Genomic DNA, 144,179 nt, shown 5'->3' on the forward strand with positions numbered 1-144,179 from the left:
GGATTCATGGTAACAACATGTGTTATTAGATATGATAATTTTTACCAAAATAATGAACAAACCAGGAACAAAAGGCACCCAAATTGGGATATGGATTTTCAAGCTGTTCTGGGACATTTTGCAGCACTGCAATTAAAATAGATTACATTCGGAGGTGGCTTTAAGAAAGTGGTAAGACTGTTTTCTTAACAGCCATCTGGTATGTCCTTATGTCCCTGCGTGGTGCATGTTTACTCAGTCACTCAAAATTATTCCCTCATATGAAACCATAAGGAGTATCACAAATCTATGTACAAGTCTGTTCAATAACCAATATTGGGGGACTAAATCCTGCTTAGGGCCCCCAAAAGTGTCCCCCATGGCAGCCATGGTTGTGTTACTGTAGTTTATATACAGAAAAATGTCGAACACACTTCAATCATTGCTAATATACGATGATGTGCTCATCTGTGTTTCTAAGTGCATACACTATTGCTGATGACTTGACAAAAAACAAATCATTTTTAGGCAGCAATTTGATCATGTGATGTTGAAAATATCTTGTATATATTTCCTTCACTCATAACTTATGAAAACAGCCCAGTCAGCAGGCATCAGCAGCACGTGACTTGCTCCTGACACTGACACAGCATAGGCGTGATTCTTGGCGTGCGTGTCCTCTCAAACTGTAGCAGCAGCACCCCCTTATCCTCCCCTCCACATCAGAACAATTAGTGGCCCCTTTGGCCCCCTTGCTTTACACAAATGAGGGGGGAAACGCAGTAACGCACAGAGGCGGTAGTTGCTGAAGGCCCTCTCTGGCTCCTCCATATAGCAGAAAGCACTAGGTAATGACTCCTGCCTGCCTGCCATGGTGGACCCTTAATTTGTTATTGTAGCAGAGCAGCTGTGCGGCATGCTGCAGAGAGCAGGTGGCAGCCTGGCAGGAGTGGAGGATGGTGGGCTGTGGGGGGAGGGGGAGGACAGGAGCGTGTGGCATATGTGGGTGGCTGGGGGGGATGATGGTGGATGTAGATAGTGTGTGTGTGCGTGTGCGTGTGTGTGTGTGTGTGTGTGTGTGTGTGTGTGTGTGTGTGTGTTGGGGGAGGTTTAGCTCGCAGCAGCATCCAAATATTATGCTTGTAAAGAAGAATAACACGTGAGACTCTGGATGGAGTCCAGATCCTTTTCTTATGTATAGGCTTTTGTGTGTTTGGTTGCTATGAACGCGCAACAGATGACACACTGAAAAATCAACTTACCATTTGTATGCATGGTAACATTTTTTTTTTAACCATGGACATTACAGCACCATAGGGCCCTATATTATCAAGTGCAATACATTTTTGAAAAAAAATAAAAAACAGATTAGCTCTCTGCACTTGCTTAGCCTATTCAATGACAATTTGTGGAGGCATCCCAGACAATGGATTCGGGCTGTGAAAATCAAAATCAATACACCAGCAGCAAGTGGAGGTCATACACGACTCTGCTTAAGGCAGCGGAAGTGTGTGTGTGTGTGTGTGTGTGTGTGTGTGTGTGTGTGTGTGTGTGTGTGTGTGTGTGTGTGTGTGTGTGTGTGTGTGTGTGTGTGTGTGTGTGTGTGTGTGTGTGTGCTGTGGGGATTATGTGAGTCCTGTCTGTCCTCACGCTGCAGCTTGGAGTTAATCATTGCCGATAGTCTGCTGTAACCGCGTATTTGGTTTTATGACAGTTAGCCCCGCCCACCACCAATATTCTCTGATGCGATAGAGACGAAGATACTACCTGGAGCCTGCACTGGCGATGAACAAGACAGATCGACTCCTCTAGATTCGAATGATTTAAAGGCAGAAGTGTTTTTTAAACTCGTTACAGCACGTCGGAGAGAAAGTGTCGGACTTCAAAAGACTGATAGCAGCCATCATTCTGTCAAGAGCAAGACAACTCAAGAATACGAGGAGAAGCATGGTCGGAATGCCGAGTGCTTTAAATTGTAAGTAGACCATAAATTATGCCTAACAACCTCGAGTAAAATGTAATGTTTGGAAGTGACTTTTAGGCTACTATGACATTATCCTGCGCACTCTACTATTTACCATGATATTGACAGGTGTTGAAAGCATGTATGCTAATACACTTTAAAATAATGCATCAGGTTCGTCCAATGAAATGTCCTCCATGTCAAATCAAATCTACAATACAATATTGGCTAGTCATAACAGATGTTATAACGATATCGGTGGTGTCAATATTGTGTTTTGCATAATGAAGGACCAAGGCAATCTGAGCTAAATGGGTTGCCCTGTTACTCCCATGAAAATATAGCAAATACAGACTTTTATTTAGGCTGCATAATGTGAATAGGAAAGAAAAAAAACACTATTATAAACAGATTCCTCCCCTCCAGTCTAAAGTCTTCACAGAGGACCCCTTTTCAATGTGTTACTTCAGATCCTATCAAATCATTATAATGACCAAACAAAAACTCTGTCATCCCTTTGTCCTCCGAGATCTTACGCTCATTAGGATCCATTAAAAGAGTGAGAATAAACTATGCATATAACACACATGCTATTGGATGCATTATTATCCCTTATATAGCGCCCCACACAAGACAGCCATTATGCTCCCATTTGATTGAATAGCAGCTTTTTCGGGGCTATATGTGTCTTTTCAGTGGAGGATTTGGAGCCCTTAATCCAGGCAAAGTTTTTCTCTCTCGCTCTCTCTCTCTCTCTCTTTCTCTCTCTCTCCCTTTCTTTCCACCATCTGGAGTTTACAGCATTATTATAAGACAAAAACACCATGCAGGCTGTGTGAAACCAGGCTGGAGCTGCCTGATGCTTGATGCCAGTAGGCGTGTTTTTTTTTCCACCCTTTTTCTTGCCTGCTTTAGATCAGGGTTCAATAGTACAGTCCTGCAGTCGAGCAAGTGGGGTCAAAAGGGCCCGAGGGCATGACTGCGGGGCCCCCATGTGTCACTGCCACCACAACTCCCCAGAGGACTCCACTCCAAGTGCAGTAGTCAACCCCCCCCCCCCCTATCCTTTTTTCAACGCGGGGACCCAAATAAATCTCCTGACAAAGACACTACTGTAAAGCTGATGGTGATGTTGAGATGATGATAATGATAATGTTGTTGATGAGGGCGCTACAACGGCCACCAGGGAGCAGCAGTGTGCATACTGTAATATAGAACTGTAAACATAACATGATGGATTCTGGCTTTGAAAGCACTTCATGTTTTATAAAAAATAAAAATAAATCCCCCTGCCAAAAGATAAAAACATACATATTTTTTCTTTTTAACTGTAATTAGTTGTTTAGCTATGAGTAGTTTGGTTTGGTGTTACGCAGAGAGCTAAACAGTCCTCTGGGAAGCACGGATGCTGTGTGTACGCGATTGTGAGAAAATTTGTTTTAAAGAGCACATGGGCTAAACATCGCTCACACACACTAGTCAATCATTTCCATTCTTCTCCCCTTGATTCAATTAGCTCTACTCGAAAACATGTGGATCATTTGGAAGCCCCGATAATTTTCCCTTTTGCCTTTTTTTTCCATCTCTCTTTTCTCTTTGGGGTGGGTTACAGAGTTGGATTCCAATCCTCTGACATTAAAAGGGGGAAATAAACGACAAAGGGGCCCTGCAGGTTTGCATTAGAGACCTAATTGCTTTTGGCTTGAGTGGGCTGTTACCGTTGCCAGAAGTGGGCCCTTTTGTGTTTTGCCATGTGGGAGAATTTGCCTGCGCTGGAGGTAGAGACTAGAGGTGCCTGCAGATTCTCCCTGACTCACCCCTGCACTTTTTCTTGCCTTTGTGGTCTGTTTGTATGCATGTGTGTGTGTTTTCTGTTTGTGTGTCTGCCAATGTGTATGGATGCATGAGGATCAAATTAGTTTTATTTATATAGCCCAATATCACAAATAGCCGTTTGCCTCAGTGGGCTTCTGCCTTTAGACCCTAAGCTCAACTGAGTAAAAACTATCAGAAAAAAACTTCAACGTGGACATTCAACGTGTCATTTACAGTATTTACATGTAAATTGAGGGCCAATGTTCTCATTGGGAATCTTTGTCAGATTTTGTGTGTGAAGATAAAGCTTGTTTTTGTGTGTTGCTAATGTGTCATATATGCAGTTGGCTGTATTTTTGTAATATGCGTGTGCTTCGGTGTGTTTGTGTGTGTGTGTGTGTCAGGCTGTGCGCCCAGTATCCTTCTCATTCCCTCTGGTCTCTGCGTGGGTCTTTTCCACAAGCGCTGCCACCTGTTAGTGTTTTACTGGGCGCCCCTGGGCTACAATGACTGCGGAACCTTCCAGATTTGCTCATCAAGCCCATCAGATCGGCTCCCATTGCCTCAAAATCTGGCCCCCATTTCCTATCGCAGGACCAATCTGTATGCTGCGATTCCCTGGTGCAAGTTTAGCTGAGTCAAGATGTTGTGCAGTGGAGCTGAGCCTCGGTCCTGATTAATGAGTCATGAGCGACAACATTTTCTACAGTGTGCTGCGCTGCTGGATCACACTTAAGTGTTTGTTAAGTGTGGTTTCGGTGGGAAAAAGAGATGTTTAGAGACCAAATTTATGGGGTCACTTTGTTGCCCGAGCGCTCCACATGTGAGAACCACAACAAAGAATTTGGCATCGTCCTTTAAGAGTAATAATACGTGACCAAAATGACAATTTAAACTGACTTTAATTGCATTGTGTCACATATCTATTGTCTGGGATCACATGCACGCTGGGAAACATTGGAGTCCAAGATTGTAAACAAACCTTAATTGTGAAAGCGTTGACTAGCGAACGACAGGAAAGTCCCAATAAATCATCTCTGAGTTTTTATTAATAAGTTCCCTCGTGTTAAAGCCTTTGCAAAACAGCATCATCAGTCTTTTCACACAGATAGGATTTGTCATGTTGTGTGTTTCGTGAGACCTCTGTGCTCTCCGTCCCGCTGTCTGTTTCCAATTCAGCACACTGCGTCCCCCCCCCCTCTCCCTGTCTATTACTGCAGACAGTGTGGCAACCTGAAGCAAATTTTATTTTCATTCTTTTTCTTTTTTTAAAGGGAGAAAGAGAGGAGTGACCAAACAGTTAAAGGAACGAGGGAAGGAGAGTAGAAAGGGATTAACTGTCAGGGAGAATGTGAGGCTAATTGAAGCCAGTTTTGCACAGCTGTTTCTTGTTGCCGCGCGGCACTGCACGGAGTGACTGCGAGGATAGGATCCAGATGTGATCTTGCGCCGAGGATCGCCCGCCAATAAAAATCCTCAAAAAAACACCAGCCGTACAGGAGACGAGGGCTATTAGAGTGTCCATGCTCCCCTCCCCCCCAACAAAACATCACTGAACCCAGCTTTTTTTTAAAACTCTTGATTGCAGCCCTCAGCTCGGCTCCTGAGCGTCGTTAACACTGTCATTCTGTTACACAGCCAGCCACCGCCCTGACCCCTTGTATTCAGGTGTCACTAGGTAGCGTAAACATTGCTTTGACACATTTGATCGTTCCAAAAAAAAAAAAAGGGAGACTCGCAGTGTCGGGGAGAGGGCCTTTGCATATTTGTCAGATGGCTTTTTGAAACATCCAGCCAAAAGGGATTAAAGTTCTCTTTTGTGCGTTCTTCTGTGTTTCATTTAAAATCGTCATGGAATTTTTTTTTTGTGTGTGTGTATCCTTTATCAGGGCGGGCGGCATGCTTGCAGGTCCTGCTGGGATTGTGTGCAGGCATTTATCCTGTCTTCTACTTTTTAAAGTAGAGGGACCATTGGCGGGAAACAAAAGGCCCAGTCACTTGAGAGTGAATCGAAATGTGGCAAAGCAACAAAAAGAAAAAGAAAAAAGATAATTAAAGTGAAAGGAACTTAGCACCACATTATGCTTTTTTAAATGCCACTGTCTCTCTGTCCCCCCCCCCCCCCCCCCCCCTTCAATCATTTCCCCCATTTGGCTCAGACAAAAAGCAGTTCACATTGGTTCCCCCTTTTCTCCACGCCCATGGTTAGGCTATATACTCCAACGCTTCTTTCTCACCTCCTGTTTATGTCCGACGTCGGCCACCCTCCATCCATCCCTCACCCATTGTTCCCCGTTGTTCATTCTCTTCATTCCCACTTTGTCTTTCTGTCCCCATTTTACATCTCCATTTATCTGTCCTTATACCTCTATACATCCCCAATCAATCTTACTTGTTGCCACCATTCAGGGAGTTCAACTGCAGCTGGCCTGTTATCACTGACATCCAACTACATATAACCTAATGTCGATGTGAGAATGTTTTATGGGTTGACAAGAAATTGGCAACATAACACTGTTTTCCCCCCTCTCTCCATTTGTCGAAAAAGCTATAGTGCGTAACTTTTTCATTTAAATGAATGTTGGTTAAATTCAAGCCATTGCCAAACGAGTTGACAAAAAGTTGATTAAGCCTTATCAGCTCCACAAAACTCTCTCTGTAGTTCTCAGTATGGCAGTGTTTACAAACTGGTGTTGTTACGACTCAGGAGCTCAGAAAAAAATCCAAAGAAGCGTCCAAGAATTGTTTCAGTTTCAGAACAAAATACCTGGACGTACTGTACAGCAGAAGGAAAACAATCCATGTGCGATGTAGATACGCATTATAGCTTTAAGTTAAAGTATTATTATATGTATTAAAGGAAAAGAGGTTTTATCTGTTTAAATGATCGTAAATCACCATCTGAAACACACAATGCTCATGTTAAGCATATGCAACAAGCCTATCCAGTATGCCCCAAATAACGGCTGCTCCACATCCTGACAGATATCATGGCGCTGATTTGCGGCCTTGGCCTATAGTCTCACTTCTATCACACACACACACGCACACGCACACGCACACACACACACACACACACACACACACACACACACACACATGCACACACAGTGATTTGTGACAGAGGATCTTAGCCTATAAGCCGGTAACACTCCGGAGCTCTTCTCAGTGTGTCACTTGTGTGTTTTATTACTTTTGTCAAGTTCACCTCATCCGTCCCTTCTCTGATTTCACTCCTGCTGGGCCTCGTGCTGTCAAGAGAACAGGACCTGCTCTCTCTTACCACACATGTACACGGGCTGTGTGCACTCTATCTGCTCTTGCTCCCAGGGTGGAATGTGTTCTGGGGTGGTGCTATGCTGTTGTTTATCTGTCCTGTCCTCAGCTGGTGGGTCTGCTTGTTGTCTTTGCCTGTTCGTCCCGGCGGAGCACTGTAGCGAGATGCCGTACCCCTCGGTGGCTCTGCAAAGCAACAATGGAGCAGGTGCTGCCAAAGTCCCCCCTTTTTTGTTGTTTCCCTCACTGGAGATATTTTGTACAATTCTTTCAGCAAAACTATAGCATGAATGACTGGGAAGGCATGAGGAGGTTAAGTTAGGTTTGTTATGACTTGAAATGAAGAAAAAAAAAGACCCAGGACAACTGTAAACACTCCGACTCTCCATTACACACACCAACACGCACGCGTGCGCACACACACACACACACACTCACACAAATTGAGGATTGTATTGCAACACTGACAAGCCCAAACATCCCTGAGGCTTTAACTTAGGTTAGGAAATGCCAACACATGCCTCTGACTGTGTGTGTGTGTGTGTGTGTGTGTGTGTGTGTGTGTGTGTGTGTGTGTGTGTGTGTGTGTGTGTGTGTGTGTGTGTGAGTGCAAAGCCAGCCGTTATCTTCCCTCAACTTTAATTGAGCCCCTCAGAAATCCCCCAAAACTATTGCACACACACACACACACACACACACACACACACACACACACACACACACACACACACACACACACACCGAGAGCAAAGCCTGCAGGCTCTATCTCTTGCCTGGCCAGGTGTTCCCGGCTCCGCTGCCAGATGAACCACCTGCAGATCACAGGTGTGTCCATTGCCGGGGAAGAGCACAACACAGCTGCTCTATACTGCCTCAGGAAGAGGGAGGAAAAGGGACATGGCAGGTTTATATCAAATCAACTGCTGGAGGCTTCACATGCACACACCAGGCAAGAAAATAAACAGCACAAAGTCACATTATATCGTAGGTGTTGTTGTCAAGGGCTGCCTTTAAGTCTAGACAACTTTCCCTTTTCTTAGCTGGTATTTGAAACAACTCAGTAAGAATCTTTGTTTATGAGCCTTGACAGAGCATGAACGTCCTTTTATTGTAATAACATTGGAAATACAAAAGTGATATCTGTGCTTTGCGTTTAATTGTTTGTTTGGTAGGTCCTCTCTTCCAAGGATTTATTCATTGCTCCCATTAATGAAAGTTAGTGGAGAACCAGAGTCCCGAAAACACTGGGGCAGAATGGGTTTTTGTATATATTGAGGAACATTATTATTTTCCTTACACTCAAAATCCTCATCTACGATGCTTAATAGCGCAATATATGAGATACAGTATATACCATATTTTGACCCATGAATATAAAGCCTATACACACTGCATGTACTGTATATAAATGGGCAAATGTAATAACCTGTTCCCGGCCAGATGTGAACAATATACAGTACTGCCACTAAGCCTGTTAGTACTGAGAGGAATGTCCAGTGTGTAGTTAGTTACTGTATTTGTTACGTCTGTGTGTGTGTGTGGGCTCCAAGCACGCGCTCCTCTTAACACACAACTTCTCCCAAACATGGAGTCGTTTATGAGAAACCAATCATGTTTATGTGCCGACAATTGGGGTGAGGCTGGCATCGCGGGGCCACGGTCTGATCCTTGCTATCATTTTCTAATTAGCCAAATTGCCGCATTTAGGGATTTAACCGTGAGTGAGTGCCATAGATGGATATCCCTGACGGCGTGTATCTGGTACATTAGTTAAACAAGAGAGCGGCTGGAGAGACGTCGGAGAGTGTGCGGTTGTTGAATATCGTTTAAGGCGAGTTATTGGTGAGAGGGGTTTGGCGTCTGGCTGTGCACTTGGCCTCCCTCTGTGGAAACTTTGGGAAGATGCAGCCAAGTGAGCGTGAGACCCACCGCTCATAAATTTTAAGCACACATGAGGCCACTCTCTCATTCTGCCTCCCCTTAATACCAACGCACCAACACTCTTTCGCTCACTTTCCCTCTCACTTGTAAACAAACTCTCATGCATGCATTTTCTCTCTCTCTCTCTTTCTCTCTCTCTCGCTCTCTTTTCCCCATACCCGCACTCCTCATATTTACTCATCCCTATTTGTCTCTGTCTTGTCTTTTTGCGATCACGCACACTCACACACTCAAACACACACACATGGACACACCGCCACTGCACCCGAAGAAGTGCAGCCGTGTGTCTCCCCTCTGTGTGTGGAGTGTAATAGGAGATCTAAAGGGTTTACCGTGGGTGAGTAGGCGGGTCAGACCTTACTTAAACTAATGGCTCCCAGCAGTGTTGAATAGCCAGACACACTGGAGCCGAGGCCTGAGGTTTTGGAATGCCACTGCCGGCTCAATGCCTGCCTTTCATCGGAACCGAGTGAAAGAGAGAGAGAGAGAGGGAGAGGGAAAATAAGAGAAAGGAGGGGGAGAGAGAGAGAGAGTGGGGAAAATACGGGTCCCATTTGTTGTGATATGAAGATGCCTGAAAAGGAGGGCACAATAGTGGTGGAGTGGGCGCCGGGGGTGTGAGGGGGAGCAAGGGCGGGTCAGTGGACTGTGTGTGTGTGTGTGGGGGGGGGGGGGGGGGGGGGAGAGGGGAGGACATGCTTGGACTAGTGGGACTCTTAGGAGGGGGTAAAGTACTAGTCAGCGGTTGTTTTGTGTCAGAGCACCATAGGGAACACCCCCCCCCCCTCTCTCCCTCCCATTTGTTTTGAATATCTTTGGGACGAGTCGTGAATGAGCCTTGAGGGAATCGGTGTAGTTTGGAACTGAGGACATGTCAAAACTAATTCCAATCACCCTTTCACACATGTTTTTTTTTATATGTTTTTTTTTCTAATTTACGGCTTTTCATCCAAACTATGTAAGCACAGTTGACCAATACACATTTTCAACTTAACCCTAAGAAAGAGAATTGCTTGAAAAAACCTTGCATAGAATCGGCGGCTTTCAATTCACAAACCGACTCCAAACTCACTGTCCTTTCGCAACCAGCTGTCGTCTAAATAACTGGCAAAAATTAGAAATTCTAATCACTGAAAAGAGTTTTCTAAAAAAAATCCCCATGAGAATTGTGTGTTGCTTGCTGCATTGATTTGCAACATCTGACTAATCATTGTTACTTCATATTTAATCTAATAAGGTTCAGGCTTAGGAAATAAATAAATAATACTTTTTTGTTTTGCAGCTGTTATATATATATGTGTGGAATGACATGCATGCTCTACATGTTAGTTTGACCTTAAGGACTCACAAAAGGCATTTTGTTGAAACAGGACTTTTTTGTCTCCACGGGGGGCCCTTGAACTAAACGTAGTGGAAGAAAAATCCTTGTTTCGTACTTGAGAACATTGAAGTTCAAGCAAAAGTGTGAGTGGGTGGGATGGAGGGAGAGAGGGAGGGAGGGAGGCCCGGTTGATGTTCTGGGAATCTCATCCTTTCCCACGCCATCTTCCGATAGCACTCTTTAGATTTCACTGTCCAGAACCGACGCATACGGTAAAAATCAGTTATTTTGTTTATATATATATATATATATATATATATATGACCCCTGCAATTTATCAGACCCTTCGGACAGCCGAGAAGCATCATACTCGATCTCTATAATTATTATAATTTAGTTATATCTTTATTTTTTTTATGGTAAATGGTCCTCCAGACACAGACATGGACGTGGAAAATGACATGTTCCTTTAGAGAGATTATCCTCCCATTAGATAGAACACGCTCCAGAAGATGTCATGGAAAATGTGGGAAATCTATGGCTGCATCAGATTAGGGGAACATCGGGAGTCCGAACAGTGATCAGAATGGAGAGAGATGGGAAGAGGGGGGTGGGGGGGATTTGCTGGTAAAATGGTTGGGAGAGGGGGGGGGGGGGGTGATAGTGGGGGAAAATAGCATTAAACCAAAAAGATGTGAATAGTTTCCCCAAAATAGACATGTTTATCTGATAGCCAGTAAGGGAGAGAGGGGGGGGGGGAGATAATTTAATAAGGGGGCCGGCCCGACATGCGAAAAAACACAATGGTCTTTGGTCATCGTTGAGCATTTGCAGGTGTCCAAAACATATTTTCTTGCTGTGGGTCCCGTACTGTTGACTCTACTCGTACTGGCAGCCATTCAGCCTATTCTGTAACCGGATTGATTGTTCAGCCCAGCAAAGCAGTGATTTACCCCTTTTGGTTTGTTTTCTCATTTATTTTCCACTCGATTGAGGGCTAGTTAGTATTTGTACATGTAAGGTGTCCTTGAGGATCCTGAAAGGGTCCCATACATAAAATGCATTATTAGTCGCAACTCGTAACCATATCGATTGACAGAGATGTCGAAACCATAACTGGTTTGTTTCATGTGTGTTATTGAATGGCTAGTTTTGTGGATGCAAGTCATATTTGTGTAGATAGATGGCAATTCCTTATGAAGCGATACAAACCAAGCCTGCCTTCATATGCTCCAATTCTCTTGAGTTTTGTGTGTTCCCATAGCATTATCCCGGACATTGAAGTGTAGGTTGGTGGGAATCAGGCCAGAATGAGGTTCTGGTTCATTTTTCCACACTGTATGACGCTAGAAACATTCACATGGCACATGAACCTCACAAAGGCTGACTTAACTCAGTGTTCGGTGGGAACGCTTGTGACTATTGGATGCTGTTGCAAGGGGAAAAGTATACAAATCCTTGTCATAGTTTATTTTTTTAATTTTATTTCTGTCATCATTTCACGCTAATTTGGCACCGACCCTCCTGGTGAAATTCCATCCCCGCAGATAACCCTCTCAAACCCCTCGCTGAGTGCTGAGAACTAAATGCTCCCACCATATGTGAGTTGTATTTCCTTGTGAAAAATGATTCTAGTTGCACAGTGTGTTAAAGACAGCGTATCTGTTTTCTTCACACCTTGCTGCCATGTTGCCCAATAGACCGTTTCGTCAGAGTACATCTCACATTTCCCAATTGACCCTCTTGACGTGACGTATACACTGGAAGCCAGCTAATGAAAAAATCATAAGGATGTATTTCAATGGTCAATGATGGCAAAGGGGCAGATTGTCCTGTTGTCAGGCAAATTGTGGACATCAGTTTATGTTATATCAAATATTTGCCTTTTAACAAATCTAATGCTTGGACCATGTACTTTCTATCATTGTGATAAAATTATGATATTTTTGTCTGTTGTGTTTAACAGTCACAGTTGTACAATCCTGCCTTAAAGGAATACAACCCACCTGTCTAGACTATATGCATTTGCTAAGACTCTTAACGTTGGTACTTTTTCTATTTGATCTGTTGCAACATGCCCATCTCAGTAAAACCTCTAGCTGTTGTGTTGCCGTCTTGCAATTTTCAGTGTGAAAGCCCCTCTATCTACAGTGAATTAGCCTTTTAGTTAACATAAGTCCCCCTTTACAAATGCAGCCTCTCTTTCCGCAACACATGCAGCATTTCTTTATGCCATTCACACAGTCATTCTCAGACTTGCATTTGGCATCAATTGTCATGATAATGTTCCTTGAAAATCACTGTTTTCACTAGAGGCACATGTGCATCTATTTATTCAGGAGTGTAAAGACTTTGCTAAAGGTGAAGGCCACTGTACTTTTTTATTTCAATAACACTGAGCAATATTTTGAAAACGTCTTTAAGATAGAGCTTAGGCATCATTAGAATAAGCAATGCAAATGTATTTATATGGAGGCACAGTAAGTTGAACTTGTGTTTAAACTGTGTCTCTCTGCTTTTAAATGCATAGCCGCACATTGAGAGAACACTGGTGTTCTTCTGGCTTCAGCGATTCCTATCTCCTTCCCTCAATCACCAAGTCTTAACATCCCTTATTCCCTCTTTTCCTCCTTCGCCTCCTCTCTCATTTTCTTTTTCGGTCTAAAAAATGCTGTTTACTTTTTCTAAAAGTGGAAGTTTGGCGAGGGAGCGTGTGAACAGAAACAGATGCTGCATACTCTCTTGCTCCGTCGCTCCCTCTCTCCCTCTTTATCTCACACACACACACACACACACACACACACACACACACACACACACACACACACACACACACACACACACACACACAATGACAAACAGCTGCATGGGGCTTGGGATCAGCTACAGTAAAAGGAAGCCGTACAGTATGCATACATAGAGCACTGAGCTGACTTTCGATTGCAAAGATAATAGCTCTTCTAGCACAGTTTATTTATTTCTCTCTCCTTGTTTTGGACTCTCAAGCAGTGCTCAGAATTCAGACCAAATGTTGAAGGCTAAGCAGATTTTAAGACCTGAATACAGACCTGCATTAGCCCTGCATTATTTTAGCCCTGCATTATTTTATCACATGTGTGGGTTAAGAGTAAAAAATGTGGCTTTCGCGTAACAGTAATCCAACATGAATGTACTTGCGTGCCTTGCTCATGGTGGATTACATCGCTTTGTGCCTGGTATAAGTAGCCGCTCTAAAAAGCTTGTCAGATGACACAATTGACAGTTTGTGTGTAAATCCACTTTAGGGTGCATTGTGGCGGCGAATAATCATGGGAATTAATATTTATTAACAGAGAGTTTTTCTCTTAGTTATTTCTTAAGCGGTTGTGGTTAGCTGTGTCATTCAGTGCTTAAACAATTAGCCAATATTAGTCTTTCGACAGAATTTTGTTATTTTGCTATTTATGTATCTTGAAGCGGTCATATCTTCACAGTAGGATATACTGTATCAAACTGAAAAAAAGAAATGGATGAATTTGATTTAATAATAATGAAAATAGTTGAAGCCTTGTTGTTGTTGTTGTTGTTGTTGATAATATGGCTGATCATTTAGTTTTGTTTAAGAAGATGCTTTAAAACTAATAATACGTGTGACAGCTGGCGTCAACAAACTTCCAGATTGAGATGCTTAATGAAAAGGACTGTTGGTGAACTAATGTGGTGCTCTATCAAAACTATATTGCATATCTTATTGAGAGATGTTTTATTATTATTTTTTTTTTTTAATATGTCAAATTGTTGTGCAGAAATCTTGTACTTCCTGTGTTCTGATGTAGTGTGTCTGTGTGTGTGTGTGTGTGTGTGTGTGTGTGTGTGTGTGTGTGTGTGTGTGTGTGTGTGTGTGTAGATCGTCAAAGCTTAGCTTAGCTTAGCTCAGAGTACACGCTGTCACCTGCCACCTGCGTCATTACACCTGGGTTTTAATCTCAATCTGTTTGTATAGCCTTTGTACATCTGCGGTGTCGGTTGCAGCTCACCCATATGTGCTACAATAGCATGTGTGCTACAGTATATAGCTTCAGATGCAAGGCCTTCCTCACCCCCCCCCCCCCCCCCCCCCACCCCACACACACACACACACACACACACACAGCCACCTGGCCCTTCCTCTGAGCCTGCTGGCTGACCAGATGCACTCTGACTATATGCGGCCTACAAGGAGAGGGGAGGGGAAATAGAGGTTATCATGTGTTATTATTGTCAACTATAGAAATATAAGCCACAACAAGCCTTCTTCGTGACTGCATAGAAACTGTTGGATTTTGTGCAGAATTTTTTGTTGTCGATAGGATTCCACTTTATATTATTCAGTGCTGTTCAGAAGTGTGCACTCCATGGCCAAGAGAAGGGGCAGCAGCTCCTCTTAATGAACTGTTTGTGTTTATCCGACAGCACTCACTTGTTTGTTTAGACGGCCAAGTGCTTGTGGGTTCTTCTCACACGTTGATCTCATTCTCCCAGTTGTCAGTTGTCTAATTAAAAATAAATCAACATCTTATTTGCCCCGGGCTTAGAACAACAATGTATAGCGCCAAATCCATCTCCACAGCCTAGAAGTAAACTGCTGAGGGAATGATATAGGCTAGGAGTGAATGAAGCAAAGCAAGCTGCCCGATGATCTCAGCCAGGCCTCTATTATCTTAACCTGGCATTGTCTCTGGCGGCAGCAGCACTTGTGCGCAAGGCATAAATCAGACGGTGATTTAAGTTTAACTCAGTGAAGTAAGGAGGAGCACGGAGCACAAGAGAGCAGAAGAGGTGATGAAGAATAACTCATTCATGCTCCTCAAGTGTCCCCCCCAACGGGTTGGTTGGCAAGGCAAGGGCCGCATTAAGGAGCTGAGACAAAAGAGTGCATCAATGAAAGGGCCTGTGTGTGTGTGTGTGTGTGTGTGTGTGTGTGTGTGTGTGTGTGTGTGTGTGTGTGTGTGTGTGTGTGTGTGTGTGTGAGTGTGTGTGTGTGTGTGTGTGTGTGTGTGTGTGTGTTGAGGGGGGGTAGTTAGTATAAAAACATTTAAAAGGGAGATCCCCACTTCTCTTGGAGGGGTGGGTGCTAAGGCGTAGGGTTGGATTGGACCCCCACACACACACACACACACACACACACACACACACACACACACACACACACACACACACACACACACACAAATGCACACACACACACACACACACACACATAAAGAAGCACACGCACACACGCACAGAAGTGTGCACGCACCCTTGGCACGTTCTCTTGTTTAGCCTTTAGGTGCCAAAGCAATTAGTTATGTTAATTGCAGGGGCCATTGCCGGTGAATGCAGGTTGAATAGAGCCAGTCAGCAGCAGGATGATTGGCCAGGATCCATGGGGGGAAAGGGTGTGTGGGGATGGGGGGGGGGGGGAGGACTGCAGTGTGGGGGGTTGTGACGTCGGCAGCAGCACCCGGCCCCCATGCAAACAGAAGAGAGACAGTGTGTGGGAAAACAGGGGAGGAGCTTGAGCCGAAAACAGAGAGAGAGAGAGAGAGAGAGAGAGAGAGAGAGAGAGAGAGAGGAGGAGAGTGAGAGAGGGTGGGAGGCTCAGTCAGAGCTTGAGAAGGCGAGCGCGAGGGAGGACGCGAATCCAACAAGAGATAAAAAAGAGATCTATAGAAAAATAAGCACGACTTCTTTAGCAGATTGAGCAGAAGGAGATAGTATTTCTGTATTTCTTCCAACGGGAGAAAGAGGAAGAGAAGGAAGGGAGAGAGAGAGAGAGAGAGAGAGAGAGGGAGCTAGTGTGCGTGTAGTGCAGCGCTGCGCTGTTCTGCTCGGTGATCTGTCTCCATCTGGGTGCCATCTGTGTCTCTGGCTCTGGCCTTTTCCCCACACCGGAGCTCACATATGTGGGAATGCAAACACATGCCTGACATATGAAGGTGTGGAGTCACCCAAAGAGACAAAACGGAGAGGATAAGAGAGCAAGAAACCCCCCTACCCCAGCTGACTTTCTCAAAAGGACTGAAGAGTGGACTCTACTAGAGTGGAGGTAGGAGACATGAGTGGGGATTTCAACATGGAATTTGTGTCTGTTTCTCCCTGGGTGTATTTTATTTGTATTCGTTAGGAAATAGTGTTCCTTTATTTCAGTTTGTGAGTGAGTGAATGAATGAGCGTGTCTTATTTTTGCAGAACAGCCTGTTTCAGTGTGTGTGTGTGTGTGTGCGTGCGTGTGTGTGTGTGTGCGTGTGTGTGTGTGTGTGTGTTTGTGTGTGTGTGTGTGTGCGTGTGTGTGTGTGTTCCATCCTAATTCCCAGAGCGGCTGTGTCTGCACTGTACAGATGGTGCCTTATCCTCTTCTCTTTATCTCTTCATCTCTTCATCCTTGTCCTCTGAGGTAGGGAGAAAAAGGAGGGATGAATTTGTCTGCCTGCTTCCTTTACCAGTGCACGAAAAAACTTCAGGTAACCATATGGACGAAATGGTGACGATGATAGGGATTTCTCAGGAGACTCTTGTTGTCAGAGATTGGAAGATAATGGTCCATTTATCGTGTCCTAGATTCAGATATTGTCGGTTTTTTGAGGAAATCATTTTCTGCAAAGAGGGAGTCAAGATATGGCAACTTTTAGTGGATGGATTTTATGTGGTAATATCAGTAGCAGACTGATTTTTTTTTATTATTTCTGGATGCTGTGACAATCAGACATCTGATGTGTTCGTATTTTTTCCAGGAAAATGTCCTTACATCTTTAGTGCGCTCTGAGCTAGCTACATTCCCAGCTCTGGCAGTCGAAACATGCGACCTTCTGTTGCTTTATTTTTGAACTCGCTCCTGATCCCTTCCATCTGCTATAAGAAAAGGCCAACTTTACCTGGAAGACACTATATTATTATGTGTAACCATCACAAACTGCTACCCCTCAATCCTGCAATGTGATTGGCTCTGCGTATTAAGGGGTCACATCTCTTCCTCAGCTGTCATTCACTCTGACAGTAATCCTCTTTGTATTCACAGGGCAAAGCACTACTGCTTCCGAATATAGGTATAGAAGACATGTGCATGCTGTTGTAAGGTTTCCCAGAACATATGGGAAGAGAAAATAGAACTGCTGTGTCTGGCTTCCATGCTGTGCAATACATAGTGTGTTACAAAGTGTTATTCAAAACTGACTGATCAGTTTGAATGTGCATCCAAAGAGATATTGTTTATAAGTGACTCCAGTTATACAATGTAGGAACACCCTTTTTTTTCCCGATGTGGGTTCCTTACTTACTTACTTCCTTACCGTCTATGGTGCCTTGCAGGAGAACATTTCTCCCATGTTATTGTGCCTGGAGGGAGGAGGTGTGTTGGGTAAGGGGGGGATTGGACAGACAGAGAAAAGGCAGAGAGACCTGGCTAGTGTCAAGCCAGGCCAGTCCAGTCCATCAGGGAGATAGGAGCGACTAACTGTCTGCTGCCACAGACCCCTGTCTGCTCGGCTGCACACTGTCACTCTCCTGACAGCAGGCACTGTTCTGTTTGTGTGTATGTGTGTGTGTGTGTGTGTGTGTGTGTGTGTGTGTGTGTGTGTGTGTGTGTGTGTGTGTGTGTGTGTGTGTGTGTGTGCGTGTGTGCGTGCGTGTGTTTGAGCTAAGATTGAGGAGATGTGACATTTCAGTTGCTTGTATTCAGAAAAATTACGTATTTTCCCCTCCATTCAACCCTGACTCTTTCTGTCATGCATTTATCTGACTACTTTAGTTTCTGATCCTTTGCTAGATGAGTGTATGGTTGAGTATTGGACCTGTGTCTGTGTGTTTGAGTATTGGACCCGTGTGTGTGTGTGTGTGTGTATTTGTGCATGTGCGTACCAGGTGTCCCGCAGACACTGTGTCTGGTGCAGTACAAGGTTGCTTGTCGTACAGCTTTCTGTCTATATATTTTTTTTTTCATTTTTTGTCCCTCTGACTTTCCCCAGCTGCGACTTTCTCTACTGAAAGTGTCGTGATACATTGAGTAACAGACCACCATGACCCTTGCTCGCCATGCTATTATCTGAAGAATTCATCCACAGAATGCCCCCCCCCGCCCCTTACCCTCTTTTTTTCAACACACACACACACACTTACACACACTCACACATACACAGAATAGAGCAGCTGCTTCAAGAGTTTGATGCAGGAAGTGCTCTATTAGTTCCAGTGGTGAGGACTGTGATATCTGGCCCCAGGGGTTCAATGAAAGGTTGTGTGTTTGAATGTGTGTGTGTGCTTCTGTGTGTGTGTTTGGACATGAAAGAGTTAGGGTCACTTACTCAACAGAAACCCAGTGCTCGGTCACTACAAGTAGCGCTGTGAGAGATTGTTTCATCACGGGGAGTGTTTCCTGACTGGGTAAATGACTGTGTGTTAATGTGTGTGTGTGTGTGTGTGTGTGTGTGTGTGTGTGTGTGTGTGTGTGTGTGTGTGTGTGTGTGTGTGTGTGGGCAGACACAGATTTGTGTCAATGAGCATCCAACCACCTGCGCTCCCCCATCTCCCATCCCCATTGCTACAACCTCACTGACATTGTACGGGAGCCCCCTCTCCTTGTTTTTCTAAGTGCATGAGTCAGATGCCTCTTGCCGGGGTCTAGTGACCCTATTGAGGGCCCTATATAAGAGACTCGCTCAGTGACCCATAGACAAGACCCTTTCATTCACCAGACCGGTGTGGTCTGAGAGGGAAGAGTATTAGCACATGCTTAAAAGGCTGTAAAATGACCTCAATTGAATACCTCGACCGAATCACTTCAAGTTCTGAAATGAGACGTGTTGTAAAGGAATAACAAGAGAGATAATGATCATATTAATAATAATGAGACTTGTCAATCAAAACAATCAGCTAAGAGGCTATTACTATTACTGTTAGTAGAGGAATAGTGTGTTGTTTCACAGTGTATTATATTCTTTGACATTATGCAGTTACTTGAATGTTGACATCGCAGACATTATTCCTTTTTAAGCTGGAACATTGGAATCTTGTAAAAAAAGGATGCAGTTAAAATGGTGTAACCTTCTTGGAAAAGGCAGTGTACATTTTCCAACGCAAAACCCCCAAAGAACGAGAGTCGATACTCAAGATGACTTGAAAGATGCTGATTTTTTTTTTTTGCTTGTATTGTGGGGTTTGTGGGTGGACAAGAAAGCGGTGGTGCGGAGGCCTGTCTCCATAAGTCGTCTGTCCTAGTCATTATTTTTCTCCATTTCTCTGTCTTCCCTTTCAACCTTCTGAGAAAGTGTGGACAAGAAATGGGTGTATTTCCACTGACAAAAGACATATTGTTTTTTTATTATCAAGCAGAGACACACACACCCACTCTTGGTATACTAGGAGGACAAACTTTTTATGTTGCAACAACAGCGTGATCTTGCCTTCGAGAACAGATGTTGTTGCATGTTGTCAAGGCATATACCTATAAAAATTAAAAATTAAAATTACACCAAGTTCTTAAACATATGTGCGCTGGAACCCCATACAACCATACACAATGATAAGACTCAATCCAAAGCCCACACACTCATCCTCCACAGCTATCTCTGTCTTATTCTCTTCATTGTTTTGTTTTTGTCCCGAGCACAGCTGGCCTCTTTGTTTTACTTATCTGTGTGTCTCAGCGGCTGTTGAGCCCTTGTCTTTTATGCAGCTGGGCTTAGCTTGATCATAGCTCTTTTCTATGGACTCTATGGACTATATACTTACTGCTCAGCTTTGACTTAATGCATCCCAAGAATGGCTAAAGATTGATGGCTAAAGATTAGTCATTTGAGATATCCTTTTTTTAATTTTCTTTTTAAATTGATGATGTCTTTGTTGCGATAGAATACAGTAACTTGTTATTAGATTTTCATGAGCTATTTTTATGTGCTGGGTGATGTGACTCACTTTCAGGGGTCCTTGCGACATATTTTAACTGACAATATGATTTTCAGAGAAAAAAAAGCATTGGCAATATTAAATAGTGTACGGCTAAGAATCAAACAATCAAAAATGTATTTATTTTTCTTCAGTTTTTTAAGAGAGATTCAAAACTGAAAAGGGAAGATCTCCAAAACAGCTTGTGTAACATGTTATGTCTATCAATCCATCTGGCATGTTTGCTGTCAGGAGACTCTGACCTTCTACCTGCCTCTTCATTGTAAATCACTGGGGGATAAATGTTGGTGAAATGCCTAAACATTTAAGGTCTTTATGTGAAATTCAAAGGCAACATTTACTTAGAAAGTCCGTGTGAATAATATCTTCTGCATGGCCTGAGTTGATAGCAACATCTGGTTGGAGCGGAGCCCGGGCCATTTGGCTGTGAAGGCCTGCAGACACCTGGTCTGAAACGGGCTGGTCTTAATGTTTGCTTTGTTTTTCTCATGCTTCGAGATCGTGTTTTTGTTTTATGGACTACCGTAACTTACGTGTTCGGAGATTGTGTCTGCGTATGCGTGTGTGTATCGTTGTGTGTGTGTGTGTGTGTGTGAGTGTGTGAGGAAAAACAGTACTTTGCTAAGTCGATTGTCTGGGTTTGTGTAATGTATAGGAGCCACCCGGTCTTAATCCTCCAGACACACATGATGATATATGTCTTGGCTGTGCTGTCAGGGGAGCCATATAAGTCTGTTCTGACACGGTGTACATTTTTTTTCCCACCCCGAGAATAAATGTGCAAGCGGAGGGTGAGAGAAAAAAAAAAAGGACGACACAACTTCATTTTAATGCTGCCATAGGTCCATAAACGCTGTATTGTTTTTCACTTTGCAGTCTTGGGTTTAAAGAAGCGTCAAGCTCATGGTGATTGATGGGAAGGCTAACCAATTAGTTATGGAGAGGTGAGAAGGGTTGTAACCAGATAGGCAGATAATCTACTGGCCTCGGAGAAGGGGAGCCCGTTTGAGTGAGTAGTAGCCCTGTGTGTGTGTGTGTGTGTGTGTGTGTGTGTATGTGTGTGTGTGTGTGTGTGTGTTTGTGTGTGTGTGTGCCACAGCTTTCAGTGCTTTGAGGACATGATTGACAGATCTGAAATGCCCTTGTTATGTCACGGTTGTTAAGTGTGTGGGTGTGTGTACGTTTGCCTCAGGCAGGCCATTTCACAGGTGTGTGTGTGTGTGTGTGTGTGTGTGTGTGTGTGTGTTACTTCAGGGATAACTGTCCTCCCTCCAGTCAGCCGATGACAAACCCAACACCTGGTAAATAGGGACAACACACACACACACATACACAAACACAAACACACACACTCAATGACACACATCCACTTCCAGCTCTAATCCTCGTGGCCCAGCTGTTTGTGACACAGGCGTGTGTGTGTGTGTGTGTGTGTGTGTGTCTGTGTTTAAAGTTTGTGCCACTCTGAATCACACGCATTCATTTGACCTAGTGACAACAATGGGGTCGCTTCTTTTGTGCGTAATAATATGCTTTTAACAGTAATCGAGTTGTGAACCGCGAGGAACTTTAAAATAGGTACTGGTGTCAAAAGCTCTTCAACCTTCGCTGACACACAGTGATGGGGTTTAAAGCAGATTTGAAACATGCTCAGAGGAATTATCTGTACTGACTGTAGCGTTTTGGAGCGTTCTTTTTTTCTAAGTCCCTAACTGCAAATCCCCTTGGTCTGACCTCATGTACACGTGGACACAGTCCGTTTTTTTTTTAATGCCCAAAACTCTTGCCAAACCTCCACTCCCTCCTCTGCTCCCAGCGTCACATCAATGTGCCTATTTTACTGCTCATTCTTAGTTTTTTATGGAGGACGTCTGTCTGCCTTTGCCGTCCCCTCTTTCCCTCTGCCACTAAGTACATTTCCATCCACGGTCCTTCTATTTTTTTTTTCACTAGCATGTGGCATTCTGGATTACAGCGGTGTTATTCTAATCATCCCACCGAGTGACGGGGTTATGCAAGGGCTTCTCTCACGAGGTCACCTCAGGAATACAGACCCTGATTCTTTTCAGGTGTCCCCCCCCCACCATCCCCATGAGGGTCACATACATGTTCTCTTGTCTTTTTGTCCTTCAGCCACATTTCAAATGTTTTTTTTTACGAGGCCTCCCGATCCTTTCAATCCCCGTCTATGTATAGGCTACATCTTTGTCTCGCTTTCGTCCTTACTTTCAACCTTGCTACCACTACCTCCCAATCTCACCCCCCTCCCTAGCAGAGCGAGGAGGAGCAGAATGTTGACATTGGATTTTGTCCAAATATGTAGTCTACTCTACGGGGCTGGAAGGTGGTAATGAGAGCCAAGAAAAACAGCCTGGCTCCACGTCTGACAACTAGACTCGTCTTTCAGATGCAACCAAATGAAAACAGTATATTCTATCCTTGTTATTCCCTCCCTCCCTCCCTTCCTCCATCTTTACCTCCCTGCCTGCATCCCTCCTTGTCCCCCCCTCCCCTCTGGCACCTCTAATTTGCCAAATAATTTATTATTCCCGTCCCTGCTTGTTTAACTCTCATGCACTGTTGGTTTAAGGTGTTAGAAAAGTTAAAGACATAAAAAAATACCCTTTTTGGTCAAATGGAAAATTTCATTTGGAAACAATGCAAGCATGGATGTATTTTTAAAATACACCTTAAAATAGACCTGTGACATGCTGCCTGGCGTTATGTTACAATCCAGTAGGTTGAAACTGCAACAGTGTCTGGGGACTGCTTATGGTGGAAGAGAGGCAACAGTATCGTGGCAACAGTTGAAGAGGTTTCAGTCCCAAGAGGGCAATAATATAAATGAAGTTGATTGAAATAAGCAAAGGGGGGGCGGGGGGGGGGGGGGGGTGGTGTCTCCTGATTTTGGGACATTTGACACCACACACACACACACACACACTTCAGTCCTTGAACCTGTTGTTTAGCGACGAGGTTATACCAACAACCTGACACTGAGAGAGACCATGCAATGTCAAATTATCTACTTTATAAGTGGATGTGGTTGTGTGTGAGTGTTGGCGCACGCAACCCTTGTCTTTTGCATTGCGTGTGTGTCTGTGTGTGTGTGTGTGTGTGTCTGTGTGTGTGTGTGTGTGTGTGTGGGTGGAGGTCAGGAGGGAGAGCGCAGGATAGAGGAACAGATGTGTGCTGTATTGTGGTGGTGTGCGTGGACGGACGGGGACCAGGTGCAGCCTTTGTCTCCCCGGCATTTAAGTCCACTCGCTTGCATTCAGCCGCCTCGTGCCTCCCCCTTCCCTCCCCCCTCCCTCCTTCCTCTTCTTCTTGGAGTGAAGGGCAGAAATGTGTGTGTGTGTGTGTGTGTGTGTGTGCAGCCTTGGCTCAGTTAGAAGAGGCTCCAGCAGTCTCCTCTCTCCTCCCCCCTCACAGGTGACTGTTGGCGGTCCCAGCTGGCCAGCTCTTGGCCGATTAGATCCATATGGTACAGGAGGAGGAGGAGAGAGAGAGAGAGAGAGAGAGAGAGAGAGCAGTGCCCATCAGTTGCATGGGTGACTGTTGTTAGCTCTTCTGTTTTTTGCCCCCGAGCTTCAACACATCTCTTCAATTTTCTGGTCCTTTTCACTTCCCTTTATCCCCCCCTCTTCCACTCCCTGTTTGTCTGACCATCTTTTCTGTTTACTCTTCTTTTAATATTATTCAGTCCCGATAAGTGGTCGGCCCTGTTTTTGGTTGAGGTTTTAGTCCACTGTTAGTCGTTTCAAAATGAGGGATGTTTATGTGACATGTATTCATGACAGCTTTGGGGCAGTTTTATGGCATTGTTTCCCCAAGCCAAATACGTCAGTTAGCTTGTTTTTTCTGTTGTTCCAGTGTTTGCACTAAACTAGGCCAACTATATTCTATCCTTATCTAACTCTTGGTAAGAAAAACACATATTTCGCAAAAGTTCACAGTATGTCAACAACACGCTGTTGTATAGTTTGATTAAGTTATCTGCAGTTCATGGTGTGTGTGTGTGTGTGTGTGTGTGAGTGTGTGTGTATATCCATGTTCTGAGCCCACATAGTTGTAGCATTGCACACTCTCGATTGTCTTTCAGCTCCCTGATAAATTAGTCAGGCCTGTGTTCCATCTTCTCTCACCTCATCTACAGTGACATGACAGAGATAGCAGCACGGCACCAGTACACACACACACACACACACACACACACACACACACACACACACACACACACTTGACTCATGACTGCCAGGGAGTTTAAACTTCAGAGTTAAAACCTAACAGAGAACACATTTGTTTATAAATCATGTCAAGTGTAATATATTTGTACTGATACGAGTCGGGTTATCCATCTTCACTTTGCACTATGATGTGAATTAATGTTCTGCACGCTTTATTTGTCCTGTCGTTTCCAATCTCACTATTTAATGGATTGCTTTCAGTCATGGTTGTAGCTCTGTGGGTATATCCCTGTTCTCTCTCTCTCTCTCTCTCTCTCTCTCTCTCTCTTTCTCTCTCTCTCTCTCTCGTTCTCTTCCTAAACCCTATTCTAAATCACCAGGCAGTTCAGCAAATAAAGCCGATTGAATGTTTTAATGCAGATGAGCGTCACCTGAAGCTGTACAAACGAGGAACACCTGCCTAGCAACAACAGTAATCACCCCCACAGCTCAGATGCATATTAACCTCCCATCCCTGGCAAGGCGGCTGCTGTCCAAAAGCATATCAGAGTCAGCTCAGGTCACTCGATCATAAAACGTTATATGAATTTGTCAACTATGAAGAGTCGAGGAAAAATGGTGCAAAATGGTATGAGCAGAATTTACAAATGCTTTTTGTTATTTAGTTTTTCTCTGTATGCATTGGTCTGCCCAAATCCAAATTCACACCAAAGTCTACAGTACTGTATGCAACGTGGCACAGACGGTGGACATCCTGTTGATGTGAGATGAGGAGCTTTGTGTACCTTTGCCTTTGTTCCATTAGTGCATTGATGACAGGTGGCGTTTGGACCAGACAAACAGCCCACATCCTCCTCTAAGCCAATATTCACCTGGGTTAACATTAGACCACTTTGCACACACACCAACACACACACACACACACACACACACACACACACACACACACACACACACACATATACTCAGTGTGTGTTTTTGTGACCGCTGTGACAGCTGCCTCCCCTGACAGTCCTGTGACTATATGGTTGGACTCAGGTGCTCGCAAGCCAGATGAAGTCATCCAGCTATGTGCGCTGTCTAATTGACAAGCAGAGGCAATTCTCTACGGGCTGTCAGTGCTACATGCACACACAGACACAGACACACACACACCTGATGTCTCCTCTTTTGGCCATTACCTCTAGCACGGCTAACCACAGACTAGGCCACATCTCAAGACTCCATGGTACCCAGCTGCAACCTCTTTCTCTCACTTCTATGCAGACATTGGATGCACAATAAGACATATGTACACTATATTTTGTATTTGTTATGCATGTTCAATGGCCTTGTGTAGACCTGTCACTCAAACACAATAGGCCTTACAAGAAGCTTTACAAGGGTGACAGTTAATTTGGACACAAAACTACTGTTCGTTGCCAGTGGAGAGCAGCCGACGAGGTGTCAACTTGTCAGCGAAGTGCTTGCGAATTTGATTTCAATGCGACACACTACTGTTTAGCACCCAAATCTAGCCCTCGTGCCTTGTGTATCTATAAAGTTGTTTACATGGCAATAGTGTTGACACTCGGGCCATATGCCCCGCCGATTGTGTTATTGAGATGTCAGTCTGATATCCTGGCCATAAGGATGGGGGGCTGTGCTAAGCTTTGGAACCGGTGTGTCTGTGCGTGCTGCTTGCTGCATCCCCGCGGTGCACTGGCAGACCGCATGTGTGTCGGGCACGACCGTCCAAATGTCTGCGTAGATCCCTCCTTCCTGCCCCCTGTGTAAGTGAACAGGTGGAGAGATGGCAGGCAGGCCACAGGGCTGAGGATGGAATGAGAGATGAAGAGAGAGAGAGAGAGAGAGAGAGAGAGAGAGAGAGAGAGGGTAGATTGGACCGCCAAACAGAAGGAATAACAGTCAAAGCTGTATAATGAGTTGCAGGCAGGACAGATGAGTTGCACAGGGCAGATAGATGGACTTGAGTGTGCACGGCATGCTTTTAAATTCACTTATACTTCTGTATCGCACTTTTTCTTCTGAATTCTTAAAGTCAGCCATTCTGGAGAATTATTTTGGTCAAAATCACTTGTTGTCAAAATCAGTGAATATTGCCACACAAACCGCTACCTGCATGTACTGTGTGTGTGCTGGAAAATAATCCGGTGTTGATACACAGCCTAGGCCCTGGTATGTAAACAAAGTGGGCCACCTTGCCAAAAAGAGATTTTGACAACACGTGTTCTCCAGAATTGCTGACTCCTCCTTTTTAATGCCTTGATTTCTCTTGTGTTATAACATATTTTTTTGCGCGCATACAATTTTTTTTAAACGCTTTTTATTCATTCAATAAGGCGTGAATTCTCCTGAGTTACCCGCTTGCTTGACGGCTTTAAAAAAATGTCCCAAACTTAAGCCTTTTATAAATTGGAACCCTGTTGCTCAAGGCCACGCAGAGTTCATAGCTGTGAAAAAGATCATAAAGGGTGCCATTGAAGGCAAAGCCCTAAAAAACCACCAATCCACATTTTAAAAAGCTGCTCGCCGCTGACCCATGACCCCGCCCAAAGACCATGCTTGTCTATTAATCGTCGGTTCTTGAAGCTAGTTAGAAAAGTCTGATCCACTCTAAATGGAGACGGGGGGGCAGCGGCCTTCACGGCTCTCCTGGACACAAAGGGCTGTCTTCTGATCCCACCGACCACACCTCCCCATTTCACTTTCTCCACACACACACACACACACACACACACACACACACACACAGCCCTTATCTGGTGGTCTCATTCAGCAGGCCAAAGCATATTGAGAAGTTGCGTTTAACATTCAAAAGCACTGCCGATCTTGTTAGCAAAGCGTGAAATAACCTCGGCCCCTTTCTCTCTCTCCGTCTCACCCCCCCACCTCCATCCCTCCCTCCCTCCATTTGCTGGGGAGCCTCAATGAGGGGGCATTCTTCTCCCACACAATAGTCTTCTTCATTTCTTCTGTTATTGATCTGAATAGTTTGGGAGTGAGGGGCTAAACTTTAGACATCTGGCTCTTTGATGGGGGGGGGGGGGGGTGGCAGGCAGGGTGGGGTGGTTGATGCCCTGGCAGTAAGTGTCGTATGATGTGAAGTGGGTTAGGGGGGGCGCTTGGGCATTTATTTTGTCTTTTGTGTGTGTATAGACCTGAAGCTTTTGCATTGATTTAAACCAATGAGCTGATGGGGGGGGGGAGTGACAATGATCTTCTTATTTGCTTGTTTATTTGTCATGTGGGGATGCTTTATTGAGTTGAATATATTTAATTAACCCTTACTTTGTACATCAGTGTGTGCGTGTGTGTATGCTGTTAATTTAATTTCAGAAGTTTCCTTTTCTAACCAGCAGTCTCCTCTCTCTCTCTCTCTTTCTGCAGACAGTAGAGAGAAGAAGAGCCCTGCCATGCCCGGTTCTCCTGTGGATGCTAAGACTCATTCCAGATCAGCCCCCCACAGCAGCAGCTCCAGCATGCCTCCCCTGCCCTCCGTCAACCCTAGCGGCCCCCGACCGGCCTCCTTCTCCACCACAGCATGTAAGGGCCATTGTTGAAATCTAACTTGTGTTTTTTTCTCATTTTTAACAATTTTTTTTTAACGAATGTTTTATTTAGAAGAAACACAAACAAACATTTATTGTGCATATAAAAGGAAGGGGAAAAACAACAAGAGATTATTCAAGGGGGAAAAAACGAATGAGAAAGAGAAAATGAGTATGAGAACCAGATCAGTAATAAAACATTAATAAAAAAAGAAAAGGCAAATAAATACATAGGAAAAGGAGAAAACTTGGGACATGAGAGTATTTTTGTCTTTTATTCAATCCTCAACAAACTTTAGATGTAACTTTTCTTTCTCTTCCCCTCCATCAGTAACCAATGGGAACCATCACTCCCCGCCGACCCTGAACGCAGTGCCGTCTCCGCCGCAGCGCTACAGCAACGGGCCTTCGTCGTCCTCCTCCTCGTCGCTGGCCAACCAGCAGCTGCCGGCCACCTGTGGGGCGCGCCAGCTGAGCAAGCTCAAGCGCTTCCTCACCACGCTGCAGCAGTTTGGCAACGACATCTCCCCCGAGATCGGAGACAGCGTCCGCAGCCTAGTGCTGGCCCTCGTGGTGAGTGTTTTGTGATTGTTGTTGAAAGATGATTTCTTTGTAGACAACCGACATCTGGCAAAGTAACGTCTCTAGGCCTATATAAGGTGTTGTTTTTGAACATTTTCGAACTGTTGTCTTGACATCACTTTTCCCTGTCCTCCATAGAATTCAACAGTTACCATCGAGGAGTTCCATTCCCGGCTTCAGGAGGCCACCAACTTCCCCCTAAGGCCCTTTGTTATCCCTTTCCTCAAGGTAAACACATCCTACAACCTCCCCCCCGTCTTGCTATATTTGCTTTTCATTATTCCGTGGGATTACTTCCCCTTTTTTTTGTTGCTTTACTGCAGTATTTTTCTTCCACTTCTCTTCCTCACACCCTATGGTTAGCCTGGGGCCTGTCAGACTCATCCAGCCCCCGCTAAAAGCGTCATCCTCACGAATCTCCACCGAGGTGGACAACCCTGAATTATTTAAGCGCAGAATAACAAGCGATAAAGAGAAGGTCGTTGACGTCAACCCAACCCTCATTCAGAATAATCTGAATAAATTATGGACTCAGTGAATCATGATTGAAAAGTAATAGATTCTTTACTTTGTTTCGAGGACACAATGCGGCCTGTAAATGGACATCTGCATATGTTTTTTCTGGTTGAAAAAAAGACTGCCTCTCCGTAGTTCAAAGTAACTATTAAGATTTGTGTGTTGACTTGACAAGCAACAGATGAGTGTGTGTGTTAAGCAGCCTCTGGAGCCTCTTTGTAACCAGCTCTCCTCGGTAAAGCAGCCCATAAATCTTCGCTCGGCTGCACCGCTGTAACTTTGAGCCGTCAAAAAAAATCCACTCTTTTTCTACACTTACCTCTTACTCACCTTTGGAGCCCCCGCCATCTGTCTGTCTGTCTGCGAGCGCTGAGACAAGAAACCTCTGTTCCCCTCCTTTTACTAATTTATTACGAGGGGCAGCCCCCCCCCACCCACCAAATTGATTCTAACTCCTTTAGTGTAGCTTTTCTTAAGAAAGAGAGAGAGAGAGAGTTGGTGCAGGAGAAATAGACAGATGGGACATAGTCAGCGGCTGAGGAAGTGGAAAAGAGAGAGAGAGAGGGGAGGGGGAGAGAGGGAAAAGTAGGGAACTCGGAAGTGTGAAACATGCCTATAAAGCGTTCCCTTCCCTTTTTTATGGGCTCCAGTGCGCCATATGGAGCCGCTGTCCCGTTAAAAAAAAGAGCATTCAGTTCAGCTGCTAAGGCGCCGCCGATCTAGCATCCGCCCCGCTGAACCCCAGAGAGAACCCTCCTGCTCAACTGACACACAGCACATGTGTCCGCTATAGCTGGAGCCCCAGGCCAAAAAGACAGCAAAAGGAGAGTTTATAGGGAGAAATGGGTAAGAAAGCAGTAGTATCAGCATCTTTTGCGAAACAAGGTACACCAGTAGGAGGGAAGTGCCCGAGATGCTGTACGTATTAGGTGGTTGAAAAATAATCAGAAAAAGGTGCAGTGAGAGGACAAAGGGGGTTCTGTGTGTTTACAGAATCCTGCTGGATGACGGCTGAAAAGCAAGCGCTACGTGATAGCAAGGGGGGAGGTCAGAGTCCCGGAATGGGAACGGTATGGTTGTTTGGTTGGGGTTTGCTGGAGAAGAAGGGGAGCGAGGAAGTGGTGTAATTGCAAACACACCACGAGTCTGTTCCTAATTAGGGGGAAACGCAGGGAACAAAAGCAAGATGGAAAGATAGGAGACGGAGAGACAGCAGTCACAGATGAGAAATACAACCAAAAAAAAAGAGAAAAAGAATGGTAAAGAATGAGAGAGAGAAAAAGAAGGGAGGCCGTGGATCATTTGTTTTGACATTTTACGAGGCTCCGTGTCATCGCATATATATCTGCTGCGATCTGACCGTCCCACGATTGCGCTCAACTCTCGTGCTGTATGTGCGCAGCAGCGGCATGCTTTGAGAACTCATGTCGTTTCCATTTGAGCCAGGGAAGCCGCAGCCACCATGGAGGCAGCCACTGAACAACATCCACACCCAAATTGAGCCTTTTTAGAGCCAGACCTCATGGAGTCAGTCAGTCCCCCCCCCACCCTCCTCCAACCCTCCTTCAAAACCTCCTCAATCCAGGCCAGGCGTCTCTCCCCCCCAGGAGACAGATCAACCAACTCTGTGTCTCATCATGACAATGTCCAACAAGTCTGCACATTGCTGCTGCTTCTCCCTTTTTTTTCTGTCTGTCTCCACGTGCCTACAAATGTAATGTGAATGTGAGGTGGCTAAATATAGTGTCAATCGTGTATAGTGTCAACAATGCTCAAACAAAAAGGGATGTAGGAATCTTATTTTTCCCTCCTTCAGAATCTTAAACCCTCCACAACTCAGAAAAATACTTCAACTACTTATTGTTCTCATTTCTACCAGGCAAACCTCCCCCTTCTACAGAGGGAGCTGCTCCACTGTGCACGGGCAGCCAAGCAGACCCCGGCCCAGTACCTGTCCCAGCATGAGCACCTCCTGCTCAGCACCACCATGGCCTCTTCTCCAGACTCCTCTGAGCTTCTGATGGAGCCGCCCGAGGCCGCCAGCAAGAGACACAGCCCCAGCAGGTAACATACAAGTACAATGTATAAAACTATATGTGTTAGTGGAAACTGTTGCCTTCCGGGGGGAAAAAAACACCACAGGTCCATTAAAACACGTACCAGTTTTAACCCTAACGCTATCACCTTACTGTACTGTGCCAAATACATCACAGCTGTAATGGGCAATAACATATTATGTGCAATACCAATGAGCACCCTTTTATCCCACAATGAGCACTTCATCCCATTTGTAACTGCATACTTTAGCTATGAGTGTATGATACAGATTGTCGGTATAGGTGAATTGCGTGCGTGCAATACTTATCTATTATCTAATTTTATGTAGTCCGGTCCATGAGTGCACCTGGATTCCAATGTATGTTTTTGTACAATGACGATAAAGAATCTCATCTCATCTTATATCCACACTGCCGTCTCTTCCACAGAGTCAAGGAGAACGGTTTCCACGAGCGCCCGTCCGTCGCCATGGAGCCGGCCGCCAAACGTATCTGCACCATCAGCCCGGCGCCCCGCCACAGCCCGGCCCCCCCTCTGCCCCTCAGCACCCAGCTGCACCCCACCCCTCCCCCCCTGCAGCACTACGCCCTGGACGACATCGCCGCGCCACACATCCTGCACCGCCAACACAGCCAGCGCATGCTCGAGATCCGCGAGCTCAAAGACAAGCCCAGGCTCCCTGGTACGTGATGTTCAAAAAATGTAGCTAAAAAAAAAAGTATTGTGTATTTGGTTTGTTCGTTGGACGGCATTCTCAGAGCGCCGCTGCATTCTCTCTGTCTCTCTCACTTGAACATGTAAAAGCTAAGGGCTGTTGACGTTTTATTTACTCTTTCCATTTCATCGCCTCTGCTAGTGGAAAATCAAAAACAAGCAGCAACACCAAGACATGATTTATCTTCTGTTTGTCTTGTCATTTTAGTGGCAGTGATAAATGATAAATTGTAGGCTCCGTATGGTCTTTAAAACCAGTTATTAAATTGTGTGAACACAAATCTATTGAGAAATAACATCCCTGCAAACCACTTAAACTTTCACATTTATCTGGTGTTTACGAGTGACTGATTTGTTTAGAATTGAACACACTTGCATAAAAGCAGACACACAAACACATATATATATATATATATATATATATATATATATATATATATATATATACAGTACAGGCCAAAAGTTTGGACACGCTCAATGCGTTTCCTTTATTTTTATGACTAGTTACAATGTAGATTCTCACTGAAGGCATCAAAACTTTGAATGAACACATGTGGAATTCTTTGCTAAACCATTTCAGGTGACTCCCTAATGAAGTTCATTGAGAGAGCACCAAGGGTTTGTAGCGCTGTCAAAAAAGCAAAGGGTGCCTACTTTGAGGAATCTAAAATATAAGACCCATTTAAGAGTCATTTCACACTTTTTTGTTAAGTACATAATTCCATATGTCCCTTCAAAGTTTTGATGCCTTCAGTGAGAATCTACAACGTAAATAGTCGTGAAAATAAAGAAAACGCATTGAATGAAAAGGTGTGTCCAAACTTTTGGCCTGTACTGTATATATATATATATATATATTCATATTCTCTATGAGTGATAACGGGTGGTCTGTGTGTTGGCATAGCCGGCCCAGTATATATCTCTGGAGTCCACATGTGTGTATAAACAGAGCCATACTGTCCAGGCAGCCAGGGTTTGGATCTACTCTGGTGTATATCTCCCGTCCATTTGGGGCTTGTCAGCGCACAGTGGAAACAGCAGTAGCTCACAGACACACACACACGTACAGAAACACACCTTGATATGTTCATGGTAGAGGTGCTGTGTTTACGAGTCCTTAGTCCCTTGTCTGACAGCCTCCCGCCCGCCTGCCGCCACTTAACTCATAGGCCCACATACACACACGTGTGTGCACACACACGTGTGTGCACACACACACACACATATATAAACACATCAGTCCACACACTCCTGGCTTTGAACTGATGAACACTGATGAGAACCAGGAGTGGAGAAGAGGTTGAGGGGAAGGCTAGGGAAGGCGTGCGTGTGCGTGTGTGTGTGTGTGTGTGTGTGTGTGTGTGTGTGTGTGTGCGTGCGTGCGTGTGTGTGTGTGTGTATGTGTATTAGAACTCATACTCTTCAGGAGGGCTAATGTGCATGTACTCATCCAGCCGGTTGCTATTTGTAACTCAATATTAAGAGACAGTCGTTTGCTGAGTCTTTGTAGTGTGTGTGTGTGTGTGTGTGTGTGTGTGTGTGCGTGTGTTGACCTCTGCATGAGAACAAGCGTGTGTGTGTGTGTAAAAACTATTAAAACTGTTAAATGTACAATTAGATATAGCTTAAGTCATAGTGTTGTGCAATAACTGAATTGGTATCAGATAGGTGTGTGTGTGTGTGTGTGTGTGTGTGTGTGTGTGTGTGTGTGTGTGTGTGTGTGTGTGTGTGTGTGTGTGTGTGTGTGTGTATTCATGGTTGTAATGGTCCACAGTGAGTGTCAGACCGGCTGGTTGTGTTTAGAAGTGGAGCCACTCCACTCAGCCTGAGTGTCTCCCTACTGGAATGCTGTGAGCTCCAGGAGGGGAGGTGCTGTGGGAGAAGTTTGGGAAGTGGTTGTGTGTGTGTGTGTGTGTGTGTGTTTGTGTGTGCACGCGCGTGGTTGACAGCTGACTTCCAGATGTGTGCAGGCTCTCTGTGCTGGAAGTCTGTTTTGCATCACGGGCTTCTCCTTTTCTCTTTCACCCCACCTTTCTCGCTCACAATCCTGCAATCCCTCGTTCACATATCTTTTATTTTTTTCCCTTCTTTTTCCCTACTTACTTTACCTCATCACTCCGAATTCTGGATGTAGGAAGTTCACTTCTTAGTTGTGTGTTGTTGAAATATCAACACAATATAATGTGTATTTTTTTTTGCTTTGTTAACAGAGCACATATTTGACACAGACATACACACAATCTTCACCCACTTACTGTCACTTGCGGCGGCTCTTACATTAAAGTTAATCCTGTTGGCCTATGTGTGTGTTTGTTTTTTAATCAGGCACCAACGGGGGCTACCGCGAGGAGCCGGTGGACCACAGACTGACAGACCGAGAGTGGGCTGATGAATGGAGGCATCTGGACCATGTAAGTCTTGCGGACATGCTCCCCTACTGCTAACGGCTCGCGATATAGAAAGAATGTAAAGAGTAATTTGTTTTACTGGGGTCCTTATACTAAAGAGTGTTGTAACTTCTAACAGCATGACACATCTACAACACATCTGGACAATAAACATCCAAAGGAGGCCTTCAAGCTTTGCTACAAATTGGGATGATTTTGGTGAATTTCATGGAGATGTAATAACTAGTTATTTATTCTGAATCATTTTAGCCGATTCCTTTTAGCCACTTTTGACAAGTAAACCTAAGTAGCTATTCAATGCTAAGCCTCTCATCTCGAGGGAACAGTCTGTTTGTTGACACCTTCACTGAATTGTTAGTTTATTTATTTATTTCTGTATTATGTATTGCGTTTAAAATAAGTAGTGGTAAGAAGTGGGTACAATTATTTTTCAAATACCTAAAAAGCAAATTCAGTCAATAATACTTACTTTGTGTCTGCCAGGTATTGAACTGCATTGTGGACATGGTGGAGAAGACGCGTCGGTCGGTCAGCGTGCTCAGACGGTGTCAGGAGTCAGACCGCGAGGAGCTCAACTACTGGAGGCGGCGTTCGAGCGAACAGGAAGACCCTCGCAAAGGAGGCTCGGGCTCCACTCCCTTCTCCAAGACACACAGCCCACACTCTGCTGTTTCTGAGTCGGGTGGGTACTGTTATTTGCAGTTAAATTGTGTCGATACGCCACAGGAATGGATCATTTAGCCATTTCTCTGATTGCCCCCTATTGTTTTCTCATCAAGAGTAGATTGCTTAATGGAACCCTGCAGGGGTATGATGCCAAACCAATGTTAATCCGTTGGTAGTTGCACTTAAAGGCCTACTTCACCGGTTTGAATATGAAGGTGTATTGAATTCTGAGATCCTATGTAGTATAAATGTGTAAAAAAAATTAAAATCGGTTCATCCTAGCCTGAGAAAAGGCAGAAAGAGTGTTTTTTTTAACCCTATATTTCTCTTTCTCGTGACATCACAGAAAGAGAAATATAGGGTTAAAAAAAACGTACTTTGTAAATATTACTGTGATGTCTTTTACTGTGACATCACAGTATTATTTACAACGTAAGTTTTTTTTTAACCCTATATTTCTCTTTCTGTGATGTCACGAGAAAGAGAAATATAGGGTTAAAAAAACACTCTTTCTGCCTTTTCTCAGGCTAGGATGAACCGATTTTAATTTTTTTTGCACATTTATACTACATAGGATCTCAGAATTCAATACACCTTCATATTCAAACCGGTGAAGTAGGCCTTTAAGGGTCAGTTCAACCAAATTACAAAAAAAAATAAGTAATTGTTACCTTGATAGTATTATCTGGACTAGCAGATACACTCAATATATCCAGTCCTAAACGTCTGCCACACAAGAGCATGACAGTGAATAGACTATAATGCTTGGAACACCATCTGTTGCAATGGGGTAAAGTGTAAGAGAGTTTTTTTCCTTCTAATTTGGGTGAACTAATCCTTTATGCTAAACATTCACACGGTGTCATGTGTGAGCATCCTGAAGGGACAGGATATCTTGGCAGAAAAGTCACTATTTGCATTTCACTCTGGGATATGGATGATATATGTAAATTAAGCCTGAAGTTTTTTATAAAACCTCCCCCCGAATGCAGAACATATTCTTAAAAGCAAGATTAAACGATAATAGCTGTAGTTGCATGATACTAAAAAAGGACTGTAAACCAACCAGGACAGCCTTTCTTATTCTATTTGACTACACCGTCTAGTGGTCATTTGTAGAACTGCAGCCAAGTCACTCATAGTCAGTGTGAGTCCCTCCACAGTTTGTCCTCTGCTCAGTCTGCTGTGTATTGGCACGGTTGTATGCGAGTGCCAGCCTTTGCCTGTCCCTCCCTGCTGGTCCATAGTCACAGACAGGTGCCAGCTCTGGCCCGGGCCATATCGGCCACAGAAGGGCCGTGCTGCCGTCCTGCCGGGCTCACAGACCCACAGTTGGCTGACTCTCCGCAGTGCCATCTGGGCCCCCAGCCGGGAAGCCTGCCTGTATGCCTCTCTTCCTCTCTGACTGGGCTAAGCTGAGGAAGACTGTAGTGGGGGTGGAAAAATGTAGTCAGGGAAGGTGTGTGTGTGTGTGCAGGCTCAGTTGAAGAGTGAGGATGTACAGGTGCATCGAAAAAAACTATTGAATATTAAAAGTAATATGAAAAGTTTTTTCTGCAATATAATTCAAAAAGTCTTTCTTTCATTCATTTTAGATTTGTTACACATGAATTGAAACTAATCTTGAATAAACGTACTTTTCAGAAGGTTGACATTTCTCTATTATAAATCCTTTTTTTATTGGTTTTATGTAATATTCTGTTGAGTTACTGGATTTTTTTTTTCCATGAGCTGTAAGCGGTAATCATCTCAATTAAAACAAGAAGAAGAAAGGCCTGACATAGTTCACTTTGTGTAATGAATCTGGAATATATGAAAGTTTCCCTTTTTGAAAGTTTCCCTTTTTAATTTCCATGAAATTCAAATGTTTTGAGATGCACCTGTAAATCAAGGAAAATAGAGTGAACGCAGTATAGAGACGAAGCAAATAAGGGAGAGACAAGAGGAGTTGAGCCAGGTGGCAGCGTTGTAGAGGCAGAGCGCCGGCAGCGACACAGAAATGAATTTGGGGAGAGAGACAGAGAGAAAGAGAGAGAGGGAGAGAGAGAGAGAGAGATTTGAGGGAACAGACAGAATGTTGACACAGCTTGTTGGTCTGCACTTCCCTCCAAGCCAAACACATTCCTCTCTTAAGCTGTCTGATCTCAGATCAGTCCAAGGTTTTGATGAAACGGCAGTACCGTTGTGCGCCCTAGATATGCGGACTAGATTTCCTCGGCGATAAAAACAAAAAGACTTGTATAACATAGATGATATCTCTGCCTGCCTCTGTGGCCTCTCTTTGGGGAGCACCTCTTTACCTTGATTGAGCTGTCAGTCACAAAGGCAAAGTGTTATTTCCACACTGAATCATCTCTTGATATCTTTTATAAGCCCTGGCAGGTGCTAACCCCCTTCTGTCTCTCTGCTTTTCCCCTGCAGACTCCCAGAGAGACTTTGCTCCACGGCCAGGCTCAGCATACGTTACAGATGAGATCTGGAGGAAAGCTGGTGAGGACACCATCACATTTCATATTTAAATGAATGATGCGTTATTGGAAAAAAAACTTAGCTAGTACATTTAGTCAGAGACAGAGGTAATCATAATGCATTTTACCCAAGCAAGATTACCTAAATTGATAACAACGAAATAGTGTGGATGGAATACGCAGATAGTGCAACTGTGTGGTCTGTTTTTTTTTACTGATGCAATTGTGCAGTGAGTGTTTTAAGAAGCTGAGCTTAACTTGACATGCTTGCCTCCCCCTTGTTGTACAGAAGAGGCGGTGAACGAGGTGAAGCGTCAGGCCATGGATGAGGTGCAGAAGGCAGTAGCCGAGGCCGAGCACAAAGCCTTCGAGATGATCGCTGCAGAGAGAGCCAAGATGGACAAGACTCTGGCCGACACAAAGAAGAAGGCTCAAGAAGACGCCATCTTGGTCATCAATGAACAGGAGGATTCCAGCGAGGTGAGCACAGATATCACTCCAGGAGACGCTCCACTTGACAATGAAGTCAAGCTCACGCATATACAATCACAGTCGGTCAGCTTAATAATAGATGCACACAGTCACACAATAAGTTTTGCCATGGGCACCGTTTGATACGGCCACTGCCACACAGTCCTGTCGAACGGTCTCTAGAAAACAGAGAGAAAAAAAGCTGCTTTTTGACCAAGTTTTCTAATATTTATGTATAAAAAAAAATTCAATCAGATTTTTGTAAAATATTATTGAGACACCCAACTTTTATATAATAAATTGAATTTTATTATTATATACCAGGTTTCGAAAAGCTTTGACCTTAAGTTCACAGCTACTTTCAGATTTTACGTTGGAAAACACCTTTCTTTGCCTTTCTCTTACATTCTTATCTCTCCTCTCTTTCCCCACAGTGTTGCTGGAACTGCGGCCGCAAAGCCAGCGAGACGTGCAGCGGCTGCAACGCCGCACGCTACTGCGGCTCCTTCTGCCAGCACAAAGACTGGGAGAGACACCACCTCATCTGCAGCCCGGGTCTGCAGGCTCAACCCAAACCCATTTCAGCCATCACCGCTAGCAGGGTAGCCGCCGTCGCCGCGGCAACAGCGGCAGCAGCAGCGGCAGCGACAGCCGGCATGTCTCCCATTGGTCTGGCTGGGATCAAGAACCCCGACAGCGTGCCCTCAGTCTCCAGTCCGTGTGGAGAGAAAGCATCAATCGCTTCTCGCTCCTCCACTCCCTCAACCCCGGCCTCCTCGGCCCCCGAAACCAACGGGCACTAGGACCCTCGGGTGACGCTGCCAGCGCTGAACTATGTCACCTACCCACTCTCTCATTGGACAAAGAACTGAATCAGCAGCAAGAGGAGAGAGAGAGAGAACTATTTGTGGGTTAAGTTAGGATAACAGATTTTTCATCATACTCCTTTTTGGCAGATATAGAGGAAGGACAGATTATGGATGGACTATTTGAGCGATATGTCAACTGGGACTTTTGGCTTTGGCGCTGAACAGACGGGAGTCGTCTCAAATGCATCTATTGGACGAACAGATCTGCCTAACAGATGGAAACGCGTTTATCCTCATCCCCCCCCAAAAAAAAGAAGAAAAACATTCTTGGATCTGCAAAGGAAGAGGAAAAGAAAAAGAACTGACGATTGATCTGAGTTTGTGGGGAGGCAGCGATGAAAGGAAGGCCTTTGAGAAAAGACAGAGGAGGAGAAGAAAAACAGTGAGATTTAGAGACGACTCACACTCCCAATATTCTTCACATCGCTGTGTATAAATCTAAAGGAGGTGGTGGAGATGAAATGTAAACAGTGTAACAGTACCAGCCGTAAAGCATCTGTCTTTGTCCCCCGTAAGGAAAACTATCAGACAGTTAAGACCATGTCTAACAGCTCTCCTGTATACATAAATATTTGCTCGCCAACCTTTTTTCTTGTCAGGGTTTTTCGTACGTGTGAACGCCGTATGTGTGTGTGTGTGTGTGTGTGTGTGTGTGTGTCTGTGAATATTGTACAGCATATGTTGTCAAAGCAATATCAAAGTGAAAGTGTTCAGGTATCTCGAGACGTATTCTGCATCACCAAAGTTTTCAAATCGCTGAAAGAAAGCGAGCCGTTGTGTGTTTGCCTGTAATTGTCCTTGTGAAGAAGAGATAACTATATACACTAAACCCCACATTGTATCTACTTTTTATAATGAGCTTAACTAAGAACTATGGTCACCATTTTTTTCCATTTGCTGAGCGTCAGACATTTCTTCAAAGAACAGAGAGAAAAAGGGGGATGGTGATTGGGTCAGTTGTGCAGGGAAAATGCAGTTAAGAGTTTATTCTGGTTGCAGTTTCATTTAAGCACTTGTACACGTCAGCAGTTGTGTATGGCAGGGTTCAGATGTCACGCCAAATCTTTGCGACATTGCAATTTTTGCATCAGGGGACAAGATTGGTTTGGAATAACAGCTTTTCGAGGACTTTTCTTTTGGGATGAGACATGTAATTCCAATTTCAAACTCACCCTGGTGCACACATTGCCGTGGTGCAGGTTTAAAAACAGCAACTCTGTCCCACAGAGAATCTCAGGAGCTTAACTGTATGTGTCTGTACAGATCATTTCTGTCCCTTTATGTTTTCCTTCTGTCACAGTTCTAGGTAAAAGTCAAACGTTTTTTTTTTTTTTTAGTGAGGAGCTTTGATATTCTGCTGTTTCAACTGAGACATTGTTCTTGTTTCGTTTTATTTTTTTCCGTTCCTTGTAAGATGACTTTGTAAAAAATATTATGAGAGAATGCCTTTATTTTGTGAGCCACGATTTTCTTCATTCTTCAAAAACACGTTCTTTTGTTATTATGAGGCATAACTTCATATGGAAAAAAAGATATCTTGACATGGAGTATGAAATAAAGAAATAGAATTACGTCGAATGTGTTTTGTCTTCTCTTCTCTTATTGACTTATGATGAAATGATAATAAATCAAGCTGTCCATTAAAATGGCACATCCTTATTTCAGAAAGTGGAATCAAAATGTTCTTTTTGCTAAAATAGTCATTTTCAGATCAAACAACATAAATATAAATATAAAACAGTACAAATATAATATTCTTCTAAATAACCAGTCTGTCAGAAACTGATTTTTGATACAGGTTTTGATACAATCCTCATTTAGAAACTAAATATAATGCATTAAACAGTCTATTTTCTTTAAGCTTTCAAGTTTATGAGGGATATATTTACTAAAATATCGAAAAAAAAATTAAGTTATATATAATACATTAATTCATCATAATAAAAATGATCTATTTGTCTGAAAAGGGACATGAATCTCTGTTATTCTCTGCTTGTGAAAGAACCTTCCATGTTAAAGCTGATTTCAATATGAATGAGACATTTCTCCAGCTCTGCACTTATTTAATTCATCAGACCTCTGGAGCCAAGCTGGACACCAATGACCCAAAACCAAACATCTCAAATACTAAGAGCCCTGTTGAAAATGGCACAACATTAAATCAATGGGGCTTTTCATATTGCAAGCGTGTACTTACAATCATGGCACAAACATTGAGGTTGTCTGCATTCCTCGCGGGTCTCTTAACTATAATCAGCCTCCTCTGTCTCCCTAATGCTGTGAATCATTCAGTGACTCCTGATCAAATATGCAGGAGGCCTCTTTGAATCCAGGTATGAAGGAATTAGTATAGGCTCTTGCAGAGGATAAATTATTCTGGGTAGAGTTTATGTCGCTCATGAGGCATCACATTCTCCTCCTATGAAGTGAACGAGTATTCAGGTCAGTAAGGAACTGCTATGTTAAAAGGAACAGTGGTTGTAGGAGATGACTGACAACAACATTGTCTTAAGGTGTCATTGTGTTTGACATAAAAAAAACATAAAATAAAAAAAAATACAGGCCAATGGGCAGGATAATGGTGTAGTATCAGATGTAACCACAGGGTGGCAGTATAAGCTATGTTTTGAGAAGTGAATAGTCATTGCATTGTATCTCCTCGATAGAAAAACCCCAACCCATTTCGCAATTACTCACAAATTAAATAATCAGTTTTAAACCAACTTTTCTCACAAAGAGCATCCAACTCAGACAATGTTATTTTGAAATGCCTTCTAAGATCACACCAGAACAAACTTTAATGTAGAGTTTAAAAAAATACGTACAGCCTAAAAGAGAGGTCACAGCAAAATGGTAACTGTTCTTTGAGATATGTGGATAACCTGTAACTAAGATGAATGTAATATTGTAAAATAGTGTTTGGTAGCTTAATCTATAGCTATATATTATATTGTATGAGAAATTCCATTCCAAAGGTGTCTAGTACATGAGTAAATGTTTTAAGTTGTATTTCACCACAGGCACTTTTTCAGTTGCTGACAATAAAACTACTTTTTTTTTTGTTTTTTTTGCCCTCATTGTTTCAGTTTTGTCTCACGAATTTGAGGGAAAAAACAGCTCTGCAAAAAAAAAAAAAAAAAATCTCGATTATGAAGCGAGTTTACAGATCATTAGATGATCTAAAAATGAAACATGACTCATCTGTTGTCCAGAGGTATTTGCACGTGTCAGCCTGTGTGCCAGAATAAGTGTTTATCTCAGGGCCCGCGTATACAGAATTGTGACGTTTATAATTACATACTGTATACTACGGACTTATATGTGAGCGTATTTGGAAATGCTGCTACAACGGTGGCGGATAGAGACTGGTTAAATTAAGCGCCAGGATTCTGTCCCAACTTCTTGCTGGAGGCAGAATTATGGAGGTCACTGCCCTTATTTTCAATGCTCGTGATACCTAAAAAAAAAAAAAAGCTACAGCACAGAAAACAGATCTCTACCTTTCTTACTCCACTTTTCCTCTTTTCTCGTCTTTCTCACTTATATTATCTGTTGATTCCTTCCTGTGACAATTGAGTGCTGTTTGTTTTTGTGATGACATGTAATGGCTTTTATTTCATGAATCATCAGCCTCCCACACACGAGACATTTTATTGTATTTGACTATTTCTGCGATGGCATACAAACCAATTACTTTGTTGCACATATGTTATCACAACAAAAGTACACTGAACTTTGACAAGTTAATTACTCCTAATTGTCTTGGCTCATGTGGAACACTTGCAGTAGCTCATCTTGTCAGCTTTTTTCAAAGGGAATCTTCAACTCATCGCTAAACTGGAGCCACTATTTGCTCCAAAAGGGCATCTTGCATTATAGATGTGATTGTTTAAAAGAGCTGTGTATGACTATTTACATACATTTTACATATTATTTGGTCTTACAGCATTAAAGGTGTAGTAAGCAATAGGACAGAATGCTTGTTGATATTTGAACTGAGCATCAAAACAAATACACCCCTCCCTTCCTGCTCCTTAAGAGGCTCCGCCCCCCGATGTGCCTTGCCTGACAACAGCAGTCGTCACTAACCACCCGTCCAATAAGATCATTGTTACTAATGTCACAAATGCTGCCTGTAGCTGAGTGGTTAGAGAAGTGTTGCTGTTTTGGTCGGACTCACTTTATATAAATACCCGTTTACAGAGCCTGGGCTTTATACTGTATAAAAAACAGAATTTTTTTTCAAGCGTAGACACAGTACGGACAGGTAGCGTAGAGTGAAATAAATATTTGCTGATTTTGATAAAAAGGGGTTTGGATTGGGATCGATGACTCTTTCTTTAACTTCTTAATTTTTAATTAAATACTTTTTGTTTGAGTTATTCACAGCAGTGTGACAACTGAGTGTGATGTAAACTCCTTTTCATCTAAATCTAATTCTCAGAAACTATCTGTATTAGATGCCTAATGACGTACAGGTGAAAAGGTTGTAATAGTGCGACGCTGACTGGAATTTTAGCAGAACTATGGATGGCAGCTGCACTGGAAAACAGAATCAGCATCCAGTGGACGTATCATTAATACATTTAAAGCAGGCCTAGGAGCTATTCTATAGAGCTGAGTGCTCAAAGAGGCATAACACCAAGTAAAACTCTATGCACCATGGGGAGATAAGATTAGAAAAAAATTGCACCATAGAAACTGGATTACAGCCAGCAGCTAATTGAGGCTTTTCATCTGAAGGCTAATTCTACCAGGCTAACATGCTTTCAATGACATTTCCCACGTTCTGAAGTATGTTAAAGCATGTATAACCATTGTTATCAGCTTACTTTAGCAAATGAGCATGCTATAATTTGCTAAGTATGCTTTGATATACTATACAACTGAGGCCAATGGCTATTAACCAAAGCACTGGACACATTCTTATTTTGACCTGACGGTGGTGCTAAATGAAATGTCAAGGAATCCAAATGTCATGGCAATAGATCCAACAGTTTTCAAGACATAGAAATAAAATCCACAGGATTACGTCTTTTGGGGAACATCAATGTCTTCACAGATGCCTTGGCTAATAGTTAGAGATATTTAAGCCTGGACTAAAGTGGTGGAGTGACCAAACAACTGACCAACCAACATACAGTAACAGATACGGTCATGATCCTTTGATAACATGAACACATAGGAGGATTGGTCACAGCTATATCAGCACAAAGAGGCAAAGGGGACATTGGACATGCATCTTAGTCCCATGCTTGGCAATACAAGACACTGAAAACCTTTTTTGCTGATAAAACTCTGTGCAACTGTCTTTCTCTAACTTCTAGCTATCTCTCTATCTAGCTATCTTCTTTTCGTACTTACCCTTCTCTCTCGCTCACACTGTGTGCCCCTCTGTACAATTTGCAAATGGCTTTTGACAGAATGCTATTACAAACTGATGATTTTGCTATTACACAAAATGTTATGTCCTTGAGGCTTCAGTGATTTAAAAAAGGCCTAAGTGATTTTGAAGTACACTTTTCTGTAGAAACAGTTTTTTTTTATATTTGTTCCTCATTGCACATCACTCACAATCCTGTTACACAATTAATAAAGGAACATTTGCAAAAAGCTATTTGCTTAGGAGCACTTATAAAGCGGTGTTAAAAATTGTACAGCTTCGCATCGTTGAAAAAAGCAGAGTCAGTGTGAAGAGCCCTAAGTCAAGGAGGACGAGTGACTCAGTTTTTCGGAGGCCAGACACCCTGTGAACACACCTCCCACACAGTCAAGTTTCCAGGGTTAAAGCAATGGAGATACCCAAGCATGAAATATGACAGCAGCTGTTGCTTTGTCACCTTTGGCCCACACTTTTTTGTATTTCTGTGGAGATAAGTTGCACTTGAAAACCTCAGACCCACCACAAACAAAAAATCTGGTGCCCTATTTATTTTTCTCTCTCTTCTTGTACTGGGACTGATCTTCTCGGAACTAAATACAAATGTTTTGAATATATTGTTGGGTAAAACAAGAGTGTGTCATTAAGCAAGAATCACATTGACCAAATGATGCTTTTAATTGAATATCTTTTCACTTTCTGTTCAAATTTTCTGCCAACTTCTCTACACTCATAACATTTATTTTTCTTCCAACACAAACACAAAGAGGAGATGACTTTGGATGCCTTCTATTTGATGCCATCTGCACAATCAAGTAACTAGAGGTGGGGGGAAATAGCATAATAGGGAGGAATGAAACAGGACAACAGATGTTGTTCGGCCACTTTAGGCCTGACCCCTGGTACTCTGAAGTGATGAGATGTGTTTGCCCACTTCAGAGCCAAGGGCACCGGCCTGAAAGACAAAACAAAAAAAGCCTTGCATATTTCTCAAGGGAGAGAGTGGGCAGTGTTATTCAAAAGAGCTGTGTGATTTTTTAAATGCTCGTACAAGGTGCCATCCTTGACTTTGGCTATTCATCGGTGTTCCCCATTCGTTTCAATAGACAGAAAAGCCTGACTAACAATCAGTAAATAAATAACAGGATATAACCTAGATAAAATAAATAACCTTTCAAATGTGCCAGTGCTTTCTGTCTTACTGTATATCATTTCGAAATGATGTATTGAATACATCAGTGCTCGTGTTTTTTTCAGAATCACATTGTTACTGCAAGAAGTACTCTCCTGACACCCCTGGGTTACTGCATTCCCCAGGCGTTTCAGGATACACATTTCCATCCTGCAGCAGCAACACACAATCCCTACGCTGTTTGATAAAATGGAACAGCCACTGGGAGAGTTAATCCCTGTTGTATCTCCTAGATATACAATAGATCGGGTAGAACACTGTGTCCATATACTGTTTGGATTGGAGAACGTCAGCTATGCCAGGAGTTTAATTTATGTCTTATATTAGCAGGAAGTTACTATAGGAGCCGCATACATGTTGTGACCCAAATTATACTGAAAATCCTGCCTTTACATTTTTAATTTAAGTGAACATTTTTTGAACACATACTGTTCATGTGTGTAATTTTGCACCGTTGTTTTTTGGGAGAACAGTGAAAAAAAAAGAGTAAAAATATTGCTTGGTCTGTCCATATCAAGGCATTCATCTTCATCCCTTATCTGTGACATGTGATGGAAATATTCCACTTTGATCACACCGCTGTAACTTATTTTCTATTGCTGGTAATAGATGTACAGGTTACATATTCTCCTCAGGAACAGGGGGTGTGGGTATACACATCGCCCAAACCTAATTTAAATGGCTGACCTGATTACCACTACAGGTTCCCTCTGCAGATTGCCTGTCTGGTAGAAGGCTTAAGATGAGAGGGCTTCAACTCAGTCTCAATCTTGATATCAAATATATCACAGGCCAAGAAATAAGTCTAAAGATGTGCCAGCCTGTGAGCATGTACTGGCACAAACAGTTTCAGTAATCTTAGCAATGATGTGTTTCTGTAATAACAAGATACTGGCTGCACTCGTCATTGCTGTTCGGAGCTTGTAAAACATTTGCCTCAAACTACTCTTATAACAAAATGGTCACACAGGAAACATGCACATTGAATTATGTTGCCTAAGTCCAGCTATGTTCCACTCAGTTAACAATGCATGATATGCATGCATGTAGCATCCCAATTTGTTGCACCATTGGAGCGATACAAGTTGTATGATGTGCAAAGCAGTGACCCCCAACCTGGGATTCAATACCCCTACAAGGGGAAACGGGATTATCTGGGGTTGCAGGGTGATTACTAACAGGGGAAATAATCAAACACTTTTTTTTTAGTTTAATCTCCCCTATAGTCTCTAAAATCCCTGTTTGCTCTTTTTGTATTGTATTTCTACCTCTCCACATCTGCCTGTTGAGAAATTACAAACTTATTTTAAAGCTCTTCAACATGTTTTAACTTGAACTTAATGGAAACAAAACAAAGTCCATGCTCTTCTCTAAAGCAAGAGACATTGAGTTGAGCAGTTTCCACCTATCCACCTTAAATGGTTATACTACGGCTAGAGTAACAGAGTGCAAATATATATTTTTTAATCTGTATGTGTTATTTTGTATCACTCATCATTGAAAATGTTTTTTTTTCTGAGATTCTAAATAAAGGTTTGAAATCAAATCAAATCACAATTTGTAGATAAACACCTGTGACAAAGCTATGTAGGCTGTTGTATATAGACTCAATTATCCCCCTGCATCCTGCCCACACTGTTGGATAATCATGTGATAAAGTCAAGGTGTGGGTGTCTTGTTTGATTCACCGAAACCTTTCATAAATAAATTGCAGTTCTTATTTCAAAGCCCTGTGGGGAATTCAGACAAGTCTCACGACACTGATGACCAACTTTTTGACAGAAGCGGAGCGACAACTTTCTATGATCCCTAATTGGGAGCCAGTCGTCAGGCTATACCTTTCTCAGGATTCTCATTCGAGTACTTGTATTTCCACATCTTACTCCAATTAAATTCAGACTAATCCGACATATATATGCAGTCAACTCATACAAAGGTGAATTCCAGCTGAAGCGGCATCTGTCGATATTTTCCTGTATTGGCATTAAAGCTATAGTGCGTGACTTTTTCATACAAATGAATGTCGTTTTTTTGAGCAATCCATGGATCCATAAATATAGTGTATTTTCACCAGTCAGAACAAACACTTAGTAGCTTTAATGAATTTTATTGAAGTTGCTTTCAGTTTTACATTTAGTGGTGTACATTGTTGAACCAAAACACAACAGAAATATAAATACATTTTACTTCCAAATTTATAGATGGAATAAGCTCTACCATGATCAAAATAAATACATCTAATTCCATAAGCTATGCACATTTTTCAGAGACAGAAAGTGTGTCTCAGACTGAAGGTTGAGGAGATGTAACTTACTAATCTAAATAACTAACTATAGATAGATGTCAGGGCATAGTTGTCAGGGCAGGAGTAGCTTTTTTTCGTAATAGCCTTTTTTTTTAGCATTATGTGCACATGACAGTAGGATGGTTAAAGTATGTGCTGCCGTACCGTAAAGCACATATAGCCAGCTTTTAAAAGGAACTATTCCTGAAAGCTCTTGGTCACGGTCATCAGCATGCATGTTCAGGCTGCAGGCCTTTTTCCTCACCAATCTATTTGCATTCAACAAAGAAACAACTTATCAAAAGCACAAAACACTACGGGAATGGTCATTTGAATTCAAAATGGATTTGGTAGCCTATACTAGCATGGTTTTTCTCCACTGGCTTAATCATTAGACAAACACTGCAAGAGAGAGAGAGAGAGAGAGAGAGAGAGAGAGAGGAGGCCATAACACAAGTGAGAGGCAGGGTTAAACAAAACAAAATACAATAAAAAAGGCTTTTGAATTGTATTGAATGAGTCAGTTTCAAGTCTATAGATTGGCTATAGGGTGCAACTATCCCCTCTGATTCAAGCGGCACAATAACTAGCAGCCAAAGACAGAGGAAGATTGGAAGTCGCTGCTGGAGAATGCTGGATGACGCCATTGTCTCGGTCTGCTGTTGCTTTTCAAACACATGGATGCCTTTTGAATTCCTCTGTGTGTGTGTGTGTGTGTGTGTGTGTGTGTGTGTGTGTGTGTGTGTGTGTGTGTGTGTGTGTGTGTGTGTGTGTGTGTGTGTGTGAGTGGGTTGATGTGCCAGTGTGCCTCTGTCCGTGTGACAGTGTAGGCATTGCATGTGACATTCAGGATTCAGTTGTTGTTAGTCATAATCCACCAGGAAGCTGAGGAGACACATAAAGAGAAAGAGTTAGGACATCAATCTATTGTACAACTGAAGGCAATTTATGATTTCTATTCATCACATTCAACACAACTAAGTTCCTTTTTGTGGAAATAATTGTACAACATGTTGTAGGCAAATTAGAACGTGCGGACAGCCTCATTTTTCAAGTTACATATCTATCTATTCACACATGTGCAAAATATGATGTAAATTGTTTCTGAATGTTACACAGTGGACTTCAAAACCATTTATTTCCAGGATTTTCTTTTTTTTATGAATACAGGACATACGGTCTTTAAGTTCACATTATTCATTTGCTTTTAAACCGACCAAGTCCAGCAAACACAGGGGCCTATACAATGCAAATGATTTTAAAAGTGTAGCAGCCGAGTGTTGTGTCCTTTCCAGTCACAGAGCAGCACTCAAGTCAACAGCTGTCACAATCAAACAAAAGTTCGACAGAATAAACACGTCATTAAAAAACAAATGGCTGCTGGAGCAAAGTCCTCCGACAAATATAAAGGCAGTGTCCGGTGACTGATAATGATATCTCTCTATCTTGCAGCGGTAGAATGTTGTGTACTTTTCATTTTTTTATCTTTAATTCCAGAGTCGAACCCTTCCTGCTCTCTTGATGTGCACCTCATAAACAACCCTCCCTCTACCTCCCAATCAGTGCATTGTGGCCTGACTTTCATCCTCAGCAACCAGACAGAGGCTCAGAGCAAAGCAACCTACTAATGATGTTTTTTATTTGAGAGAAAAGGGAATGCCTCAACAGAAAGGCATAGGTTCTTTCATTAGAAGGAGCTTAGCAACACACTTGACTTAGTTTTTTAAAGAAAGAAAGATCAAAACTCTTGAGCATGCAAGCAGGCACCCGCAATTCTGGGACCTTCACTGAAGGGGACAGAGTCTCTAGCTACCACAGGTGAATTATAATATTTCTTACTTATTAACTGTAACCGTAACACTAATAAATAATACAGTCTTAAAAGAAAATATTTTTATATTCCAGATTCCATTATTTAAACTGGAACTTTTAGCATACATACAGTGTCCGACACAGATGTGGAGGTAAACAACCACGTACAGTAGCCTAGCAACGGGCACTGTTAAAGTCCCTGAAAAAAATATCAACTTACGCTATTGATTTCAGAAGCATATTTAGGGACCCGCAACAAATTGACAAAATGTCAAGGTGAGAAAAAGAGAGGGAGGAAAAAAGAGAGAGAGAGAGAGAGAGAGGGACAGAGAGAGCACATTTCCAAAATGTCAAGATGAGAGAGAAAGAGGGGGGTGGGGGGGGGGGGTCGTGGTTGTTGGATACAGTGGCAGTGATAACGAGAATGTGCGTTAGACGAAAGTCACATTGCCAAGTGTGTGGTGTCCTGCTGTTATTATTTTCATATGAAAATGTGCCCCCAAAGAAGGCAAGAAAATACTTAGGTCTATATATGAGTTTCGTTGTTTTTTCCCTGTTTACACTATTACAACACATCTGAGCTACAGTTTCAACAGGCAGGGTGAACATTAGAGATAATAGGCCTAACAGGTGCATACTGGAAAAAAAAATCCTATTTCCTTGCAGTAAATGGCAGATTGGAAAACAATTTCTAGCTTTAGGCTCCATAACCAAATTCTCAAAGTGCGTCATTGTCACAAGGCCCAGAAATTCTGGACGCACCCCCAGATTTACACAGATGGGAGGTTTTAGTGCATCCCGACATATCGTTACACACCTGAGCCTAATGTACTTATGCAATCAACAACTGAATATGACACAGAGAGCAATTACCGAGGTGTGTGGGGGTAGGGGGGGCGGGGGGGTAATCTTATGTTTCAGATGGCCAACAGGACTAACAGAGGAGTAGCCAATGTAATAAGGGCTGTGGCATTAGACCAACATAATGATGTTAAGCCAGGTCCTGATTCCATATGCGATATACTTCTAGTGGAGTTTTGGCTATGCAGTGTGCTTACAGCTGAAAATGTATCCCTTCAAAGAGGTCATTTAGTTTGATCCCTATGGCAAGTGTTGGTTGCTGATGTGCAGTTTGGCAATTGGATCCCATATTAAGTAGGGTGAGCAACACTGGTTGGACATTTCTATGTTCATTATTACTCAAATGTACACACGTGAATGAACTCAAAGACACACATGAACAAACCTGGGAGCAGCATAGTAGAAACCACTTCAGCATCCTCCAACATGTCGATGACACAGCGCTGGAAATCTTTAGTGCTGTCTGATTGCAGGTAGCTGTAGAGACAGACAACGACGGGGCAAGATGGACATTGTAACTGGAGATATTCTTCATTTCAAAATGAGCTGTAAAAACTGTATTTTGACTAGTTGTGAGTTTTTAGTTTTAGTTTACCAAACAAATAGTCCAAGTGTTCATACTTCAAAATCGCCTTTGATTTTCTTTGTACATTTTGAACAAACTCAACAGGTGTTTTTAGAATGATTTGTATAATATATTTATTAATTTGTGTATGGCATAGATACTATTTCAAACCATCCAAGTTACTCTGAGTGTGTCTGTGTGTGTGTGTGTGTGTGTGTGTGTGTGTGTGTGTGTGTGTGTGTGTGTGTGTGTGTGTGTGTGTGTGTGTGTGTGCGTGCAAACTGAGAGGTGGGCCATCTGCTCGTCTTGTTGGTAACATTTCCATCAAAACGTTGAGTGCCAAACATTCTGCCAATATCTGACACACACACACACACACACACACACACACACACACACACACACATGCACGCGCTATACTGACCTCATCCAGGAGATGCGATCTTGCCAGAACTCATACATTATGTAACACGACTTCCCCGCGAGCTTCTGAACGGACACGCTGACAGCAGGATAGAGATGAAATGAAAAGAAGAGGGGGGCAAAGGGGAGGATACGAGGGTGAACTACATGAAGAGAACAAGTTTGAATCCCTGCCTATATTTCAGTTACTACTAGGCAGGGAGCACATCTTCATGCAAGACAGCAGACGGCATTAAAGTACATTGGGTATTTCAAAAATAATACGTAAGTCAGTGACAGTGTCAATCACTTTCAATCAAACAATTTGATATCATTCCTGAACACAGCTCAAACCACTCACTGCAGGTTGTCGGAGTGGGCCGATGTGGCGTCGATGTAGCTCTTCAGGACTTCACGGAACTTGTCCAGGTCTTCATCGGCCACAGACATCTGCCTCTGAACCAGCAGGATGTTCTGTTGCCAAGAGATGAGAGACAGGCAGCAGGAGATGCACACAAAGAAAAACATGATCAGAGAGTGTGTGGGTGTGTGTAAGTTTGTGTGTGTGTGTGTGTGTGTGTGTGTGTGTGTTCAAGATCACATCATCCCCTGAGGTCCAGGCGTGTGCGTAGATATCGTCAACAAGGGTATTTTGAAGCATATGATGAGCAAACGATGATATCTTCCTAAGGGTGCATATCTATCACAAGCAACAGATGGGATATAAATGAATAAAATCTCTTCATTTATTGTCAATGCTGCAGAAAGCCCGATGGGAAACAGTAATGTAGTCTAGGAGAAATTCAAGAACTTTTCCTGAATTCTAAGCTATCAAAAACCTAGCAAAGTGTTTACTTTACAGAATGCTGACACTCTACCTGCACTATAATAAGTGTGTGTTGCCATGATACCTAATCAGTGTCTTTCAGAACAGTTTGTTACTTTGTATAATATACTGTATAGACGGCAGCAGCAGCTGGTTAAGATTTAAAAAAATGTCTCTTTGTGTGTTTGTATTTGTGTGTGTGTGTGTGTGTGTGTGTGTGTGTGTGTGTGTGTGTGTGTGTGTGTGTGTGTGAAGTGTGTGTGTGTGTGTGTGTGTGTGTGTGTGTGTGTGTGTGTGTCTGTGTGAGTGAGTGTATTCCAGGTACATTTCTCATTTCAGTGCTGACTCACAGACTTGTACGTGCCAGCCAGGGTGTCCTCTTTCAGTGGCTCCAACTTGGGACTCTGGAAACACATTTATATTTTGTGAACAATTCATATTTTTCTGAAAAAAACCTTTCAAATATGGAGCCAGCATCCTCATACTCCCAGCACAGAAGCTGCATGAGGAATTGCACCTGTGGGAAACATTGTATCTGCTTGCAGTACGCAGGCCATAATGGGGTGCATACAATAAGTCAATTGGCAGGATGATGAGTAACAGCTGTTTATAGAATGTATTCTATTTCTTTTTTTATATTTTATGAAAATAAAAAATAAAGAACCATAGTGCAAGGCAAATTCCCTCCAGGTCCTACAAAGGTTACATCTATTATGCAATGATGCACTTGTGTTTCATAAAGCTATAAATGTAAGAGCAGAGTAACACAACTATTAGATAAGGTCAACGCCACACCAGAGAGAGTAAATTATGATTGTACTTCCAAAACAAATGGAAAACATGTAATACTACCATCATGCTATTTATTTTTTGCATGTGTGTGCGTGTGTGTACACAGCGAACACATAACCTTTCAGGCCGGAAAAAAATCGTTCCGTTTCATTTGGATGATGTCAGAGAAAGGCAGGGAGATGGACAAGAGGAGTATTGTGTGTGTGTGTGTGTGTGTGTGTGTGTGTGTGTGTGTGTGTGTGTGTGTGTGTGTGTGACAGACCGATGTTCAGGTGGGGGGATGGATATTTAACTGAGAACATCCTGAAGGTTATGAATCGCTTTGATATTGACTTTAGTGTCCCTCCAGGTTGAAAAGAGAGGAGAAGAAATGAACATCAAAAGACGGAAATAACAGGAGTAAAAAAAAAAGGCCAGACGGAGAGAGAGAGAGAGAGAGAGAGAGAGAGAGAGAATGACACAGAGCATGAAGAAAGAGGCAGGAGAGTGTGAAAGAGGCTTCAGGTTGTGAAAGTGAGAACGGGTCGTAGGATATGGAATGAGAGATTGGAGGCAGAGAGGTGACTGTGGACTGTCATCACGTCTGACAGATATACACTTCGGTAGAGTTCCTCTGAGAAAAACGTTTTTTATCTTGCATGCTGTGGGTGCACCCTTTGCTGTTGTCTTTGATCATTGCAAACACACAAAAACATGTTTGGATTCATGCTGTCTGTGAAAAGTTGGATGGGAATACACCACACCAAACGTAACAGACAACTTTTAAGAAATAGATGACAAGATGAAAATACACAACGGGTCTGTCAAAGCAGTCGCCTGTTGTTTTTTTCAACATCACGGCTAAAAGCATTCAAGCACCGAGCTGACACCTGCTAGCAGACATAATGATGAAAACACAACACCAACGCAGTCCACTGACATCCACAAGATAAGTACTTTTGCAGTTGTATATACAGATACACAGAGTGTGCTGTCTGTGTTGCCCAATTATGTACTTCTTATTATGCTTAACACATTCAAATTGTAAACAAAAATGATTTTAGAAAATATAATTCATTAGATGTATCTAGTCTGCATATTATCTACACAATGTATCCAGTTATGTTTATAAAAATTAGGTGACAGCCTCAATTAGCGCACACAACACCTTCATTATTTTGTTGTTTACTGTTGGACGGATTCCATTACCTGAGTTAATGCATGTTATGTTCATGAATGCCATCATTGGTATTCATAAATGGAAGGATGGAAATGGATTCATTTGACTTCAAACTATTTATGCAAAAAGCAACAGTCTAATACCTGACACTCCAGTTTATCCAGCAGTTGCTGCAGCCTGTTGATTTGAGAGCCCCATTTCTCTCCATCTTCCATGTTCACACCTGGAGACAACAACGCAATACTATATAATCAGAATGACCAATTCCATTATGCATTTTGTTTGAAATGATTTTGTAGTTGGAATAGAGCTTGGGCGAATAAGCTCACTATAGGAATTGCATCAGAGCAAACATTTTTTTTTAAATATATATATTTCAAGTATTTAGTTAGAGAGATTCAAATTTTTTTTTAAATACTTTATTTATGGATTTTATTGTTTTGTTGAGACTATACACACACCAGATTCAAGCTGTTTTGATCTGCTATGAAATCCCTCTTACCGGTGGTCAGGATGCCAGAGCAGGGATCTGAAGGGGACATACACAGGTTATTATGGATCCTGCGACCACACCGTCTGCCATCCCTCTGAACTGCTGTCAGCTCCGGTGACTCGACCTCTCTCCTGCCATGACAGCGGTGGACACCCAGAGAAAACAAATGCCAGAGAGAAAAAGACAGCAGCTGTCAGATATATGGCAGACATTAGTAGTCCCACTGGGAATGAAGGAGAAACATTGAATGAAACTAAGTTGGAAAAAAAGGATTTTATTGTGGGGGGGGGGGGGGGGGGGGGGGGAGGGGAGAGACAGAGAGGCAGGTACGGGAGAGGTAAGGATCGCTGCTTTAATCATTTATCTAAACCATGAACAGAGAGAGGGTTTATGTCTGGTGTCTGCAATAGAGAGAGATAGACAGAGAGAGAGAGAGAGAGAGAGAGAGAGAGAGAGAGAGAGAGAGAGAGAGAGCAGTCAATTCTACAGAGACGCAAGAGCCAGAGATAAAAAAGCAAGTGTGGATAATAGAGGTGAAAACATTTAAAGGAACATACACATTTGCTTATTAACCCACAGGCTGGCTGTTAAGAAGGATAGGCCCTTGCCTTGTACCATAAACGCACACACACCCACACACACAGAAACAAACCCACACACACAGACAGACACAAAACACATAAACACACACACACACACACAGACACACAGTGCTGTTGTACAGTAGATGGAACAAGGGTTGGTAACACTTTATAATAATGTTAATTTATAAGTGATTTAAATGTAATGTGTAAGTCATTAGATAATGATGAACTAATGATTTACAAACAGTTATATATATTTGTAGATGAATAGCAACGGTTGCTAGGCTGCATTGACAGTTAAGGGGGCGGGACATATGGAACAGTATGTAAAACCTGAGGTCAGAGATCAAAGGCAAACGGTCTGATGTCAGGTTTGTCATACTGTTCCATATGCCCCGCCCCCTTGTGTATGTGATGTCATCCATGATGCGCAAATTCCATCAAATAGTTTATAAATAGGAGTAAATTCATGTGACATCATAGTAATTTTTTGCTTTGTCTTTTCAGATCGCTAAGTGAAAACAACGCCAAGGAACCCAAAATACAATGGATCAAAATACGGAAACAGTCAACATAAAAACAACAGGGGAAGAAGTGGCAGTGGAGATGCCGGAGTTTTGTGTGGATACTGTTCGCCCACTCATTGAATCCTTTCTTAAAAGGATGACTCAGGAACAGTGGAGACTTTTGAAATTAGGCACCTCTGATGATGCCATAAAAGTAATGTTGGCTGACCTGCTGTTGGACCTGATAACAGCAGTGTCAAAGGCATTGTTTATGGCTCTCAGTGGCATGGAGTTGATGGTATCTGAGGAGAGTGTGGTTACCAGTTTGGGCAACAAACTCCCTCAGTGCTTTGCAGAGGTTTTGGGCATTAGGGAGGAAGTGGTGAGTGACAGCTCAAAGCGTCTTACACACCTTATTGTCAAAGAGGTCACAGAAAGTGTAAACTCTGCCATATTCAGCAGTGTGTGCAGTGGGGAGCCTGCCATAAATCAAAGGATAACTAGCCCACGCATCATTAATGCAATGGTCTCCCATGCCTGCAAAATGTTGAAATCATTCACGGCAAAGATTAAGCTCTTCTGCTCATCCCGTCCAAGTACTAGAGAGGGATCGAGTCCAGACTCCTCGATACAGACAGCCAGCCTGGGAGAAGTAAGGCTGGAGTTCATGGAGTTGGAAGACGATGGAGAAGAGAGGGAGGACAAGGCCTCATTAGAGGATAATATTGTGACAGCAACGACAAAAGCTGTTCAAGATATTATTAGCAAGGAGGTTGGTGAAATTCTAGAACCTCTTTTGGATGGAGTGTCAGAGTCCAACCATGAGCTGCTGCAATCAGAAACATCTAGGGAAATAGAGTTTGTTGCAGATGACATTGCTCAAATACTTGTTGTAAAGAGTGTGGAAGAGAAAGACCCTGCCGATTCAAGGTCAAATTCCAATCATCGGTGCACACAGCCTTTAAAGGGAGTAGGACGTAAGATTAGGAGTCTTTTTGCCAAACGCTTTGCCAAAGCGTCCTTACAGCGCATAGTGGCGCAATTGAAGAACAATTTCCATCTTGAGTCAAATGTTGAATGCAGGAGCTCAATGCAGTCGCTCATAGAGAGTGTTGACTCTCTGCTCCTGAAAGGGGAAAGTGACAAACAGGTCGGAAATGAGGTGTGTCTATTCCAGAGATTTACAAATATCTCCTCTGATAATGTTCTGTCCTTCACGCAAGAACTTAGCACTCTCCTCTACGACCATATCACAGATGGACTAGGGCCTGATATTACCCCAGGACAATTTATTATCAGTCAGACTTGTAGCACAGGGTCTGCTCCTCTGACCAAAGCCAACATGCACTTTGACATCAGGAACAAAGTGTGGTGTTTCTTGGGACTGATGGGCTGGTGGGTCAACACCCAGGTTGGTGGCCGTAGTAAAAGGGTGACACTGGCCGTGATGGATGCTGAGCCAAAGGTACCAACCCAATCAGAGGTTCTCACCATAGTGCAGGTGAGTGAACCTTTGACAACGGCACCTGTTGAAGAAACAAACGCAGAGGAGGAAAATTTGACATTTGTTGCAGAATGCGCCTCAGTATGTGAGGAAACAAGGGCCGAACCGGTTCCAGAACCAAACGCAGAGGAGGAAATAATTACACCTGTTGCAGTTTGTGCCTCAGCATGTGAGGAGAAAAGGGCCCAACCTGTTCGGGATTCAACGCCACAGGAAAAAGAACAGGAAAAAATGAAGATGTCTGTGAGGATACTTGTGGAGAAGTTGGTGACAAGGACATTGGACAAAGCAGGTGTCAGCAGGACCATTGGTAAACCAGAAAACACCATCAAGCGTCTCTTCCAAAGCATTTGGGCTGAAGTTGAGGGTACGACTTTTCAAGTCACCCCAGAAATGTTCCAAACACTCGACAAAGTCATTTTCAAGGACCTTTGCAAGAAGTGGGGCTGTGCAGAAATGGTGCTTGTTTCGATGAATTTAGGGGAACCAGCAATGGAAAGGTGCATTGCCTCATTGTTCTCGTATCACCTGATGGCACCACCAATCCGCAGATCCAGCCTCAGCAGAATCTTTTCTCATGTGTGCAGAGTCGTGTCCAGGCCTTTTACAAGAAAAAGGTATTAGTTGAATGTAGCATTCATTTTGAAGGTATAGATATTGTCCAGGGTGGACAATTTCTTCTTTCAAAATGAATGCAATACAGAGCTTAAGTCCTGCCTCAAGTCTGAATCATCTATCTTCTCCGCTAGTCTTACCATCATGTGGGGCAGGACTTGGGTTCTTATGGCCACCTCAGTCTAACATCAGAGGGTTTACTCCGGGCTCTCCGGTTTCCCAAAAACCACACAGCAATTAGACACTAGCTATTTGGTTTTATTAATAAGAACTTGTGACATCTATCATCTCGTCGTCATCCGCTTATCCGAGTCTGGGTCAGGTAATCTTCAACCCATTTCCAGAACTTTTGGATTTAGAATTAGGTAAGTGAAATGTAGTATTCATTTTGGGGGGAATTGTTAATTAATGTCTTGTTTTCTTTCAGATTGAATACAATACAGAGCTCGAGTCCTGCCATGAAAAAAATCAGTTTTCTCATCTTCTGGCCTCTCATCATAGGGTTTACTCCGGGTGCTCCGGTTTCCCACAAACTGCAAAGCAATTAGACACTAGCTAATGGTTTTTTAATAATAATTTGTAACATATATCATCTCATTGTCAGGCAGGGCTTGGGTTCTTGGGTGCGTTGGGTAGGAGGGTGGTGGGGTGGGGTGACACATAGCTTTAAGATCCAAGCTTTTAGGTTTAATTTTAAAATAATCTGTAACAATTTCAATAACAGTACCAACAGTTCAATAAAAATACTCAAATACAAATGTCTGCTTATATTGCTTTTCATTTACTGTTAACATATAACACAGACTGAAGTTCTGCTAACTCACTTTCACTCATGAATTTCCCTTGTGTATAAAATACAAAGAAACCAGTGTTCCTTTGCAGAAGTGTTATTTCAAGTGAAATCCACAACATTCTTATTACTTAATTCTTAATATATTAATTAGGGTTATTTCAGATTCAGATTCAGATTTTATTTGTCACATACATTGCAGTGAAATGTTCACAGTCGGCTCCATGCTAAATATACGCATAACAAACATAACAAAACAGTAAATACATTCAATATGATGTCAGGGGGTTATTGCACACAGTCTAAAGAGCAGGGGGGTTACTTAAATAAATATATATATATATATATATATATATATATATATATATATATATATATATATAAATATAAGTGCAGTTGCTCAAAGTGCTTTAATCAGTGCCATTTAGATACCTAACGGCTTGGGGGTAGAAACTCTTCCTGAGTCTCTCAGTCTTTGCTGCCAGTGAGCGGTATCTCTTTCCTGAGCGGAGCAGAGAGAATAGTCCGTAGATGGCTGGGGTCTTTCAGGATGCTGCTGGTCTTGCCCTTGCACCGCTTGATGTAAATGTCTGCTAGACTGGGGAGTTTCCCCCCTATGGTACGCTCAGCTGAACGCACCACTCTCTGCAGAGCCTTACGGTCCTGAATGGTGGTGTTCCCATACCAAGCGGTGATGTTCCCAGTCAGCATGCTCTCAATGGTGCATGCGTAGAAGCTCTGCAGGACTGGTTTGGAGGCTCTGAATTTCTTCAGCCTCCTGAGATGGAACAGTCTCTGTCTCGCTTTCTTTCCCACGGTGTCCAGGTGGGTAGACCACGTCAGATCATCGGTGATCTGGTACTTTAATGTATCCACCCTCTCCACAGGGGTCCCATTGATCGATACAGGCGTGTAGTCCCACACCTGTGTCCTCCCGAAGTCCACCAGCATCTCCTTAGTCTTGCTGGCGTTTTTGATTGTTAAATAACCAATTATCTCTTGTGCGTCCTGCTAACCCTAACCCAAATATAATGGCTTCATGGTAAATTACTCCAACAAGAACTTTTTGCCCGTAATGTAACAACATATTACATTTTGGGTCAATTATTACAGTATGGAGACCTGAACATTGACCTGAACAGAATAAAGTTGTAAAGAAAATGTAGACATTAATAAACTTAAATTAACTTCTAATATGTAGGTAAGCAACTAAGTTACTTTAGTAATGTTCAAGTCAAGTTAATTCAAGGGGACTTTGAAAAGGAGACAGTGAAGTATATTAATTATATATTATATTATTTATATCATTTATATTACTATACAATAAAAAAAGAGAGAAATACACTAGAGTTAGCTTTAAGGCTATAGTTTTCATTGGCAATCCCTTCGCCTGTTGACATCCTAAAAAAACACTTAAAATAAATTGAACATAGGCTTCAAACTTTGATTGCACTTGTGTGTATGTGCCTCTCTGTCTGTGTTTGTATCTTAATGCAAGAGTGCATTTGTTTGTTTACATTAGTGTGTGGCCCTCTCTCCCTCCTTTTTTCATGTCTTTGCATGTGCATGATATTATTTGTGTGCGTGTGTGTGTGTGTGTGTGTGTGTGTGTGTGTGTGTGTGTGTGTGTATGTGTTTGCGTTTGTATCTGTGTGTGTGTGTGTGTGTGTGTGTGTGTGTGTGTGTGTGTGTGTGTGTGTGTGTGTGTGTGTGTGTGTGTGTGTGTGTGCGCGCAGCATCACGCTGACAGTGCAGAGGGAGCACATGGCTAGGAGGAGGTTCTCATGCTGAGAAAAGCCTGGAGCCCAAAGGCCACTGCAACAGCCACACATCCACTGCAAGGGAGGCAGAGGGAGCGAGATAAACTGATTGTTTGCACACTCAATATTTCTCTAATTCTGCCCAGACCTTCTTTCTCTTTCCAAAATCCATAGCCATTTGAACAACCTGAAAAGAGTTTATTTGTGGCTAAAAAGGCTCCTCATCATTTCCATTTTGTTCTCTGTTATCTGAGACTTTCTGCTTCATTCTGCCATTCATGTACTTTTCTATTCATATGTCTTTGCTTTTTTTCTTTCTCTGTGACTCACTTATTCTGCATTTCAATGCCACCCTTATCATCCTTTCTCCTCCTGCTCCCCCCTCTAACTCCCCCAGTCCCCTTTCAATAATTCACCTTCGCTATAGCCGCTCCATCATTTCCAATAATATCAGTGTGGCCCCCGTAGGGGGAGAGAGGAGAGCTCTCCTGAGACCTGACACATGCAGTGCAACAGATACACCCCAAGCCACAAGTTGTGCTACCAAATTGAGTCGCCCAGACAAGTGGGAAGGAATTATCCTTGTTATTTAAAAAAATGTTCACAGTCAGTTGAAAGTGTCTGAAAGTCATTTGTCATGACGGTGGGGACAGAGATAGATTTCTACTCATTAAAGGTCCTTGGTGGATTATTTCTCAGAGCAACCACTGCATTGAGAATGTCTTTAATAAGTGATGCATCAAAGAAGTGCGGGAGCGTTCTCTGAAATCTTTGATGAACTACAGGGTATATAGGAACACAAGCAAAGGCCTTTTATTGTAAAAAAAAATTGCAATCAGTTGATACCATTTCACCTGATTCATCAAACCCTAATTGGTGACAGAAGTTTAGATCTTAGGCAATGTTATGTGTTCCATTTACTTTCAATGCTAGCCTCCCTGACTACATTTGTGTTATTAATAGCACAGAAGTGATGCTCGTAATGGATTTATCATAGGACTGATTTCCTGCAGTAATGTGGATAATATACAGAATATCAGAGTGCAGAAGATGGTAGAAAACATGTCTCCCTAGGCTAGTGTGAAAAAGAACATTACAATGTAATACAATATAGAGCAGTGTACAGACCAGTTCAAGACCTGACCAGAGCAAACGTCACTCTTTATCATTCTTCACCTCCATTGTTTTGTGTTTCTTGTCACTGTGTGGTGACTTACTGCACACAACTGCATTGTGCAGTATGTGTAGGCTATATAGTAGTGTTCCCACCACGTCCATGTGTGAAATAAGTCCTCATATCTAAACAGCAAAATAGAACATTTCATTGAGTAGCTCTCATGCTCCAACTCTCAGGTGAGATGTGAGGGAAATGCAGTGGAGAATAGTTGTTTTGAAATTCACTAATGAACAGGAAATTATGAAGTCTCATCTGATCTTTTTATGGTCTGATTAATCCGCCTCTAGGGGTAAGGTTTGGGCTTAAGAATCAAGACAGATCTGAAAGATAATTTCCCGTTATTGTTGCAGTGTGTTTGACTTAAATAGCACCAAGAACAAATGTTATAGTGTTAACATATTCATAGTACAGGTTATGGAAAGATTGTATGTATTTTGTATTGTTTTTTGAGATTTGTTATGTTGCTCTTGAAGAACATCACAGTACTTCCTGCGTTTGGCACTGAATGTTGAACAGGTCTGTTTTTTTTCCTGACACTGTTTTGAAATGTTTGTCTGTCAGAGTCCTGAATTCTGTCCTAGTGTGGAAAAACACTAGCCGACTAACTGGTAGAATCTTTCTTGGTTACACGAAAACCTTTTCAGCACAAGGCTTTCATCTAGGGAGAGTAAATATGGTCCCAGGCTTTAGCACATAGTATAGCTAGTGTGGCAAGTAAGTCACACACCGTTCAAACAGTGCCATATTGCAGTATACTCACGGGGTAGGGCTGCTCTGCTCTTCCACAGCCTCCATGGCACACTGCAGTGACCTCTGAAGAGACAGTAGCTGACTGCTCGTCTCTCTCAGCATAAACCTGGTGACGAACTGGCCCAGCACACTGGAGCCCTGGTAGTCCTGAGAGACGGAGGGTGACGCACGGAATAGAGAGGTCAAAACACATAGAAAAAAGACCAGGCAAAAAAGAGACAATTCTCCAAAATAACTACAGGCACATGCAAAAAAAAAAAGAAAGTGTGCACTGTAGCTTTTTTTTTTTTCAGAACTTAAAACGACAAGTAGCTTTTACTGAAAGTGCATCATGGGATTTGAAGTCCAGAGCGCACTGTGACAGACAACAGCTGCTTACTAGCGGTTTGCACAGTCCTCTGTGGATTTCCCCTCACTCAGACTGCTTTAAAGAAGAGCCAGAGGAGCAAGGTGATCTAATTAAGTCGAAAGGCATAATTATTCAGCACACATCTCCTCTTCCCTTCTCATCTGAAGAGCATTACCTTTCTTCTGCTTTATTAGAATTTGAATCCCTGATCCGAGTTTGGAAAGTCTTGAGTCGTTTTTGAAAAATAGTGAAGTGAGATCAAGTGCGATTACATAATGTTCCAAATGGGGAGCAAAATGTTATGCTGTGTAAAAATGGTTGGACACTGGGATACTTGCGATATCAAGTGAATAGCAGTCGCACGACCAACCCTATAACTCTTAAAGTAAAAGTTTGACATTTTGGCAGATATTTTTATGCTCTTTCTTGCCAAGAGTTAAGATGACTGAACTGATACCACTCTCATTACTGAATAATACATAGTATCAAGTAACTCATGGCAAGTAAGCATATTAAACACAATGGCAGACTTTACCTTTAACAATCAAGCATAATATTATGCTAAGTAATAGAATTATTTTTTCTTTTATTCCTTTTTTCAGAAAGACTCTGCAGCATTAGCTTCAGATGTGCATGCCATTGTTTCCTCTCAGCAATAAACTAAGCCTATTTGTAGCACACACAAAAACAAATGTTGTCTTTACTCAGCATTAGATCAAAGTACTATTGAAGCAAGGCAAATTTGCATAACACTAAACTTACCTCTTTAGTTTTATCCATTGCCTTTAAAATTGCAACGTTCAGGCTCTCCAGAGATGAAAGGACATTGGTATACTCCCCCAGGTGCCCAGAAAAGTATTCTAATAGGAAATAGGAAACAAGCTGTCAGTGTCATAACAATGCCAAAACCATCATTTTTTTTTTTTACATGTGGCCATGACAGATTGCTATTAAAAGAAGACCAAGACAAGATAAGTGAGAACATCTTTAGACATGTGCGTAACAATGTGCAATTAAGTTGGAGGCATTTCACAATCACATGCGTCAGTAACACATTCACCACATCATGAAATGAATGTGTCGTATTAATCATAATTTAAATGGCGTCGTATGACAGTAGCTCATTCACACCAATTGGCGACAGGAGCCCTAAAGCTTAAATTAAAGGCCAAATAAGTAAGAAACTCCTACACACGTTCATACTTGTGTTGCAAATGAGTGAGGTCACAGTGCTGTGAAAGCAATTTATTTAAATGAATCAAAGTAAAAGGATGCAAGTGTGTGTGTGTGTGTGTGGGGGGGAGGGAGGGGGGCGCTTTTCAAACACTTTGAAATATCACACGGGTAAAGCAGAGCAACACATCCATCTTAATTAGTTCTTCTTAGTTCTTAATTAAAAACCTATTTTCACTGCAACCATAGGGTGCATTCTGTGTGACACACTGATCCAATGCTAATGAATTGGCGGCACCTCTACCCTCCACTCACTTAGACTCAATTAAGTTCTCAAACCTGGATTTTGAACACAATAACTAACCAGAAAACTACATGTGAGATAAGGTTAACATTCTGTACTGAGAAACAGGCAACTTCTCTTGACGTCAGATGATGCCATCCCCATTCAATAAATAATGCACAGGGTTTTTATTCTGGGTTCTATGGGTATTTACAGGTCTGTGCCCCATTTCTTCACTTAATTCAGGTCATCTGACACATGCACACATTTTTGGGATGATAAAATAGTGCAGGTCATAAGATCTGTGCTAGTTTTTTTTCCATATTTACAGACTTAAATCAGTGTTGCAAGTGGATGGTGGTGGTGGTGTTGTTGGTGGCAGCGTATTTGAATGAAATTTCACCTAAAAAGAAAATCAAAGTACTTAAGACGATTCAAAGGGATAGCTCCACATTTTTGTAAAATCTGCTTATTCAAGTTCTTGTTGAGAGTTGAGATGATGGCTTCCACGGTCACATCTGTACGGTAAATGTGAAGCTATCAGCAGTAGTCAGTTGGTTTGGATAAACACAAACAACACGTTTCAGTGTCAAGCTTTTTCCATCTTTTCCAGCCTTTACGCTAAGCTAACCTTACCATCTCCTGTCTGTAGCTTCATGTCAAAAAGACGAGTGGTATCCATCTTTTCAGTTAACTCTTGGCATACAATGTAATTATCTCTTTGAATCATTCCTTTCAATGATGCAGGTGAATTTAAAAGACGGACGTTTCACAGAAATGAATGTAGTGTGACGCATTAAATCAGACAGAGCCCTTTGACCACCAACCTGATAGCTTGTCAGTGTCCAGATTGCTGCAGAATAGAACATGAGAGGAGACAAATGTGGGAAAGTATTGTGAAAGTTAATTAGGGAACTTCAAGGCCATGCTGACCTTTATTCCTGCTAGATACATTGTGTGACTCTGAACTGCTTGAATATATACACTGCACCAGCACTAAAACCACATGTAGGGATTCAGGGATTCCATAGAAAGCGTGTTTATTTGAACTGAGCACCAAAACAAATACACCCCTCCCATCCTGCTCCTTCAGAGGCTCTGCCCGCGGATGCACCTTGCCTTAGCAACAGCAGCCGTCTCTAAATACCTGTCCAATAGGATTGTTGCAACTAATGTCACAAATGCTGCCTGTAGCTTATTGGCTGGGGAAGTGTTGCCGGGTTCTGTCCACCTCCCTTTGTTTACACACCGATTAATGGAGCCTGGGCTGTGTATAAACACCAGAATCTTTTTTCAGCGCACACACGGTAGTGGGCTGTAAGTGCACTGATTTTGATAAAAAGTGTTTTGGCCAAGAATCACTGACTCCACTTTTGAGATTAAAGGTGCAGTGTGTAGAATGTACTGCCAACTTTAGTGACTAGCTCCTTGTCCTTGAAGGCCACTGTAGCTTCTGTAAATATTAGATTATTTTACTGGCATTATTTTGATGCCGTCTGCAGTACCAATTTTTAACAGTATAACCCTCTTTCTTTCGGAGGGTGGCATTATTGTGACCAAATGAATTATGTTTTCTTATTTATTTTCAGTTGAGAAGGACAATAATTGTTATTCAAAACAAGAACGCCAATGAACCAGGCATTAGAGTTAATTAGATGCCAACTGTGCCGTCAACACTAGGAGCGTTATGGGGGTCCAAGGGCATCAGGTCAAAAATAAATTCAGTACACAGTGCTGGAAGAACTGGTAACACAGCAAAAATTATAAATGCAGAGTTGTTACTGCGGCCAAACACTATAATTACTCTAATTGGTTGGGTGCACGGGATGATTATGTTTGTGAGTGCCAACTTGCAAGACAGACTTACCAATCACAATCGATTGATGGCATTACCTGAGCTGATGCTTACAGTTTAACAGAAAAATTCTAAAGTCTTACTCGGCCTTCCAGTGTTGGCACGATGTAACAAAGGGAGGCGGGGGAAAAGGTTGCATAGGGTCTCATGAATACTGTCCCTATATGCAACAGGCTTAGGGATAGTATTACATAATTGGAATAAACTGAACACCATAAATGTACCATGGCAGGGAAGTAATGGTCTTTGCCTCCATGGCTACAAGAGTTAAACATTCCCTGAAGTGATTTCTGAAGCTACCCTCAGGCTGATTTTTCTTCTGATTGCAATTTCGTTGGAGAAGGTTTTGAAGTGGCTGGGTGTTGTGTGTTCGGTATTTCATGTCCAAAGGAAGGGGGTAAATATGAATTCCGTCTGCAGGGCTCAATCTTTTTTCTTCTTTTTCTTTTAACCATCTGTGAAGCATTTGGCCTGTAACTGATGGCTTGAAAGGAACCCATTAACTCAGCCTTTAAGCTCCAATCCCTTGCTGTCATATCTGTGTCTCTGGTAATGTAAAAAGGCACAAGTTGAACAATGCTGGGAGGCCATTTCATTTGGCACTCGTGGAAGTATAAACAAAACATTAGTATTTTTTTTCACCATGATGGAGTGAAACCAGAGCCCGTTCAAGAAAGAAAAGAAAACGTACTTATTTTGTCGGCCATCTATGGAGTAGAAGAGCTCCTGTAGTTCCTCAGTGGTCAGGATGCCGTCCGCAAAGTACGTGTTGAACTCATCAAATGATAGCTTGCCGTCATCTGAAACACAGAGGAAGTGTATAGGTCCACACACAATTACAGAAACAATACATTAAGAAATAAAAATTGTTAACATATGTGCCTAATTCAAAAGACAACCACCTAATATAAATTATTATTCTTTGGTTTCATCTACATACTTGTCCACCTTAATCTTCCTTTTATTCTGGTCTGGAGTACAGGCTGACACAATGATGAATTAATTTTCAATACAATTTAAGTACAAATAATACATTATCGCAATTCTTCTTCCAACTTTAAATTGCTTGTTTTGTCCAACCAACCCCTAAATATGTTCACTTTAAAAGACACAGAGAGGTAAGAAAACTGTGTGTTGTCAGCAGATTGGACTTTTTTTCAACTTCTCTAGTGAGCACAGCTTGCGGAGACAGAAAAATGCACCGGAAAAAATCAATAACGGTAGATGAATGGCTTGGGTGTCATCTGTGAAAAAGCGCTCCTTTGTGAGCCTATACCATCAATCTGTAAACTGGCACAGATTCCATAGATCAGTCAGCAGTAAGCGGGCCCAGAGAGAAACTCCTCAATGTTTTTAACACTCATAAAAGAGTCCAAACAAACAGATAGATTGGTGTCTGTGGAGAACGATTGGGAGAGCCATGTTCACAAACAAATATATTGTAAAGAGTAGGACACTCAGTCGAATAAAAGACATGCCAAACTTGTCGGAGTGAAACGTGGAGTATATACAAACAAATAAGTAAGATTGTTTTGTTTGTTGATTCATGCAAAAGGACTAGGTCGTTGGTTCAATCCCCAGCACCGAACAGGAGGGTGTTATTTGTAAAACTAGTGGTGGCTGTTATTACGTCTACAGTGCCTACCATCTCTACCATTGTGTCATTTAGCAAGGCACTTAACCCCAAAACTGCTCCAGGGGCGCTGCAATGTGGCGGACCCTGCGCAAAGACCCCCTCCGAAGTGTGGTAGGGGATATGCAAAAGACACATTTCAATGTAGCCATTGACTAATGAAGTAACTTAACTAAATCTGTCACAGAGGGTCACACATCTAATGAAACAAACTTAAGCCACTCTGTCTCTACTGCACCCATAAATGGAAAAATTCATTCAAATTCCAAAACTAATTTTCCTTTTTGGCTGTGGTTGATAAATCCTGTGTGTGCTTGGCGACTTTTGGCTTCGTAACCCCTTTGACTATACTCTGTCCAAATTATAATGACCCTTTCCACACAAACGCGAGGTAAAATGACAGCAGTTTAATATGCCAGGGAGTTCCAGTTGGCTGACTCGTCAAAGCTAAAAAAAAAAAATTCTCCAGGGGCGAGCTTGAAGAAGACCATCTGTTCAGCTGGAGCCTCTCTGACACTGCTCATCATCACCTCTGACCAGAATGTGTAATGTGGTGGCTTGGATGATGCCATGTACCCAAACCACTTCTTTAACTCCTTTTCAGATGACCTCTTCAATTTAAATGAATGAGAATGGAACATTTTTACTTTCATTTTCATTTCTATATAGCATTTCATCAGCATCTTACAAAATGTTTGAAATCTGGCATTCCTAGCACTATTCATTGCTGAAGGAGCAGTTCATTACTTTTTATTGAAAAAATGCATGTTGGAGCAGTGACTGAACTGTTCCGAACTGTTAAAAAAAAAAAATTCTTTAAAATACAAAAATTAAATGAGGAAGAAAACACACTCAACAAGACCACCCAGGATAAGCAAATATGTATTTTGTCCTACAGGTTCCACACGGTAGCATTATCTCAATTAATGAATATGCACAGGCAGCTAGATATATATTATAACCAATCAAAAGACACATGCTGAATGCAGTCGTTATTGGTCTTAAATCAGGTGCAATGTAACTATGCTGCTTTTCTTTAGCCAGTCAAATACAGCAACAATTGATTTACACGTTTATTTTCATACATACATGCCTCAATACAAATGCTATTCCATGCATTTTGGGGGAAAATATGTTCATATATGATATCACACTTGTACTTTCCATACTTCAATAATGCTGTTGCACTTAGCTCTCGATGCCATCTTAGTTTGTGGATCTGAGACTAAACATCCGGCCACATGTCTTTGTTTCCTCTCACAGTGTTGTATTTGGAAGGCTTCAATGTTTTTGTTGCCAAACTAGCTAGGCAGCGGTCATGCTCAGAAGTGACACTCTCTCTAATCCATTTGATAGACAGGACCGCCGGCAGTAGCCTCTTCTCTCTCTTCACTCTGACAGTTATGGGTTAGACATCTTCTTCATGAAAGTGGGTGACCAAAATAAACCCACAAGTCTGGGTCTCTATGTGTTTTGCTTCTTATGCTACGACAGAGTTTTCATGATGAACAGAAAACTATTTCAGTTGCTTGTTAAATGGCTAATATACTGCTCACATAGAGAACTCCCATATTTAAATTTCCAACTTACATATGAGCTGTAGCTGATTATTGTTTAAACGAAAAACAACCTTTTTGTGCACCTGAAACACATGGAAACTGAGTCATAGGAACAAAAATAATAATAAAACAACAATACAAAGGGGTTGGAGATCACTTCTGGAGGCTGCCAGTGATAGGCAAAGCAATTTTAGCACTTTTTGTTAGGAGACAAGATTCAAAGTTCGTAAAATGTGGAAGAAAGCTACATTAGCAGTTGTCGTAAAAATTGCAAAAGCAATTTACATTAAATGCCAAACAGCAATTCTGATTTTAATTGTACCCAGGTCCTCGACGGATGGTGGTGACAGATGGCATCAGAAAATTGGGGTTTTGTGTTCGTTATCTTAAGATTTATACTTGTTGGAACCACTCAGTTCCAAGTTGATGCATCCTCACTGCTATCACATGCATCTCTTGATGACTTGAAGGAGGGATGGGGAAGGTGAGATGGGAGGGTGGAGGAATTGATGCAACAACAATTATTGCCAAATGGGACATCCATGTTCAGTCAAGGGTCCTTCTAAAGTGATGTTCATCATTTATGATGTGCTACAAAGCTGAGTTATTTATAATCTCAATCTGTATTTGTTGTGCTGTTCGGCACACATTTTTCTTTTTGCAGCATTTGCGTAACGAAAAGAGTTAAGGGAATTTCAAAAATTGATAGTTAGACACAGATTTTTTCTGGGGTCATGAAAATGTTGTTACCTGCTGACCCAAACCTATTTTAAGTACTATTCATAATTCTTAAACTTCCTTTTGTCCATTAGAGCTCATGTTTAGTGACATACTGTTGTATTTGTATATGTATATGTCTGGCTACCATGTAAATCAAACTGGGTGATCTGCATTTTACATCAACACATATACAAGAACATTGAGATCAGTATGCTTCTGACATAAGCCATTTCTCACTTTACTGCTGTTTAGTTCAACACTGTGCATTAAAACGTCACTGACTTTCATTGGCTCTATGTCATCCTCTTACGGTCCTATCAGATCAGCTTCTGTATCCAGTTACTAAACAGATTCCCAGCCTTAAAACGCCAGCTGAAGCCTTTTAAATGAATAAATCATTCATGCATGGCCCACTGACATATAACTGAGCTGAACACACATGGGTTATATAAGCAGATAAATTCAACAAAGAAGAAAAAAAAAAAAAAAAACACTCATAAAACACAAATGATGTATATTATGAACACGGCTTATGGATCATTGCTCCTATCAGATTGACAGATAAAACAAAGCTATTCCAGGCACATCTTCACACAACAATATAATTGGTTTTCACTGTGAGTAACTTAATTATGTGGGAATGAATCAGAGCCTGCATTACCACATGGTTTTAAAAGGAAAGCCGAGCTCTTTGAAAAAAAAAATTGCTTTTTATGTCTTGCCTGAAATATAAGGTTTAATATTATGATATATTTATTTCTAAGTCTGAAAAGGCTGCAATCAAACAATATTCAACATGTCTATCAATTTCTAAAGTCAAAAAAAGGCAAACACAAAAGTCAAACATCAAAGCTTGGCAGCAGGACTGAAACACTGGCAGTACAGACATTTGGAGGCCCAACCGCCCATCATTTATCACTGAATCAATTTGTCTGTGCATCTGCTTCATACAAAAGCCATACACCTCCTGTTGAACACAAATGTGGCAGAGATTATTCACCTGAGGAGAGGGGCCCCATCTAGCTGCGCGCTGACATCCTATTTAAAACTAAACCAACATCTGAAAAGCACATTGTTGCACATTACATTTTTGGAAAGAAGCTGCCGTAGCTTGATTCAAAAGCAATATGCATACATTTCTCTTTAGTTCTAAGACCGGAAATCCTTTAGGGATTTGAATATGGGGAATATGTTTCCAGAGAAAGTGTGAAGCTGGTGGAGGTGTGCTGGCTTTTTCAAAACGGCAACGGATAAGTCCAATGCTCCAATGTGGCCATTTCTCCTGTACGGTAAAATATATATTAGTCTTAATAAAGTGCTCAGAGTGAAGTAAACAAGAACCAAATGAGCATGGAGAGAGTCCTTTAAAGTAGGACAGAAAGTAGGCCACACTCTTTGTCTCTGGAAAAGGTTTGTCCCATTGGACCGTCTCCTAAGTGGTTTATAAATTCCTGTCAAAACGCCACACAGCATCAAAAGTGACTATTGGGTCTTGTTTTTCTTTATGGTAAACTCTTATTCACTACTGTACATAAACCATTTTTCTGCTTCTGGTATTCTCATCTTAGCATCACTTGCTCTTCTTAAGATGTGTTCCATGTGTGTGTGGGAATCTGTGACATACTGTAAGCTTCATTCTCAGCTTCCATATCCTGATGTTAGCCTGTATGCTGTTTTTTGATCACATGTCGTGCTGCTACTCCATTCACCACCTCACTAATGATCTGGAGCTCACTGGGCCTTTTTTTCATTTTTTTTTTCACATGGGAGCAGATGTCGGGCAAGAATCGAGGTTCATTAAAAGCTGTCAGAAGTGGGGGAAGTGTGTTTCTATACAGTATCTATGGGGACTCTGGGTCAGAAAGACAAACATTTTATAACTGAATTTGGTTTAGTTTTGTAAAGGTTTTTACCAGGTGGAGACATAATAAAAAATAAAAAAAACATAATCCTTAAGCTGCCGTACATAAATTGTAGACAAGGTTGCTGATGTATTTTTTTTTTGCCAATTAAGTGAGAACACAGTCGGGGTTATCCTACATGGCTAATTATCGTCAGGACTACATGCACGTGGGTAGAAGTCAGTCTTAGACCATTACAAATGTAACATTTGGAATATAAAAGTGTGGGGAACAGAGTTGGTTCTTAACGTTTTTTCTTTTGCAGTTCTTTACGGTTAGGTATTACAACTCAAAGTCTACAAAGTCCACCTCGTAGCTTGTTCCAGCACTTTCAACTTCCTTAGAGGAGGAACGCTCAGTTTTCATAGTGGTAATAAAGTCAAGGCAATTCCATTCATATAACTCAAAATCCTAAATTTGCTTCGAAAACATTTAACGTCTGTACAGCCCCTGATAGTCCGCTTTTTGTTCGCTTCCTTGGTTCACCAGATGCTCATCTTAAACTGTTTCACCCATTCTGTCAATAAAAAGGAACAGATTAGTTTCTTATATGCGCTGTACGCTCAGTAATGTATATGTTCCTTTCAACAACAAACTTCTTTTAAATTCAATTCTGGTTCATCATTCAACACAAGCCACTGCTAAAAAAAAAACTCACATTTATTGTGTTGATATTACAAAGGCTAATCCCTGCGGTGTTTATTTCTGGAAGATAAAGTGCAGTGAATGGAGAATATGTTCTTTGTGGTTTCCCTCCTTTCATATTAACTCTCCTCTTTCCCTCTCTCCCTTACCATCCTTTCTCCACAACTGGTACAGCGATGACAGTCCCCTCAGCTGAGCTCATTATAATAAAAATCCTGCAGTGAATATCTATTTGGCTGAAAGCCGAAGACCAATTCATCACGTGCAATACGTGTCACAGCGAAGGTTAGGAGCTGTTGAGGAGTAATTGCTGTATGGTGGCATGGAGATGACAGCACACTGTAAATGCAACAATGTCCCGTTGATATCCACTATTTGTTGATTTACTGTGGCACCTCATTTTATCTATTGCTCGTCAGAAAAAAAATAAAACTCTGCTCTGGCAGGGCATTCCTAGACAAATGCCAGTAGAGGCAAGAGGGACAATTATTATTACAGAAAGGATATAAAATATCATATGTGGTAGTTCAATATTCTTTGAGAAATATGGGATGTGGTACACTGAACATTCAAGTTATTTTTACCTACGATGTAATGTTAAGGCAACGTGACAAGATGACAGAATAGAGCTATTTTCAGCACTGTTCTTCCTACCATTGAGTACACTAACATAATAGGGATGGTTAAATGTGACAGATGCTTTATTTTACTTCATATTAGTTATTCTGTATAATTTTGAATGAAACTAAAAAAAAAAGCCCACATCTAAACACCTTTGCCTTCCAACTCAATTAAAGAGCTGTTTGTGATTGCTTTGCTGAAGAGAAGACATCTGAGTAGATTTTTTTATTGGTTAGTGACACCACTTTCCCTTGGAGCGTCATCAGCTGATATTGATTATCTGACCAGCTGGGGCCTTGAAGGTTGTAAATGCTGAGCCATTGGCTTTCTTTCAGAAATGATCCATCCTGTGTTTATTGTACAGATATGCCAAGCAAGCACTATTACAGCACATATTTGCATGTTAAATACATGACGTTGCAATCCAGTTTGTGTCACATCTGCACTCAGCTCCATTTTTTAAAGTTATAGTTTAGTAATTTGACAGTTAAATCAGACAAACATGGGATACATTTTTGCTCTAAAGGCAGGACAGTTTCAACCCAGAAAATCCAATCTAAAGCCATAACAAACTTCAGATATTAATGTCAAACAAAAAATCAAAGAACAACATTTTTGTTCCCACTCTGAAGTCAATAGTCACTGTCATAATCCATGATGTACTAGAAGCACATGGTAGATACATGGTGTGTCACTTCAGGAAAACATTTATTTGCTCATAATTCAACTGCACGCACTTCATAATATGGTAACACATTTTAACAAGTTCAGCCCCATGTCCTTGGACTCCATTAAATCAGCATCTTCAAGACAATCACTCAAGTAAAACTTGATGAGACAGCTCGAGGAAAAGTGGGTGTATAACTAAAAAGTAATTTCATCATAAGACAACTCCTGGAATGACTTCAACATCACAAACTGATGACACATAGCAAGCAGTGAAAGAGTATCCAGGGGGTATTGAGGCAAATCATAATTTCAACAAAACCAGTTTGATCTGCTTTGTTTACCACAGTTTACAAACCTTCAGTACCCCCTACGGCCATACACGGTGAAATAGCAATTACATTCATTTTAAAGGGTCATTTTGTGTCACACTGTGCATATGAGGACTGATGACATTTTGGTTGCACGCTTCATCAAATGTTCCTAATGAATGCCTGGATATTGTATGATATTAATCAAAGATGGATCCATGCTACTATTAATGATTTTTATTTAAACCGTACAATATACAGTACAAGTACATTTGGTTGCTTATAATGTTGGAATTATGTTCGTCTCTCATTTGCTAATAAAGCATTATGAACAGTGATGCACTGCTAGGAAAAAATAACTTGGCACAGCCCTGCATAAACATGACTCATGGCCAAGTTGTAAACAGCACCAAGTCATCTATGTCGACCATGAAAGAGAGGTGCTTCATTTTGTGTGACACGTTTCTCCATCCGTGACTGTAATCCAGCAATTTAGCATCATTTTAATTGGGTCGGAGAAACTTGCTGGAGCATAAAGAGGGAAAAGAGCTCCACTTGAAGGGCCATTCATGCAAATCCTGTATATTTCTCCGCCCAGATTGTCAGAGGCATAATAACAACTGGGGGAACGTGGGTAAAACAACAAGCATGCCGCCTTACCATACAGTATTCATTGCGCTGTGTACTGATGTTTACTCACCATTTTTGTCTGCTCGGCGGAAAATCTGAAATGGAAGAAAAAAGGGGCGGAGATGGTTATTATCTGCTGCTAAGCATCACTACATGGAGTCTTGCAAAGAGCAGGTTCAGATTTTTAAGAATAACTGCAATTTGTATATAAAAAAGAAATAAAAAAAAGTGTTCAAAATCTGATATAGAAGGTTCATTTATTGTATTGCACTGAAAAGAAACAGCACATGAAAAGGAACAAAAGCTGTTATGCTCACACTATCTATCTATGAGTCATGTTTGGTTGAATGCCAGTTGGTAGTATGTGTCAGCTCTAAATTAGGTTTACTAATTATCACTACTTATGAAAATGGTAATTTTAGAAACATTACATGTTCGGTCTAAGTAGTCATGATTATGCGTCAGTCATGACAGCTGCTTAGGGAAAAGTTTTTTTAAATATTTAATTGACATAAATACTGTAGCTAATTAAGTATTATTTGCAGTGTGGGTGTGAAAAAATAAAAGATTGCATCAGAACTAGTAGTGGCCATCTGCTACTGCTGCAGCTAACAGCATCCTCTGGACGGTGGCTACAAGAGCAATGAAAACACCCACCGGCTTCACCCGAATGTGAGCCAGAGGACCAATCTCTTTGCAAACATTTTAATGTGTTCAATTCTTTTCATTAATTGCAGTCAGGAGTTCCAGTTTCCATAGTCCCACAAAACCCTGGCCTGCTGTACGGAGCTAGCAGAAATGAATAGCCATCAAGAGGATTTTGATTGGTGCACCACGGATGCATGCTGCAAGCTTCTAATCTGCTATTTGCTTCATCACAAAATTCCAAGTTCAAAGGTATCAAAGTATTAAGTCGCCATGAAAGCAGAACAATCCGTTAGGTTACATCTTGTTATGTGTATGACATGGGTACTGATACTTGCAGGTTATGTTATGTGCATGCAGTTATGCAATTATGCATACTGTTAAAAGGACCTGTTCTTTATTGCTTGTCTTATTGTATGATTGGTCTGGAGTTGACAGGGATTTTCATTGAGACTTAAATCAACATCCACACCCAACATGCCTTTTAAAGACATGGATGCAGCTATTAAATAATGAAAAATTAGGTGTGTTGTTTTCCTCATCACTCCAATGTGGTTTTATTTAGTAAAAAATGCCTATTATTATCATCAATTTAATTGTAATCAAAGTGCAAACAAAACTAAGGATCAAAGAAGAATTCATTTGGAGTATCTCAGTTTAAATCAAATAGATGTTCACAAGTAATAGTTTCAATGATCACCTTTATTTTCATGTCCATTAAGTGGTTTAGAATTTCACTAAACTGGGGAAAACATACACTCATTAAGAATCACTGTCAACTGGCTAGCATAGTCTGTGACCCTATAGCACCAATAAAGATTGCAATTAAATGTCTATTGATGGAAAAAAGTCTGAAAATAAGAGGACGAAAAAACTAAAAGGTCTACTGCGCAAAGAGATTGTGTTCAGATTTGAAAGTTCACATTTGAATAACAATGTCATGTTCTATTGCACTTAGTTTTATATGAATTCAACAAACACCACAACGTTAGGTAAACATATGACCAATATTCTGAGAATGTCTGCAGTTCAAATTCAAAAACCAGTTGCCTATAGACTTTTCAAACAAGCCGTGCAATGTCAATAAAAATAATGTGATCCTCCCTATTGAATCAATTCTCTTCCACTCTCTTGTCTTGTTGTTTTCCTTGTTAGGCAGCGGTCAGGACTGACATCAGCTTGTCAGCAGTGACCTACAGGTTTTTTAATAACAGCAGAACCTGCCCCCTTGCTTTCATTTTCCATAAGGTTAGCCAGCTCAAGGTCTGCACCTCTGCCTTCCATCTGTCAGTGTAAGTCTGTGTGCAGCTTCAGCCCTCATTTCAAACCTCTCCCCAACATAATCACTGCACTGCTCCATTTTCTGTCTGGAATAGTGTTTGAGAAAAAGTTTAGAAATTGCTGTCTGTGTTACTTTAAGTGAAATGTTACTTTTAATGACAAGATGGCAGGGCATTCTGACCCAACAACCCTTAAAAATCCAATTTCCTCAGACAGAGACTTGCATAGACATTCTTGCTTTAGGCTTATACGTATACTGCAGTATAATTCTTATTTTTTCTTCTCAGTCAGCAGTCTTTTTCTTATTTTTATCAATGGCTCTTTAACCCATTCAAGCATCTTACCCCCCCCCCCCCCCTCCCCCTCCTCCTGCTCAATTCAACAGATAATGTTTCAGTCGAACTGTACCCATCTTCCATTGAATCTCTTACACCTGTGAGTTGTTTGGCTGTGTCTCTGTGCTCGCCACGATAATGCATCATTTACAGCGAGCTCAGAAAAGGTCAGAAGTGCTTCCCCAGAGCGCTGCTGTTCTGGTGTCATGGTGGCAGGTGTGAAGACAGTGGGCCGTCTCACGCTCTGCTGACACACTGCTGCTATACTGTTATGTGCAGGGCTTTGGATGAAGCATTTGAGAAAGAGGAACCAGGAGTTGCTGATCATATTTCATTGAATACATTGTTAAAACAAAAGGGTATTTTGCACATCCGTAACGTAAGGCAGGTGCGTAGGAGAGGGAAGAATACATTCCCCTCTAAAAGTTAATTCCCACACAATGTCTTAATTGCAAAAATAGGTTTATTAAATGGCAACGTTGCAATTGAATATCTCTATTTTTGCAAGTAAAAATAGTTTCCCTATTTCCATTTTTTTCTTTGAGATTCTTAGTGATTTGGTGGCATGCATACGTGTTCCATTTTCCGGACATATATTGCTTTCTGTTTCCTTGCATGGTTGTTTCTCCAGCTCAAAAGCAGCCACGCAAAGAGCACAGGGACAGAAGATGGACTTCGTCAGAGGGAAAAAATCAGAGAGAGAGAGAGAGAGAGAGAGAGAGAGAGAGAGAGAGAGAGAGAGAGAGAGAGAGAGAGAGAGAGAGAGTGCTTGTGATTGAGCAAGCCTCTGAAACGCAGAAGCACCGGGTGTGCAAAACAGGGACATTCAAAACAAGCTGTGATAATGTGGGTGATTAAAACCTGCTCCCACGACCATCGAAAGGCATCATTATCTGCCCCTGGCCTTTGAACAAGACACCGTTTTGAGGCTCTGCTGTGTCTCTGACTCTGGGGATGTGAGTCAAATACTGTGCATCTCTGATTCTCCAACATTACCGCATGGCTAATTTTTATTGGAAAACGGTATAGACAATATGGACCTATATTGTTCTCATTATTGTTCAAATACTTTTGCATGTACCAGTCTGCTGCATGTTTTTTTTAAATATAATGGCCTTGTTATGTATCATAAAATACTTCTTACAGTCATGTATTTTTAATCCCCCGTTAGACTATGGAAAATCAATGTGTCCCGCAGCAAAACAATAAAGTTCACCCACTGGCATTATCTCTGAAAATCAATGCCCATTAATATGCTTTGCAATTTTGAATCCAGAGCAAGTATACCATATTTTTGAAGCTGGCCAGCTGACTGTATTATAAGCCTCCCTCACACTGTGCTGGAAATAGTCAAAACCTGTCAAATGTCCCTGTGGAGTAATTGGGGACCAAACAGTCAAGGATATAATTAGCTTATTAGAGGAGTGGAGAGACAAAAAAGAAAAAGAACAGAGAAAAAAGAGCAGCCAAGTCAGCATGTCCTTGTCTGGCGACGGATACTTTAGTATTTCCAGACTCCATTGTCTCCTACGCAGGCTGCTGCTTTGGGCAATTCAAAACAAAATTGTCAAGCACAGTTTGCCTGTAAGCGTTTTTGTGATTCGTCTTCAGAAAAAAAATACAGCACAAGGTTGAAGACTAAATGTGGAGGCACACACAGTGCTGCACACAGTGTCCAGGGACAGTGTGCACAATGCATACGCAGTGACAACTCTGCAATACAGGAGCAGTATGTGTCCTCCTTATTTAGACAAGGCTGACTGTGGGAGCCTATACTGCATTAGTGGCAGAGTGGACGGAGAGCTGTCAGTTAGGGAGAACTCACTTTTGGAAACATCATCGGCCATATACACAGTGTGTGTGTGTGTGTGTGTGTGTGATGCTGTTGTTGTTGTTGTTGTTGTTTGTGTGTGGGGGGAGGTGCGTGTGTGTGCGCGTGCGTGTGTTTGTGTGTGTCTGTCTGTCTGTATCTGTGTGTCTGTGTCAGTATATAGATTGAAACTCAGAAGTCAAGGACCAAATATATTTTTCATAGGAAAACCATTGCACCAACCTAAATGTAGCTCAATTTGGTTTTGTCTGTCTGTTTGTTTTGATTGATTCGTTTGAGTGCACTATGTCAGGCTGCATGAAGCTTTTAAAGGTGTGTGGCAGTGCAAGGGAGACAGGAGAACCTCCCAGCAGCCCCTAAACCCGACTGTGAGAGCTTAATGTATCATGCAGAGACAGCAGCTGCACCTTTACCTACTTTTCCTCTCACACACACACACACACAATCGCACACACACACACACACACACACACACACACACACACACACACACACACACACACACACACACACACACACACACACACACACAAAAGAAACACTGTATCATCTTTTTGGCAATAGAATTTGATACAATAATAAGATTTCTGTTTTCCCTTTCATGTCATTTTCCAGAAATAAAAAAAGCAAAAGATAAACATAAATAGATAAATACATTTAAATTATACCACAAACTGTGACACAGGTCAGTCATATGTTCTTTATATCGGCTATCATTTCATTCCTTTTAATTCGTGTATTTTGACTTGGGGACAAGAAGAAAACCCAAAGCATAAAAGCACTAATCAGTTCACACATAAGCTAATTACTTTACAGGACTAGTCTCTATATGGAGTAACTGGAGTCTATCTATCACTCACATCATGGAAGATAGTCAGCCCTTGTCCGGCTTTGTGCGGTGGCGGCTGCTTCTGCTGCTGCTGCTGCTGCTGAGCCCGAAGGTGCTTCTGTTTGGACGCCTGAAGGCACATAGTGATCATCTCCGTACAAGCCAGCATCTTTGAACGGCGACGAGATACACACACACACGGAAGTCGATCGCTCAAACCGTCGTCGGAGAGAGGGTGGAAAAAAAGTCAAAAGTAACTGTCGGATGCAGAGTGAAGCTGGAGCAGGCTGCGACCTCAAGAGATGCTGTGGAACTTTGTGGTGCGCTGAGCTGAGCCGCGCAGAGCTGCACAGCCTCCTTCTGCTGCAGACGCTGTGATTGGCCCGTGTGCATAGATCATCAAAGTGTTGACTTCATCAGCACCAATAATCCGTATCTGATAACCTTCTTTGTAGCATCCACTTCTGACAATGAGTGGAGCACAAGTAACCTTATACCTTTAAATGCTTAGAAAATAATAATATCATAAATGGTGCAAGGTGAGATTTTTTTAACTAATTTAGGTTTATTGACACTAATGGAAACTCAGTTGTATTCTGTTTGGTCGTGCGTCGGAAAGTTCAGAGGTCAGATAAACACCCAACATCAAGATGGAATGCTGTAATGTAATGGAAAGCTTGTAGTACAGTCGGAGTGTTACGCATTATTTCACATGAACTTTAAAATGTAAAATTACGCTGGACCTCCTTTTGACCGACACTGCTACCTGCTGGATGTTTGATGTCATTATTTTGACATTAAAAATAAAATCACAAGCCATTATAACATTCCATTACATTGGCTGTTTGGTTTTTAGCAGATAGTTTTATCGTTTTTTTTAATATTATTAAAGTAGCCTAGTGCCTTTGAGCTGAAGATTTTTAGATAATTAATAAATGATTAAATTATTAAATAGGCCTACAATAATATTAGACATTATGGGCGAAAGAGTGTATCCTCCAAAAAATACGTTTATTTTACACATGTCTTATCATCAGTCTAGGCTATGTAAAATCAACATTATGGACCAAACATATTTTATTTTTTTCAAGGAGTAGGCTAGACTATGAGCGAGGGGCGGAGCAAATAAGCGACCCCTTTAAATATTCTCTTCCTGAACTTTGAGTCAGTTTCACTTTCCATTCTCCCTGTCAGCGGTCGGGAAATCAAGAGAAGACCAGTCGTTAATAGCTTGCACTCGGCTGGACATTTTCCCCTTCCAACTGGACCAAAAATTATATAGGCTACCTTTCTAAATTACATCGGCTGGAGGACGTGTGTTTGTGTGTGTGTTTCGGATGTGGACGGCTGTGACAACGACAACACGACCTTAAAAGGTTTGACGTGAACCTGTCTCAGAAACAAACAACTGTGTGGTTATCACATAGGCTACTATGCAATGTTTGCTTTAGCCTTTACGCGATAGCCTACTACATGTGTTGTTACCTGTCGTTTCAGGTGTGATCATGGAATCCGAAGTTCCTTTGAAGGAGGGTGAGCAGCTTCTTTTAGTTTCGATTTTGTTATGAGGGATCCATGTCTGACTTTCATGTGACGTACAATAACAATACTGTATGAAACAGACGCATGTTGTTTAATTTACTTATGTCCCAATTCCAAATAAAGCTATGTTGCTAGGTCCATTAAGCCTATCTATCAGCTGAAAGTGTTACAGCCAGGTGAATGTGTAAGTGGGTTATCGTTTCAACTGTTGTGTGCTCTATGTGTGGGAGGAAAACTATGCACAAAAGTGTATGATTTTGATGTACTTTGAGCAGGCCTATGACTATTACGGATGTAAATGTAATCCAGCTAATGTAATATTGGAGACCCCCATTTAGAGTAGCTACTGTTTAACACAGCCAATAAATGGGCTGCCCTTAAAGGTGGAGTCAACGATTTTGGACAAAGCTTGCTGTCAATTTTATTTAGTCAAAAATCAATGTCTATATCTCCTCCCGATCCTCCCGAAAAAGTTATTTTGACAACAAGCGTACTCCAGAATTGTATATTATCTAAACTAAACTTAGGGGAAGGAGTAATGAATGTTGATGATACTGTATGTGTCACATGAGGATATGAACTGTCCCCTGTGCAGCGGAGGAGCTGGCCCTCTCCCTGAGTGAAGCCCTGAGCAGTGGGGACCAAGAGGAAGCAGTCAGACTGTGCCAGAAGCTGTCACAGCTCTCTGTGCCAGTGTCCGTCCGCATCAATAGCCAGGCCTACCCTCAAGACTCCATACGGTGGGTCAATACTGTGTCGTAGGCTATAGGCTGGGTGTCTGTGGGTGACCTCCATACATGTTCCCCCCCAGACACAAAGTAAATTAAAAAAATGTTTTGCTCATGTGGAGCAAAGTAAAGAATTGTAGGGTACATATTGAATCAGGATTCAGATATAAGAATGATGGTCACTTGTGAAAACAATCAATTATGTGGCAAAAAAAAAAATTGTGCATTCAATTCAAACAACTTTATTAGTCCCATTATGAGCATTTGGTTATGAGCAGCAGGTTGTCTTATACACAGATGACATGTCACACAACGCAATCCAACAGAAACACCAAGGAACATGGGTGGTGGAAGAAATCTATAAATAAATAAATGATACATAGTGAATGTGCAATGTACTATTTGAGTCTCTGTGTGTGGTTTCTAGTTAAAATGTATGTGGCTGTTTTTGTGCAATGAGCAGAAAACAAAAAAAATAAATCCAATGTTCTATCTATTCTGTAGGTTGTCTGTTGGTGTGGAAGATGCTCAGTCCGATAACTACATCCCAGTGACTGTTGTGGTCTCTCCGGACATGACCATCGCACAACTGAAAGACAGGGTACTGACAAATGCAGTGGAGGATACTTTTTGTATTACCTTAATGCGTAATATCGTACTGACTGAAGCCAAAATCTATTTATTCTAACGTTGTTTCTTTGCTGTTTCCTTTGTATTACTACCAAACAGGATACTAGAATATATAGTAATATGTCTATTTGCCGCTTTTATTGTGTTTGAAGCTTTATATCTGTAATGTAATTCTTTATAGCATGGTTTGTAATATACTCTACAACTCGCATATGTTTCTGTGTGTCCCTATTTAAATGCATGTTCATGAACGCTGACCCATAAACAGTGCATAGACGCTCTCTGATATCGTCAGTCATGATTACAAGTTACCATCTTTTTTTCTTCTTCTATTTTAAAAGAAAATCTCTACATATTTTGAATCTAAGGTTGCGTTCCGAATCGCATACTCTTTCTTTTTTCTATTCTACATACTACATCCGACGATAAAAATAATCTAGTTAGGATGCAGTAGGCATACTATTGGGACATACTTTACTCTCTTATTTCATCATAACATTGCGCCTTGATCTTGCCTCTTGCTTTTATATCCGTCGCATCCCCGTTTGTTTTCATATGGAGGCTTCGTCGATGTGACGTCACTTCACGTGCGCACTGGATTGTGGGTCAGAATCGCCCAAATAGGATGCACTTTTCAATACTAACAATCTTGGCCGCATGAAGTAGGACATCCGGGTACTTCTAACCATCCTAAATCTGGCCACAAGAATCGGGACATCTTACATCTTTTTTCTACATACTATATAGTAGAAAGTATGCGATTCGGAACGCAACCTAAAAGTGATTTAAGGGCATGTCTCTCCCCCTTTTTGTTTTTTGCGTTGCCAGGTCAGTCATGACTTTGGCTTCGCGCCCCTGCTGCAGCGCTGGGTGATCGGTAAGCGTCTGGCCCAGGACCGGGAGACGCTGTACAGCCACGGGGTGCGGCGCGACGGAGACAAGGCCTTCCTCTTCATCTGCTCCGCCCACGCTGCTCATCTCACAAGACATCAACTCAATACAGAACTGGAGCAACAGCGCCTAGAGGGTCAGCCACACACACACACACACACACACACACACACACACACACACACACACACACACACACACACACACACACACACACACACACACACACACCAAGTCTGCTGAATATTGTTTTTTATTTTTTTGGTTATTCTGTTCTATTAAGTTTTTATCAATCATTTAAAAATCTTGACGTTGTGAATGCGTGCGTGCGTGTGTGTGTTTTCACTGGGTTTGGTCTGTGCAGAAAATATTTTCGATGCTCAATACACACCTAGATTACAGGTGAGGTTAACCTACCAGTTGAATGAGTTTTATGGAATGATAATCTATTGTTAGGCATCGTGGGATCCATGCAGTCAATGCTCATAGCGAGAGGGCTGGGCGCAGAAGGCGATCAGAAGACAGCTGCATTCCTGCAGACTCAACAGAATCCTCCTCTTCTCCTTCCTAAACCCCCTGTGGATCCTAAACCCCCTGTGGCTCCTAAACCTCAGGTGAGAATGCAAACTCAAATGTAAGTTGTAGGCATGGGCCTCTATGATATTCTGACAGTATGATAACCATAAGCAAAAATAATGCTTAATTGCGGTTTAAACTCGCAAATGTGTTATTTTTGAAATGGCACAACACAATCTTTTTTTTGTTTTGTTGAAACAATATGTAGAATAGTTTGAACATTAATAAACTTGTTTGATAACATGATACAATAAATCATTTAATTATTCAAAACAAAATTGAAATAAAAGCGGTCCTTTTTAAGTGAGCAGCTCACCACAATGTTTTTAGAGACATGCTCACTTTCTACACATTTCTATTTTAGTCACAGTTATAATGCAGGAATATTCTGAACATTAATACACTTGCATGTTAACATTCTGTCTGTGTGTGTGTGGGGGGGGGGGGGGGGGGGCGCTAATACCTAATGGTTTCATGTAAAATAATAGTGGTTTTGAAACCGGATACGGCATGGGCAGGTGTGTACATAGTGTGTGTACATGGTGCCTTTAAGCATGCTGTACATCTGTGTTTGTGTGTAGTTGGGCTGGGCCTGCACTGAGTGCACGTTTGTGAACAAACCAACGCGTCCTGGCTGTGAGATGTGCGGAGAGGACCGTCCTGATGATTACCAAATACCAAACATCTACCAGCCAGACAGGGAGGAGGAACTACGAATTCAGCAGGAGGAGCTGGCCATGCTGCAGTATGAACAGGTGACACCTCCATTCAAAATCAGCCAGCTAGGGGTACTATGAATACATTCAGTGGACATATTATAAGGGAATCTAATCCAATTTCTTATGATTTTTCAGTTTTTGTTGATGTTGTAAGTAAGATTTTTTTTTCTTATCATCTGCACACATTTTGAAATATTGTTGATGTAAAATGTCTGCTTGGAAAATGTCCACATTTATCAAAACATTCTCATGCACATACTCATTTTGGAAAGCAATAAACTACAGCTTGATCTGTGGTGAGCTCAGTGCTCTTAATGTTTATAAGGACCCTCCTGTTCAGAAGAGGTTGCTCAATAGTTTAAACCCAAAATAGATTGAATCATGGGTAAGTGAACATGACACACAGAAAAGTGGTGGTTTCATAAAAAAAAAAACTTTGCTCATGGAAACTATTTGAGCTGATGCCAAATTTCACTTTCCATTTTCTAGAGACACAGGACCAGCATGTTTGTGATGAGTCGTGGCAATTTGTAATGAGTTTCTGTATTGTTTTCACATCCCCCTCATTTCTAGGCTCAGCGGGATGAACGTGAGAGGAACTATCTTCACTTGTTGGCGACAGACGGTCAGAACCTTATCACCAGCGTGACAGAGATGGACTGTCCCGTCTGCTTCTCTACTCTGCTGCCAGGAGAGGGCATCGTGCTCAGAGAGTGTCTCCACACCTTCTGCAGGTCTGTGACAGAGAAGTACTTTCAGGCATTGTAATAGGTCATGATGAAAAAGTAATAAAAGTGTCTCATGTGCCAAATCCCTGTCATTATAATAGCTATAGTTTTAACTGTGTGTGTGTGTGTGTGTGTGTGTGTGTGTGTGTGTGTGTGTGTGTGTGTGTGTGTGTGTGTGTGTGTGTGTGTGTGTGTGTGTGTGTGTGTGTGTGTGTGTGTGTGTGTGTGTGTGTGTGTGTGTGTGTGTGTGTGTGTGTGTGTGTGTGTGTGTGTGTGTGTGTGTGTGTGTGTGTGTGTGTGTGTGTGTGTGTGTGTGTGTGTGTGTGTGTGTGTGTAGGGGTTGTCTCATAGGGACAATAGTGAACAGTCAAGATGCTGAGGTGTCCTGTCCAGACGAATGTGAGAGCAAGCTACTGGACCGAGAGATCCAAGAGGTGAGTTTACAATTGGAAAACTAATTTTAAAAGTTTTTTTCAGTCATCCACAATTCAGAGACATGCGACAAAAAAGCACATCCTCAATTATCCAATTGTTAATCTTTATAAAATAAAATAGATATTTTCTAAATACAATATAATTATTTCAACTCACTACAAGTCATTTAATTTACTCAAGTGTCAAGTCTTTTTTTCACTTCATCTTGGGAAGAAACTCCTAAGAAACTCTTAATGGGGAAATAGGTAACAAGATTTATTTTTTCCATAAAGACAACAACCCTACAGTATGTACATTCTTACTCTCTCTCTCTCTCTCTCTCTCTCTCTCTCTCTCTCTGTCTCTGTATCTGTCTCTTTGTCTCTCTCTCCATCTGCCTCTTTGTTATGGTTGTGTGATCGTGGCTATAGCTGCTGACAGAAGAGGAGCACCAGCGCTTCCTGGAGTTGCGTCTGGCCATCGCAGAGAGCCGCTCGGAGCACAGCTTCCACTGCCAGACTCCCAACTGTCAAGGCTGGTGCATCTACGAGGACGAGGTCGACCAATTCAACTGCCAACTCTGCGACCAAACCAACTGCATTCTCTGCAAGGTAGTTTTTTTCTGACAGTCACTATATCAATCTACTGTACAGGAATTTTTTTATTTCTGTGTTGTAATAGTAGGTGCACCAAACATAAAGGACATTGTGTGTGTGTGTGTGTGTGTGTGTGTGTGTGTGTGTTCATAGGCCATCCACGAGGGAATGAATTGTAAGGACTACCAGGATGACTTGCGCATCCGGGCAGGGAACGACTCAGCTGCTCAGCAAACTAAACAGATGCTGGAGGTAGGGTGACCTGTGTGGTAACCTGGCATAACAGTGAATGGACAGCTGCAACCTGTTGCACTTTGAATGGTGTTGTGTTTATTTTTATTTTATTTAACCAGGCAAAATTGCTTGAGGTCAAATGACCTCTTTTCCGAGCAAGGCCTGGCCAAAATGGCAGCAGCTAGAATTAATAAAATACAAGACAAGAAGAAAACACAGACATGAGAAAACAGAGACAAATACATACATACATTTCAGTGGGTGAAAAAGAAGAACAGTTTTCAGACAATGATAAAGTGCTACTCAGTGAAACATTGACACACTCCAAAATTCGCCATTAAAAAAAACATGTGAGCCGGGTTTTAAAATCATGTAATTTGAGTGTTTTTTTGTAAAGTGTTCCAGGCGGAGGGAGCAGAGTACATGAAAGCCCTCTTCCCAAACTCAGTACGAGTTCTGGGGACAGAGGTGGAAAGAAAGTCCAGAGAGCGTAAACTGTATAATGGATTTGATTTAAAAGTGAGGTATGTGCAGAGATATGAGGGGAGTAGTCCAGTAATTGCTTTGTAAATGAAGGTGTACCAGTGAAGAAGCCTGCGAGCTGACAAGGACAGCCAGCCTACTTTAGAATACATGGTACAATGATGGGTGAGTGATTTACAGCCGGTAATGAATCTTAAAGCACAATGATATGTAGCATCAAGCATATGCAGTGAAGTAGAGCAGGCATTCATGTACAGTAAATCACCATAATCTAACAATGGGATAAAAGTAGCAGCAATTAGCCTTTTTTTAGAAACAAAAGAAAAACAGGATTTATGCCTGAAATAAAAGCCCAATCTCACTTTTAGTTTATTTGCCAGGTTCTCAATATGGGGTTTAAAAGACAAATTGTCGTCAAGGATGATACCAAGGTATTTATAAGTGGAAACGGTCTCAATAAGTGTACCTTGAGCTGTAAATAAAGTGGGCCAACAGTTAGTTTTATCCCTAGATTTAGTGAAGATCATCATTTTAGTTTTATCTACATTAAGTACTAGTCTTAAAGACATGAGTTGGGCTTCCATTTCTTTAAAAGCAACTTGCATGTGTTCAACAGCCATTAACACAGATTCTCCAAAACAATAAATAATAGTATCGTCAGCATAAAAATGGGCATTTGCATTTTGAACATATTTTCCCAAATCATTTATATAAATTGTAAACAACAAGGGACCTAATATAGAGCCTTGTGGCACCCCCTTGTGGACAGCCAAAGTATCAGAGAAGCAGCCATCAATTTTGACACATTGAGTCATATCTGAAAGATGGTTAGAAAACCAACAGCAGAATTAGACAGTCCTATATTAGCCAACCTTTGCAACAATACCTCGTGGTCCACTGTATCGAACGCCTTGGAAAAATCAATAAAAAGAGAAGCACAGTGTTTTTTGCTATCTAGGGCCATAACAATATCATTTACTGCTTTAGTAGCTGCTGTGACTGTACTGTGTGATTTTCTAAAACCAGATTGAAAACAAGATAAAATGTCATTAAGACTCATGAAATCCTTCAACTGATCACTAACCAGGCTTTCTAAAATCTTGGCTAAAGGAGACAGATTTGAAATAGGCCTGTAGTTACTGAGGCTGGACGGTTCACCACCTTTTAAGAGGGGAAGAACGTTTGCCGTTTTCCATATTTTTGGGATTTCCTTACTAGTTAGAGTTAAATAAAAAATGTAGGTCAGTGGCTCTGCAATAAAATCTGTGGCAAGTTTAAAAAAAGAAACACCTATATTATCTGGCCCTGTTGGTTTTTTGGAATCTAATTTCATAAGGGCTTTATGTACTTCCGAAACAGTGAAGGGTCTAAAGTTAAATTTATTATCCAAAGGGGGTTCAGCAAAAGCAAGTGGAGCCATTGCAGTTTTGGGCGTATTTAATTTATCAAAAAGAAAACCTGAAGAAACAAAATACTTATTAAAACAATTGAGCATCTCAGCTCTGTCATGGATAGTGGCAGACTCTGACACAATGGAATTTGGAAGACTAGGGGAGTTATTTGGAGATAGAGATTTGATTGTCTGCCAGAATTTTCGTGGGTTATTCAAATTTTCAGTTGTAAGGGAAAGATAATAGCTAGATTTGGCCTTCTTCACTAAGGCAGTACATTTATTCCTTAGGCATCTAAAAGTAGTCCAGAGAACATCAGTGTTCAACTTTCTTGCTTTTGCCCAATAAAAATGTATTTCTCAAATTAAATTTGACAATTCTTCAGAGAACCATGGATTTTCCCTGCCCTTAACTCTATACCTTTTTATAAGGGGCATGTTTATCAATGATTGGCATAAGCATTTCAGCAAAATAAGACCAGGCTAGTTCAACATGAGGTATTAGGGAGATCCTGTTCCAATCCACAAAATGTAGATCAAATCTGTAGGCCTGTTCACTAAAGTGTTTAGTATCACGTTTTGTGATGTAACGAGGTTTAACTTTTGGAATTCTAGTATCCCTGACACCTGCAATAACACAGTGGTCACTCACTTCATACGGAAATACACTTACAGAGGTATACTTATGAGGATTATTAGTTATAAACAAATCTATTAGAGTAGATTTTTCTGGGCACTTAAGGTTTGGACGAGTGGGGGAAACGACTAATTGTGAAAAATTCATTGAGTTACAGTATGTTTTAAATTCATTTGAGACTGGTGACTGCCAGTCCCAGTTTAGATCACCACAGAGGGCTATCTCATTGTCAGATAATTTAGAAAGAATATTAGATAAGGAGGACAAGGTTTCCTTAGCTACAGAAGGAGGTCTATAGCAACCAACAACAGTAATATATATGACAGCCCTTGGACAACTCAACCTGTAAAGTGCTTCATGGTATAGGTTCCAAATAAGTTTGTATTAAGAAAAACAATTTTGTACCAGAGCACTACCCAGTATGAGTGCTGTAGGCGTCAACGAAAACATTAGTCAAAATTAAAAGTTAATATTTGCCTTTTCTAAGAATTCCTCACTCAAAGCATTACATTGTTTTATCAATTCTAACATCCTGTAAATAAATTACGATGAATTGTGAATATGAACAGATGTTTAGATTGCAGCGTGGACTGTGTTCGCCTCTATGATCCCTTTTTTATCTTCAAAAATGGGGGGGGGGGCTTTCATCAATTTGGACAACATTAAAGGCATTTCTTACTGTCAAGTTCAGATCCTGCCTTTATTAATGATTTTTGTTTAGACAAGTGTTATTCAGTGTGTTAAAGGAATTTTATCATGAAACAACCCAAGTGTTTGTAATAAAAGAATTTGAGTCAGGCTTCTTCAAAAGCAGAATGAATATTTACTTGTAACAGTATACAAGGGAATCAACATTTATCACAAGTGTAGCTTACATGATTAAGACAACGAAATAAACAGTTGTACAGGATTATATGCATGAACATGGTGTGTGCGAAAACACATCAAGTTCGTGTGTCCAGGGCATTGAGTTTCTTGCAAGATCTGGGGGATGTGTTTTAATTGTGCAGAGGTTCTTATCTGAGAACGCAAAGTGGGAGTCTCATCTCTACTTCCTGCAAGGACATTCACAGTACTCTTGTATGGAGCCATAAACTTAGTCTCTTAAGTTCAGTGGGACAGAGGTTACAAGCAGAAAATACGTAATGTACCTTAATTAAATGTTATAATATATATAATGAAACAAAATTTTGTTGACACAGTGTTACTTATTATTCTGAGTATTTGTATCTTGTGTGCCTCTCTCACCATGGCTCCACGGTTTCCCTGTATTTCATCATAGAGCCTGCTAGAGAACGGGGAGGCCATGAAGTGTCCTCGCTGTGACATCATCGTCCAGAAAAAGGACGGCTGTGATTGGATCTGCTGTTTGATGTGCAAGACGGAGATCTGCTGGTGCACCAAACAGGCTCGCTGGGGACCCAATGTAAATACACTCACTTGAACTTACCGACACAGTTCAGTGTCAGTTCAGTATTCAGAAGAGTTAGCTAAAGTGTTTGCTAAGGCTGTCCGTATGACTTTTTCTTTTCTTTTGTTGAGTGTTTTTTTTCTTTCCTTCTTTTGACAGGGCCACGGTGACACATCTGGGGGCTGTAGATGTCGAGTCAATAATAAGCCCTGCCATCCAAACTGCCAAAATTGCCATTGAGAAAAGATGCACTAATGAAGCTGCGAGCGCGCGCACTGCCCGAAGAAATGTAGCCCTCAGCCGATGCTTAGGGCGCTAGCGTAATGCTGTAATTCTGAATACATTCATGTGTTCTTTGAATGTGTTTTTCCTACTTTTAGCCATGTTTTCACGGTGCGGTGTGCGGCCACTAAGGCACTTTAATGGTTCGTTTACAACAGATATTTTTTTGCAAAAGCTATAGCATACAAACTGCCTGCTTTATCTTTCGACGTCCTGTCAGCTGAGGATACTAACTGTCAAGTGTTAGAAAATAAGCTTAACTGGACTTTTATGCTATGATAATGTATTTGTAATGAAATGAATCTTAAATACTCATTTACATTTTGACCTCTAGCTAATGCTTTCATCTCAATTGAACCAGCGATGATATTGTGATAGGCTAACCGGAGTATGGCCTCAACTCAAAATGGGCGCTTTGATCAAACAATTATATCCAAAAGCCATCATTTGTCCTTTTTAGACAAAAATGCAACAGACAAAAAAAGCATGGCAGCAACCTTTTTATATACTATCTATGGGCAGCAACTAATTAACTAGCTAGCAATAATGTTAATTTTTGCTTATCACTTTGTCTATAAAGCACAACTATTGAAAATTGTTAGTATTTCCTTGATAAGTTAAAGAATTTGTTATGAAGATCATCATAGCAAACTATTATTTCCGCCGACTAATCAGACTTTGGTGAAGGATGTTGTTTACATTAAATAAATGTGTTCCTAATGTGAAACAAGCTGCACTTAATGACTTTGAAGTATCATATTGAAACATGGCATGGCAGACAAATAATGATGCTGTATTCTTTTGGTCATGTATTCAGGACTAAATCTGTAGCTCTGAAGTGTTCATTTCTCTCCTGCTGTAACCAATGTAATATTTCATTAGAGTAGATTTGTGTGGAAGTGTGTATCTATGAAGTTTGTTGGGTTTCACTTGCATGTCTGTTTAAAGTGACAAACCTTAACACCAATAAACTGGAACCACAAGCATGCATCGCTAGCATCATTGTAACACAATGCAAAGAACATTCAATGTGACAAAAGGCAGCTAGATCTTACAGGACAAACTGCTGAACTTTAAGATGGTCAGACGGTGTACCATTAGGAAAAACTACATTGGAGAACATAATTTTTTTTTGTAATTTTCTTGTGACATGACCCATGTCATTAGCTCCTTGTGATTAATTCAGGTGGATCTAAAAAGTCATTTCTGTACTTTGCTGTCACAATGTGTGCATATGAACAAGTGTGTCCAAAAACATTGTTTCTCTTACTCATTGCATTTAGTTTATTATTAGCATTCTCTTGTACAACTTTACATTAGTATGACAGATTCATTATGACAAAATAAACTGAAAAGGCAGATAAATCATTTAGTGCAATGAAAACAAATGAAAAACCACCGAGTGCAGATACATGGTGCATTACAATACCAGTGAACAACTACACCCTCAGGCACCTTCAGCGCATCAGTTTGTAGATCCCTTACCAGCATCAGGGGTTCACGACATGGGCAATGGACCAATCAACTTCAATATAGGAATGGGATGACCTTGTATTCAGTTTCTCAACTGGCAAAAACAACTTCCTTTTACGTTCCTTCAATGAAATCGACTGAAATGAGTTTTTTGTCGAATGGTTGTTGTGCCGTTGAATACAGGTGACCTGGAATTCAATACTTTTGAAGATTTCTGATGAAGCAAATTAAATCATAAAGATTACAGATGACCAAAATTCTCTTCTTTAGTAAGGTGCTCTGGAAAACTATTTGCTATTTATTTTCTGACAAGATGTGGCTATTCAGGTAAGCGCCATACTACTGAAACCTAAGCGATCCCCTTTAATACTGTAAATGCTATTGAATGAAAATGACTGGAACATTGGAATGAGCTGGACAGTCCCCAAAATGCTAATCTTACACTCAAAGCAATCCAACTTACTATATAAATAAAACCTGTTGAAGAAAAAAAAGCAATGGACAGTGTTAATATGAAGGCTCGGGTGCACTTTCTGAGGGGTGCACCCTTACGGTCAGAGTGAGCAATGCGCCTAGCAAACTTATTTCAAAGTGATTTGGCAAAACTAATGCATGTCAGTTCAAACTGGGTCCCCCCCTTTGCCGACACAAGGACTACTTCATCCAACTTCAATTGACTTGCTATTTATTCCAGCTCTAATATATTCTGTTACCAGGCATTGAGTGAGTGAGTGAGTGTGCTGCTGAAGAGAGATGTAATCATCTACTCCAGAAAAAGTGACGCAGAAAACATACCCTAGACATTTGGGGTCATGAAACAGACACCTTAACCGGACCCTAAAACGATGTGCAATCAAACAATTGAGTGAGAAAGAAATTGTAAAGCTTTTTTGTTGATGATAGTTGTAGATTAGAGCACATAGAGAATACATTTTGAGATAAAAAAAAAAGTCCAAAGTAGGCTCCAACACATTTACTGTTTAAAATGTCTCAGACAAGTTTAGCTGATCCCAACTATCACCGAGAATTTAAATGTGTGGTCAAGAGTGACAACTGTTGATATGTGTCAAAGAGATTATGTGCCAGGAAGAACTAATCCTTTTTTTCCCCTCACTAAAATAGCTTATTCGAACAACTCCAGGGAACAAATGACCTCAAAACATAATTCAAAGGGGACCTTAAAAAGTGTCTGCTTGACATGACCATATTTCTATGTGGCTGATTACATAGCTATATATTAACAAAGAAAGAAAAAGTTAATTATACAAAGAGAGGACTCTAATAATCCTCTATTTGGTCTGAGTCCAGGTATCTAATAGAAAACAAATGTGACTATACACACACACACACATACACTCTCATACACTCTCATACATTCACTCCAGCTCTCCTAATTGGCAGCAGTTTTCAAGTGTAGTGAGTCCACCAAGCTTTCAGCATATATATATATATATCTGTGAGCATATAGCAGATTATCCTAATACCAAATATAAATAACCTTTAATAATGACGCCGTCAGTCATAGTTCTTAGAAATACAGTCTCCTCATCATAACAGGATAGATCCTTCATTTCAGAGCACCATCACTTGTTGCTGTAACATTGGTGCAGGTTCTTCAGGAGTCTTAGAAAAAGGGACCCTGTGTGTGGGATGTTTACACACATCCTAGAGCAAAGAGTGACTTGAGTTTAGAGAGAGTACACTCCAGACAGTGTTTTCGACTGTTTGTGGCATAACATAAAGGGGGTTCTTGGAAACAAACCCGCCGGCTAGATCTCGGTCAAGGACAGTTAGCTTGTGAGTGGAGTAGTTCAAGGAAACAAGTCCAGGTTGGGGGCCCACTCCAGAGCACTGTTGACCACGGCCAGAGCAGCTGCCCCTAAAGCCACGGTCAGACCCATCATAGCCAGTCGAACAAAGCGCCGCGCAGCAGACGGCCGGGCCACGGCTGTGCTGGCTGCTGCTGCTGCCGCGCTATCCATCGCCGCCTGCTTCTGTCTGCGCCGCCGACGGAGAACTGAGTCCGGTCGCTGCTGAGTGGACGCAAGGTCAAAGTCCTTAAAGGTAGAGGACGCCATGCTGAGAGGGGAAAAGAGACAAGATACACAGAGGGATGAGGACATAGAAAGAAAAGGGTTAATGAAAAAAATTGTGAGTAAGTTAAGTTGTATAAAAACAACAAATGAGAAAATCAAAGAAGAGTTCATTTTCTTCTGTCATGTATTCAAAAAGGGTTGAGGCTAAAGGGATACAGTGCTTACCCATCGTGTGAGGCAACCTCTCTAGCCAGCTCAGAAGGAGGGAACTGGACAAAGAGGTCTCCTGCTCGGCTGATGAGTGTCTCATACGGCAGATCCTGGGGAATCTGAGACAGCAGGTGATGAACCATGGCCATATCGCATTCACACTCCAACACCTCCTCCTCTCTGTACAGTACGATCTGCAACGCAAATACCAATAAAACACACAGGCACATTTGTTATGACAAACTGTTAGCATAACAGGCTTTTAGCCGTCAGAGGTTCAAGGACTGGTTAGCCAGGTTGATTTGTTCTTTACGGTCAAAGACAGCTGCAGGGACTTGATAGTGTCGGGTAGGTCAAATCAATCAGCCATGGAGAGTAATAGGTCAATAAATACTCAACTGCTCAATTGAAGTTACAATTATACAATATCAATATTTTAACCGTTACAAAGGCTCATGCAATGGTTCTTGTGTATTATTGATTCAGCAGATTAAATTCATGATGAGAGCTTTTAGAGTTTCTAAATAATTTCCTTTGAGTTGCTAAACTAGGAGTGCTAGATAGTAGGACACTCACCACAGCAGCAAAGTAAATGGGCATCAATGGATGGCAGGCGAGGAAGAAGTCGTACAACCGGACAACATGGCGGAAGTCTGACAGCACGTGGCCAAACCAGGTGATCAGCCAGCTGAGAGCGAATACTGTGCCCACCTCAGCCCTAACAATCAAGAAATACATGAGTATCGTTTACAATAAATAATAATAATAATTGATAGGATTTATATAGCGCTTTATTTCCTAAGGACTCAAAGCGCTTACAGGGTTCCAGGTTCAATTTGTTCACACACAGTCATACCGGCGGTGGTAAACTACCAGAGTAGCCACAGCTGCCCTGGGGCAGACTGACGGAAGCGTGGCTGCCATTCAGCGCCAACGGCCCCTCCGACCACCACCTCAAACATACAGCAGTCATACACATTCACACCAGGCAAGGTGGGTGAAGTGTCTTGCCCAAGGACACAACAACCATGACACAGGTGGCCGGGCGGGGATCGAACCGCCAACCCTTGGATCGTTGGCCAACCCGCTTTACCACCTGAGCCACAGTCGCCCCGAATAAATAACAGCACAAAAAAATATTAATGTGTACTCATGCCCCACTTCAGGGAAAATGTATAGCACTAAAAAAAAATAACTATTCAAAAATGGGAGTTATATATAGAACTGAAAGACATACAGTAGAAGGCAGTTGACATGTTAGCCTAAGCCCTCCAAGCAGAGGAATTAAATCTCCGTGGTTAAGTCTCTAGTACACACTTAACTGTAGCTCTCATAATAGGATCAGTATACAGTGAGTGCAAAGTCACCCTCCTCCTTCACTTATTAGCGTCGTCTTTTGATTTGAGCATGCTGAGGGTCAAAATTAATCTAGGGTTATTTAAAACACCTGGAAAATACCTTGCTGTGCCAAGCCTGGGTCATGCAATTGAAGGATACAGCCAATAATATCATAAACATAGGCCATTTTTTATAATGCCTATGATATCCTAAAAATGACACTAGTCTCATAGAGAGAGAGAGAGAGAGAGAGAGAGAGAGGGAGAGAGAGAGAGAGAGCGAGAGAGAGAGACTTACTGTTGCATAAAGTCATGCACGTCAGGGTTGATCCTCTCAATGATGGGCATCAAATAGTTTAGAATGTGTTTTGTGTTGTCCATGGTAGGATCCATGAAGTCCCTGACAAAATAAAAGGATACAACAGAGGATTTTTAGTGTGCACAATAGACCATTGTTGAAGGAGGTCAGGAGGGTAGCATGGAAAGAAGGGATATTTTGTTTTCTGAAATGTGAACACATGACAGAGAAAAAAAAACACTCTTTCTTTAGGCAAGGCAAGGCAAGGCAATTTTATTTATAGAGCACATTTCAGGCACAGGGCCACTCAAGGTGCTTCACAGGGTTAAAATCAAATAAAGAATACAAATACAAAAAAAAATGAACAAATTTAAAACATGGATAAAAATACAACATTTAAATAAAAGAATTAAAACATTTTACCAAAAAAAAAAAAAAAAAAAAAAAATTACAGGTTAAAAGGGAAACAAGAACGTTTTGAGACCCGATTTAAAAGAGCTGAGAGTCTCAGCGGACCTCAGACTCTCTGGCAGTCCGTTCCAGACATTGGGCGCATAAACGCTGAATGCCGCCTCCCTCTGGGGACTTTTAAAAGACCTGTCCCAGACGACCTAAGGGCTCTGGGCGGCTCATAACGTATCAGCAGATCAGTAATGTATTTTGGCCCTAAACCATTTAAGGCTTTGTAGACCATCATCGATATTTTAAAATCAATTCTTTGAGTGACAGGAAGCCAGTGTAAAGACCTAAGAACTGGGGTAATGTGATCTACTTTTTTATATACATATTTTTATATACATATTGAAAGTGAAAGTACCTGAGGTGATGCGTGGATAGTTTTTCCACAAGAGCAGTTGCAAGGCGCTCTTCCAGGACCAATAAGAAGGTGACAACAATGTCATGGTATCCTTGGTAGTAGTGCAGCTGGGGATTATGTTTCAGAACTCGGAGGATGATGTCAATAAGCTCTTCCTGGAGACCCTCCCTCTGCTCATCTGGCATACCTGGACAAGTCCAGCCAAGATAAAATACGGGTTAACAGTATGTAGACTGTGGTAATGCTTCTTGATCACTGAACCTGTACTATGTCAAATGTCAGAGGTGCAGCAATATCAACTTTTTACAACCAGCAGGTTGTAAAAAGGTATATATACAGTGCTTGTTGTATTTTACTCCTTAGTCAAACAGAAGATAATCTGATAATGTAGACAAGGTAGCTCAATGCTTGAAGAGCACACCTGTGTGCCAAGGTGAAAACCAGTAGAAGCAACACCAACAGCAATAAGTTGCAAAGTTTGACATTACATTGATCTTTAAATTAATAAATGTGGATGTTCTAAAGTGGGTGACATTTGCAGGGGCTTTGTAAAAGAGCTGAAATGTATCTACTTACATTAAGTGTAAAAAAAGGTTAAATTAAGAATTTAACCAAATAGAAAATGAATGATCAACATATTCCAAATGTTAACTTATTCCTCTGACCCTGAGCAAAAATGTTGTTTTCTTTTCCAGTTCAAATCTAGTGTTGAACTTTATTGATTTACAAATAATAACAGCCAATGAGGTATATGTAACACATCCGTTACTCAAATTGCCTAGATTAGGTGCACCACAGCTTGGTTGTATGTGTTCATCTGTGGGGGTTTCTGTGAGAACATACAAACAGCAGCAAACAGTTAACAGAGCAGGTATGTGTTCTACTCACCAGGCGGGAACCTCCGCAGCGAGCGCCGGACATCCAGCAACACCTGGTTGTAGTCCTTGTTATTCTCCCGCTCTACCTTTTCTGGACAAGACATGTCACGGTCAGCATGAACATATATGGTCAGATGATATTTTTCCACATTAAAAAAAAAAAGTGGATAGTGGAAAGGGGCCAGTATAAGACATGGCATATACAGTACAGTAGATACGAGGACTGCATTTCTCTGTTGGTGAACATTGACTGTATATGATGCACATGACACCTACCTGGCTCTTGGTCCAAGACGCTGAGGGGGACGTTGAGCAGCCGAGGCCAGACCTGACAGCGTATCTCATCAGTCAGCAGTCCTCCCTCACTGATAGCCATCCTCCGCAAAGCTGCCACATCCACTGGACTCGCACTCAGGGCATGTTTGATGTCCGCAATTTTCCTCTTCCGTCTCGTGTCCCAGTCTGACACACAGCATACACATTATTAGCCAGTGTTTACTTTTATCTTCGTTCATTGCACACGCAGTTAACACATTTGCAGAACATAGAGGGCATAGTTTACATGCTACAACAACAGACACGGTCACGTCTTTGCATTAAACATATGAATAGTGGTTATTGTTGCTGATGTAATGTCAAAAACATACGCTTGCCCAGAATGAAGATAGCTTTCTTGGCGACACTTACCGTTACCTTGTCTCCCATTCACAGGTGACGAGGCACCAGCTCTCCTGCTGTTCTTCATGTTGTCCTTACTTCTTGACGATTCCCCGTTAGAGTACACGCCTTGCCATCTTCCGTTGTTTTGGCTAAACTCGATTTAGCCTGAATTTTCGTGCCTACTGTGAGCTAGCTGTCTTAATTAGCAACGACAGTCTCATACAAACACTGTGCGACTGTTAGCTATTCGGTGTTAGCTAGTTAGCAAGCTAACACTACACGTCCCTGGTTCCGAAACAGCTATTTTTAGCCACACAGCCATCTTTACTCGGATCACGGACAAACCGGTTAACTATTACGAACCCCTTATGAACCACCGCCTGGTTGCAGTACGGTCACACCGATAAAACGGCTACATGTTTACATTGACAGAGAGACCAATGGGATACATCAGCTTTAGCTAGTCTCCCTGCTGCTCTGACTCAATGATGACGTAGGGTCACGAGTGACGTAGGGGACGCGCCTACCATCCCACCTGTGTTATTCTAGGATTATTTTTAATAACAATACTTTGTCTTTGATTGGTAAATAGGCCTACATAGTTTGACAGTTTAGTGATGTATTTATTTATGTATTGATTGTTTGACGTTTTAGTAAAAATTGCTATAGCCTATCCAGTGTTGGGGCTTCATTAATTGATAGCCTATACAGAGATAGATAGATAGGCTGATTGTTGAACACGTCACCCAATCTGATAAGGCCCTAATTGCACAATACAGGACCCCTGTGTTGAGCCAAACTGCTAGTGAATATACCTACACTCCAGTCACTCATCTGCTTCCTTTTGCAAGAGACAGGCTTCCTCATATGAAAACAAAGCACTCGGTGCCAGTGGTGAGGAAATTACAGGGAAATAGAAACTAACCAAATAGGCTACTAATTAGCTACGTACTAATAAACCCCATTGCAATAGATTCTGGTCTCTATTCATTGTAGACATAAGAATAGCCTATGCCCACCATAAGCCTACTCCAGCCCTGAGCAGTAGGCCTATAATCACAACCACATACAGTAGGCCCCTATTAGCCTATTTCACCTGCTATCCTATTGTAGGCCTACAGTAGATTCTCCACTGTACTTTTAAAGTCAAATATCTGGATATTTCTTCTATATTATCTTATAGCACCGGTAAGATAACTTAACTCAGTATAGACCACAAATTAACTTTAGTAAAAGATTGTTAGGGTAGGCTTAGGATATGTGCTGTAAGATCATGTGTGTCTCTTCGTGCCAAACTTGCCAAGTCATCTTATTAATGAGTGGTGGTGTTGTTGTATAAAGATCGCTGCTAGGTGTGGTTGGCTGGTTCTGATGAAACGAAAACGAAACTAAGAGAGTAGGCTATTTAAAGAGCCGCAGCCTTCGACTGGAAACAGAGCAGCGCGCACAGCTGTGGAGCTCAGACACAAACTACCGGGGCTGAGAAACGTACGGACATAACATTGTCAAGTGGATTTCAGTCTTGGTAAGTTCTGTTCTTTTCTTTTCTTTCTTTCTTAATGTTGCGTTCGGGGAGAAGTGGGAATAATGGCAGCTGGCTGATTAGTTGTTGGATAATATTGGAATATATAAAAATCCAGACTGAAAAAACATCTTAACACCCGGCAAAGGAAAGGTAGCCTATTCTATAATTATTGCATGACATGTCGTGGAACATGAGACTACTAAATATACAAACACAATTTAAATGCTTTTTACAAATATAAGCGAACTAGGTGCATGTAAAGCTTTGGGTATTTCAGCAGAACCGCGACTGAAGACATTCTGTGGTCATGATTCGTATTTCTGGTGAAAAGAAACTTAGCCCTCTCATGCAGTTCATCCGTGTACCCAGTAGAGGGCCCATTCCTTATTTGTGTTAAGTCATAGCAACTGCAACTTATCCCAAATTACAGTTTTTTTCTCACATTTCTTGAACGCATTTGTCCAATCAGATTGAAGGTTTTCCAAACAGTTGTTGACACATGGGACTTGAGTAAAAGTCAAAGTCTGTGGCCAAAATGACATATTTCGTTTGCAGAATGCTCAAACGTTCACAACACATGTATGCAACACATTAACATATTTCCTTTAAACAACACATGTTTTGAAATTAATATATTTGGAATAAAATAAAAAATCTTAAAATGTCATTTTGTTTAACACAGTCCCTCTTGTTGACTGTCTTTCAATTTGGATCTGTGTTTAGTGTTTTGAGAGAAAAAAAGAGTCTGGAACATGAGTGAAACCTAAGAAACAGTGTTAAAAAAAATTGATCATTCTTGTGTTAAGAAGGTGATTTAACAAAGTGGATCCCAGTTTCATTAAGCGTGTCCAAGCAATCGAGAAAAACTGTAAGCAAAAGTGCTGGGATAAAATATGTATTTCAAACCAACCATAGAAATTTCACGCATAACAAACTCTCAGCGTAGCTACAATATAGTGTGCACACCTGTGACTGTCGGCGTTCTAATGCTTATCACAATTTTCTTCTGGGAATAGAGAGAAAGGCAAGGGTGACGACTGGCTACTTTCACTTCCTCACACGCTATAAACAGTGATTTCAACCCAGTCTTATCTGACTTCTCCTACACTCCTGTGACCTTGCAAATCATACTGATAATACTCAAAGTAGTAATGGCAATAAACATTAAACCTCTTCTTGGGAGTGAAACATCTTTCTGTTGTTCTAATGTCTGCTGGCTGTTTTTATGAGTTTATGGATAAATTACAGATCCTTCCAATATGTAATCATGCTCCAATCAATGTATTGTCCTTGACTCTCTTTTTTCTTACCACTCAGAAATCAACAGTGTTCTCAACCTAAATTTCAACTACTACCACATGCAAGCCAATGGAAAGATGGGCTTGGAGTGGAAAAGAGGAGCTTATAATGGTAACTATACAGTGTGAATGCCAATATTAAAGTATATAAAAAAGTATGAATCTGCCAAATACCCATACTTCAATGATAATTAGTATGGCAAAAACGATTTAGGATATCTTAAAACATGTTTGATTTGATTTGATTTGATTTGATAAATCTTTATTGTGCATGCTGGTCAAATGCAGCATGCATGGAGTGAAAATATACGCGATGCAATGGATTTAAGCAAGAGCTAAGTTCAAGGCCCAATTGTGTAACCTATACTGCAGGCACACTATGTTCTTTCTATGGTCAGCTGTAGTATATAGAACAGTAAAAAAAAAGAAAAAAAAGTGTGATTTGGAACGCAGGGTTAGTTTTCATTTTCAAGGTCTCAAGGACAGTAACTTATCTAGTGTCAAAGTGCATGAACTCTTTCTGAGTTATCAAAACTACAGCAGGAGTAGATTCCTCCCTATAGTGTACGCTGTACTCTATAAAGCCTCGCCCACCCCTTCTAATTTCAAAAGTTAACGCTACTCTAACATTTGAACACTGTGGAAAGAGTTAATTTATCACCAATTCTGAGTGGGACCAAATACGATCGGCATGGTGTTACATTCAGGAGTTAGCAATTCTGGAGAACGCTTGTTGTCAAATCACTTTTTGTCAAAATCAGTGAATATCTCCTCACAATGCTCTACCAGGACATACTGTGCGTGAGCTGAAAAAATGTCTTGTGTTAATATACAGCCTAGGCTTTGTAATGTAGACAAAGTGTATGTAAATAAAGGGGGCCCATCGGGAGCTAGCAACATGCCGGTCTACAGAGCCTAGGCTGTGTATTAACACTGAATTTTTTTCACAGACACACAGAACATACAGGTAGCAGATCATGAGAACATATTCACTGATTTTGACAAAGTATTTTGCCAACAAAACATCTCCAGAATTGCTGGTGTTACTTTACCACTTAAAAATTGACTGTGGCAGTATCTGAATGTCAATTGTTTCCCCTGCCCATGCAGGTGCTGACACGGGCCAACATGAATATGCTTTTGGAGAAAGAGGGAGTAGACCTGGAGGAGGTGCACTGAGAGACAGGGTGATGGAGACAGAGGGCAGAGCAGGAGAAGAAAGAAGTGGCAGTTGTCCATCTGATAGAGAGGAAACTGGAAGAGGAGGAGGGAGAGGAAGTAGAGGGAGAGGCAGAGGAAGAGGAGCAAACCCAGCTAGAGGGGGTGGAAGAGGCACAGGAAGTAATGGCAGGGAGGAAACAGAAAGAGGACGAACTGAAGGGCTGGGAGGATTAGGAAATAGAGGGAGTCATGGAGGAAGAGGAAATGCAGGAAGGGGAGGGGCCACACAGAGAGGCAGAGGCAGAGGCAGGGGGAGAGGTGGAAATGGCTTCGACGGGGCACAGAGAGGGACGGATGGAGAGCCGAGTGCAGCTGAGGGAGAAGGATCGTGGAGGGGAAGAATGGCAGACAGGGGTGCGAGGAGAGGAGGACACAGTGTGGACAGAAGAGGAGGTGGAGGAGAGGGAAGAGGAGGGGGCGACAACAGACGAGATGGCCCGGGGAAAAGACAAGAGAGGAATGGTGGAGGGAGGTCACATTCGACAAACGGTAGAGGCGGAGGCCACGGACTGGGTTACAGAACGCTCGAAGAGCTCTCGGGAAAAGAGCCTTCGGTGGTGGCCATCACCCTGGCCTCGCACCGGGCCATACAGGAGCTCCTCAGCGGGACAGACATGAGGAAGGACCTGGTGGAAGTCCTCTGCTCTTCCCTGAGCGTAGCCTTCAAAGCTCGGGCAGACAGGAGCACCGTGCAGCACCTGGCCGGCATGGTGAAAGACTCAGGGTTTTTCCGTGCCGTGCTGCCCTACTACCTGGCGGGCATGGAGACCGAGTCCAACCCCGACCGCAGGGCACAGTACCCGCAACATCTGGAACACATCCTGGCCATTCTGTCAGAGGTAAATTAAGGAAGGAAGGAATGGTCGATATAAACGATCACATAAGACATTTCAGCTGACGGATGATTGTAGGAATATATGAGGAATACACAGTAGGTTTTAGTTTGACACAGAAATAATTGAGTAGAACCAGACACATGTTTTATTGTTTTTCTGTTTATTTGTTGTTTTTTATACTTCAAAACAGTAAAAATAGAAAAAAGCAGACACAACCACAACTACTGAAATCTGGTGTGTGAGATAAGCAATATCCAAACTATGGTGTCCTCATGTAAAAACTGTATGTAATGTAAAGCCAATTGAGAAAAATATTTCTTTCTACAAACCTCATTTCAATGTTAAATACAGTACAAACAGATTGTGATTTTGCTGCTTGAACTTTGCTGTTGGATGCTTAAACTTTGACTAACTTTTTCTCAACATATATGCTTATTAGGTCCTCAGCATCTTCCCTGCTAGTTCGATCCAGGCAGTGAAGTTGCTACTGACGCAGCTCCAAGCCTCCATCAATAGCCTCAAGCTGTCAGAAGTTGACATCAAGCCTACAATAGAGGAGAGTGTGGAGAATCTTAACGGCCTCATCAGGCACCTCCTGGAGAGATCCAGGGAGGGAACCCTGCGCTCGGATAAGGACACATATGCCCTCCTACACACTGGGGCTGAGAACCCGGGTAAGGGCCTCTTACTGATATTATGACTGAAGTGATGTTTCTTTCAACGTTCATAAAAAGCCCTTAAATCAACACTGAAAAAATAAAAAATGTAATAATAAATTTCAGCATGTTTTGAGATATGTGACTAACTGGAAGTCCCTACAATTTTTAACCCTGGTGAAGAAGAGCCGCAGCAGGATTTCAGGACCATACCCATCTACCCAACACGAGAAGAGTTCCATGTGGAACAGAGGCCCTTCCTGAGACCCAACCTCACCGCTCAGCGCTACGCCAGCAACCACCTCTACCTGGACACGCACTTCCGGCTGCTGAGGGAGGACTTTGTGCGGCCGCTCCGTGAAGGGATTCAGAAATTGCTCTATGACCAAAGGACCTCGGCAAAACCACTGAAGACCATGCACTTTGATGACATCATAGTATATTTCGACACAAAACTGATGGTGCCCAAGTGCACTCGCACTGGGCTCGCCTACGTGGTCCAGTTTGACAGTAAGCCTCTGAAGGTAAGCGCCTGGTCGGACATCTTTACTTAATTTCAGTGCTTATGATATCTGACTAATGCAATGCTTAAATCAAGAGCATTCCTTAAGAGTTACACTAGTGTTAATATATAACGTATACATGCTTCCTCCATCTTTCCTACAGTTTGTGCGCTGGGAGAACACCAAGAGGCTGATCTTTGGTTCCCTGGTGTGCTTGTCGTGTGATAATTTTGAGAGCTTCCTGTTCGCCACGGTGTCAGACCGGGATCCTAAAGACCTGAAGAAGGGACTGGTCCAGATTACCTTCACAGAAGAAAGCAGACACAAGTTGGCCAGATTCCAGGTAGAGCTGCAAAGCATGTGTAACAGTTGTCGATAGAGACAGCAGACATGCAGCTGTTGATATGTGATGTTCTGGTTTAATTTCAGCCACTGAAATTACAAAGGCTATAACTGAGCTATGTATTAAATTACCAGTTTATTTAGGTATTTTTTTTGCCAACATGTGTGTTTCTTATACAGTCATATGAAAAAGTTTGGGAACCCCTCTCAGCCGGCATTATAATTGACTCTGCTTTCACAAAAAAAATATAAAAGTGGTATGTCTTTAATTTACCAGGAACAGCTAAGTACTGGGATGTTTTCCAAACAAAGATTTTTTGAAAAGCAGTATTTGGTTGTATGAAATAAAATAAAATGTGAAAAACTGGCTGTGCAAAAATATAGGAACCCTTGTGGTTTTGTTGATTTTAATGCCTGTAACAGCATGTAAAACTGATGACTTTAAACACAAAGTTGGTTGGATTATGTTGTTAAGCCTTGAACCTAATAGAAATGTCTGTTTAATCATGAGAAAATGTATTTTAGGTGCCTAAATGCAAGTTGCACTTCTCTTTGACTCTCTGCTGAAGTGAGACAGAATGGGATCATCAAAACAGCTCCCAAAAGATCTGAAAAACAAAGATTGTTCATTGTCATGGTTTAGGGGAAGGCTACAAGAAGCTTTCCCAAAGGTTTCAATTGTCAATTTCGACTGTAGGGAACGTTGTCAGGAAATGGAAGGACACAGGCATAGTGGCAGTTAAACCCAGGCATGGCAGACCAAGAAAAAAACAGGAGCGGCATAGGTGGAGGATTGTGAGAATGGTTGCACACAACCCACAGATCACCTCCAAAGGCCTGCAAGAACATCTGGCTGCAGATTGTGTATCTGTACATCGTTCAACAATTCAGCGCAATTTGCACCAAAACATCTGCTTTTTATAAAGATCAAATAACTTCATTTTTGTCTCATCAGTCCAAAGCATTTTCTTCCAATATGAAGCTGGCTTGTCTAAATGAGCTTTTGCATACTCCATGCAACTGTATCTGTGGCGTGGGCGCAGAAAGGGCTTCCTTCTCATCACCCGGCCATACAGATGTTTTGGTGCAAATTGCACTGAATTGTAGAACCATGTACAGATACACAATCTGCAGCCAGATGTTCTTGCAGGTCTTTGGAGGTGACCTTTGGGTTGTGTGCAACCATTCTCACAATCCGCCGCATATGCCGCTCTTGTACTTTTCTTGGTCTGCTAGACCTGGGTTTAACTGCAACTATGCCTGTGTCCTTCCATTCCCTGACAACGTTCCTTACAGTAGAAATTGACAATTGAAACCTTTGGGAAAGCTTCTTGTAGCCTTCCGCTAAACCATGACAATGAATAATCTTTGTTTTTAAGATCTTTTGGGAGCTGTTTTGATGATCCCATTCTGTCTCACTTCTGCAGAGAGTCAAAGAGAAGTGGAACTTGCATTTAGGCACCTAAAATACCTTTTATCATGATTAAACAGACCTTTATATGAGGTTCAAGGCTTAACAACATAATCCAACCAATTTTGTGTTTAAAGTCCTCAGTTTTACATGCTGTTACATGCATTAAAATCAGCAAGACCACAAGGGTTCCCATATTTTTGCACAGCCAGTTTTTCACATTTGATTTAATTTCATAAAACTAAATACTGCTTTTCAAAAAATCTTTGTTTGGAAAACATCCCAGTACTTAGCTGTTCCTGGTAAATTAAAGACATACCACTTTTATCTTTTTTTTGTGAAAGCAGAGTCAATTATAATGCCGGCTGAGAGGGGTTCCCAAACTTTTTCATATGACTGTATTTAGTCTACCCTCTAACAATGTAAATGGACAAAACAGTACACTACTGTAACCTCCAAACCTATCATGAAGGTGAATCATCGCAGTTTGGGGGAATTTGGGATTGAAACTGATTTGGTATTGCAGAACAATGAATCGTTCCTGATGATTGAGACCACTGCCTACTTTGAGGCCTACCGCTATGTTCTAGAGGGTCTACAAGAGCAGGAGGAGGACAACCTGCCCTTTCAGAGGTAGGAGCGTGTGTGTGTGTGTGTGTGTGTGTCCGTGTGCTTGTGGAGGAGTTTCACATTTACCACCAAGGTCGTAGCTTTTATATAATCCCCAAGCCCATTCAAAGCAAGTTCACTTGTAAAAATGTTCAAAGGGCAGTGGAGCGGGAGGAACTGTACAAAGCAAGTTCAGCAGTCACACTTTTAATTGGTCACAAAGTAATTATATCCCAACAGTGATAAAAATAAAATAAAAAATCACGCATGGTTGAGTTTAAAAGTTTGTTGATTGTCTGCACTCCCAGTGCCCTTCAAAGAAACCACAAAGTAATCTGTCTCCCTGACCTTTCTCTTGTGACTACTTGAAACAATTTCCAACTGTTTTCCTTCAAAACTGCACCATGCGAGATCTCACTAACATAAATATATATATTCTCGGCTTGACTTGCCTCTATATATATCTCATAAAACATCTCTTTATTCTATTAATATTTTTTCTTTAAGTTTTTTCACACTCCCCAAGGTCAGCTGGAGGCAAGTCAAGTCGAGTCAACTTCATTGTCAAGTTCTGCAATATGTTCCAGAAATACAGAGGAAGGAACCCTCCCCCTCCTTTTATTTATCAAAACTAAATGCCTGCTGCCAATAACACATTATTCTTTGTATAATTCTCTATTCATCAAATGTTTTTGATGGCGAATGGTATCTTATATTACCGTAGACCCCTTCAGAGTAGTGTGTAATTGACATTTTTGATTCTGTCCAACATCTTTATAAGTCTTCTGGGCTTGAGCTAGTGTTATCAAGTTAATTGATCAAAATGGAGATTATGGAAAGGCATGTGAATTGAAATATAGAGAGGGATAGAATTATCAAGTGACTCAATTCATTGTAACCCAATTGGATTAAACCAGTGGTGAGACGATAAACAGCCACATTTCATCACTTTCATTCATCATTCACAGCACAAAATTGCCATTTATCATTCAAAAGAAGTGGCCTCAGGGATGGAAGTAACAAAAGTTAATTGATGAAAATGGACGGGAAATGAATTATACGCTGATAAATGATCAAGTGGCTTGACATCAATCACTGAATCAACTTAGCGTTTGCAGCAAGCAATTTTTGTTCTCGAGTTTGACCATCGCAATACATCAGTCACTTCTCACATTATATTACACATCATAATGGGTTCGCTGAGAAGCGCGATGGACTTCTGCCCAAAATGTTCTTGCGTATGAACGTATCAAACTTGGAAGTAGTTCCATTGTGCATTGCCGTACTAGGAAAGTCACCTCAAATTATAATGTTACATTTTGACATGTTTTTAATCTCTGAAAGTAATAAAGCATTTTTAGTTTTTGAAATAATTAAAGGGAAGGTCACCTCAAATGGGGTCACCCATTCCCAATTTCCTCATGTTTGAACAGCCTTAAAAACAACTCCTTCAGAGGTTTTCTTACGTGTCAAAGCAGCCTCATTCTGGATGACCCAGACTATTACCATGTTGTTACAGTTTTTGAGAGAGTCCAATGACGGTTCACTTAACCGCAGTTATAGGCCCACTGGCTCAATGATCGAAGCACCTTTTTTTTTTGTAATCCTTTATACAGACAGCAGACACCACTAGATGTAATCCTATCCCTAATGCTTTCAGGTACATCGTGGAGTGCAACAAAGATGTGCAACCCCCAGATTATCTGCTAAGGAGAGATACTTACGACCTGTCATCCGTTGCTCTCCCTCGCTGTAAGAAGCGTATACTGCCCTTTCACAGCCTACAGGAAGCGGCCTGGCCCAAAATGGAGGATCTGGGCCTGGATGAGTCACAGATGAGAGCCTTTAAAATGGCCCTGACGAAAGAGTTGGCCATAATACAGGGACCTCCCGGCACTGGTGAGACATTAAAAATCAGTTATTGGAAGGATAACTAAAAATCTATTTCCCACATTAATAAAGTGATAAAATCCAAACAATCGCAAAGTTTGCTCCTAACACACCTTAAACCGGGCCTCCCTGCTTCTTCTGTTTGCTCAGGAAAAACCTACGTCGGCCTTAAGATTGCTCAGGCTCTGTTGACCAATCAGGATCTTCGAAAGGAACGACTTGGCACGGCTCCGATTCTGGTAGTGTGTTACACTAACCATGCCCTGGATCAGTTTCTTGAGGGTAAGTAGTGATTCCGGTTCATAATAATAATAATGGTATCAGATCTATTTCAAACGTTGAAGAGTAGTTTGGGCTTGTTTTTTGGGAGGTGTGTGTGTTAACATGTGGAAATGTTTGCCTCTGATTCTAAGGTATTCACAAATTTCTGAGTGATGGTATAGTGAGAGTAGGAGGCCGCAGCAACAGCGAGACCCTGAAGCGTTTTAATCTGAGGGAGCTGAGCCGCTCGCATGAATACAGAAGTGCCCTGCCATCACATCTGCGCTGGGCATACAGTGAGGTGAGCACACCCTGCCTGACCACACTTTATTTCTCTCATGCATAGCAAAGTGTTAAGCATACACAAGATCATATAATAGGTTTACACAATCCCTTACAATTTAGCCTGATATATTCTGTTAAAAGTCTTAAATGTATCATATTTCAAATTCATTTTCATTCATTTATTTATTACGGCTCACGGCCATAGCACATGGCATGGAGCACACAATTCAAATTATATCATTACAAACAAACAATGGTGTACGGCAAGGACAAAACAAAAACAAAAAACCAAAAACATTACTTAAACAATGGCAGGACATTTCTCAGGAAGGCTCCTGTTTCAACAATAACCCCTGGTTTTTCTGACCTCAAAAGCGAAATCAGTTTAATCCTAGATGGTAAATAAACATAATATTTTGGCAGGTATTTTTTTCTATAGTACATTACATCCAAATTCCCACACTCAAAAAATACATGATACTCATCACCAACACAATTGGAATCACAGAGGTTGCACAATCTTTCACTTCTTTCCAGCCCTTTGTATCTTCCAGTGACTTTAGGTATTCTGGTGTTATTTGTTCTCAAATTGGAGATAGCCTGCCTGGACTTTTGGTTTTCATACAACATATATTTTTCTAATTTAAACTCTTGTTTAAATTCTATGTACGTGTCATATTAATCAAACATTTCATATTCAAAAACATACAGTACTCTCCACTTAATAATTGTTGTATTCATGTCCTACCTAACAACAGATTTACAAGGATCTGCATGAGGAGGAGGAGCATATTCAGGAAGAGACCGTCAAGCTGGAATGTGCTCTGAAAGGCGTCCTCCGTGAAACCTTCTTAGTAGAGTGCATTTCATCCAGACATTATTGCAGTCTGCTAGACCCACCTGTGAGTCTTACTGAATAAAGAAATAAACAAACATTTCACATACATGTGTAAACTAAGCCAGACGCAATAGAAGGCAATGTAAACTCATGGGTTAACTTAATGTTGACGGAACGGTTTTACAGAGACATGATGGGTTTGAAATGTGGACACGGAGGAGTCCCAGTCACATGATGGAGTGGTTGGGTTTGGATTCCACCGTCTTCCTGCAGAGGGAGACAGAGTATGCAAATGGAAATGAAGGTAAGGCGTTTGGCTGTCAGTGGTGCTACCCTGAAACAGAGGCATCTGATAATAGGCTTCTTTCCCCTTTTGACTCTTGTGTAAATATATATATATATATATATATTTGTTTTAAGTATGTCAAAGGCATTGTCAACAAACCAGCCACACAATACCTACACTGTTAAGAGTGTTTAATTGGACTCCATAATTGCGGATTGGTACAAATGAGAGAAAGAATGGATTTCAGATATCAAAATTAAACCCCTGTACCACAGTAAAAAATGTGTTTCAACAGCATTTTGTAGCAAAATAATAATCAAGATTCTGGAACCCAGTTCAGATGGACACAGGGTTAACAGTATGTTGAATGTACTGATATTGTCCATCCAGTTACTCATCATTACATCCTTTGTATATCCTATACATACATTGTATGCAACTTTATTAGTTGTCAATGAAAACTCAAAATAATTGTGGCCAGTGCATTGGATGTACCGGACCATGAAATAGTAATAATATTTCTTATACTGATTATTTTCTGCAATGGGTTGGATATAGAAGAAGGGATGGAGGAGGAGGAAGAGGAGCTCATTGAAATCGACGAGGAAGCCGACCTGATCCAGGCCGACCGGATCATTGAAGACGACATTGGTCCCAGAGGTGATAGAAGAGGCAGAGAGAAAGCTGAACTTCAGCAGGCTGTCCGAGAAGCAGAAGAAATGATGCTGGCTATGAACCTGGATAACGCTGACATACAGGCTGGGCAGAGCGAGCAAGTCTGGGAGGTAAAATTAAGAGGAGATTTCTTTAGTATTTTATTTTACGTGTTGAACATCTTTACAAAGCCTATTCAAACAGACAAATAGATTGAATATGCTTTTATTAAGAGCAATAGTAAACAAATGTGCAAGGAATATATGAATGAACATTCTTATACTTCATCTAAGGCAGGGGTGTCAAAATCTGGCCTGTTTCAATATTTAATCTGGCCCGCGGACTAATTGGGCAATCCCATTAAATTCGGCCCGCAATTTTTTTTATTGCCTTACTGCATTATAGTCCTTTATAATTGTTTCACCAGGAACCCGAATGTTGTCTTTTCCTTTACAAAAATAAAGACATTTCCACAATAAATTGACGCAGAAAAGGCACAGAAAACCGAAACAGAAAAATCCACCAGAATACAGGAAATTAAGTGTTTGACGCACAAACATTTCTGGGGGAGCACCCCCATACCCCCCACCTATAATTTGTCCCCCAAAATATGTAAACAAAAGCCTATGCCCCTGTATGTACGCAGGTTATATACCTAGATATGTTGTTTGATTTTTGGATTAAAAAGAAGGCATGTCAGTAAGCGACATGTCTGGCCCTTCGTGTGATTATCATGTCGTAATTCGGCCCTTTGTGAAAATGAGTTTGACACCCCTGATCTAAGGGCTCTCCAATGGAAACATCTCTTAACAGGTGCTTCACTATATAGGTACCTTGCAGATTTATTTGAAATCAAAGCTATGTATAAGTTCACTATTTCTTATCGAAATGCATAGTATATGTATCCTAGAGGTCTAACAAATGGACATCCATTTAAGATCCATTTTGCTTCCCAGCAGTCTTACCTGCCTTTGTTGGCGCGATGCTTCATTTCTTGGCATGCTCCCGTCACCGACTATCAATCAGTGCAATGGCCTGAGGCCATTGGCAGGACTGTGTCTCATGGCACCTGCTATCCTGCTTTCACACATGCACACTTGTGAAGGGGCCCCGGTCATAGCACTAGTAGTCCTTGCTTACCCCAGGGGGTACCTTTCCCGGAACAGTGCAGCACCTAGGTGCCTTACTTAAAGAAATACTTCGCCACCTGTAGGCTTAAAATGTGGCTCTAAAAAGCAAGGAAGGCAGCTGTGGTCAGCTTAAATTCACAGCAGTTTCAATGAATTCCAATGATGAACCAGAAATGCCGAAAAAATAAACGTTGCCCGAGCTTCTGTGAAATCTTCTTCAAAGTAGTTGGAAGTGATAGTTTTCCACATCAATATAGCTAAATACACTACTTTTGTGTCATTCCGTCGCCTCGTCATATTTAATTCTCAATTTGACTACAGCTCACCCGTTATTGATGTGACGATAAAGGGTTATCTGACTTATATAATTCTTTATTTCAGACCCAGGGGGATCCATATCAACACAAACAACATAAACAAATACACAAACACAGAAAGTGCACCATCATATTTCAATAAAAAAGCCAATACACAGGTTACCATGTTAGCCAGACTGTAACAGTCAATGAGCTGAATGTCTGAAGTTCAGAGTTGACCCTTCTCTGATCTATACAGATGCAAAAGGAGCAGAAGAAAAAGATGAAGAGAAAAATCAAGATGGAGCTGCGAAATAGCTCGGCTATGACTGAAGAAGAGGAAAAAGCTGTCTTTAACATTTGGACCCTTAACCTGCCAGACAGATGGAAACTCTATCGGTAGGAACTGCATCCGTGTTTCACTTTTTATTCCCTTGTTCACCAACTATGTGCCTCCTTTTTCTTTCTTTCAATCATTTCTGCTGCCTTTCTTTTTCTTACATTTCTGTCCTCCTTCTTAATTTTTCTTTTCCCTTATTCCACTACTGCTTCCTATCATCCCCCAAGCAACCGCAGGCTGGTAGAAGTAGTCTATTCCCAGTGTGTATAATTAAGTAAACTAATCACCAGAAAAAGGTATCCCAGAGGATCCTCTCACCTCAGAGAGCCTTGACGTATCTTCTATTGCTGTAAATTCAGGACTGGAAGGACTCAAACGTATTACATTTTATTTAAACTAACAAATGGGCAATTTACTTCCAAGACAGATATAATATGTCTTCCCATAATTTGTTTTTACTACACTGACATTAATATCAAGTACCTCCAGAATCATTTATTTATTCTGACTTGGGTCCTGAGAACATAATTTCAGATGCCGAGCAAATAATGATTCTTCAAACTTCATAATAATTGAGCCAGTTGTTACATAATTTAACTATTATTATTAATGTACTTTGTGCGTAGGTTGTGGGTGTCACGCTACAGGGTACAGCTTTACACCAAAGTCCAAATGTCTGAGGAGGCCTATCAAAACGCAGCTGACAGATTGGCAGATGTGAAACGCCAGGAGAACATCTGTCTCCTCAAGCGAGCCACGGTACGGTATGATTTGTTGTTATAAATAGTATGAATAGTAATAAATATTGTGATGATGTAGCATATTATTTTAGTTGCAGTTGATACAAGTACATCCCGATAGTGCGCCTGAATCTTGCTGGTAAGACATTTTAGCCATTTGACAGAAGCCATGCTAGATGTTTCCTCCTCTTCCTAGTCTTTGTGCTAAGCTAGGCTAACCAGCTGCTGGCCGTAGTTTCATATTTAATGCACAAACATGAACGTGGTTAATGATCTTGTCATCTGACTCTCATCACGAATGTGATAACGCATCCCAAAAGGTCAAGCTATTCCTTTATCAAAGCACCGTTTACTAAATTAAGACTGTGAAGACTTAACATTTTTTTTAAAAAGGAGGTTGAGGGGCAAACTGTCCGGTTCAGATGTGATAGGTCCATAGGTTACCTTTTGGCATACACCCTCAAAAAGTAATAACAACACATTTAAATAGGCTGTAATTTAAATCTGCAAAAGCATACTTGCAAGGGAGAGAAGCATTAGAACAGCTTGTGGTAATAGATTGAATCCTAAAAATCATAAATGTAAAAAGAAGTGTGTAATTAAACACATATACCGTCCATTAGGTTATTGGCATGACGACAACTGGAGCGGCAAAGTTCCGTAAAATACTGCAGGAAGTGGCTCCGAGTTTGGTGATAGTAGAAGAGGCTGCGGAGGTTCTGGAGGCCCACACCATCACCACTCTGAGCGAAGCATGCCAACACCTCATCCTCATCGGAGACCACCAGCAGGTAAGAACCCACACAGACAATTGTTTGTCAATATTTTTTTAAAAGCTGTCATCTTCACCCCATTTACATGCCTGGGTGAAAATGTAAAGGACAACATGTCATAAGGGATTTAGTGTGTTTGTGTGGTTGTCAGAAAGTTTGTGTGTTGCCTTGAGGGAGATGGTAAAAAAAAAAACATCCCCCTGCTAGCCATTACAAGAGATAGACAAGAGTGAGGAGTGATATGCTGGACATCAGTAGACTATTTCAAAAACTTGTCAGGGCCTGCCAAGGACATGTGGCCAAGCAGCCTGTCAATGCAATCTGCAGAATGCAATCACAACCACATACAATCCTATCACACATCCCAATATTCTGTCATGGTCTCTTCTTTGCTGTGTAACTTCTGTCGGCTGTTTCGTAATAGTTGCTTGTTGTTTTGTGTTTATGCCTGAGTACATGCATGCATTTGACTATATATGCAAACAATCTTTACTTCCTTACAGTCGTACTGAAAGTTTAGCACTTTAAGTAGAGTATTAATTGAAAATTGCATATATTGTAACCTAGGCTTGGAAATCAGTTGTTATTTTTATACATCAGGATGATCAGATTAATGTAAAAGTAATGTACTGTTCTCTTCACTGTTTTAAACAAGTTTGTGCAAGTATCACTGATTTTATCACAATACTGGACAATTTAATTAAATACATGAGGAAAACATGTCAACAAAGCAACAAATTAAGGCATTCTGAGAAGGATTCATCTATCTATGTGTGTTCAGAACTTTCTTTTTGTGAATCCCCTATACTTGAATCAGTGCATCTAATTAAAGTGGATGGATAGCACTTCCAGGTTAAAATAAAGTTGTTCTGTTCATTAATCAAAGGTTTGGTAATGGAATAGAGCAGAAAACAATGCTTTATATTTAGAATGGGTTTTCCCTTCCCGACACATACATCCCATATACATGTGCAATCTCACTCTGTCATTTAGCTAAAGTATAGGTTTACACACACACATGTCGTTTCTTCTGCTTACACACAAAACAGCCAAAAATGGAAAAAGACAGCAAAAGAAAGTTAGAGTGCATTTGCATACACTCTGTATTCCCATCCGGTCACCCTAAAACAGAAACCCATGGAAAAAAATATTGTTTATCCCTCCTAGGTATGCTTCTAGATGGTTGCCTCTCTCTGTGTCTAGGAACTGTGTAATAAGTGTTCACTCACAAATGCAAATGGTCTGATCACCTTAGGCATGTGACCATGAAAGTCATCCCGCTATGCTTTACTTAAGTGGTTATGATCTTGGCCTATTCAATACACTGAAATATGCAAATAAAGGACCGGAAACCTCCAAAAATTGACTACTGAATGGAAAAAGCCTGTGTAACTTTAATTAAAGTTGTGTATGTTCACTTATGCTTATCATATGTTTTCTGAATATTAAAAAATATCACAAAGGGCATTCAAATTCTACTGTTATGACAAAAGCACACATCTAGTCCCATTAAAACCTCTCTACTGGGCCGCTTGAAGATCGCAATGTTTCAGTTTGTAACACAATTTACTGACTAAGCCATTAATCTTAACTTTTCCTTAACACTAATTCATACAAATTCAAGTGAGGTTTACAGCATATGATTAACATGTGGTTTTCTTCCTTTAGCTGCGCCCCAGTGCCACTGTATACGAACTTGCTAAGAACTTTCACCTGGAGATGTCCATGTTTGAGAGGCTAGTGAATATGGGAATTCCTTTTGTCAGACTCAACTACCAGGTTCGTATTTCGGAAACTATTACTTGTTCATATTATTACAGGATTTATCAATCAATAAAATGTAGCCATGATGAGATGATGCAGTTAAAGATAAATTCAATTAGTGTGTTTGGGTGTAGGTGCGTGCATGCTTCTGTATCTAACTGTGATTGCCTTTGTTCATCTGTGTTTTGGTTTGTTCTTCAGCATCGTATGAGTCCTGACATTGCTCGTCTTCTGACTCCACACATCTACTCAGAGCTGGAAAACCATCCCTCTGTGTTGAGCTATGACAACATCAAGGTGCATATGGATTTCGCTCTCCTGCTGAATCTCTATTTTTCTTAGTTGTGAATATCTGCTTACTTGCCTGCATGGATAAATAAGTATCTGCATTATCTTGTCGACTCTTTTACATAGTTTGAGTCAAAGATGGTCGTTATGTCTGAAAGATCAGGAATACTGAATTGAACTTACATTCTATCACAGAATAACATCAAATATATATCTCTTCTGTCTTACAGGGCCTCAAGACCAATTTATTCTTCTTGGAGCACAACCACTATGAAGAAACGATCAAAGATGGGAAAAGCCATCAGAACAAACACGAGGCAATGTTTGTCGTCGCTCTTTGTCGCTATCTTCTCCGCCAGGAGTACAAACCAGAGCACATTACCATCCTCACGACCTATACCGGCCAGCTCTATTGTCTGCGTAACCTTATGCCTGCCAAAGAATTCACAGGGGTCAAAGTGCATGTAGTGGACAAGTACCAGGGGGAAGAAAATGACATTGTCTTGCTGTCTCTAGTCCGCAGCAACCCACAGTTTAAAGTTGGCTTTTTGAGCATTCCCAATCGCGTGTGTGTAGCCTTGTCTCGTGCCAGAAAAGGTCTCTACTGCATCGGCAACAGTGCAATACTGGGTCGAGTCAAACTGTGGAGCAACATCTTCTCCACCTTGAGGGAGAAGAACCAGGTTGGGAAGGCTCTCACTCTGTGCTGTCAGAATCATCCAGATCGACAGGTAAAAGCTTCTTGTGCTGAAGATTTCCTACAAGCCCCAGAGGGGGGCTGCACCCAGCCTTGCGAGTTCCGTTTGGAATGTGGCCATGTTTGCACAAGCGTATGCCACCCCTATGACCCAGAGCACATTAAGACCAGGTGTGGAAAGAAGTGCCAGAAGTTTTTGTGTGATCTTGAACACAAATGCCCACTTTTGTGTTACATGACATGCCCAGAGAAATGTCCAGTGACGGTTGAGAAGATTATACCCCAGTGTCAACACCTACAGATGGTTCCTTGCCACCAGGACCCGAAGACATTTGCATGCCAGGAGCCTTGCCAGAAGCTGCTTCACTGTGGACATCCATGTGATTCATTGTGTGGGGGACCATGCACCAGTAAGTGTAAGGTGAAGGTCACCTTAACACTAGGGTGCGGTCACAGCCAGCAAGATGCTTGCTTTTACAGAACACAATTGGAGAAGCCTGAATGTAGGACCCATTGTGAGCATCAGCTCAAATGTGACCATGTCTGTTCTGGAAGCTGTGGCAAGTGTTCTCAGGGACGGTTCCATGCCAAATGTTTTCACCAGTGTGATCGTCTCCTGATTTGCTCTCACAAGTGCAGGGAGCCTTGCACTCGGAATTGCCCCCCCTGTAAGAGACCATGTGAGAATTGCTGCATACACAGCCAGTGTATGAAGCTATGCGGACAGCCCTGTGCTCCGTGCATTGAGCCCTGTGCATGGCAGTGCCCTCACCAAAGCTGCAGTAAGCTTTGCCATGAGCCATGCGATCGTCCACCATGTACCCAACCCTGTGCTAAGAACCTGGATTGCGGCCACCCTTGCATCGGTCTGTGTGGAGACAAGTGTCCAAGCAAATGTCGCATCTGCAATCACGATGAGGTCACAGAGATTTTCTTTGGCACAGAGGATGACCCTGAGGCTTACTTCATTCAGCTACAGGACTGTGGACACATCATTGAATACACAGCCATGGACACCTACATGCAGATGGATTCCAACCAGCAGGGTAATGAGGGAGAACAGGTGGCCATAAAGCTGAAGGAATGTCCAAAGTGTCGCACTCCAATCCGCAAGAATTTACGCTATGGATCTCACATCAACAGCAGACTGGCTGAGATAGAAATGGTGAAGAGCAAGATACATGGACATCAGGTAGATATCGAAGAAAAGAGGAAGGCCCTTCAAAAACAGTGGAAGGACAACGGTCTCGCCAATGAAAGGTATTCGGAACGGTGGGAGAACAACGGTCTAGACTATGAAATTCAGCTGCAAGCCGAATACATGTGTATCACAGACAAACTGAAAAGAGCTAATCTCACCGCAAAGGATCTATGGGTCCTGGAAAACAAGATGGATTTCTTAGGAAGGGTTTCAAAGCTGAGGAAGAGCCAAATTGAAAACATGTCTCCCACACAAGGATCAAGATTTGGAAAGTATGTGGAGGAGTTTGTGCACTGGCTCAGGAACAGGCACCAAACGTTCACAGAACAGCAGGTCTTTGATTTGCAGAGAGAGCTACAGAGACTTACCCTCCTGGCTGAACTCAATGCCCGTTGCCATATGGCAGACAAGAAAGGACAAAGTGCCAAAATACAGTCAGAGGTACACAAAATACGAGATGTTTTGGAAAAGTCTAGCCAATTCACTGAGCAAGATGGATGTAGCATGAAAGAAGCCATGAAGGAACTAGACAAAAAGCTTCCAGTCACAGGCTTGGGGATCAGTGAGGAGGACAGAAAGATGATCGTCTCGGCTTTCGATATGCTGCCTGGACACTGGTACAAATGTCCTAATGGCCATGTCTATGTAATAACAGAATGTGGAGGGGCAATGGAAAGTCGACGCTGCCCTGATTGTAATGCTACCATTGGTGGGGGCAGTCACAGATTGGCAAGTGGCAACCAAGTCGCTTCTGAGATGGATGGGGCACAGCAACCCGCATGGCCTCAAGGCAACAACGATCTAGGCTTGGGTCAATTCTTCTGAGAGTCATCTTGAGAGAAGTCTGTCGTTGTCTGTCCTCAAATAATTTCCTGCTATATCCCCTTAACGACATCACTAGCAGTAGATTAAATACTGCTGCAGCATTATAGATCACCGTCTCTTCACTCCGCAGAGATATAAACGCAGAGCAGAAACTCAAAGCTCCCGCTTCATGATTATCACGTGGGTTCTTGCGAGACTCGTTCCAAGCTTGTGGTGGCAGGTTAACAAAGCAGCATGTTTCAACATTCTGACATGTCCACACACAAAATCTCTTTGTGTTTAAAAAAGGCACTTTTAGATAGACTTTTTTTTGTGTTTTATTCTTGCTGTTTATTAATAATGTTTTGCTGCAGAACTCATGTAACACGCGAATACGTGATGGAGTTTTTAATGCTAAATTTACTGTATTTGTCAACTATTACCTATAAACTAAAATACTTCTGTGTGTAAAGCTGTCCTGTACCACAACATGTGAAAGTGGGTGCTTGAAGCATACTAACAGAAGCAAACAAGCATAGAGCAAAGCAATCTACGAAATATGTTCTATAAATGTTATGAGTGTAATTTGAAAAGGTAGCCTTTAAAGACAGCTTTTTTGGACATTTTGGTTAGCAAATAATCTAAGAGGCCACAACTTCACAATGGTAATTTGAATAATGTAAATGTAATAAAGTAATTATTGAGTAGAAAAGGGAACATACCTGCAAAGCATTAGTTGTTTTACAGCTAAACCTATGTTTTACTTTTTTTGACATGATGAACTTGATTCCTGACAGATGTATGTGTTTAAAAATGTATAGATTCTATATTTAGTTTGTATTCCATACCATACAACCAATGGCCTGACTAAATAAAACCAGAGTCAGAAATTTACATTTTCAGTGTTTTTAATTATTTATGGTTTTTTGATGGTATCATGTTCACCTATTTGCAGTTGAGAAGTATCAAAAGAAAATTGAGCTCAGTATTGCTTTTTAACCCTAAGGGAACTACACAACAAGGTCTATATTCACTGGATGAACTGTTGGTATTATCCCAGGATGATAGGCTAATGGGATTGTTTTATCAGAACATTTCTCATTAATTGGCACTTGGAGGCTTTTCCTCAGTAAAGCTGGTTGAGGTCCATCATTTCAATAACACAGAACACTTAAAACGAACTAGAAAGGGCCTATAGGTTTAACACGGTTTCAAATAATGAATTGACCACAACATTAGCAAAAGATCTTAAGCAAAGTTATTAACAGGTTCGCTTTGATATCACCTGTTTGCTAAATAGTAAACAAGAGGATATTTATGCTTGTTCACCAGTCATTTTTTATGTATTGCAATATTTTGCACTAAAATAAAAATGTGAAAATGACAGTAACACCTGAAGATACATACACAAACGTGAACAACCTAATACACATTTAATCATTAACTGATTAAGTCTAATGACTAATGATGAGTTCCTAGGGACCAGTCTGGGAGAATCATAAGGTATTATTGCATTGATATCTGTGAATTGACATGCTAAAATCTTTCTTCATGACTCAGAATCAGCCACTGAATGAAGACCCATTGATCAGTCATTTCTTAATCATTAGTTACTCTTTTTTTGGTAAGTTGCTACGTAATACTTACCTCATGTGTGTTGCTTTAAGCAGTTGAGAGTTTTTAATGGGTCATTCACAATTAGTTTCCACCATGCGAGAGACAGCAGGATTCTCGAATGGTCAGGTAATCATGAAGTATTGGGGGCCTTCTTAGTAACTATTGTTTATGATGTATCAAATGTATGTGTAATGTATGTATGATGTATAGAAAACTCTATTAGAAGTGAGTAGGAAGAGGTTCAAAATGTTTGGAGTACAGGTAATATGTCAGAAAGACAACCTGTGGTTTTAATTGGTGCTTAATTTCAGCGCGGGCAGCACTTTAATAACTTATTACCTTGGCCCTCTCTTGAGATGCTTCTCAAGAGGAGTGTGTCATCACGTCAAAACTTTGATTAAGTCAGTGGGAAAAGCACGGACCCTGATCAAATTTTTTTTGTTCGGCCTCCAGGCTGATTTAAATATAAATTCCTTTTTATCTCGGCTCCTCCCATCTTGACAGTGTCTTGGTATTGGAATGGGGGAGGTGAGTTGAGGGGAAGGGGATGATTCTGCCCAGGTAAGCATATTTAGTTTGTGAGCGTTTGATTTCAAATTTGAATAACTGTGTGAAAGCCAATTTGGTTTAATTGAGCTCTGCTCCTCTGAACACCTGCAACTAGATTAGTGACTGACATAAAGTTGTTTTGCTGCAATGGGCCTCCAAGTACTGCTCCTGCCACTTCATAACTCTGGATTTGCCTCCAAATTTTTTAATATAACGCCATATGTGCTCTGCAGAATATGCAATGAGTTTGGCTTGGTGGTTCACCGAGCAGCAGTGAAATATGGTCAGGAAAAGGGAAAATAATACACAGGCTAATCCATTCTACTCTCCCATGCCTGAGTGCTGTGACAAACGTGGTTTATTACCATTACCATCAGTGTATGATTATCAATATGTATTAGGGCATCTCACCATCGAGCAAAGCCCTACCACAGGCCATGACAGGCCTTAAAACAAACTATGGATGTGCTTCATTGAGGGAAAACATTAGGCAAAGATGCACCACCCTTTGGCACCGACCAAGACCAGCCCAGCTGAATCTTCCAGAAAAGTTGAATGGGTATCTGTTTCTAGACCAGCACACACTATAGGCCCTGGCTTCTGTCAGCTCTTTGTAAGCCTGTGTGGCTCTATGATTTGTGTACCGCCAAGTTCATTGATCCACTCCTGCACAGACCTATACGGTATAACTGCTGGTGAGCTGTAATGCTGACAGTCATGGCTAAGCACAGAACGCCCTCTGCTGATCGTTTTTTATACTAACCATGACACACATACACCAGTCGCTGGTGCTGTAAAACTAATACAGTGACATTTTGAACTGGGGCGCCACTCTTTTCGCATTTGGTGTTTTTCTAAAACAGTTTTCACATTATACGGTGATCACAAATGGACCGTGCATTTGTTCTAATAGGCTTAGAGTCCCTTGTTGCATCATTACCCTTTTGTCCGCTTTTACTTACCCATCTTCAGTCCGTGCCCCATGCTTACACTATCATCAAGAGGTGGCACAGTTAAGTTTCAGCCACAATTCTCTCTGATGAAATATTCATGAAACAGGCACAGAGCGAGGCATCAAATGCCGACCCCGGCTGTTCTTCAGATGGATTCAACTTCACACCACCTCATCATCTCAATTAAAAAAAATTAGGATCTCGAAAGTCGGACCTATAAAAGATTCTTGAAAACAAAAATCTGGCTATGTTAAGACATCCTGGATGTGTTCTTGAGTTGAGTTTTTTTTTTGGTGAAGTATAACCACTCACAGAAACAGAGATCCATACATGATTACAACTGTCAGCATTCAGTAAGCCTTACCCTGCCTGACTGCTCCTTTGCCAGCAGGGAGGAGGACACATCGGTGCCTTGTTCACACCTTTATGCTTTGCTGGGTTCATTGCACTGTTTGTATTACTGATGTGTCTTCTTCTTTCTCTGGGTTTATTTTTCACAAAGGCTAGTCTTTAGATAGCAACACATGATCCCTACTCAAATAATACATTTATGGGTAGAATTATAGTACTCAAGTGGCAAAGGCGTCATTCCCACCCTCTGTGCATTCAAGTTAATGCAATGAAATGTCTATTTAGTTGCTTCTCAGCAGCAGACACCTCTATGTGTAGAATTTAAATGTAAATGTTGTAGTGCGCTGTTGATTTATCAACATACCATGCCCGAAAATCAGCAGTTAGCTCGAGATGTTGTAATGGCATACGATCTTGTAAAAGTAATATTTGTTTCCTACTGTTGTTAACCAGCATTCTGCAAACGCTCAGAGAAGCAGATCAGTGTAGTACATTTTCTTAAAAGGCACCTTAAAAGTATTTTTTTTTTCTAGGTGTTTTGACAATTGTTTTGGGGGCTGCACACTTGGATATTTTATACATCTGCACTGAACATTTTGCCATTTCAGACAAATGTAATACATAAAATGTGTGCTGGCATGTAGAAGTAACCTTTGAAGTAACACAGAGTTGTACAATGATACATGGTTGTTTCATTTTCACTACATTTATACATGATAAAAGCCTCAAATGGGACCTAGCATTTGTCCACTCCCTTTACTTTCATACCTCAAAGTGTCAGAATGGTGTAGCTAATTTTTAGAGGCCTACAGGGGTGAATACATTTAAGTGCATGGTTGTAGTGTGGGACTTCAACCCTTGACTTTTATTTGGAGATTTTGCTATGATCTCTTTCTCTTTGTTTCCTGGATAGACTGAGCAGAAATGTTCTGCACTTTGAGCACTGCCACTGTGTGTGCAGGGAGAATGAATTTGGACAGCTGTAAAGGCACAGATAGTTACATGGTGCTGTGACAGCAAAATGGGATCCAGGAGAAGGGGGCCTTTGAAAAAGCTCTCTGTCAGACAATTCAGTGACAGAGCCGCACCCGGGCTGACAGAGACAGACACTCACCTGATGACACTAAGCGCCCATTCCACAGACACATCAAGAGACAATAATATAATAATATATAGATTCATTAATATTGGTTTTCTCTTTTCTCACCTAGGCTACATTGCTGTTGTCCATTTTAAACATTATAATTGAACATTTGGTCCTTTTTCTGTAGTTCTGTAACTCCAGGAGAACTAAGGAGACCACCTCTTAACTGATGGTATAACAATGATATCCATGTTTTAACTGGTTCTTTTTTAATCCAGTCACAAGATGAAAAAAACAAACACTAATTAATAAGTAGACCTAAATATGATTGAATGTTACGTGTTACCAAAGAAAAATAATGATTAACCATGTCCAAGCGTTGGTTCATTACTGTTAGCGACCTGTCTCCTTACAACATTTAAATGTAGGGAGGTTTGTATTTCACTCGGAACAGTTGATGCTAACAAGCTAGGCTGGCCAGTTAGAGGCTAGTTGGTTTACTTAGCTTATGCTCTGCCTAGGAATCACTCTTACTTTCAATTAATTGCACCGCCTGCTGTGTCATGGGGGAGCTCCTGCACTCTCAGCTCTGGTCGTCCCACATTCATTATGCACAAAGCAGCGGGTCTAACTAGCATTAGCTGTGTCCGTCTCATGGGACCAGTTGTGGTGATGGCAAATGACCAGACTGTCCAAACTCACAGCATGTTATTCTGTGAAGACACGCGGTAACAAATGGGAGTGTTCTTCTTGTAAAAGGGTCGTGTTGGAAGTGGAAAACAGGTCGATAGCTGCATGCTTGAAGAGGCCTGCACAGGCTTTTTTGTTCAAATTCAAAGGAATTCACCTGGAAACTGTGGCATCTGGTGGGAATAAGTGAAGTTCTGAGGGGAATGTAAGAGATTATTGTGAACATCATATTTCGTCTTTATCCATTTATTTCACACATTGCTCATGTGAATATTACTGAATGGGAAACTCCATTAAGCATGTTTTTAAAAGTAGCACAGGCTAAAGTCCTCAGGCTAAAATAGCGGAGCACTTTCAAGTATTTCAGTGCTTGGAACACAATTCCAAGGTTCCAGCCAAACACTGATAACACAACATCTCTTTTTTCTTTCCACCCTTGCTTGATCACATACTTGCTTGGAAGGGACATAATACTAGGCTGTAGTTTTGATAAGTAATTTTTTCTTTTGTTCATTCCTTTTTTTTAGCATATACATTCGCTTGCCTACGGCTACATATGCTCCACACATTAATCTGACTCTTGGCTAAACCAATCACAGAACAGGTTTCCGGGTAAGAGGGGCATTTCGTGGCGGTGGCTTCATCAGAGTTGCAGAAATGACTTTGTTCTGACCTGGTTGCACTTCAGGTTAATTGTGGTCGGGTTTGTTTGAGCCCAGAAGGAGCTTCAGATGAGAGAGAAGTGCTTTGTGTATCATCCAGAATGCCCTGCAACTTTCTTTCATCCTAATTTATCGCTCAAGAGAAACGGGCCCTTTGTTTCCTTTGGTTCAGCACACAACTGCACTTAAATCCTCACATAAATGTTAAATAGAAAACTTCCCACACAGTTGTTTTGTTTAATTGTCTAAACAAGTGTCTGTTTAAAATAAATGACAGTACCAAAATAAAAACTACAGTAAGAGTGTCATAATGACATCAGAATGACTGAACCAGTAGTTTCTGCAAGACAGTCTTGCCATCCTGACAGGCATCAGCACCACTAACATGTATTGTAGGTTATGAACACTGACATCTCCGTAATTGGCGCACCACTGTCTGTCCCGATTTACAAGTGTATTGGACCTGCTTTCTCACGCCATGCACATTATAAACAATTGGAGACTGGATGTTGCCCTCCAGCTTGTTCACACTTATTTCAGTTAAATATCCCGTTTGCGTTTGTTTAAGTGTGTGTGTGTGTGTGTGTGTGTGTGTGTGTGAAGGAGAGAGAATCTCTATACACAAGGCTACAATTATTATGAAAAGCTTTTGTTGCAGAGTAAACAATAAATAATTATCTATCTATCTATCTATCTATCTATCTATCTATCTATCTATCTATCTATCTATCTATCTATCTATCTATCTATCTATCTATCTATCTATCTATCTATCTATCTATCTATCTATCTATCTATCTATCTATCTATCTATCTATCTATCTATCTATCTATCTATCTATCTATCTATCTATCTATCCTTATCCTTGTCTGTCTGTCTATCTAAATAGTGATCTTTGACGCATTACATCCTAGATCTTTTGCTGTAGAAGAAACAAGGCCCCAGTGAGTTACATCTACTGTGACATGTAGTAATAACACACACACACGCACAATTCCGCTGACTCAGCACATACCAACTGAGGCATTGAGAAAAAAGAAGAAAAAAAGGGGAAGGTTGAGCAGTGCAACAGATTAAAAAAAGAAAAAAGAAAAAAAAATCCTGTGCCCAGTCCAAGAGGGGAGGTTTTCCATTTTATTTTTCATTTTCATTATCTGTCCGACGAAAGTATAAATGCCAGGAGGATTAGAGAAATTACATGGGCTCTCGCCTTTCCTGGCCTGGTGCTTATCCTCCTCTCCTCTCCTCTTCTTCCCTCTCTGCTCATCCCTCTCTCTCGTCTTTTTTTTGCATCCGCCGCTCCCTCACCTTCTTCGCCTTGCTCTCTCTGTTTACCCACCATCTTACCCACTCCTTTTCCCTCTCCTTTGCTCCTTTCAATCTCTCGATGTCATAGCTGCTGCGTTGCCTTTCTCCCCTCCCTCCCCTGCGCCATACCCTCTATTTTCATTTATCTGATCCTGTATCTCTGTTTTTTAGCCATGCCACTGCACCTTTTCTCTCTTTGTGTAAGCGTGTCACTCTCGCCATCCTGTTGGCCCTTTCTTGTGCGGCCCTTGCTGGATCAGCATGACTGGGCCTGGCCCCCATGGGTCCTGCTATAGCCGGCCAGTTCTCAGCAAAAAGAAGTGTCTTAAGAAGGGGCCCACCCTAATCCTTAAGATCTATTACAGATAGCAGGACTGACACAGGCGACAGAGATTAGAGAGGGCAGATACTGACTTTATTGATTGGCCTTCTCATCTGGAGGCCAACCCAGCAGCTCGCTCGTGTAATGGCCCACCGTAATGAAATTCCGCCAGTGCGTCAAGAGAGCCAGGAGCCCCCACCGTGCATAAAGACTGGACTGAAGGCTAACTGGTGGGACTGAAGTGTCATGCAGCGAGAACAGGGTATTAGCCTACAGGTGGTTTGTACACCTGTAGGTAGAGGTTAGCATTTCAATATTACCTCCCTAAATAACCACAGTGGCCAACAGATTTCTGTGACTCTCTGGTACAAACACAGAGGGTTATATTTTATGTAGTGTCATGAATTTGTGTTGTGTAGTGAGCGGTTTGTGAGGGTTTTCTGTTTGGCAGTTACATTGAGGCAAAAAAAAAAACAGATGGAACACTCACTTTACAGTCCATAACCAGAGGTTTCAAGGCCACATTCATTTTGTGCTTAGCTCCAAAAGCTATGTGCCAAAAAGAAGAAATTCTTCTTTGGAATTGAATAAATGTTGCAAGTGCCCGAGGCTTATTTAGTCTGGTACTTTAAAATTAGGATCAGTGGGAAATTAAACTGATACTTAATTTAAAATAAAGATGGATGAGCATACAGATGGAGAAAGATGCGTTGACAACCGTTGCTAAGTTAAAAATGTTTTATCTGTTGAATATTTTCTGCAGGTACAAAATGCTACGTGTAAGAGCAGGTAATGATGGAAGCAGTATTGACATTGCGAAAACTACTGTATATACCATGTGACCAAAGAGCTCAGAGACTGTACATAATTGCTTCAATTATATGTGATGGAAAAACGTCAATGTTCCAACCAGAGAGACTGAAATATAGCACTCCTGTCCATTCAACTTATTAATGCTGCCTAGAAATTACTTGTCCAAAAGTATACAGGTGTTATAGAAAATATAGCTGATGTGTAATTCTACATTAGCCTTTTGAAAATATCTCCCATTATGTTACAGCAAAAAACTGTTGCATTTGGAAGGTTGTGTGAAACAAGTCTACAGCATTTTTGCTGTGTTGTTTATCCTAAAACCCAAATGCAACCACATTTGGCCAGCCCTTTGTGCTGTCGGAAATAAAATGCCAAATTATGAATTTTGAGGGATTTCCTTAACCAGAAGATGTTAATGAGCATGCATTATTGGCACATAGGATGCAAGAGAATGCTGCTTGCATGCACTGGTGAGTGGCTTCCATTGAGATGAATGGGCCACCATGCATAGATTCCTCCATCCATTTTGTCCCTTCATAAAAATACTAAAATTACTTGAAATGCATCCCTTCCCATGCTCCATTTCAAAGGACTCTCTCCTGGCACTGTCAACATGGGCAGATGCAACACGACAAGCTGCATTTCTCAATAGGTGGTGAGTATAGAAAAATACCTCGAGCAAACAAAACATCTACACACAAATGGATAGTACATAAAAAATTCCTAGTAGTCCAAGGTAAGCATCACACTTGAAAGAAGTTTGAGTTATTTTTGAATGACATAACTGACATGATATGCACCATTGGACATTATTCTCTGGAAACTACAGTATATGCAGAAGTCTGACTAACATCAGTCTTGGTTGCTTGGCGGTGCAGATGTGGTACAAGGGTGATGCCTTAATCCAAAGCCATGTTCCTACAAAATACTACATGAGAGGTGAGTCATAGTGTGGTTCATTTAGATTTGGGTAAAGGATTTGCTTTTGCTTTTCAGACCGCAAAAAAAAAGAATAGAACAAATCTGACAGAAAAAGATAGAGAGAGAGGACAAATGCATTTTCAATAATTAAATAGCTCATCATATTCAATGTCTGCCTTCTGTCTGCTTTATTTGTTTGTCTCTCTTTTCTTTCTGTATTTACAGGACTGATATTTGACAGTTGTATCTCTGCACATCTCAGGCTTCACTAGAGCTGTTTATCTATAATAGAACAACAATCTATTGTCATTCATTCAGATGTATTTACTATGTATAAAATGATAGACTATTTTTCAATTATTTGCAATGATAGTACATGAAGAACACATGTGACATTCATATTCTTGTGTCGCGTTGTCAAACATCTAGCTATCCATCCGTGCTTGGGAAGGGAGGAACAGCCATTGCCTGTCCCCTGGGCTTAGCTTGATGCAATGGATTGCCAGCAACACGCTATAGCTACAAGGCCTCTGCTAATCACACTATTGATCGTGTAATTCCACCCATTTGAAACTCTTTAACTCGGTGGGCGGTATCAATGAATAAAGTCCAAGTCTCTCTGTTTCTTCCCTGGTTTCTTTGAGGCACTTGCCTGGTGTGTCTCTTGGGACGTGATTGAAACCTGTGTGTGTGCGTGTTCTCCACATCACAGCCATGGCTCTCTCTTTAGCATTCAGCCGCCATGCACCGACTCTCCGCGGTAGGGTAAAAAGTCTGTTGCGTGAAGAACAAATGCAAAATGGAGGATGGCTGGTCGACCTCTTCTCCCTTTGACGGCTTCTTTGTTGAACTGTTTTGTGTTGTGTTGTTTTGTGTTTTTTTTTGTTGTGAAGTAAAGATTGTCACATAAATGCAAAGTAACTCAGATGCAAGAGAGTAGACGCCTTTCGAATGTGAACTCTGCCTGTGGAATATCAATAGGCAGAGTAAATGACCTGGTTTTTCGGGGTGGCATAGAAGGCTTTGGTACTTTGCATGTAATTTCAAATGCGGGGCCAATATAGAACCAAACTATTACACATCTTATTATAGTCCCAACAGCCATGGTGTGAATACACAACGTCCCCAAGAAGTCATGTTCTGTTGGTGAATGACATGAACAGTGACACACCGCTTTGACAGTAATTAAAGGTGGAGTCTGCGATTCTGGACAATGCTTGCTGTCTAAAATAACTTTTTTTTTAAATACACAGCCTATGCTCTGTAAACTGGGTATGTAAACAAAGGGGGCCCACCATAGCAACATGCAAGTTAACAGAGCGTGGGCTGTGTATTATTAACACCAGATTTTTTGTTCAGCACACCCACGGTATACGGACAGGGTATAGCGAATCATGAGCAGATTTGAAAAAAGTTGTTTTGACAACAAGCTTCCTCCAGACTCACTGACTCCACCTTTAAGCTCTACTACGGCAAGAGCAAACTTAGCAATGCATGCCCTTTCCGGAGGAAGAAAATAAGGGCTGACATTTACGACATCACCTATGAGTCTGCACCCGGCAGTAACGCAGATGGCGCAAAAGAAGTTAATGGTAGGGTTCAATATTTCTCAGCACTTTGCATCATATAATTGACCCTTTTTACTGTAGATCCACAAGGAGAAGACGTCCCAGAGTCAGCGCGTGATGTTGTGTGTGTGTGCCTTTTAATCACCCGAACAGCATGAAAGAGTAGGAGGACGACGAGGAGAAGTGGGAAGGAAACATGCTGCGGTGAGAAGTGCCAAATCACTTGTACTTGTTTTCACATTATCCTTGAGTAGATGTAGGACTGAGGGGCCAGGTATTTTAGAATGAGAAGGATGTGATGAAGAGGGAGAAGATGGTAACACACACACAGGGACACTGTGAGATAAATGGAAATAAGAGAGCAGAGGATTATAGAAGAAAGAAAGTCAGGGAAGGAGTAAAAACAGGGAGATGAATGGATTTAGAACAAGTGTATTCTCCAAATGGATTTACAGTGAAAGATAGTATAGCCTATTTCTGGTGGATTTGGAAAAGCGTATTAGTGGTATTGGGAATATGTAGGTGAGTGCTGTATAATGTTGATGCCGGGATACAAGTATTACATGAAATGAGCTAAAGTACAGTGGGCGGAGAAGAGCAGATGAAGTGGTGTCAGTTGGAATTGGGATGGTTTCCCCTCTCTCCCTTCAAAAGCCTAGAAGAGGCAGTGGACGAGTGGTATCCAGACAGGATGCTAAATATAAATGCTATTGATTGTTCTGATCTACAACTTGGGTCAAATGCTCACAAAAACTTTTTACTTTTTGATCATAAAAAACACACAAAAACCCTTACGTCAAGCTTATGTATTGTAAGTCAAAGGTTGAAATAGAAATCGTTTTGTAAAAGTGTGTAGGGCAATGTGGGTAATAGTTTTATCATTCACCTTAATCATAGATCTTTTGGGCATCAACCTGTCTCTTTATAGCAATGTAGCTGCATTCCCACAGACAACCCCTGAGCAGGGGTAAACATACAGAATTCCATTTGCTCTGCTGATACAGCATCTCATTAGCCTATGTAGGCCTATGGGCCAATAGTTTGGAGTATTTCTCTATCTCTAAACTAGAACTATTTCTAAAATAGTTTTACTTTTACTTAGCTAATTAACCTGCTAAGTCTGCTTACATTTAAAAAAAAAAATCATGGGTAGCTGTCCACAAAATCACATGAAAGAGGTCCTGCTTAACTCAATGAGAATAAAACAAAGAAACAAGAAAAAAAGTAATCAACTAACACCTACAATATTATATATACTGTATATATTTTGGGCTGGCTTGTTAAGATTTTTATTATATTCTTTTTTTGTGGCGGCATAATAGGACAATTAAGAAATAAAGTCGCATTAATGCCCCACCCGGCGGGCACGCTACGTGACCCAAATCCAGCACACCCACGATGTTGCGTGACCAACAGGTGCGTGCGTGCTAGCCAGGTCTGGCCGTCATGCTAAATGCTACAACACTCTCGGTGGATATAGCCTACTACTCCAGCAGTGATTTGCCTTCAGTGAGGAGTATGAGGCCTTTCTGCTGTTGGAGAATGAACGAGTAGAGAAGTTGGACCTGTAGGAGCTCAGTGTTGAGGACTTCGCGGAGCGCCAAACTCCCAGAAAAAGTTTAGACAGGTGAGTACCATGGTGAGTACACAACACTGTCACCTGTGATGGATGAAACTGCTCAGAGGGACGTCAACAACCGCTGCATTGCTCAGCAACAACATGACATTGTGTGTGCTACGTGGTGTGTAACAACTGTGCAGTGTGTCTCTTTTTGCATTATAGGCTTGTAGGTCATTTTCGTTTTATTGTCTTGAGATTTGCATCTCTTTATTGGTAATTCAAGTGAGGCTTTACAGATAAGGATTATTGTAGGCCTATATAGTTGTCGATAATTATTGATGCTGCAAGTGTTTTTTGTTTGTTTGTTTGTGTGTGTTGGTTGAAAAAAAAGACAATAAACATATTGTTGAAAAAATATAGTTTATCAGTTCTACAGTAGATAGGCCTACTACATCTGTATACATTATTTTATTTTTTTGCTTTGGACTCGACAGGGGGCACCTTCTGGCCCAATATAAATACATAGGCCTAAGGTATGGCCCACCAGAACACATAAGGCCATTCCAACCCTGCAACTGCTGTAACCACCAGAACTGCGGAACCAAAACAACATTTACAGCTTTAATAACTATCAACTTTGCAGCCTTGCAATTCTTCTGTAGTTCAATACTGTAGCCTACTATACAGACAGTGAGCCGTGAGGATATAACAGTGCAAAAATGCATAAAACATAATACCCTTTAAGAAATCTTAAATGTCAAAGGGAGAGTAAAACAATTGGGCCAAGAAAACAAACCACAAGGGAGAGAGCGATTTGCATTAATTGTATTGTAATTTATGTCAGAAAGGCAGTGTGGACACACCTGTTGTCCAAGGTCATGAAAACATTACACCTTATTTTTATGGACCTCTGCCAAGCCAACTGTAGCAGCTCCTTCTGCTTTTTTGACACTGTTATTGACAGACTGGATTTCCATTGCAACTTTTTCTCAGTAGTTTATACCAAGCCACAGCAGACTTTCCATCCATCCAGCTATTACTGGCCTATGAAACCCACGCAGACTTCTGCACAATGAGAGATTGCCATTGTTCATGTGGTGCTTCCTTTTCATTATGGTCCAAAGAGATAATGCCACTCAACAAACCCTAACTGCCCATCCTTGCTCTGTTCATTATCGAAAGTCAGTGATTGTGCTGCTTAGCCACCCCTCCCTCTCTCACCCTTCACTCACCCTCTCCTCTCTGTTAGAAGAGGCGCTCTTTGCACTCAGCCACAGGCCATTAAAGTTGTCCCACTGCAGTAAGCCTTTGTCTATGTGACCAAACAGTTGATGCTTGATAAGCGTAATCCAGGCCTGTGTTTTAGTCCCTTGAATGGTGCTGTGTGGGCTGCTGCGAGGCTCTTCACAAAGCAGCTCGCACTAAATTGCTCACTCTTGCTTGCCTTTTGTCTCTGGATTTGTGAAACACTTTGAGCCTTTCTGCAGTTCTGAGGGCGATGGCCTCAGTGGGATGGAGTTTACAGAGAGCCATGTTTTGAAGCCGTACTAACCGCACATTAACAAGTAATGGGCCACTTCAACTTGTCTATTCTTTGCAAGTGTTGAATTATGGTTTTTGGTATTTTATACATATTAAAAATTAAGTCTGGGTACAACTCAATGAGCTCAACTTTTGATGATGGCATGCATCTCTATAACATTTAACATGGCAAAAATAGTATGTCTTTTTTTTTACGAGTTTGTAGAATGGAGCTAGTGACATACAGCGTCATACATATACAGTATGCATTAAACCTGGACAGCAGAAAAAGGTGCAGATATCTTGAGCAAAATTGCCGTGGACCAGGCATTTTCACCATCTTTCTTTTTTTAAGATGCGCTTCAAAGTGATTTTAACACCTTCTTAGTCCTCCCAGTTTTGAAGTGTACACACATGTCTCTCCATCAGTGCTTTTATCCCGTGGCAGGAGTAGGGTCGCCAATATCCAAGTAGCTTTAGCCACAATCCCATTCATTATATTAGGATGCACTCAAAGGGGAAACCGCCAACTTGGATTAATTAGCCTTCACTATGCAAAGCAGGCACAGTGCAACAGGAATTCAATACCAAGGAGAGCTCATGAGTGATTACAAAAACATTTTACCGCCTGCCCCAAAGTTTAGCTAAAAAATGATCTTCGTCGTGTTGTCCTCTTTGTTTTACACACTATTTTGTCTCGGGTTGAATTGACTCTGTCTGCACTGACAATATATGTTATGCCGATGTCTGCATGGTTTTTCCTCTGTCTGAGGTGTCAAAGGATGTCAACACTCTTCTTAGCATCACTCACATCCCATTTGTGCAGACTCAAGCCCAGCTAATGCGTCCTGCATGTCCCCTCTGGGCTACCATACATCAGCCCTTGACCCACGGGAGAGGTACAGGAAGCAGGGATCATTTATTATTGGAATGTCTAAATGGATGGGGAGGTGGGGATTCTCATGAGGCATATTTTATTTTCTGGATGCAGTGAATCTGCTCGTAAGACATTTTGGTTAATGTGGCTGTCACCTAGACTACCCATAGGGAACATCAGTGTGGGCTTATTAGCGTATACAAAATGGTTGTCACATATGAACATGCATGTATAAAAGCAAACACAAAATGACGATTCAAATGATTTTAAGTCATATTTTAGAAACGTTTTAATTGAAAACCGAATGGATGGGCTACCCATCTGCATTTTAAAGGCACCAATATATACAGCTTTTTTAGGTGTAAGGAGATTGACTATCGTTATCAACTAAATCAATCTAATAGTGGGTTCAATTACAGAATTATTGTTCAATTCAGATTTCATCATTCCGGACGAGAGGTTATGATAATGGTCTTACTTTTTAAACAAAAACACATCTGCAGTCGAAAATAATATAGTTGACATAAACAGTCATAGTTCATGCACTGCACCACTGCACTGTCACCTGTTGTGGACAAACAATTTGTTGTGTGATCAATGCGTTTGTGTTGAAAATCATAGCCCACCTACAGACCATGCAATTCTAAAGTACCTCATATATCTGGAAAATGGCTGCAATAACTGAATTCTATGAATAATGTACAGTGTGTAGTATACAATAAATAAGCAATGAGTTTCCTTTGACCAGTTTCTCGTGTCTCTCAACTATCCTTGGTTATTTCAAAAGGTTGCACATTCATCAAAGGCTCTGGCAAGAACGAGAAAGGTCAAGGTTGAAGCTTTCCCTCTTCCTCTTTGTTTTGGGCCCATCAGACAGATAATGGAAAACAGATAGGTCTGACTGGATACATGGTGTATGATACAAAATCACCTTATTAAACGGAATAGATAACAGCTGTTCTTGAGGGGGCGGGGGGGGGGGAGGAGGATAGAGGACATAACGCCATGATGTTCCAAATAGCAGTAGATAGCAGACAAAGACAGGAGAAACAGGAAATTGACAACTTTTCAGGAACAAATGTAAATTAAATAATCAAAAAATTGAGCAGGTTTCCGTTCTCTTTGCTGCAGCTGCGTTTTCTTCTCTTCTTTGGGCAGCCGCTTCCTTTACATGCCCGTTAACAGAGCCTATGGGCCAACAAAGCAAGAAAAGGAGCATTGCACCATTTATAAATAAATGCTCAAAACGACATGTAAACCCATTAAGGCACAACACCTGCATTTCCTTTTCCATTTTTACTCAAGCTGCAAAAAAAAATAACTATAATTGACAAGATTATCTCAGTCCATATGTACAATTTGATAAATTATATAAAACAATCATGAAGAATTAATTTAAAAAAGTTAATTACAAGTAACAAAATATGTTGCAAGTATACAGTGCTATGGCAGATATACACTTTGCTTATGAATAAAAAAAAAGTTCCATATGGAAAATATCCTATACATATTTTTAGGGCTGGCCCGAATTATTCGAAAATATTGTAATAATGATGGATTGGATTTATATAGCGCTTTTCAAGGCACTCAAAGACGCTTTACAGGGTTCCAGGTTCCATTCATTCACACACAGTCATACTGGTGGTGGTAAACTACCATAGTAGCCACAGCTGCCCTGGGGCAGACTGACGGAAGCGTGGCTGCCATTCAGCGCCTACGGCCCCTCCGACCACCACCTCAAACATACAGCAGTCATACACATTCACACGGGGCAAGGTGGGTGAAGTGTATACTATATTGTAGTAGGAGTAGTAGTAGTATTGCTCATTTAGGAGGATATTACATCACTAAGTGTCATAGCGCATCCATTACTTCACCTCAGAGCGCGTACATCTTCAACAAAATATGCAGATACTGTCAAAATCGGTTCCAGGGAGTATATAGGGATTATTAATTTTTTTTTTTTTTATTTAAATTTTTTTTTATGTTGTTTTTGATGGTGTGTTTTTCTGGAACGAATATTCGCTCGGAAAAATATTCGAAGCCTGAAAAATGGCATTCGGGCCAGCCCTACATATTTTTCACTTGGGGTTCAGTGCAAGGCAAGCACAGAGTGTGCCCTGTTTAAGTGCACTACTGATTCTCTCTGAAAACAAATGTGGCCGTCTGGTTAGGGGTTAATTTGCTGGTACTGCGACTTAATCGTCAGAGAAACATATTTTATTCATTACAGTTGCAGTGTAGCCTCACAGGTCTTAGGTGCCTGGTGGAGCAGCCTTGTAATTTAGTGAAAATATAACTCATTGGATGCAGCAGCGGTGTCATGCTTTCTGCCTGCTTAATATGTTGTCAGACACCCCTAGTGGATTTAGACTTTCAGGCCCTCTTTATACATACACAGACTATAACCTTGGAGAGCTTACCAATGCAATTTGCATCATCATTTACTTCTTGTTTCTGTTTTCTATTAAGGTGTTTCTGAATACAACTCCTTAACATGCCATGGCTGCAGTGTCTTGGGAGGATGGATCTCGGATGGATGCAATACAGGGTAAGTCTTAACACCCAGAAACACTGCTACACTAACACACTCGTGTAGCCTATGAAGCTTATTTAAAAAAAAGAAGGAATAATTTAAAGTAATACTTCAACCAATACGGAACCAGCGTTATATCATTATAAAATCACTATTATAATATAATGAATGAGGTTTTTCTTCCCTCAGTCTTCCCTCAGTCTTCCCTTGGCCCAGCTGTCCTGTTAATCCTAACCCTACATTTTTCTTACTGTGATGTCACAGTAAGAAAAATGTAGGGTTAGACAGTGAGACCATAAAACACTCTTTCTGCCTTTTCTCAGGCTAGGATGAACCAATTTAATTTTTTTTGCACATTTATACTAAATAGGATCTCAGAGTTCAATACACCTTCATATTCCCACCGGCGAAGTAGGTCTTTAATGCCTTCCATGGCATTGCCATTTTACCTACTGAAAAAAAAGAGCTTGAGTTTGTCTTGGTTTTTTGTGTGCTGGCCTTAAGAACGAACTCTCTCTCTCTTTACTCATGGTTCTTATTACAGATCAAATGGCAATAGAGGCGGAGGTTCATATACATGATTAATGATGTTAAAAAGGCTTCATTTTAGAGTAATGCAAGGTTAGGTCAGTTTTCCTTTTACAACAGATCAATGGGATGAATTTATAAATATTCTCAACTTCAGTCTAGAGTGATGACACCCTTATATTTACAGAGACAGTTGACTTTGTCTTTTCCTGTCTTCAGATTCAGATTCAGATTCAGAAAACTTTATTGTCTGTCGTAACAGAAAATCGTCTATGACGTGGCTCGACATACAACACGATGATGTAATGATAGGCATTCATACAACAACATTGATTTCTGAGAGCACACAGTGCGTATAGATCTATACATCTTCCAGATGTGTTGTCACTTATAAACGTCTATGCAGAGTTGATAAAGATCCATAGCCTTTATACATAGTTGATTTACAGTTTCCATACTAAATCATTGACCAGTTGTGTCCACATGAGGCATTACATTTTTAGTGTTCAACATAATAACTAAATAACTGAAAATAAATGATAAGCGCCAGTTCTCTGTCAAACCAAATGAGCATGTAGCAGTGAACAATATGAACACATCAGCCATATATTGCAGCTGTTATTCAAAATGCCTGACAACATACGTATATATTTTTAAAATGATTGGCCCCCTTTAGGAAGAGGGCTGGGAACCAGTTCCAAATTTCCAAGAACTGTGAAATCAATAAGACATGCTTTTCAATTCAACTCATTGGTTCCTGAGGTTTTGCAAATTTTTGTGGATTTTATAGTTCAAAAAAGTTGGTTATTCCAATTGTATTTTTCTTTGTTACAAGGGTTGCACAAGGGCACTCAATTGTTGTGTGTGTGACTGTATGTGTGTAGGCACTTTTTGTATTTTCAAATGTTTTTACATGAACAACACAACAGAAAAGAGCCAAAATTAAGTTTAACAAAATAAATTATTTTGATGCAAGTGCAACAAACTAATCGTTGTGTGTAAGTAACACCTGCTGATACCTGCCACCTGGGTGCCAGTGCAGTGCATTGTTAGCAGCGAGAAACACATGTTTTCTCACCATGTGGACATGCTTATTTTCAGGAATATAACTATGCGCTGGTTCTTCAGTTGATTGCATTCATTCATGAGTAATGAGTCACAGACACGGACTGAGCATTACGTGGTTGAACTATTTGTGCTGCTTTGGTGAGTTAATTAGACTATTCATTAATTTAAATTGTATTATTTATTTCATTTGCTGCTGTTTTTATTTGAAATGGTGACTGACTTGTTCTGTTTGGTACTACAGCCCTTCTTTTATTTTTTTTAAACCATTACAGATCTACTTTACTTGTTTTGACACAAGTCATGTAAATTGTGACCCTTATTTAGTAACGTTTTTGTCAGGAAAGAGTGTTTTTGAATCTGTGAAAAATACATCCTTAATATCTTACGGTAATTATGACTGTTGTGATAGAAAATCAGCATTACGCGTTGGGTAGGCAACATTGCTGCGCATCGTTATACCTGCAGACAGATGCGTTGCGTTATAAAAATAGATAATAGATAAACGGCTACTTGGATCGATCCCTAAGGGAATGCATGCAATCCCTATAATCCCCCCCCCCCTGGAATACACTATTCGTGACCATACCTATTCAGTTCCAAACCTCACCAATGCTTGAATAAATGTTTTTATTTGAATAACATGAGATATGCAGTGAAAGCAGGTTCTGTATATATTATATTGTGTAAACTTCAGCTATATTCTTTTAAATCTAAGGTCACAGCTTTGCCGTGGATGAGAAGGAGAAAGTTAAGCAAATGTTCTGCGAGCTCCTGGGCTCTGAGGAACTTTACTTCACTTACTCTCCCAGGGTTTCCTGTTGGAAAGACTGTAACAATTTATATTCTGATGGAAAGCAATGTGCGGACCGAAGGGCAAATTCAACTAAAACGGTTTGATTTCCCTACCAGCTGATTTACATTTGCGGAGCACAGTTCAAATCTTGACTATTTATACCCATCAAATAAAGAAGCAGAGACAGAGAAGAGACTGACCTGAAGCCAGTCAAGTCCAATGTTGTGTATACTGTATATCCCTCTTTCTTGACTGTCTGTCTGTCTCTCTTTCTTTTTCAACATCTGTCCATTCCCTTTCTGCTCTCCTCTCTCCATCCCCCCTCTTCCGTCTTTCATTCTCTGTTCTCATCTCCCTGAAGGGCCTTCATCTTATCTCTGCGATAAGCTGAACTGCCACAGACACTCGTTGGTCTTCATCTCTGTCTGGATTCCTTCCTTCTGGGTTTATGGAGGCACATTTGGGAGGGTAGATGCAGTTTAATGAAGCATTCACTGTGTGCATGTGTCAGTGTGTGTGTGTGCATGTTTCAGAGTCTGTGTGCGTGTGTGTTGTGCCAAATAACTTTTTTACCTCTGTGGATACTCGCAAAAAAATGAAAGGGAGCGCACCTTCTGAACACTTGACAACATTTTAAAACCTCCATGGTCTGTGAACCATGAGGCCCCATTGGACTCAACATCAAATAGTTTCCTGTTCAAGAACTTCTTAAGTGGTAAGATATCCCCTTGCCTGTTTACCTCGTGAGATACAACACACACACACACCGCACAGCCAAAGTATAAAAATTTATTTAAATTCCTTCTAACTTTGTTGCTGTCCTCTGCATAAATAACAGGAAAAAGTCATTTCCTATCTTGTTGGCTGTATTCCTGCATAGCGTAATATCTCCTCATTCATCAACGTGTTCTCTCTCTCTCTTATATAATGAGTGCACACACACACACACTAGGCACCCACCCACACACACCCACACACTCTCCTGCTGCTTTCTCTCAACCCACTGACACAGGTGGTCTGCTCCCCACCTCATGAGAAGCCCGCCTGGCCCTACTGCCAGCACATTCTCCCAGAAGCCTCTCTTGTACCATTCTGCAAGACAGGGAAGGAACTAGAGTTCAAAACCTGATCTGCTCTGTTCAGCTGCCGCTCGCTGCCATCTGGCTGCCCGACATTGCGTGGCATTACAATGATGCGTGCAGATGTAAGGGAAATCTGTTTGCCTCCAATGCAGGTTGTTTGGTTTAGAAGGATGGCAGACTGGCAGAAGTTAATGGCATGCATGTATGCACATGCAGAGCAGTATTTGTAATATCAATGCATCTCCGGTGGTGTTTTTTTCATCAGGTAAAGGCATCAGCCAACACCATTGTGTGTGTGTGTGTGTGTGTGTGTGTGTGTGTGTGTGTGTGTGTGTGTGTGTGTGTGTGTGTGTGTGTGTGTGTGTGTGTGTGTGTGTGTGTGTGTGTGTGTGTGTGTGTGTGTGTGTGTGTGTGTGTGTGTGTGTGTGTGTGTGTGTGTGTGTGTGTGTGTGTGTGTGTGTGTGTGTGTGTGTGTGTGTGTGTGTGTGTGTGTGTGTGTGTGTGTGTGTGTGTGAGATGATTTATTGCTTAACGCCTGTGTGTTGTTGCTGAATCTGCAACTGCACTGGTGCCAGAAACTGTTCTTCATAACGACATGTTGTCTTCTGTTAGCAACAGGGAGGGAGGAGTGGAATCGAAAGCAAAAACTGAGAGAGTTTTCGTACCTTAAAAACAAGTAATGCAGTGATTATTCATGGATTTGTTGTGTGTCTGTTTTGTTCACAAGGAATATAGAGCAAAGAAGAGACAGAAAATACAGTGTGTGTGTGTGTGTTGATTTTGTGTACTGTCATGCTTTCTGAAGCACTGCTGACGCCAAACGCTAGGATTGGTTTCTTTAGTACATGGTACCACATACTGTACATAGTGTGGGTTTTAGATAGCCGTAATATTAGAAAAGCTAATGGGTACAGATATTTAGTGCTACGCTCCCATAAATGTGAATAAGAGACCGATTTAAAGTAATTAATTGATCAATTGATGCAATAGAAACCAAGAAAGCTCCATCAGCACTCTATAGAATCCTTGCTACAATTTTTTTTTCTAATTTTGTGTGTCATTAGGCCAGTGTCTTTCAAGTTATTCACCCTCAGTTTTAAGCTACACAAAAGTTCCTCCAAAGCCACACAAGGCATTATACAGCTGTTTTCACAGGCTGTATAGTACTCCTGATTGCCCCGTTTCAAACCCTCTGGTATATTTTAATGTTCCTGAAATGCGGTATAAAAAAATCTAATATGTCCATTTGCAGCATAGTTGGCTGCTTTGCTAACATTCCTACAGATGGCAAGGCAATGGAAGTGTTTTAATCTTCAGAACATTTCATATACAAAACCATTTTAAAGTACATTACATAATAAAGAAAATACACTTAATATTGAATATAGTTTAGGACCTTCAAAAAAAGGTTATGTTTTAATCTCATTAATATCATTAAGAAATACATGACGGGGAAAGTGATGTTAATACCCATGATCACAGAAGATTACTTAAAGGTTTTGGTTAAAGGTGAATTCATTGAGCAAATGGGCAGCTGCACAGGGACCCAGGGACTCAGGGTCCCCAAATAACCAACATTGACTATCGCACTTAGTGATGTAATTTGATTAATTGGAGCTTTGTTTTCAAGCAGGGGAAAATGCACGAAAGCACATACTGTATAACCTTTTCCTGAGTCATTAACAGCTGCTCTGATGTGTTTATTTTTTTTCGAAAATGAATAAATAATTATTATTTAAGAAAGGGCTAGTATTTCACAGTAAGAAACCTGTTATTTGTTTATATTCATTAATGTGTGTCTTTTTTGACACCTTATCCCCTAATCTTATTTCCCTTTTTAAGACAGCAACAGCCTTAGTTTTTTGATATATTTTAGAAAACAAACACTAACATCAATTCGGTGGTCTTTGTAAATAACTCAATGGAAATATTATCAAACCGCTTTTGACAAACAATACATTATTCCGATTAAAAAAAGAGTGCTGCAGTACTGACAATAATCGTGTGGGCACGTTGAATAAAGGTGACTGTACCACAAATTAAATTAGAGTATTGACGGAATTTTGCAGCAATAAGCTCTGAAAAATAAATAAATAAAAAAAAACTGTGCAGTATGCCGCAGCATATGAGGAAAATTACCGCTTTGAGGATTTGCATACATAAAGGCCAGCCAGGGTTTTCTTGAGCCCTGGGAAAAGATTTAATGGGCAGTTATGCTTTTACTGTGCATCATGGCCAAGGGCGCAAATAAAATTCACATGATGTTGAGTCTGCCTTAATCAATAACCTGCAAACCAAGGATGGATGGTGAGCTGTTACGGCCATAAAACACTGAGCCAGTTGTATTGACACAGCCATCTATACTGCTCTGTTAACTCTCTGTCGACTGCGGGGAGATATTTTTCTCACTTGTGGTGGTGTTCTGTTGCTATGAAGTAAGCTGAGTGATAGTAATTCTTCTGGAGATACTTTTCAGAACCAGAGGATTTCTTTGAAACCAATGAAATGTTTCCTTTTCAAACAATGATCTTCTTGAGGAAGTTTCACACGCAGCATTTATGTATTGTACTGTAGAAACTAAAACTGTCTTTGCATAACAAAATATTTGGTAGAGCATGTTTTTAGATCTGGTGATCACAGTGCTAAATGTCAAGGTTATAATAGCATTACAAGAGAACTAGGCCATAGGTGGCCAAATGTAGCATCTGGGCAAAAAAACGCATTTTCATAATGGTGGAGAGGAGAAAGGATGGTCTTTCTATCATAGTTTGAGAGTCTCACTCAGAGGACACACATTTGGTGACCTTAAAAGCTCAGCACACAGCATGTGTATTAGCATTTAACTGAAACCCTGATCTTTTCTTAACCTTTCCAAAGTAATTTTGTTGCCTAACTACTAATGGGACTTGACTGGTCTCTGGAGTTGCACTACTGCTTGAATATGTGCACCATTTACACCAACCATTTTCCCTACGACTTTGATGTGCTGCTAGATAAATGTAGCAATTATTTCATTGAGAAATACATTGCGGTTATCATTATGCGGGAACAATTTAACAAAACGCATAAAGACATTTTGCATTTCTAGACGACAGGGTTGTTTTGATGGTTTTGGTAAATTTACAATGTGAATACTCCGTTCTTACAGACATCTATTTCTAAAGAAGATCTTTTTTTTTCAACCTGAAAGCATGGAAGACATTTAAAACATATAGAGTGGTCTTCTTAGTCATCGGACTGATTGTATCTTACCATTGTACCGAATAACACATTTTATGTTTACCAAAGTATAAAAATGAATGCAGGGTCAGGGGATAATAATGTGCTTAATACATTTAATGCAAAGGGTGGCAAACGCATGTTGGATGGTGAGTTAAAATCATCCTCCCTAACCCTTTGTCACAGTAACCTTTTATGCATTGCAATGCATACACTTAATAGTTATTTTCAATTATGTTTCAGCCTTGGATGAATAACTGAACAAGTCACTGACTTAAGTTGGTAGTCATCTCAAAAGTCTCGTAAGCAATCAAGGTCAACAAAAATACCGTGCTCAAATATCTTCCTGAAATGACAAATATCCTACAACATTGATTATTGGTTTAAGCTTAATAAGGAAGCTAGTCCCACCAGCTTCTTGCACACAGTTCTTACAGCTACAGCTAAATGCATAAGGTATAGGAGACCTCCACAGAATTATGCTCGTTTGTGAGAATTTGACTTTGTTTTTGTTATTATTCTTTATGTATAAGCATCACAGTATTGGGCAAAATGCTACTCTCCCATCAAGAGCAAAAGTTCTTGGGTTTAGCATAATCCGTGATAGTTCAATGAAGAACTGTTGTGTTACCCTTCCTCATCAGTTTCGTCCTGTTTACCGGTAAACTATTAAGTGTTGCCTCTGGTACCTGTACCGGTGTGTGTGTGTATGCAAGACTCAAAGTCTTCTGCAAAGAAATAATACCAGACACATTTGATGGAAGTGACACGTATTGATTTTTAATAAGAGACTTTTGCAGCTTTTAAGATATTGCTTTCACAATTAGGGCATCAGCATTTAGCCATTACGCTGAGTGTTGCTTTGCTCCTACTGTATTTTCATCATTTAGCATTTTGATGATAATGGTAAACTATCTTAGGCGCAATTTCTTACCCAAGTGCTTAATGGTATCTGCCAACGTAATTATAGTTTGTAATTATTATTTTTTTATGTTCATTATGCCACTCTAACTAAGAATATACAATATTTGTTAGCTAACAATTTCCTTTAAAAGTGGCTACGAGGAACTTTCAGTTTGTATAAATTCTAGCGGCCCCTTGGACAAAAGCAATAGTGTTTTTACGACGACAGC

At 41.3% G+C, this 144,179-nt stretch overlaps 5 protein-coding genes across 8 annotated transcripts; 3 read left to right on the forward strand and 2 right to left on the reverse strand.

Annotated features, from left to right (window-relative positions):
- Nucleotides 1-1,880: 1,880 nt before the first annotated feature.
- cbfa2t2 (CBFA2/RUNX1 partner transcriptional co-repressor 2) lies at nt 1,881-40,234 on the forward strand. Of its 2 annotated transcripts, none has more exons than XM_080025348.1 (11): nt 1,881-1,954; nt 27,773-27,928; nt 28,265-28,506; nt 28,654-28,743; nt 30,911-31,095; nt 31,518-31,771; nt 34,129-34,214; nt 34,695-34,893; nt 37,299-37,367; nt 37,635-37,825; nt 38,251-40,234. In XM_080025348.1, exons 1-11 carry the CDS (start codon nt 1,927-1,929, stop codon nt 38,617-38,619), a joined length of 1,869 nt encoding a protein of 622 aa, XP_079881474.1. In that variant the 5' UTR covers nt 1,881-1,926; the 3' UTR covers nt 38,620-40,234. The 2 variants fall into 2 exon arrangements, with proteins under 2 accessions (XP_079881474.1, XP_079881475.1); XM_080025349.1 differs by lacking the exon at nt 1,881-1,954 and adding an exon at nt 15,922-16,344.
- Nucleotides 40,235-48,394: 8,160 nt separating this feature from the next.
- On the reverse strand, nt 48,395-79,573 carry necab3 (N-terminal EF-hand calcium binding protein 3; the record flags this gene model as incomplete). Its single annotated transcript, XM_080025835.1, has 13 exons — nt 48,395-48,426; nt 50,600-50,691; nt 51,204-51,281; nt 51,543-51,655; nt 52,358-52,411; nt 54,102-54,181; nt 54,461-54,582; nt 62,148-62,284; nt 63,249-63,346; nt 64,770-64,795; nt 66,489-66,597; nt 74,554-74,578; nt 79,436-79,573. 13 exons carry the CDS (start codon nt 79,571-79,573, stop codon nt 48,395-48,397), a joined length of 1,104 nt encoding a protein of 367 aa, XP_079881961.1.
- A 1,026-nt stretch (nt 79,574-80,599) lies between these two features.
- Nucleotides 80,600-91,616, forward strand: rbck1 (RanBP-type and C3HC4-type zinc finger containing 1). Its single transcript, XM_080025728.1, has 13 exons — nt 80,600-80,780; nt 80,902-80,937; nt 81,542-81,686; nt 82,179-82,275; nt 83,133-83,331; nt 83,652-83,809; nt 84,353-84,526; nt 85,064-85,224; nt 85,556-85,652; nt 86,064-86,243; nt 86,382-86,480; nt 90,255-90,398; nt 90,543-91,616. Exons 2-13 carry the CDS (start codon nt 80,910-80,912, stop codon nt 90,621-90,623), a joined length of 1,563 nt encoding a protein of 520 aa, XP_079881854.1. The 5' UTR covers nt 80,600-80,780; nt 80,902-80,909; the 3' UTR covers nt 90,624-91,616.
- Nucleotides 91,617-91,920: 304 nt separating this feature from the next.
- Nucleotides 91,921-98,831, reverse strand: tbc1d20 (TBC1 domain family, member 20). Of its 2 annotated transcripts, XM_080026798.1 has the most exons (8): nt 98,402-98,831; nt 97,991-98,176; nt 97,725-97,805; nt 96,837-97,023; nt 96,020-96,121; nt 94,961-95,102; nt 94,400-94,578; nt 91,921-94,217 (listed from the first exon to the last, which is right to left on the reverse strand). In XM_080026798.1, exons 1-8 carry the CDS (start codon nt 98,457-98,459, stop codon nt 93,950-93,952), a joined length of 1,203 nt encoding a protein of 400 aa, XP_079882924.1. In that variant the 5' UTR covers nt 98,460-98,831; the 3' UTR covers nt 91,921-93,949. The 2 variants fall into 2 exon arrangements, with proteins under 2 accessions (XP_079882924.1, XP_079882925.1); XM_080026799.1 differs by lacking the exon at nt 98,402-98,831 and having other exon boundaries at nt 97,725-97,796; nt 97,987-98,169.
- Nucleotides 98,832-99,794: 963 nt separating this feature from the next.
- Nucleotides 99,795-119,870, forward strand: znfx1 (zinc finger, NFX1-type containing 1). 2 transcript variants are annotated; one of them, XM_080026838.1, is made up of 19 exons: nt 99,795-99,899; nt 101,217-101,309; nt 102,308-103,257; nt 103,694-103,928; nt 104,094-104,434; nt 104,577-104,756; nt 106,693-106,799; nt 108,436-108,674; nt 108,816-108,947; nt 109,079-109,227; nt 109,970-110,113; nt 110,236-110,353; nt 110,894-111,120; nt 112,675-112,814; nt 113,382-113,514; nt 114,119-114,286; nt 115,937-116,047; nt 116,234-116,329; nt 116,551-119,870. In XM_080026838.1, exons 2-19 carry the CDS (start codon nt 101,258-101,260, stop codon nt 119,041-119,043), a joined length of 6,015 nt encoding a protein of 2,004 aa, XP_079882964.1. In that variant the 5' UTR covers nt 99,795-99,899; nt 101,217-101,257; the 3' UTR covers nt 119,044-119,870. The 2 variants fall into 2 exon arrangements, with proteins under 2 accessions (XP_079882964.1, XP_079882965.1); XM_080026839.1 differs by having other exon boundaries at nt 104,097-104,434.
- The last annotated feature ends 24,309 nt before the right edge of the window (nt 119,871-144,179 follow it).

Source organism: Ammodytes marinus (genome assembly GCF_949987685.1).
Source record: "Ammodytes marinus genome assembly, chromosome: 4".
Classification (NCBI taxonomy): Eukaryota; Metazoa; Chordata; class Actinopteri; order Uranoscopiformes; family Ammodytidae; genus Ammodytes; species Ammodytes marinus.

Bases quoted from the DNA above. Each gene is read 5' to 3' on its own strand.
- cbfa2t2 (XM_080025348.1), top strand. From the start codon at position 1,927: ATGGTCGGAATGCCGAGTGCTTTAAATT. The intron at 1,955-27,772 runs GTAAGTAGACCA...CTCTTTCTGCAG, and splicing joins AATGCCGAGTGCTTTAAATT to ACAGTAGAGAGAAGAAGAGC. The intron at 37,826-38,250 runs GTGAGCACAGAT...CTTTCCCCACAG, and splicing joins AACAGGAGGATTCCAGCGAG to TGTTGCTGGAACTGCGGCCG.
- rbck1 (XM_080025728.1), top strand. From the start codon at position 80,910: ATGGAATCCGAAGTTCCTTTGAAGGAGG. The intron at 83,810-84,352 runs GTGAGAATGCAA...GTTTGTGTGTAG, and splicing joins CTGTGGCTCCTAAACCTCAG to TTGGGCTGGGCCTGCACTGA. The intron at 90,399-90,542 runs GTAAATACACTC...TTCTTTTGACAG, and splicing joins AGGCTCGCTGGGGACCCAAT to GGCCACGGTGACACATCTGG.
- tbc1d20 (XM_080026798.1), bottom strand. From the start codon at position 98,459: ATGAAGAACAGCAGGAGAGCTGGTGCCTCGTCACCTGTGAATGGGAGA. The intron at 98,177-98,401 runs GTAAGTGTCGCC...GCTGTGTGTCAG, and splicing joins GAATGGGAGACAAGGTAACG to ACTGGGACACGAGACGGAAG. The intron at 97,024-97,724 runs GTGAGTAGAACA...GGACTTGTCCAG, and splicing joins GCTGCGGAGGTTCCCGCCTG to GTATGCCAGATGAGCAGAGG.
- znfx1 (XM_080026838.1), top strand. From the start codon at position 101,258: ATGCAAGCCAATGGAAAGATGGGCTTGGAGTGGAAAAGAGGAGCTTAT. The intron at 104,757-106,692 runs GTAGAGCTGCAA...TTGGTATTGCAG, and splicing joins ACAAGTTGGCCAGATTCCAG to AACAATGAATCGTTCCTGAT. The intron at 108,675-108,815 runs GTGAGACATTAA...CTGTTTGCTCAG, and splicing joins ACAGGGACCTCCCGGCACTG to GAAAAACCTACGTCGGCCTT.